This window comes from Juglans regia, chromosome 7 (assembly GCF_001411555.2).
Source record: "Juglans regia cultivar Chandler chromosome 7, Walnut 2.0, whole genome shotgun sequence".
In the NCBI taxonomy this organism is placed as follows: Eukaryota; Viridiplantae; Streptophyta; class Magnoliopsida; order Fagales; family Juglandaceae; genus Juglans; species Juglans regia.
In genome coordinates, this window is record NC_049907.1 from 20,804,404 (window position 1) to 20,948,582 (window position 144,179).

At 35.2% G+C, this 144,179-nt stretch overlaps 12 protein-coding genes and 1 pseudogene across 20 annotated transcripts; 8 read left to right on the top strand and 5 right to left on the bottom strand.

The window, feature by feature from the left end:
• The first annotated feature begins 2,122 nt into the window (after window positions 1-2,122).
• On the top strand, window positions 2,123-6,885 carry LOC109003448. Of its 2 annotated transcripts, none has more exons than XM_018981572.2 (4): window positions 2,123-2,260; window positions 2,610-3,391; window positions 3,977-5,614; window positions 6,599-6,885. In XM_018981572.2, exons 2-4 carry the CDS (start codon window positions 2,662-2,664, stop codon window positions 6,730-6,732), a joined length of 2,502 nt encoding a protein of 833 aa, XP_018837117.1. In that variant the 5' UTR covers window positions 2,123-2,260; window positions 2,610-2,661; the 3' UTR covers window positions 6,733-6,885. The 2 variants fall into 2 exon arrangements, with proteins under 2 accessions (XP_018837117.1, XP_018837119.1); XM_018981574.2 differs by having other exon boundaries at window positions 3,977-5,595.
• A 3,736-nt stretch (window positions 6,886-10,621) lies between these two features.
• On the top strand, window positions 10,622-12,090 carry LOC118348895 (protein FAR1-RELATED SEQUENCE 5-like). The gene is made up of 2 exons (XM_035691459.1): window positions 10,622-11,961; window positions 12,066-12,090. The coding sequence occupies exons 1-2, from the start codon at window positions 10,622-10,624 to the stop codon at window positions 12,088-12,090; spliced, it is 1,365 nt and encodes a 454-aa protein (XP_035547352.1).
• A 112-nt stretch (window positions 12,091-12,202) lies between these two features.
• LOC109003414 (protein FAR-RED IMPAIRED RESPONSE 1-like) lies at window positions 12,203-13,416 on the top strand. Its single transcript, XM_018981525.2, has 3 exons — window positions 12,203-12,889; window positions 12,978-13,091; window positions 13,187-13,416. Exons 1-2 carry the CDS (start codon window positions 12,251-12,253, stop codon window positions 13,053-13,055), a joined length of 717 nt encoding a protein of 238 aa, XP_018837070.2. The 5' UTR covers window positions 12,203-12,250; the 3' UTR covers window positions 13,056-13,091; window positions 13,187-13,416.
• Window positions 13,417-19,731: 6,315 nt separating this feature from the next.
• LOC109003413 lies at window positions 19,732-20,318 on the top strand. Its single transcript, XM_018981523.1, has 2 exons — window positions 19,732-20,011; window positions 20,164-20,318. The coding sequence occupies exons 1-2, from the start codon at window positions 19,732-19,734 to the stop codon at window positions 20,316-20,318; spliced, it is 435 nt and encodes a 144-aa protein (XP_018837068.1).
• A 3,918-nt stretch (window positions 20,319-24,236) lies between these two features.
• LOC109003447 (high mobility group B protein 15-like) lies at window positions 24,237-31,970 on the top strand. Of its 3 annotated transcripts, XM_018981568.2 has the most exons (8): window positions 24,268-24,375; window positions 26,017-26,099; window positions 26,271-26,518; window positions 27,686-27,764; window positions 28,893-29,055; window positions 29,134-29,247; window positions 30,361-30,749; window positions 30,892-31,970. In XM_018981568.2, exons 3-8 carry the CDS (start codon window positions 26,352-26,354, stop codon window positions 31,114-31,116), a joined length of 1,137 nt encoding a protein of 378 aa, XP_018837113.1. In that variant the 5' UTR covers window positions 24,268-24,375; window positions 26,017-26,099; window positions 26,271-26,351; the 3' UTR covers window positions 31,117-31,970. The 3 variants fall into 3 exon arrangements, with proteins under 3 accessions (XP_018837114.1, XP_018837113.1, XP_018837112.1); XM_018981569.2 differs by lacking the exon at window positions 26,017-26,099 and having other exon boundaries at window positions 24,237-24,375; XM_018981567.2 differs by having other exon boundaries at window positions 26,017-26,518.
• A 271-nt stretch (window positions 31,971-32,241) lies between these two features.
• On the bottom strand, window positions 32,242-34,097 carry LOC109003446 (ethylene-responsive transcription factor ERF062-like). The gene has a single exon (XM_018981565.2). The coding sequence runs from the start codon at window positions 33,846-33,848 to the stop codon at window positions 32,526-32,528; it is 1,323 nt and encodes a 440-aa protein (XP_018837110.1). The 5' UTR covers window positions 33,849-34,097; the 3' UTR covers window positions 32,242-32,525.
• A 23,691-nt stretch (window positions 34,098-57,788) lies between these two features.
• Window positions 57,789-57,907, bottom strand: LOC118349130 (annotated as a pseudogene).
• Window positions 57,908-58,813: 906 nt separating this feature from the next.
• Window positions 58,814-59,741, bottom strand: LOC109003445 (small EDRK-rich factor 2-like). The gene is made up of 3 exons (XM_035691645.1): window positions 59,520-59,741; window positions 59,258-59,360; window positions 58,814-59,125 (listed from the first exon to the last, which is right to left on the bottom strand). Exons 1-3 carry the CDS (start codon window positions 59,524-59,526, stop codon window positions 59,026-59,028), a joined length of 210 nt encoding a protein of 69 aa, XP_035547538.1. The 5' UTR covers window positions 59,527-59,741; the 3' UTR covers window positions 58,814-59,025.
• A 12,388-nt stretch (window positions 59,742-72,129) lies between these two features.
• Window positions 72,130-86,255, top strand: LOC109003444 (ubiquitin carboxyl-terminal hydrolase 2-like). Of its 4 annotated transcripts, XR_004801931.1 has the most exons (5): window positions 72,130-72,314; window positions 72,823-75,602; window positions 83,953-84,874; window positions 85,331-85,612; window positions 85,697-86,255. XR_004801931.1 is itself a non-coding variant. In XM_018981563.2 (3 exons), the coding sequence occupies exons 2-3, from the start codon at window positions 72,829-72,831 to the stop codon at window positions 84,191-84,193; spliced, it is 3,015 nt and encodes a 1,004-aa protein (XP_018837108.2). In that variant the 5' UTR covers window positions 72,130-72,314; window positions 72,823-72,828; the 3' UTR covers window positions 84,194-85,253. The 4 variants fall into 4 exon arrangements, 1 of the variants encoding a protein (XP_018837108.2); XR_004801930.1 differs by having other exon boundaries at window positions 85,331-86,255; XR_001998141.2 differs by having other exon boundaries at window positions 83,953-84,739; window positions 85,331-86,255.
• A 9,527-nt stretch (window positions 86,256-95,782) lies between these two features.
• LOC109003425 (PLASMODESMATA CALLOSE-BINDING PROTEIN 3-like) lies at window positions 95,783-99,440 on the top strand. The gene is made up of 3 exons (XM_018981537.2): window positions 95,783-96,286; window positions 96,403-96,436; window positions 98,997-99,440. Exons 1-3 carry the CDS (start codon window positions 95,947-95,949, stop codon window positions 99,217-99,219), a joined length of 597 nt encoding a protein of 198 aa, XP_018837082.1. The 5' UTR covers window positions 95,783-95,946; the 3' UTR covers window positions 99,220-99,440.
• A 1,146-nt stretch (window positions 99,441-100,586) lies between these two features.
• LOC109003411 (purple acid phosphatase 15-like) lies at window positions 100,587-107,820 on the bottom strand. Of its 2 annotated transcripts, XM_035691602.1 has the most exons (9): window positions 107,618-107,820; window positions 107,250-107,528; window positions 106,008-106,199; window positions 104,211-104,544; window positions 103,003-103,220; window positions 102,583-102,773; window positions 101,835-102,119; window positions 101,173-101,289; window positions 100,587-100,851 (listed from the first exon to the last, which is right to left on the bottom strand). In XM_035691602.1, the coding sequence occupies exons 2-9, from the start codon at window positions 107,512-107,514 to the stop codon at window positions 100,840-100,842; spliced, it is 1,614 nt and encodes a 537-aa protein (XP_035547495.1). In that variant the 5' UTR covers window positions 107,515-107,528; window positions 107,618-107,820; the 3' UTR covers window positions 100,587-100,839. The 2 variants fall into 2 exon arrangements, with proteins under 2 accessions (XP_035547495.1, XP_035547494.1); XM_035691601.1 differs by having other exon boundaries at window positions 107,250-107,820.
• Window positions 107,821-121,197: 13,377 nt separating this feature from the next.
• On the top strand, window positions 121,198-128,396 carry LOC109003442 (ER lumen protein-retaining receptor-like). Its single transcript, XM_018981562.2, has 6 exons — window positions 121,198-121,480; window positions 124,111-124,376; window positions 124,558-124,673; window positions 127,716-127,792; window positions 127,901-127,964; window positions 128,051-128,396. Exons 1-6 carry the CDS (start codon window positions 121,387-121,389, stop codon window positions 128,085-128,087), a joined length of 654 nt encoding a protein of 217 aa, XP_018837107.1. The 5' UTR covers window positions 121,198-121,386; the 3' UTR covers window positions 128,088-128,396.
• Window positions 128,397-129,316: 920 nt separating this feature from the next.
• On the bottom strand, window positions 129,317-144,162 carry LOC109003441 (UV radiation resistance-associated protein). Of its 2 annotated transcripts, none has more exons than XM_018981560.2 (6): window positions 143,744-144,162; window positions 135,786-135,992; window positions 134,164-134,344; window positions 131,106-131,254; window positions 130,597-130,824; window positions 129,317-129,728 (listed from the first exon to the last, which is right to left on the bottom strand). In XM_018981560.2, the coding sequence occupies exons 1-6, from the start codon at window positions 143,921-143,923 to the stop codon at window positions 129,612-129,614; spliced, it is 1,062 nt and encodes a 353-aa protein (XP_018837105.2). In that variant the 5' UTR covers window positions 143,924-144,162; the 3' UTR covers window positions 129,317-129,611. The 2 variants fall into 2 exon arrangements, with proteins under 2 accessions (XP_018837105.2, XP_018837106.2); XM_018981561.2 differs by having other exon boundaries at window positions 135,786-136,014; window positions 143,744-143,830.
• Between the last annotated feature and the right edge of the window lie 17 nt (window positions 144,163-144,179).

The window sequence follows — 144,179 nt, forward strand, 5'->3', positions numbered from 1 at the left end:
CCGTTTGAATGTTAATTTCATTATAACTTTTATTATATTATTTTGTAATTCATTAACAATATGTACAAATGGCAAGAAGTTTTTATCTTGTGTTTGAAAATCATCCGTACATTTATAAAATTCTTATAAAAAAATGGATATATCTAGAATCCACATAAAAAAAATCATTTTTTTAATAAAGAAAATCTATACAGAAGCCTTACATCCCACCCATTCACCTAACTAACATGCGATTCGTCATTTTTTGTTCTTCTATCTTAATGCTTAAAAATGTATTTGTTTAAATAGAAATACAAAAATGACAAATCACGGATTGGTTAGGTGTATGTGTGTAGTGTAAGGTTTCATCATAACATTTTTATTTCTAATAATGAGCCACACTATTTTTTCAAAGGGTTGCGTCGGGCTTACACATGACCCTAATACTTCTAGCATTACTTTAGAGACTAATACACTCTCTAATTAAATTATTATATATACAATTTATATATAGTGTTATACAAAATTAAATTTATAAATATGTTAATAAAATTAAAACACCTACAAGTTGGAAAAGTTGAAATAAACAAAAATGAAAAAAAAAAATTTTTGAAAAACAAAAAATTAACATATAATAATTTTAAAAATAAAAAATAAAAAGGGGCCAGCCTTGGTAGATCCCTTTTTTTTTTTTTTTGAAAAAAAATAAAAACTATTTCATTAAATAAAATTTTAAATAATTTTTATAGTTTTCAATGTGTGCAAGGCCCTATAATACCAAATTTAATATTTAATATAATAAATTATTTATATATTAAATTATTTTTTAAGATCTTGCTAAATTGAGGCACAAAAAAGCCTCATTTTAAGTTGTTGTAAATATAAATTCACAAAAATTGTATTTAAAGAAATTTTGAAAATATTTTATATAATAATTTATATTTTATTGTATTATAATTATGAATGACTCACTTTAATTTAATTTCACCTTAGGCTTCAATTTGTATTGAGCCGCCTCTAATTACAATTTGATGGTTTGGGAGACATTGCTGAAATTGAAAGTAACCCTTCAAACAAGATCGCCAGGTGAATTCATTATCCACTGCCTTGGTTGAGTTGGCTACATCGATGATCCGCTCCCATACCATGTAATACAAATTACAATTAGGACATTGCAATTTATCTTTTTCTCCTCTAGTAGTTATATAATATATACGAGAAAGATAAAAGAAACTCAAACTTTTATCTTATTATTTTTTGTGAAATGACAAATAAATAAAAATGAATAACTTATAATATCATACAAGTAAGAGTTTTGCTAGTCCCTAAATATACTAAGAGTTTTACTATACAGAAGCCGATATATTAGCACATCACTTAAAGTTGGATCTATTATAATTTTAAAAAAATCTAAAACACTAATTATTATTATTATTATTATTATTATTATTATTATTTTGTATTGTTAATATGAAAAGTTTCCACTTGAATATTGCGTTGAGTGTGTTAAAAAAATAAATTTTTAAATAGATTTTCTCATATAATACAAATTTTGTAACACAAAAATCGGTGTGTGGCACACCACCATGCTTTATATTTTATTTCGAGAACTGTTATATATATAAAAAAAATTATATAAAATAAATTTATAGACTAATGTGATTATATAGAAGAGAAATTATATTTGCAGTCGTGAATGTACAAGTATCGTGCAGTCGTTTTGAAAAAAATGAATAAATATAGAATCCACATGAAAATAAATTAATTTTTTAATAGTAGATCTCATTCTTTTTCAAAACGACTGCACGGCGCTTACGCACTCTACGACTGTACGTAGCATTACTCTATATAGAATCCATTAAATCTATTTTATAAATAAAATAATTTTAAAATTCAACGTATCATATCAAATCACATCAATTTATAAATATATTTTTATTGACTAAATCATTTTCGATATCTAAAACACAAAATACCCTTCACCGGTAAAATTTAAAAAATACCCATATGTTTAGGGTGAGCGGTAGAAAAATACGCAGATCTCGCGAATCTTGAATGGAACAAGTCCGTGGGTGACTAACGGCGTCGTATCTTCCTCGGGAACATACCAACGTTTTTCTTAAAACAAAACAAACTTCCGAGTTTTGACATCACTATGAAGCAGCTAACATGGTTGGGTGTGGTCTCTCTTTCTTCTTCGCTCAAAATACAGGGTTTCAATCACAAGGAAAATCGGTTTTTGTCACCGAATCGGCTCTCCCCCACTCGATGATTCAAAAAGGTGCTTTCAAAGTTTTGCGTTTCCAAGTGGGGATGCTGTAGATTTCTCATCCGTTTTCTCTCACATCTCTTTTTCTGTCACATCTTAATATTATTATCGTCATTCTTTAAAGTTTCTTGGAATTCTGCGTTTGCATTTTGCAATTGCATTTCCATAATCCAATGCTAATGCTATAAGAAACATGAGGCATAAGAAAGGAAACTCGAAAAACAGAAAAATTGCTATTTTGTATCATGTACCCCAGTTTATTGCAACCAAACGAAGGCTCCATTCATTGTTTTCTACATTTGATTTATGAAAGATGGCAAGTTTGATATGTTCCTTTCTTTTCGTTTTCTTTGATTTTCAGATATTTCTCCAGTTTTGTAGAGGCTAATGCTACTGTTCTGAATGGATTTCTTATGGTGATAAAGTATTCTGGGAAAATGGCGTGCGGGGAGAAACACTCGTGGACATTTAGTGGGCTAGTGGGTGCATTTCTTGATCTCGGCATAGCCTATCTCTTACTGTGTGCATCAACTCTTGCTTATTTGGCCTCGAAGTTTCTGGGTTTGTTCGGATTGTGCCTACCTCGTCCTTGCAAGGGACTATTTTGGAACCCCTGTGGTGGTCTCTGCTTGCAAAGAGCATTAGTGGATTGCCCGCCGGTGAAAATTTCTTTGGTTCAGTCGTCAGTGAAGAGCAAGTTTCCTTTTGATCAGACATGGGCTGACGACCCAAATTCCCAATTTAATACAGAGTCGGTGGATAAAAGAAATCATGACAACAGGCATGTTGAGATGGACGGTGAAGCATCATGTAGCTCGTTATTGCAGAGGGCACAAGATAGCGTAGGGAGAGAATTGGAGGAAAGTAATGAAGCTGGTTTTGAGTTTGGAACGGTGAACTTGGAAGCCATTGAAGGAGGAAGGTTTGATTTTAAACGAAAGGCTGCTGCAGGTCAGAGGAAGAGGCTTGGTCTTCGGAGGCGTCACAGAGGGAGGACCGTTGATAATGGGAACCCTTGGGCAGGTTCATCGTATGATCATTCTTCTTTTGATACAAAAGAGAGTTCTCAGACTCTTTCCGGTGCTTGCAAAATAGGAACACACATTACCGAAGAAGGCAGCTCAGTTCCTATGAATTCTGGAGGTGGTAGTCTTTCTTGAGATTGTTACTTTTGCTATGAATCTCACTTTTCTGTCTATATTTTTTTCTATTGCTCTTAAATTGTTTTATTTCTTAATTGAACCTCTATCATTCTCCTTTTTTTTTATTGTAGTTTTAATCTTCTCTTTAAGTCAAAAGTGAGCATGATAATCACCATTGCTTTCATACAAAAATATGAGATTCTAGATCTATGATTTTGCAATGTGTGTTTGACCATATGAACTGCCTTTAAGATCTCTTCCTGTAACTTTTTAAAACCTTCAATGAACAAAAATTTTATTGATGAAATTGATAGGCATAGCCCAACTACACAGGGCATATACAAGAGTAGCACCTATGCATGAGTGATAGTGATAGAAGGAAAAAATATATACTTTAGTTTACTCAATTGAAGAAAATAAGTAGGTCTCCATTATTCTCCATTATACAATTGAGCCTAGTTAATGAACTATACGTACCACATGAATACTTTGGGCATGATTTTTTATCAGTGCAAATTCACATACTTTTTATTCTACACAATGCATGCTGATGCTGCTTCTGATGTGGATGGTTATTTGATTTTAGATGGCTGGGAAGCGCCCATGCCTGTGGACATTTGCTTGCAGGGAGGAGTTTCACAGGGTCCTGATATGAATGAATCTGTTTATGAAGTTAAATCTGTGGAGGAGGCATCACCTGGTGAAGAGTTCAGGTGCAACACACAAACGGAGCTACGCTTTGACAGTAATGATAAAAATACAATCAGAATCTTGGAACAATCACTTGAAGAAGAGAATGTTGCTCGTGCTGCCCTGTATCTTGAACTTGAGAAAGAGAGATGTGCTGCTGCTTCTGCTGCAGATGAGGCCATGGCTATGATATTGCGTCTACAAGAGGAGAAGGCATTGATTGAAATGGAAGCTAAACAATTCCAGAGGATGATAGAAGAAAAATATGCTTATGATGTTGAGGAAATGAACATTCTTAAGGAGATCTTACTGAGGAGAGAAAGGGAAAAACATTTCTTAGAGAAGGAAGTTGAAGCCTACAGGCAAATGATGTTTGGAAATGATCAATTGGATGCTGATATGGAGGCCACAGAGACACATGGGATTTCTTCTTTGTCGCTTTCAAGTGAAGATCCAATGCTAATGCTGCAGCAGATTGCTAAAGAAAATTTGAAAACCACAAGTAGTTCTAGGGAGTATGAGGTCTCTCTCGATTTGCAGAATCATACCATTGCTTTTGGGACAGAACTGCCATATCCGGCATTAGATGAAGATGCTGACTTCTCAAAACAAGGAGACATCCTCAGACAACCAAGTATTGACAACCGTCCAAGTTTTTTAAGTTGTGAGGCATTTCATGAAAAGGGAACGGCATCCATGGATGAGGATCCACTTACTCAACAAAGAGAATTGCATAAATCAGAGGCACACTCACAACTAACTCAATCAAGTAGTCCTCAGGGATTTGATTTGCATGTGAGAAGCGTTAAACCAGTTGGGGAAGGACAGGAACAAAGTGATAATGTGAGTCTAGCCCAAAGTGTGGCAACAAAGACAATCGAATCGTGTGATGAAGATAAAACCGTTAGTGCATATAATGACAATTGTGTGGAAATGGATGGAACAGATACAAATCAGGAGGTCAAAGTTTCACAAAGCTCAGTTTGTGAGACAGAGCCTCGTGTTTATGATGTCCATGTGATTGATGATGAATCTAGTATGTTTAATGAAGCTAGTGGAAAGAAGAGTCGTCATTTCTCAAGAAATGCTTCCTTAAACCTGCATATGAAACATGGTAGTCCAATCCTGAGCAGCTCAGAGACTGACGTAGAAATCAACAGAATCAGGTCAGATACAACTAGTGGACTGCCGCCAAAGGTTCCCACCCGCAGCAAATCTTTGGTTTCTCGTATGCGGAGAAACTCAATGTCTGCGTTTGATTTTCAGAGACATTCAATGTCTTCTTTTGATAATGAAAGGTTAAAAATTGATAACGAGGTAGAGTGGCTTCAAGGAAGACTAAGGATGGTACAAAAAGGAAGAGGGAAGCTCAACTTCTCTTCGGGGCACAAGGAAAGGGAAAAAATCCAGTTGCAACTTCTGGAGGATATAACGAGTCAACTTCGAGAGATTCGACAGTTAACAGAACCTGGAAAAGCAGTGCGTCAGGCCTCTTTGCCCCCTCCATCCTCTAAGGTATGGTATAATAGAAAAGGTGTGTGTATATATATATATTATATTATAGTATATTATATATAATTGTTTTTTCCTCATATTTCTTATAAAAAAAAGGTATGGTATAACAAAGTGCTAATACTTGAAGTAGCAATAATTGTGTATTGCCGGGATGTCAGATTCTTCTATCAGTGGATTTATTTGCAAATAGTTTTTTGAATTGCTAATATGCAGGGACTAGATGCAACACTTAGCTGTAGCCCATCCACGAGATTGCATCATCATGTCTCGTTAGAGATTCAGCTTAGCCAGCTGGTGTTACTCTGCTCTGAGGGTTTAGGTAGCTGACAGGTGTACTAGGATTATTGACTCCAGCATTAATATGTAACTCTTTTACTAAGATTTCTTCTTATGTGAAATTTTTTAGGGGAAAATACATGTATTCTCCTCAAACTACCACATCATTTGCATTACTCATACTATCAATTTTGGCAATCACCCCTAGAAACTACTAAAAAAATTGCAATGTACCCCATTTTCCCTTTAAATAATCAACATTACCCCCAAAAAGTTCCAAAAAGACAATAAAACCTTTTATATTAAAAGTTGAAAAAACATATTTAAAAAAGTTGCTTGTTGCCATGGGTCTATGTGGGTGGCGAGTCACGGTGTTGCCATGGCTTTTTTTCCTTTTTTAAGGGTGATTGCAAAGTTGGTAGTAGTTTGAAGGTACGCAAATTTTCTATGGTTTCGATGCTATACATAAATGGGTTTACAGCCACAATAACAAAATGGAATATCTTTCTGTGGACTTTGATCTTCTTGAGGATCTGGCTCAGCATTGTCTAAACTTCATAGTCAAATATTTCCTTGAATATTCTCTGAAATAACTTCTTGATATGAGGTTTTAGAATAGTTTAGCTCCTTTTTTCATCAGTTCTCTCCTTTTTTTATTCCCTTGAAAACTTTGAGATCTGCATGAAGCTCTAATGCTTGCTGATACCCAAAGCTCATATGCATTCAGGTTATGTCAAAGAAAAGGTGCTGGCGCAGTACATCTTTAGGAGTACGTTGAAGGGCTTGTATAAGGTTTGTCACACCTACATGAAGGATCTGGTTTTGCTGCTTTGTGGAAACTCTAAAGGGACCTTCAGTTAACTGACACTGCCTTCCCCCCCTGCCCCGGGCCCCATTTACATATGCTTTTCAGGTCTGTAGTAGTGGCATCTTGCCCCCTCTATTAGCTTCCACTTCTAAAACAAATAAATAGTCACACGAATATCAAGCAACTATTTTGTTGACTTCTGTTGAGGTTGTTGCTTTGGTGACTTCTCTTTGTGAGGGAGTATTCCTAACATACTCCCCGTGTACCATAATAATGCCTATGCTCTTTTAGATTATCAAAAAAATAAATTTGTCTTATAACATTATGTGAGCACAAGTGTTTCTGATCAGTTTTTCTATAAGCAGAAGTGTTTTTGAAGCTTTAGAAGGTTTCACTCTAGAAATTAGAGTCCAATGTGATAGAGATGGGATGAAATAACTTAAAACTTCAGTGGAGTTTTCTATAACTACCACCAAAGCAAGTGTGTTTGTGTGTGCTGTGTTATTTGAAACACACACTTCACTTGACATGTAAAATCTGCATCTATCCAAAAAGTGACGTTGGTTTCTCTTTATGGAAAGCCTCACGATCGAGCCGCCAAGAATATAAGTTGTTTGCCTCGATTCTTGTGCTCATATGTTTTGAAAATTTCAATTCTTGGATTGTATAGAAGATGTGCTAAGCTGAGTTCCATTTCATAGCTTCTGGGTGCTGTTATTTTGAATATAGGTGGGCATGAGGAAACCATTTAGAGCGGTGCTACTCCGTCGCCTGAGTAGCACCGCTCAAAGTGACCGCTAGGTCAAATTTGCCTTTTCTTTTCTTTTTTTAATTATTTTATTCATATTTTTTTATCATTTTAAAATATTTTTAAAAAATATAAAAACAAATATCAATACATTAATAGTCAATTTTTTAACTATGAAGTAAAGAAAAAAATTTTAAAAACATGAGGTGTCAAAATAAGAGAACAAATTGAGTGGTCAAAGTAGCATTTTTCAACCATTTAACACCGTCTTCACTGCTAACAACTAGCGTATGTAATGCACCGCCGCCCATTTATAGGTGGCGCGAATGCCGCTGCCTGTCAAGTTAGTGTGACTCCATTTAACCTAAGTTTTAAAGTGAATGATACATATGCATATAGATTATGGTTTAAAGATTACAATATGAGTCGCTTAAATGTGGCATTAGAATCAAATCTATCCCAATGATGTTAAAGGGGTTCTCAAGATTTTCTTAGTCATAAATAATAATTAAAATAATTTTTACAAATTCAAAAACTTCTTCACATAAATCTTCTTAAATATATTATTTCAATGGGTCTTTCTTACATTTCCAAACTCCAATAAAAATAAATAAATAAAAAATCTCTAAAGAATTTTCCCGATTCAAACATATTTATTAATGAATCCCACCCACTATTTTCGCAAAATCTCATAAAATCCATATTTAATAAGTTTTCTTGGAAATTCCAAAATTATCAAGAAAAATCTAGGTACTAAGAGCACTCTTATTGGATTAGCTAAATTAAAGTACATTTTTGATGAATACAAGATGAATTTAGCATTTAGCTATTACATTCACATAAGTTTTTACATTGGAATAGTCATTTTTTTATTATATGACAATAAAATAATATAAGATGAATTTAACTTTGACTATTCACATTAAATCTCCAAATTGGATTATCTATTTATTCATTATATAGTAATGAGCAATTAATAATTTTGAAAATTTTGAAAATTTTTTTAATTATGAATTTATTTTATTTTATCATATTTTACTATTCATAATATTATATATTAATTAATAATTGTATTCTAATTATATTTTTTCAATTGTCATTTAAAATGGAGAGAGAAATAATTGATATTAAAAGGAGAGAGAAATAATATAAAAAGGATTTGATGAATGAATAGTGTGTTCCAAATTTGGAAATTAGTTTAGACTTTACTGTAACTATATTCCAAATATTTGGAATATAGCTAATTCAATGTGAGGGCTTTTATGACCTAATAGCTAAATTCTCATTGGATTTAACTTTTAGCTAATCCAATAAAAATGCTCTAATTAGTACTAACATTCCTAGGTTTTTTTAGTGCTTTGTTGTGATCCATCGCATACTCTTATTTTTTTTTTTTTAATTTTAAATCATTTTACTAAGCATTATGCTTTGTAAAATAAGAACAAAAATTCTACATATATATGATTCACCACATGCTAACTTGAGGTTTTGATAGTGAGTTGAGATAAAATTTAAAAATTGAATAAAATATTGTTAAAATATTATTTTTTTAATATTATTATTATTTTGAGATTTGAAAATTTGAAAATGTTTATTATATTTTGTGCGAAAATTTGAAAAAATTATAATGATTAAATGAGTTGGAATCAATATTTGTCATATGTTGGTAATTTGAATCCTACACAGGGCTGTGTGAGACTTGCACATGTCAAACTTATATATAGCATTATTTATTACCATTAGAGTAATGATCTGTACAAATTTTAGATATACAAGTATCGCACAGACCCTTTTGTAAAAAAGTCTGCTAGCTCCACCATAAAAAAAATACTCTGATCTTCTAATGGAATTCACCCTTTAACAAATGGCATCCACAAAACTAGCTGAGTCGTTCTATATACAGACTGTATTGCAGTCCTAGTGCTGAATTTACAATTTTATCCCCATTTTAATTCGTGAATTGACTAAATTACCCTTTTCTCTAAAACCTAAATCTGAACCAAAAATCAAATTTAGATCCACCTTGCTGCTCCCACGTTTTTCCCTCTTCCTTCTGGGTTTTCTCTGTGCATGCCCGAACCACCATCGAGAAGAAACCCACCATCGACGGACGCCAAGGCCTTCTCCACCATCGACTGCAGACGATTTTGTTGGTATCGTATCTTCTGAATTTTGCTACACTTTATTATTTTCTGCACTTGGCACTTGTCTAAATCGAAGTCCCATGTCTGCACTTGGCACTTGTCTAAATCGAAGCCCCAATTGTGGCATGCTGCACTTAGAGGCTCGCATGCTTGTTTATTTTCTGCACAATACCACATCTGCACATCAGACACACTTGTATGAATAATACAAATCCTCTTTGCTAGACCCAAGCATGCAATTAAGATGCTTTTGCCTAGACTTACTAAAAGGTTTTGAACTTTTGACAGGTTAATGTTCCACATTAATCCTTAGTGTACGTTCAAGTGTTTAGATTCAAGATGCCACTCAACTAAGAATCTGATTTCTGACTCAACTCAGGAGAAATAAATAAGAAAAATTGAAATAAGACAGAACAAGTAATTTCTGACAGACTAGTAAGACAGCTTAAGCATAATTAATTTGTGAGTTCAAATAGAACAAGGTGATTTATTTAGGCTTTTTGTGCAGGCGTAATGAGATGTTGATAAAAAGGGTAGAACACAAAAACTTTGTTGGATTTGTGGAGGTTAAGAGGTTTCTTCTTTTCTTAATAATATATATGGATAAAAACAGATTTTAATGTGTTAGTGAGTTTATGACAAGTTACCTTGAGTTTCAGGAGCATATGAAGTAATATATACTTATGGAAAAAAATAATAAAATGGTGGTGGGGTCCAAACTCCAAAGCCACCTGATCAAGTGTGTCTGATGTGCAGATTTTACCTATTTCATTTGCTTCTACTAGATTTTAGTGGAAGTAAATGAGAGTAGATAAACAAGATTTAACTAGATTATTTTTAGAAACAGTATATCTGATTTTACCTATTTCATTTGCTTCTACTAACATATGGGAGTGTTAATTTGTTGTGCTTTAAATATATATATATATATATATATATTTTACTCTAATGTTGTGCTTCAAAAATATATGAAGAATGTTCTTGATGGAGAAAGGGGAAGAATGCACATCTACTAGGTGACCACTGTTTTTTTCAGAAAGCAGTAATTATATGGATACCCCAAATGTGAGAGATGATGAGGTAGTGAATGATAATCATGTTGTATTGATGGGGAATGATGATGATGATGTGGTTTTAGAGCCAACGCCGGGAAATGACGATGATGGGGTGCCGGGAAATTATGATGATGGGGTTTCAGATCCAACGTCGGGAAATGATGATGATGGGGTTTCAGAACCAACACCAGGAAATGATGCTGATGGGGTTTCAGAACCAACGCCGGAGATGTTTTTTAAAACTGAGAAAGAACTCATTTACTACTACAAGCAATATGGGAGACAGGCTGGATTCGGCATAATGACCCAAAGAAGTAAAAGGGAAGATGATGGGAGTGTTAGATATGTAACACTTGGGTGTGCTCGTGGCGGTAAGGCAAGGAAACGTATTACCAACATGTCTAAACCACGCCCGACAACGAAGACTGATTGTAAGGCGAGAATTAATGCAGTTTTGGCTGATGGTGTCTTACGTATAACTACTGTCTGCAATGCACATAACCATGGGTTAAGTCCACAAAAGGCAAGATTTTTTAGATGTAATCGAGCAATTGATGATTCTGTGAAGAGGCAGTTAGATATTAACGACAAGGCAGGCATAGGTATGGCCAAAAGTTTTAACGCATTGGTTGTCGAGGCTGGTGGTTTTGAGAAACTTCCATTTATTGAAAAAGATGCAAGGAATTATATAGATAAGGCTCGACACCTTAGACTTGGCAAAGGAGGTGCTGATGCACTTCGTGGTTATTTTGAGAGGATGCAGTATAAGAATGATGGGTTTTACTCATCAATGGATTTGGATGATGAGGGTCGATTAAAAAATGTATTTTGGGCCGATGCACGCAGCAGAGCAGCATATGATTATTTTGGGGATATTGTGACATTTGATACAACATACCTAACAAATAGATATGGCATGTCATTTGCTCCGTTTGTTGGTGTTAACCACCATGGACAGTCAATACTGCTGGGAGCAGGTTTGATATCAAGTGAAAATACTGAAACATTTGTTTGGTTATTTGACACTTGGTTGAAATGTATGGATGAGAGGGCGCCAAAAGCTATTATCACTGATCAAGACAGGGTCATGAAAAATGCTATTGCAATAGTCTTTCCAAATACCCGGCATAGATACTGTTTGTGGCACATAATGAGAAAACTACTAGAGAAGTTGGGCTCACATGCTGAATTTAAGTGTGGGTTGAAAAGTGCATTGCAGAGATGTGTTTATGATTCTCAAACTTCTGACGAGTTCGAGAAGTCTTGGGAGGTGTTTATTGACACTTACAATTTGAAGGAAAATGCATGGCTTCAAAGTCTCTATAGTGAGCAAATGTATTGGGTTCCCGTATACCTGAAAAATACATTTTGGGCTGGGATGAGCACAACTCAGAGGAGTGAGAGCATGAATGCCTTTTTTGATGGATATGTACATTCAGGGACTACGTTGAAAGAATTCGTTGATCAATTCGACAATGCACTGAGGAAGAAAGTAGAGAATGAGATGGCAGCGGATTTCCACTCATTCAATTGCACAGTCCCTTGTATATCTCATTTACCTGTGGAGAAAAAATTTCAAGCTGTGTACACGAATTCTAAATTTAAAGAAGTGCAGTCAGAAGTAATGGGGATTATCTACTCTCATTGTGTTGTCATAAAAACAGAAGGGGCAATTACCACGTATCAAGTTAATGACCAAAGGGTAGTTGAAGACGGCATCAAGAAGTCAACTTTGCAGGCATACTTCAATGAAGATGAGTGTGAGGCGAAGTGCATGTGTGGACTATTTGAGATGAGAGGGATTATATGTAGGCACATTCTTTCAATTTTTGCCGCAAGGGATGTCCAAGTGTTGCCGGAAAAGTACATTATGGAGAGGTGGAGGAAGGACATTAAACGTAGATATGGTCTCATTCGAAGCAGTTACGATGACTTGAGTGGTAAACCAGTTGCTACTCGATACTCTGGTTTGATAAAATTATGTTACCAAGTAGCCACAAATGCATGTGAAAACGAAGATAATTATCTGGACATGACACAGAAGTTGAAGGCAATGAATGACATTTACACTAAATCGAAGCCCCATGCCACAGTTGCAAGCACTCATGCTTCCATTGATGCCGAAACTGGAAGTTCGAAGAACGTGTTGAGCCCTCGTGTTGTCAGAGGCAAGGGCAGGCCCCCATCAAAGAGAAGACAACCTACAATAGAGAAGTTACAAACCAAAAATAAAAAAGCTGGTGGCAAGCGACAAAGAGAAAATGTACGGAATATTTAAATAATGTGATTTTGATATAGTTTTAACAAATTTATACATAAGTTATGTCATTTGTTTATGTATTCAAATGTAGCCCCAATCACGGATGGAAGACGTATTAAACCCCACAGAATCGGTAATACTGCACAACACACCAGAAGCTGTTGTTTAGCAGTTGCCTGGTACACAACAAAGCGTTATTTCTCAGGTAAATGGTAAATAACATTCCTTTTTGTCTATATTTTGAACAAACAATGTTGAGTATTGCATAATGTTTTACAAAATATTTCAAACTATTTGCAGGTGAACTTCGCATGCCCTGGCCCTCTCGATGATTAATGAAAGACATCGTAGACTGCTGCCCCCATCAAAGTATTTGAGAATTGAAAACGTTGTAGACTGTTATTTGAGAAAAGATCGTAATCTGTATAACTCTACTTTGTATTCTTGTAAACTTGGTGTATTTTTGTGACATTTGGCCATAGCCCATTTCACTTGGTTGAAATGTTATGGGTATGAGATTTGTTATTATTGTTCGGAATGAGGATTGATCAAAGTGTTGAATGGTTATATTAAAGTGTTAGTTCAAAGTAATAATCTCATTGGTTTTATTCAATGTAGAACAAAATACATGAAATATAGTGCAAGGAAAATACTTCTCATAACCATTCATAATGTTCACAAGGCTGATGAGTTTGAATAATACAATATTGATAAAGGTTGTAAACCTATCTATTACAACCTACTAAACAACATTACACAGTTTGATATACACTTATACTAATTTTACACTGTTCTTGATCCTATCCAACAACAAAATATTAGAATTGCAAGTCCCCAATACAAGCAGGGTCGCATGCTTGTATGGTTAATATCTTTCATTACACCCTGAAGCTCATCCCGATCATTTCGGATGTCATCTTCCGATTTATGCATTTGTACCCTTGCACGTTGAAGCTCTTTCTCCCTCGCTTGGAGTTCTTCCTCCCATTTTTTGAGTTCTTCCTTTCTTTTTTGGAGTCGACGTTCTCTTTCGCACACAACTTTTCCTTCATTTTCTACTTCAATATCTGCCCATAAAAAGTACTCGCAGTATGGCCTTCCCTGCAACAAACATCTAATTAGTGTGATAAATTACAAATAATACAACAATATATGAAATCACAAATTATTCTAATCTTACCTCTCTATTGTAATTTGGACAAGAATAAAAAGGTCGGTTTGGATTTTTTGTTGTTCTCGATAATTTTAAACGTGCCATCTCTCCGCATAGACATTTTGGAGTATGATTCGAAGAAGATGAAGAATGCGATGAAGACATTGCGTATCAAATATATTAGATGCGCAAAAGTCTAGATTCTAAACATCAGATAAAAAATTAGATATATTAAAACATATGATATATAGAAAGAATGAAGAGTGCTTGAATAATGACCCATGGTTGAATGAAAAGAGTGTGAATCTTTATGCACACCAGCACTGAGTGTTTTGACAAACTAAGTGTGGAAGAGTAAAAAAATGTATCCACAAAGGAAAGTTAAATATGAATCAAATTGGGGTTCAAGTTAAATACAACTAACCATTTCTTCCTCTCTATTCCTTACTTCTCTTTCTTTTTGTTTAATGGGTAATGTGTGGTTTGGGTCCCCTGTATTCCGTGCGGGCTTGAACTTTGGAATCTTCTTGGTATTCTGTTTCTGAAGAGCTGGGTGTCTTTGAGAGGGAGAATATGGGAGGCCATTTTCTGAAGAGCTGGTTGAGTGACTTCTTTTGAAGGGCATGGGATTAGATTAAGGCCATTTTCTGGAAGTGGGTATGTACTAATAATGGGGTGAATTTATATTTTTTTATTTGTTTTGGACTGGGTTTCTGAAAGGACTAGCTTTGTTCTATTAAATCTAGTGATTTGAGGCAATTTTGCTGGTAAATTTAGGGTGATTCTGCAATTTTTGTGCTGTTTTTGGCAGGTAAATCAGAGAAGAAACCACATTGTGGTTCTGTTTTAAGGTTCTGATAGATGTGGCTGGCTAGCCTAAATCAATGAATTATGATGATCGTGCAAGAAAAAATAAATGCAGATTGAATATATAGGTAGGTAGGTAGGTAGGTGGCGAGTATGGAAAAACTTTATATTTGAAGTTCATGAATGAAATTAAATTACTTGCATTAAAAAAAAATGATAATTTCATGACATGATTAATGGAAAGAGGCCGTGTGCTTTAAGGCATCTCGATCTAGAGATAAATACACTAATGGGTGATCTTTTTTATGCATTAATTCGAGTCTAAATAATCAACTACCATGTATCATAATACGCAGTAGCTAGCACTCCAAAAAATGGTTGAAAACAAATCATATATATCCCACTAGTTTAATTAATATTTAACTTGGATACGTAATTCCATATATTCATATATATGTTAGAGATCATACTAGTGATCCATACTATAATATTATTAACACTTCATTGATTTAGGCTAGCCAGCAACCCATACTATAATATTATTAACACTTCAACAAGTCTGAAAGTGAAAAACACATACACTTCAAACATAAATTATCATGTGGAACCCGTTCAGAAATTTTAACAAACACGTAGAGTGCATTTCTAGAAGTAGAAATATTTTATACAACCAAGTAAAGATCTTAACACGAATTTACAAACAAGCAATATAGATTCACGCTCAAGCGAATCACAAACCAGAAAATAGCTTAAATCACAGAGAAAAGCGATCACTGTTTTACCGCTGAAATAGAGAGATAGAAATCGCTCACCAAGATGGAGATGCCCGCGGCAGATGGAGATGACCACGGCGACGGCGACGGCGCTCTGCGATGGGCTTGGTGTGCTCGATCAGTCCTAGTGCGATGAAGGGACTCTAACCAGCAGGGGCGAAGGGGCGATGGGTCTGGGGCGACTGCAGCGTTTCATTTCGTCTGGAACAGACGGGGCACGTATTCCTTACTTCTCTGCGATGGGTCTGGGGCGAAGGGGCTCTGGGGCGAAGGGTCTGGGGCGAAGGGGCGATGGGTCTGGGGCGAAGGGGCGAAGGGCGATGGGCGAAGGGGCGAAGGGGCGAAGGGCGATGGGCGAAGGGGCGATGGGCGATGGGCGAAGGGGCGACCCCGTGCGTTTCATTTCGTCGCGCCTCAAAAGCAGTCCTTTGAGGATTAATTGAAACGTAGTGTTTCATTTCCTTTAATGAAACGCTGCGTTTCATTAAAGGACTGTATTGCAGTCCCCCATTCGGGGACTGCAATAAGAATTTCTCCTCAATTATATATAGCAGTACTCTAATCTTTTTTTGAATTAAAGAAAATATTATAAAAATTACATTTTATATCTCTCGAGTCTCAATTCCCATAATTTTTTAAATATTCATCATGAACTTTACAAATTTCAGCGCGAGAACATGAGTTCTAGTTTCTGTAGGGGAATGAAAAAGCATGCATTGTGCTAAAACAAAAAGCATGTTGATGAATGAAAACATGTTGAAAAAGAAGAGTAATGAAATTCATGCAACTCATTTTACAGCAAATAATGTGGTGGGTTTCATTAAAAGGAATACAGTTTGTTTTATTTCAATTTCAGATTTTAAATAATTGTCCTTCATTGATAACAAAATCGTGAATAAAATTATATGTGTGTGTGTGTGTATATATATATATATATATCATTACTCTTATTTTCGTCTATAAATTATTGGACAATTGCAAAAGGTGCTATTATTTAAGGTGCAAGAAATAAAGAGCGAGGCAAATTCCCTAGTTTTGGCTTGGGACTGAAGGGAAGATGGATGAGTTGGAAGACAAATGGAAGCTACTACGACTGTTTGAGGAAGAAACCTCAGTGATCATATACTTGAAAACAGAGCATTTGGGTGAGGTTATGAAGAAAGGGGAATTGAGTTTAGTTGGAAATTTATTTTTGGAGATGGTAATTGGGAGTGAAGTGGTTTATTCTACAATGGCTAAAATATGGAAGCTTAGTAAATCATTCTCATTCCAAGAGATAAACCCAAATTTTTTCGTTATTACTTTTGAGAAGGCAACGGATCGTGATAGAGTTCTTGTTGGGAAGCCAAGGTTATTTGATAATATGTTGTTTGTAATTAAGCAATTTGATGGACTAACTCCACCAAATTTAATGAATTTTGATTCAAAAGTGTTCTGGACCCAACTTTATAATCTTCCTCTAATGTGCATGATGAAGGAAATTGGAGGGCAGATTGGCAAGACAATTGGTAAGGTGCAAGAGATTAATGTGAAGGAAGATGGCATTGGGTGGGAGAGACCTACCTTAAGGTCAAGATTGAAATCAATTTGAGGAAACCTATTGCTGGAGGAAGAACAAGCAGTTTGTTAGGAATTGAGAGATGGGTACCCTTGCAATATGAAAACCTGGCTAGGGTTTGTTTGAGATGTAGATGTCTGGTTCATGGAGAAGAAGGATGCAACAACTCCACTTCAAATGATCAACAATTTGTTTCAAGGAAGAACCAATTTGGGCCATGGTTGAGGGCAAAGAATAGTCATAAAAAGAGGTACTTTAATCGAAAGGAGGAACAAGAGGCTTCGACAGATGATGGTGGGGATTCATATCAAGATATAGCAGGCTATTGTGGGGTGCAAAAGGAACCAACAACGACAATGGGTGGTGGTACAAAGAGTGGAGAGTCCAGTGAGAGAAGAACAACGGGAGCCAAAAAATGTGGGAATTCAAAATTGAATTCAGTAGGTGCTAATATCTCGAAGGATATTCTGCTTTGAATTTCAAAAGGCCTGGAGAGGTGAGGAATATGGAGATTGTGATCAGGGAAGAAATATATGGAAATTATTAGAATTTTGAAACCGAGAAGGCTTTGAGTGGGAGAGAAGTTAGTAATATGAAGAAGTGGGCTAAAGCCCAAACAGATAGAGAGGTATTCCAAGGGCATGGGATGCAACTGAGAGGTAAACCCACTAACCACTCTACAGTTACGTCTAATGAAAGGAATGAGATGCAGTCAGCCAGGAGGTGCTGAAGACTATATTGTGAAAAGAAGTCTGGCTAAGGGATCATGGAAGAGACGTGCTCATTTACAAGGTATTACTTCTGAACTGTCTATTAGTAAAATGAGTAAAAGTAGTGAAAATGTTGATGGAAACGATAGTGAGAAAAGACCTAGGAACATAAGTAGAGGAAATGAGGTGGATCATAACACTAAAAATTTTGAATTAGGCTATATGGCAGCCCCACTAAGCATTATGAATACCTTATGTAAGAATTGTTGAAGAATTGGGAACTCTCATACAGTTCATGACCTTTACCATATGGTGAAGGATAAGAAGCCCAAAATAATTTTTCTTAGTGAGACAAAATTACTTGCAACTAAGATTGATGTTGTGAAGAAGAAGCTAAACTTTGAGGGATGTTTTGTCGTCGATCCAATAGGAAGAAGTGGAGGTTTGGTGTTAATGTGGAATGGGGCAATAGAAATCATTAACTTCTCTTAGTACCATATTCATGCCAAAATCCCTTATGAAGAAAAAAATACTAGCTGATTGTAATAAAACGAAATCGACTTGGGAATTGTTATCAAAGTTAAGGCCACAGCCAGATCAGGCCTAATATGTGATAGGTAATTTCAATGAAATCACCTCCCAATCTAAGTAAAGTGGAGGAAGACAGAGGCCTGAAGGTCAAATGCAAGAATTTAGGAATGCTCTTGAGGTAAACAATCTGGTTGATTTGGGTTGGAAGGGTGAGAAGTATACTTGGAGCAATAGACATGAAAATGAAACTTTAACAAAGGAGATGCTAGATAGGGGGTGGCAAACCTAAAGTGGTTAGAAATATTTGGAAATTGGGAGGTCAAAGTCCTAACTGCTAGATGTTCTGATCATAAGCCACTATTCTTATCATTGCATGATGAAAGTGTGGTAAAGAGGAAAATGAAGGGTATTTTCAAGTATGAAGCAAAATGTGCATCACAAAAGGATAGTGGTGCTATGATAGATGAAACTTGGGATAGAAGTGGGATTGGACAGAACCCTTTCAAAGTCATACAATGCAAATTGCAAGCATGTAGAGGGGGTTTATCTAGGTGGAACTTACAGCAAATTAGATCAAATGAAAGGTATTAGTGTGGTTACAGCACAGCTCAAGCAAGAACAGTTACATGAGGGACCCCACAATGATGCTACGATCAAAGCATTACAAGACAAAGTTGGCATTCTCTGAGTAGGAAAATATTAAGTGGAGACAAAGAGCTAAGAGGAATTGGTATCAACTTGGTGATCAAAACACAAAATATTTTCTTGCTTGTGCTAGTCAAAGGAGAAAAAGAACTGGATTAAACAAGTTAAACATCAAGAATGAAGTATAAAGACTGAATAGGAAGGAATTGAAGCAGCTTTTAATTAGTACTTTTGGAACATATTTTGCACATCAACCCAACTCAAGAGGCTATAGTAGAATGTCTTGCTCCTATGCAACAGAAAGTGACTTGTGAAATTAATAGAGACCTGCAAAAGGAATTCACAATTGAAGAGGTAGAGATAGCACTGAAGTAGATGGCGTCGCTAAAGTCCCCAGGCTTTGATGGGTTTGGGCTTGTTTTTATCAAACGTATTGGCACACAGTGGGAGAAGAGGTATGCCAAGCCATTTTAAGTTTTTTAAATGAGAGAAATTTAGATCAATGTATTAATTTTACATATATTGCATTAGTTCCAAAAGTAAATAACCCATCAATTGTAAGTGATTTTAGATCAATTAGCTTATGTAATGTATTATATAAGCTTGTATTGAAAGTACTAGCTAACAGGTGAAGAAGGTGCTGCCCTCCATTATATCCAACTACCAAAATGCAGGTCCATGGGAGACTCATCATTGATAATGTGATGATTGCTTATGAAACTTTGCACACCATGAAGACAAGAATGAAAGGTAAAGTGGGAAGCATGGCTCTCAAACTAAATATGTCAAAAACATATGACAGAATTGAGTGGAGATTCCTAGAAGAAACTATGAGAAAGCTTGGATTTGGAGATAGATGGATTAAGCTAGTAATAGAGTGTGTTACCTCAATGACTTACTCTTGTCTGATAAATGGGCAGCCTGATGAGACCATAAAGCCAACAAGAGGTATAAGACAAGGGGATTCAATATCTCCATACTTATTATTATTTGTGCTGAAGGCTTGAGAAGTTTAATTAAAGCATCAAATAGTAAGGGTGAGACAAAGGGTGTGGCAGTTATAAAAGGTGGAACTAGAATAAATCATTTGTTGTTTGCAGATGATCGTGTTATATTTGGAAAGGCAACTACCAATGAATGGTTGAAGATACATGAGATCCTGAACAAATATGAGAGGGTCTCGGGGCAGTTATTGAACAAGCAAAAAACAACCACGTTTTTCTGTTCAAATGCTGCTATGAATGTTAGAAAATAGATTTTGCAAGAGGCATGAATTTCAGTTTGTGGGAGTTATGAAAAATACTTAGATTTACCTTCTATGGCAGGTAAATCAAAGTATTACACTTTTAGGTTATTAAAAGAGAAAGTGTGGAAGAGAGTTAGTAGTTGGAAGAATGTCTTCCTATCTCAGGTAAGTAAAGAAGTGATTAGGGGTGGGCTCCGACTCCAATCGGGGTTGGAGGTCAAAATGTGCTCTGACTCCGATCGGAGTTCAGAGCTCGGAGTTGAAGCTCGGAGCTCTAATCGGAGTTGAAGTGGGCTTACCCAATTGCCTTACTCAAATTGGGCCTAGGCCCACGGCCTAATGTCCAAGGCCCAATCTGAAATTTAGATTGGTCAACCCTTGTTTAAAAATATTAAAAAAATAATAATAATATAAAAAAATAATTAAAAAATCTAAAATATTGTAAAAAAAAAAGTTAAAATTAAATACAATGACTAAATCATGTACAATAAAAAAATACGTGATTTAATGTATGCAAAAGATAAAGTTAAATTTATAACTAAAAATTGCAATAAATTTAAATTTACAATACCAAAATATTAATAATGTCATAGATTTCTTTCAAATAGCCACAATCCTCTACATCAGTCTTGATAATTCATGCATTTTAGTCGATGACTTGAGAGTGATTTCTAATTTTCCTGCATGAAGTTTTATTGATCAGATACACTATCTTTTCTTTAGTCATTTAACTATAGACTTCTAAACCATCAGTCAAGTGATATATGACATAAAATATGACACATTATGAACTCACATTCACCTCTAACTCTGATGAGTTTTGCATTATGGTAATCATGATATTGAGTTTCTCACTAATAAAGGGGTCATCCCATGGTGCTTCCATCTCAGTCATCCACAATTAGTCTGGGGTTCATAGCTAGGTCTACAAAATCATATAAATTATAAATTAAATAATGAAAATATTAAAAACTGAACGTCCGCTTGAGCGAACAATCTATGTAATGTTCGCTCGAGCCACACTCGAACGAAGGCTCTCGAGCAAACAATATGTGTGATATTTGCTCGCTTGAGCGAACAATCTATGTGATGTTTGCTCCAGCCACAATTGAGCGAACATCGAGCGGACGTTGTCTAAAGGGCACCATTTAATTTTTTTCAAACAAAATCTCACAAATCTCATGATTAAAACCCTAAAAATAAAAATCCCCAAATTCAAACAATAAATCAACAACAAAAACCAAATAAACAACAAATTCCACAAACAACTTCAACAGTTTTTGAAACCTAAATCATTTAGTTAACAAACAATTAAAACCCTTATAAGAAAATATAAGATGTAAGGCTTACAAGAAAGAACGGTGGATGGAGTTCCCTCTACGGTGGCTCGCGGCGGTGCAAGTGACAGGGAGAGAAGAGAGATAGGGAGGGGGAGAGCCATTGAGTGAGAACTTATGTGCAATTGTGCCAGAACAGGGGAGAACGAGAAGTGAAAACGAAATGAAGGGGGTCCTACATTTTGGATCCCCTTGTGAATAAAACGACGTTGGTCTGCTTTAAACAGAACAATGTCATTTTAGTTAGGACAATTTAAAAAAAAAATGTCGGAGTTCGGAGCTCATGTTCGAAAACTCTGACTCCATTAGAGTCAAAATGCTGTCGAAACTTGGACGAAGTCGGAGTGGTCGGAGCTTTTGCCCACCCTTAGAAGTGATGATTAAGGTTGTGTTGAGTATAGAAGAAGTGGCATTGATTAAAAGTATTCCTTTAAGAAGTTTAAATAAAGAGGACAGGTTGATATGGGGACCAACTAACACAGGGTCTTTTTCAATAAAGAGTGCTCATCACCTACAACATTCTAGAATGAGATTGAGGTTGGGAGAATTTTCTGGTGCATCAAATTAAAGGAGGGTTTGTAATTGATATGGAGATTAAATGTGCAAAATACTGTTAAGTAGTTCCTATGGAAGGCAGCACATGATATACCTCCCACTAGAGAAAATCTTTTCAAGAAGAAGATGATAAACTCGTCTTTATGTCGAGTCTGTGGGAGGGAGTCAGAAACTACAATGCATGCACTTTGGAGTTGGCCTGCATCTAATGATGTTTGGTCTGAGACAAACAGTCCCATTCAAAAATGGTCCAATATGGAGATACATTTTTTAGAGCTTTGGAAGAGATTGAAATTTGAATGAAAGATTAAAGAGTGAGGGGGTTGAATTGGTGGCTTATACTATGAGAAGGATCTATTTACAAGGAATAACCTTTTGTTTGAAAATAGATTTGAACATCCAAGGCAGTTGATCCAGCTAGCAAAACAAAGTTTAAGATTTTAATCTAGTACAAAGCTTTAGAAAGAATGGAGACCAATCGGGAAAGTCAGAGAGACGACAGACCAACTGGAAGAAACCACCTGAGTCGAAATATAAAGTTAACTGAGACATTGTGTTTGAAGCTAGGAATATCTGATGTTGTGTTTGAAGCAAATAATGTAGCTCATTTGTTAGCTAAACTTGTTATTTATTTATCTGTTGAAAGGGTGGTGTGGATTGAGGAGGAACCTATGCAAATAATCCCTTCAGTTTTGAAGGAACAATATTGTATTAATTAATTGTTTATTCAATAAAGGCACCATGATTAAATTTTAAAAAAAAAACCGAAATAAAGAGGGTAAAACAGGCAATATGAAAAAAGATGATGTGAGTGAATTAAGATTATAAATTATATTTAAGTAAAATTAAAATGTATTTAAGTAACTTTAATATTCAGTTATGAAAATTTGATTTTGTGATCTTCGAGCAAACCTTTCAATAGCTTTTCTTTTCACCACGATTCTTTACTACCTTGTAAACGTTTTTTTTTTCTTTTTTTTTTTTTGGTTGAAATAGCTTGTAAACGTTTCTCTACTTTAAATCCAACCTTCCTTAAATATGATACTATTTCTCATTTCCAACATTTTATCGTGACACTGTCTATCAAGAATAATGCTAGATACGAGCCTCAAATAGATAAATCATATACAAGTTTTTTGTAAAACAATGAGTTCTACTAATAAATAATAGTTTTTTTTATATTTTTTTAAGGTATGGTCTATTTTTTTAAAAGGGTTTGTATGAGACTTGTCTATTTGAAACTTGTACAAATTATTTTTTGCCTATCAATCATTAGATCGCTCTATTTTTAGAAAAAATATAAAATTTACAAAGACATGAAAGTAATAATACATAGTATACACGAAAAGGATATTATGTCAATAAGCCTATCACCACAAATAGAAGAACCTATTTATAAAAAATTAATGGGGAAGACAGACCATAGAGAATTGAAAGGTTTTGATGGTGAATAGAAGATGAAGAAAATGCTTATATTAAGGTATATACTTAAAATAAGGATTATAGAGGAAAGAGAGAAACGTTATGGTGTTGGCGTAGGGACTAATTCTGTGGTGTATTTAATTTTGCAATCTGTAATAAATTTACACACAGAAAGAAGCTGCTGTTACGGCGTCCGTATCTCTTCCCCACCCCTTTATTTTTGGTTGGTTCTTATCATCCCTTTTCGTAGATTGTGTGCCGTTTCAAACCTCCTTTTTTGAGAAATTATATTTATATTAGTGAATTATGTAATTATTAGGTAATTATTTTATAAGAAGTAAATTAAATATGAGATTTACGTAAAAAAAATTAATTTCTTAATAATAAATCTCATTTTTTTTAAAAATAATTATAAACGTTTATGAATTTCAGGATTTTATGTTAAATTGTTCATTATTATTATTGAGGCACTCCCTCTTAATTAAGGAAGCAATACATTCCTGAAATACCCTTGGTTTCTTGCCTTCTAGCCCCAACATATCTGGGACAAAGTTGTCTATTGGCAAGTGTGTGTCTCTGCATATTAGGGTTACTTTTTCTAGAATGGCAAATAAGACAAATACCAACAGAGAGAAATACATAGAAAAATAAGTCCTACCCTTTTCTTTATTCTTATAATAATAGAGGCTTTTAGGCTTAAGATTCAATCCTTAATGTTATTTCATTTGGCATACGAAATCATTGCACTGTTGGTAAGTTTTCTTTTTCTACTCTTTCTTTTATATATGTATTTTGGCTTATTCTAAGTACTGTTTTCTCTCATTTTCATCATCTGGGTTTGCTTTGTTATATTCTTATACCTATTATTTATTCTATTTTCTTAAGAATCTCTGATAGACTATAAATAAATAGAAAATAAATAAAGAACAGTGCTGTTTTCCATAGTATCTATGGTGGGTCATATTTATCATTTTTTGATATTATTTGTATGCGGCCACACGAAAGAGGAAGGACAGTGCTGATTTTAAAATTCATGGTGGGGGGCTTTGCAGCAAAGAACGGTTTTTTATTAGTAATGAGAGAGATATTTATTAGTAATGAGAACAAAGATCCGAACAAACGAACACAAACATAAAAGGTAAAGATGAATTGATCGGTCTTATGTTTTCTTGGTCGAAATCCTTTTATGTTATGAATTACTTTGATTTATTAGCCATAGCAGCGAGGGGGTGTGCGGTTGGAAGTTGCTCAGAGATGATTGTTGAAAGAGTTTCATCGTCTTGGCACAGCGTATGAATTCGTAAATTAAACAGATAAGAAGAGGGTTGTCTGAAAAGCTGTGGATGAGATAAGATGGAATCAAAATTATTTTCAAGATTCATGAGAGATGAGACTCACGTAACTGTGTAAAGTGGATGTTGGAAGATAGAGACGATAGATTTGGCATAAGGTGATTACAATGGTGGGACGCGAATAATGATGGCGAGGCTCGTTTTCTGTAGATCCAGCATCAACGTTTCAACCATAAAGACAACTATAAAAAAGTTGGAAAAAATGGCATATTTAGCTGAGAGGAGAAGGGACCCCGGTACCGAGAGGTGCTGTAACTCGAGATGCTCTGGGTTGAGAGTTTTTCCTTGTCAAGGGCTTTGGTTTTTTTTTTTTTGGCTTAGTAAGCTGCATTAATTTTAAAAAAACATATAAAAGTGCCAAGTCTTTAGTTACTTTACTTTAAAGAGGAGGATGCTTCCCACCAGAGAACGTTTGGCCCTCTGGGTATCTTGGCGAGGAGGTATGCAGTCTATTGCCATACACTTGTAGTTTTCTTGATTGATGGGCACTACCCCAAAAACCGCAATTGTATCTTCTATAAGGGCACTATAAATCTTTTCAGCCTGTGACGGTGTCAGATAATGAGGAAAAGGGGAAGATAGAAAAAAGTGCGTTGGACTTTGATCTGAGATATCCATTATTTAATTTTATGTCTACAACTGTTAAGTACCTATTAGATATCATAATATCTTTGGAATGTCAGGCAAGGTCATAGGCTATGTAGGCCTGTGAAGCCTGGATCAAAGGGGAGAAAGACAGAGAAATTGCTTTTTGTTTATGGGTCTTTATTACCATAGCCTAAAAGGGTGTTTTCTTTTTAGACTCTAGTCGAAAAGGCCTGAACTTTGATGAGTTCTTTTTGTTACGTCCTTAGTACTCTGAAGGAATTCATGTCAATGACAGCAACGCTGTACTATTTGGCTTTTATTGGGTTTTGAATCTCATCCTTGGTACTAGGAGTAATTTCATCAGCTGAGTCGTTGTGATTGTGATCGAAGTTGCTGCCTTGCAGCTGCATTTTGCATGGTATTTGAATGGTTCTTTTTCTTTCTTTTTTGAAGTCTCCAACTTCCCTTTTCTTCACAAGATTGTCTTTATCTATTCACACTTGAGCTATTCCCATATTTCCAGCTTCTGCATGAAGGTAAGAGTTTTTGGCAATATCTTTGATCGTTTTTCTTCGATTGAATCTTTTACTCTTCGTATGCCGTTGGTTTTACCTGCAATTGCTGGCCTTTTCTTGATTTTCAAGTATTCCTTTTTTCTTTTTTTCTTTCGTTTCCTGCTCTCGCCTGTGTTAACGTTTGCTCTGCAGTGAAGAAAGTAAATAGTGAAGTGGTTGGCGGTTGAACAGGGAAGGGCGGAGGAAGGTTGAGCTTGTGGGAGGGAGTAGACAATGGCATCGGCTTCTTGTGCCAGGAGTCCATTGCCCATGAAAGAAGCATCCTCTAATTATTCTCCTTACCCTCAACCTCTTGCAAAATATGACGATGTTGCAGCCAGTCCTAAGCTCTTCGCGGATACTTTGGAGAAACTTCATGCTTCCATGGGGACTAAGTTCATGTAATCTTTCTCTCCTTACCTCCCTCAAACTTATGCCATGACTCATTGATCATCATGTAACTAGTTTTTCTAGAAGAAGAAATACAATATGGAGTTACGGTTGTTATTGTTTTTTTAGAAGTGTAGTTAAGGTTATTATGTAGGTTTTTTTTATGGAGTTAAAGTTGTTACTTGAGCATGGAAGTATGCCGGTAGTCTGCTGTCATCATTTCTAGCTCCAGGATTTGTCGTAGTTTGTAGTTATTTATGTTGTTGCTCCATCTTTGTTTTTTTTCTCCTGTTAAGGTTAAATTTCCTTAGGTGGAGGCATCGTTAACTAGAGATCTCCTGTTAAGTTTTTAATGTGTAGTTTCTATTAGCAAGAAGTTCATATCATGAACTTACTCTTGATTAGGTCAAGACAACGGGTAGAATCTTTTAACATGCCATTGATAGGACAATGTGGTGCTGCAAAATAAAATAAAAAAATGTGAAACTCTACTAATTTAGTGATATTAATGTCCATACATTGGATATTGACTACTTTCATATCTTGGACATCATGACATAGAAAGTTGTTCTTTTTGGATACCTTAATGGGACATGGTTGGAGTAGTGGCTGAAGATAAAAGATTTTCCTAGAATTGGCATATCACAAGCTGGCTGCAAAATTTACCTAACTATTATTATTATTATTATTATTATTAAATTTAATTGTTTAGTCTTTCACGCTACTATTGAGTTTTTTTTTTTTTTAATGTTAACAGGACTCTTTGGGCACAACTATCTCAACTCATCTCATTTCATCATTACAACTTTTTTAAATTCCCACGTAAAATATAATAAACAATTCAACTTTTTCAAATCCCAAAACATTAATAATATTAAAAAATAATATTCTAACAATATTTTATTCAACGCATCTCATCTCATCTCATTATTCAAACGATATAATTATTTTGAGACTTATAATATCAACTAATATGTGCACCCCTGGATTAGCCGAGACTTTGGCCTCGTTTGTTTTCACAACAATCTAGGAGTTGTTTGTGCTATTATCACTTGCTCCATATGACTCATGCCAACCATGTGTTTTCTCTTTCTTCTCCTTGGCCTAGCTTATATTTTGTAAAGTTTTCTGGTTATCCATTGATATTATTTTGTTTTCTTTGTGCATTTTAATTGTAGGATTCCCATCATTGGAGGTAAAGAGCTAGATTTGCATCGACTTTTCGTGGAGGTAACTTCTCGTGGGGGTATTGAAAGGGTAAGATAAACAGTCAACAATAATTTAGTTGAGTGAGTTTGTAAATAATTTCATGTGAGTCGTTCGCCAAGTGAACCGGTTGTCTAAAGGTTTGTATTCATCTTGTTTGTGATGCATATTTTGGATTTGGTAATGCACTTGATTTTTGTTTAAAAATTTGGTTATGTTATTGAAAGGTTCTTATGTGGATAACATTATAAATAACTTGCGTTCACAAGTGATTTAGAAGTAGTGGTGGTCTTTTTGGCCTGTACATAATTATAGAGACGGCCAATTGGTGAAATTATTTTTATGTTTATTCTGTATTTAAAAGAGCAAGCCATCGCAATTTCTGTTTCATGTTTTCTAGTGTAACTTATTGCCTATCGCAACTTTTACTTGGTTGAAGGATTTTTTGCATCTATATAAAGGGTTATTATATTAACCCATGTTAGCTTTCCTCACCTATGATATATTATAGTCAACAACTCTTCTACCGCATGTGATATTGGTATTGTATTTCCAACCTTAGTGTCTGTATATTTGACTCTCCGTGGTCTGTATCACCTGATTTTCTGTATGGTATCTTCTTTATTACTTCTTTTAATGTGCTACCATTCTAAGTATTTTAAGCAAAGAAATATTTACATTTGATTCCTCGTTGACTTTAAGCTACATTTAATTTGCTGGGTGAAGTTTTCTCGCATGTTCTTCTCTTCTATGAAAATGATGTACAAAAGAGTGTAATGTTAATGCTAGATTGGGTATAACACTCATGGATACTGCTTTACTGTCATGGAAAGACTTCAGTGTCCTGCAAGGTGCATTTTTTCATTTTTCTTTGTAATCATGAACTTATACTACCATAATTCCTTTTATCTCGAGTAACAGCAATCTAACCTGAGAAGCCTGCCACGATATATAAACAATAGATACATCAGATTATTAGGTGTTCGGTATTATCAGATTCTACCATAATACCTTTTAGTAGTCGTTCAGTATTTTTTATGTGTTCTCCCCAATCGATCTTTTTCTAATGTACACTGTGGATTAGTTTTTTTTTTTATACGTAAAAGAATTAAATGTAAATGTTCACTTTGGATTGGTTAGCATGTAGTTGCTTCTTATCTGGAAAAATGGAATTTGCAGATTATTAGGGAGAGAAGATGGAAAGAAGTGACTGCTGTTTTCAACTTTCCTTCAACGGCTACAAATGCGTCTTTTGTGCTGCGAAAGTACTATGTTTCATTACTTCACCACTATGAGCAAATATATTTCTTTAAGGCTCGGGGATGGGTCCCTATGTCTAATGGTGCGTCCATACAACAATCAGTCTTCATGAAAATACTTATTATTGGATTCAGTTTCATAATACACCAATCTTTTGCAGATTGTTTGATGAGCCCACCCAGAACTCCAGTTCCAGCATCAAGAACAGAATCCTTGCAGGCAACACCAGAAAATCAAGCAGAAAAAAGAATAAATACTGCAGAATTGGCAGGAGGTCTCTATACTTTTCTTCTCATTTTCAATTCCTAAAATTTAGGAGGAAAAAGAGGATAAATAGCTCTATGGATCTGTACTATCAGCAATGAATCTTTGCCTCCAAAACCTGGTGTCTTCTTTTATTTTATGCATGAGATCATTAGAATGCATACTTAACTTGTATAAGAGTGAAGAGGTGCTTATAAAAAATTGTCATGTTATAGAATAAGTGATTGGTTACAAGCTATTAGCCTGCTAAATCTACCGCTGTTTGGGGATAAAAATGTGTTTTTCGTTTGGATTACATCTGCTTTTATTGATGCCCTCCTTGAATATTTTGCATCTAATCAATTTAAGAACTATTTATTGATATTTTATACTGCATAGTTAAAACATTTGATTATGTGTCTCGGATGCTTTGTAAGTAGATAGACAATGGAAATGGTTTTTTTTTCCTGCTTTCCATTTGGCCTGCTATAAGAATGCTTCTTTTTGCTAGGGTTTTTCCTCAATTAAGAACTATTTGTTGATATTTTCTACTGCATAGTTAAAACATTTGATTATGTGTCTCGGATGCTTTGTAAGTAGCTAGGCATCGAAGATGGTTTTGCTTCTTCTTTTTTTCCTACTTTCCCTTTGGCCTGCTATAAGAATGCTTCTTTTTGCTAGGGTTCTTCCCCAATTAAGAACTATTTGGTGATATTTTATACTGCATAGTTAAAACATTTGATTATGTGTCTCAGATGCTTTGTAAGTAGCTAGACATTGGAGATGCTTTTACTTTTTTTTCCTGCTTTTCCTTTGGCCTGCTATAAGAATGTTTCTTTTTGCTAGGGTTTTTCCTCAAGCTGTCACTATTTCATGTATTATATACCAATGAAATGGAATATTGGATGATTTTTCACAACACATAGGCTAATGATGCATGGCCCTTGTGATTTATTTTTTCGGTATGTAGTGTGCATGTCTCATTGGATTTCACTTCGGTTTTTTTCTATTTATAACTAAACTTTTGTGCAAAACTTTTCATCTGTTTCTCCAAAGCGTTTCCTAATTCCAATAATGCTTAATTTGAGAATTTGAGGAAACAGGGGCTAATTAAAAGCCATTTACTCTCGTTTGTGTTTTGCAGCAACAGCAGCTTCAACTGTGGTAGGGGTCATTGATGGGAAATTCGAAAGTGGGTACCTTGTTACTGTCACAATAGGTTCAAAGAAGCTTAAAGGTGTCCTTTATCATGCACCACAGAACACCGTGCAGAAATTGCCACAGAACTATGGTGTCTTTGCTAGCAAAAATGACAGTGCTTCTGCTATACCGGGAACCCATCGACGCCGCCGCAGGAAGAAATCTGAAATAAAAAGGAGGGACCCAGCGCATCCAAAACCTAACAGAAGCGGCTATAATTTCTTCTTTGCAGAGCAGCACGCAAGACTGAAACCACTGCATCCAGGGAAGGACAGAGAGATTAGTAGAATGATTGGTGAACTGTGGAACAAGTTAAAAGAGTCTGAAAAGGCTGTAAGGACTAAGTTCTATCTTCCTACTTTATTACTATCAATTGCACATTCCATGTTTTTTTTTTTAATGAACATTCAATCTTATGTTTCCATTCAACTTTTGTAAATGCATTTCAGTACACATTGAAATTTGTGAATTTCAGGTTTATCAGGAGAAAGCTTTTAAAGATAAAGAAAGATATAGATCAGAAATGGAGGAATACAAGGAGAGATTAAGGACTGGTCAAGTCATCAGTGATGCAGTGCCACTGCAACAGCGGCTTCCTGGACAGGATGTGGTAAATACAGTGGATGAAGATGCGGAGATTGAAGATAATGAGGAAGGGGAGTCTCCTCATACACCTGACAATGCGAGCTCAGATAATTGATTCTGAATATGATAAAGCGGGATATATCTCTAGAAGTAAGAGTAGGTGCTGAAGCTAGTAATGTGCATAAGGAGACCTTGCCTGAGGAGAGAGGATTTTGAACTACAGAAGATGTTGAAGATGATAACTTTGAGAAGGTTGGTGAAGAAATCGTTGGATTCTGAGGCTTAAAAAGAAACAGAGTACCGAGTGAAGAACATTGAAGTAGTTCCACGCAAGTTATTAATGACTTTTGGTATCTAAGTGGGAAAAAACTTAGGCTATACATTTTATCAGAGACTACTGCTACCTAACAAAGATTGAAGTCTTTTTTCTACCCAAAATAGGTTTGTGTTTCTTTATCCAGTCGGCTTTTCCTTAACCGTAGATGAATTCAGAAACACTGTGTTAGTTCCTTCTATCTGTAAATTGTGTCAACTCAGTTACTTTCGGATAGAGAGAGTTTTGAGGCTTTGGCAGACTACACGGTACACAGGCAGTTTTGTAGCAAATGAGAATTTTGATGCAGTTCTTGAGCTAAGTATTTGGTTTGTCTTCTAGTTCTGATACTCGATGCCTTCTAGGAGGCATATACATCATTAGTATATTACAGCACTGTCTGATCGAGGTTGGGGTATGTAAAACGGCAGATGTATGTTACAGACCATTTGTTCGTTTTCTGTTTATGTTATTGAACGGCCTGTCGGGCTGTCCTTTAGAAGTTCTGAACCGTTGATAGGATTAAAGATAGACTTTTCCTTTCAAATGGCGTGTGTGTGTGTGTGTACATAACTTGTTTAAGGAGTAAGTTGTAATTTACTACCTTGTTGAAATTCAACTTCTAAGTTCAATGAAACATGGATGACGTGACATGATGTTATGGCTAAGAATCTTAATCGGACTTAAACTGAATAAGACAACTTCTCAATGGTCTAAAAGCAGTTTCAATTGCCCAAATAGACAGCGTGCCCTTTAAAATTGGCCCACACTTTTGAGAGAGAGAGTACAACTACAACCTCAGTGGAAAGGGCCCATCAAGCATCCTCCTTCCACATTTCTAGTCCATTTATAATATCAAACAGAGCTCGAAGTTGAAGACATTCCTTCCACAGAAGTCAACAGAACAAAATGGCACTAAAATGAAATAAAAACCAACAAATTAACTACCGTTTTTTTTTTTTTTTTTTTACAGAAGAAAAAGGAAAAGAGCTGCATAAAGAACATCTTTTCAAGTAAATATCATGAACCTAAATATGACCAATGGCCATCAATGGGAAAAATATAAAACCCATCAGGCTTCCTAATGAAAGATATATGGTGTTATGTGCGATTCAAAGCAAAAACATAATACCCACAAGAAGAATATTGGAGTTCAATCCACAATCTTGGTACCATTTGCAGCTTGTATATTTAAGATGTACTGCTGATGGTCATGAATCTGAGACTAAAAGAGCATCCCAGATCATATCCATGTCCAAGGACGGTATTCTACTTAATTGAAGGGCTTCCACATCTGATAATGCCTCCTGAGTTTTCTTGTTCTCAATCATCTCTGATCCAGCCTTGCTCTCCCACTCAAACTGTCGCTCTTTTCTTGATGAGTTTTGGCTCAAAGCTTGGAGTTTTGTATCCTCAGAAGGGTTGTTCTTTGGTGGTGTTTGTGGTGACTCAATGGGCTTCTTTTTAGCAGAAATGCCTTGTGATATTACCCTTAGCTTTGCTTCGAGCAGCGCTGCTGTGGCTCCATTCAATGAATTAGTCTTGAGTTGATGCTTTTGATCTGGGAAATTCAATTGTGCATATTCCCCACGTAGAATATAAGCCGCTGTGTCGTATGCAATGGCAGCATCTTCAGCAGTGTCAAAAGTCCCCAACCAAACCCTTGTCCTATTTCTTGGTAACCTTATCTCAGCAACCCATTTCCCCCAGTGCCTTTGTCTCACCCCTCTGTATAGCTTCCCTTGCGATGATGACACGGATGAAAAGTTAGTCTTCTGTAGCTCATGATTCTGCATTCTTCGTCCGGTGTACTTCATGGGTTGGGTCTTGGTGGTGAGCCAGGAGCCATAATTAAGACCTTTGGAGGAGTAGTTTAGCCATTCGTTGCTCCGACGGGATGGAATATGGGCAACTTGGGTCATAGGAAATGATGGGTAGGAAGATGATGAAATGGATTGACATTTTATGTTCTTGCAAGGCGAATTATCAGCTATTCTTGAAGATGAATCTAAAAGGCTAGGTTCCTGCAGAAATAAAGTTAAATTCGGGTATCTAGTTTTGGCTGACAATGAAGATGGAGAAGAGGGTTGAGAAACTTGAGCCTGTGTTAGCTTTGGAAACGCACCCAAAAAATTTACAGGAATGAAGCTTTCTTTCGCACCTGATGCTGAAGCTCCAGGCGGGTGGTCAGGATTCAATCCAGAAACAAATGGACTTTGATGGTGTTCATCATGGATGACATCCTGTTTAGTACTGAATCCAGGGATGTTGTGGCTCCAACTGGCATCAGAAGCCTCCTCTGTGGAAGAAGTAGAATCGGAGCTCGAAAACAGCCTGTCAGGTGATGCTGGTGATGATTTCATGCCACCACTACCGCCATGGTGGTCATGACAAGCAGTAGTACTCTTAGTTAGAGCGCCCCAAACAATTGGATCACCAAAAAAATGTGATCCCATGGTCATTCCTTCATGAACATAAGATGAAAGTTGATCTTTCTGCATTAATATTTCCATCTTAGGAAACTGATGGTCCATGCAAATCAATCGCTCTGAGTACTATTGAAAGAAACGTATAGAGAACAGGAGAGAGATGATGCAAAATGAAGGCACTATGCTTCATACATTTATCCTGACGCACACCTCATAGAGAGGAATCTGCTAATTCTCATTAGAAAATAAAAGGAACTACTTTATGTTGATAAAGTGAAACTATCCTCTGAATCAGATCTGCTTGTACAAAAGAATAAGCTCACCACCTCCCATTTTGCCACAGACGTTCGTGCCCACCATTCTCGATGTTTCTTAGCCATCGGCCAATCAGAACCTGACAACTCATCAGGCCTCCACTGCTTACCCTGTCATCTAGGGTTTTTGGGATGAATGAATATTCATCTTACAGTGACCACAAGAACCAAGAAATTGAACTGGAATATCATGAAATTTAATTATAAAGTAGGCAGCTTGCTTATTAATCATGATCATGTGATTTTCCTAAACATCCACATGTTTTAGTCTCCCTTTTCATCCTTTTGTACTTAATATATATATATATATATATATTGGAACCTTTTAAGAGATTAATTACTTTAGGCCCCATTTGTATTGAGAGTTGGTATGAAATGAGTTAAGATAAAAATTGAAAGTTAAATAAAATATTATTTTTTAATATTATTATTATTTTAAAATTTGAAAAAGTTGAATTGTTTATTATATTTTGTACAAAAATTTGAAAAAATTATAATGATGTTAGGTAGGAACAAAAATTTGCAATAAAACACTTTCCGAATCTAAATGAGACCTTAGTCTTCTCTATGCTCCATTAATTATCTTTGCTAAAGGAAAACAATTGCAGATCAAGATAAACGATGTTAGGTAGGAACAAAAATTTGCAATATTGACCAACTGATCAGGTGGGAAGAAGCCTCATGATTGGTTCTTAATTAATTAATTAATTAGCCGAAAACCACATATTAATTATATAATTAACCAAGCTTGCATGATTTGTTTATATTATCATCAACCTTATCGTTAGCATTGAACAGGCCTTAATTCAAATACTAAAATATTACCATGTTCTTTGGTGTATGAGGAAATCATCATGGCTGTCTTTTTCTAAACTGCAGCATTAATATTTAAACTATACAGATGAAGACAGGTATATATATATATATAATTTATTTGGCGTTTCTGGTGCAATACCATGTGTCTTTTGGCAAGGGTCAGAAGACACTAATTCGATCGTGCATGTCTCATCATCCTAATTCTCTGATTCAGCCTCAAATGATTAGAATTCCCGGCTAAGTGCGTGGTCATGTTCCTTAGTCGGCAGCCATTTCAGAGAGTTATCTACCTTTAATGTGATCAGTTATATATATACAATTAATATCTGTGTTTTTTATACTAATTAATTAGTGCAAATTTAAAACTGTAGGTAAGAGATAGATAGATCAGAGATTCCCGGGAGCTCTTTATTTCGCTTTATGACCAGGCTCCTCTAGTAGTGCGCTAGCTAGATGATCAATTGATTTTTATTTATTTATTTATTTATTTTTACAAGCCATATTGCACATGATGATGATGGTCCTGGCTAAGACACCTGGGTTATACGTGTTGAGTTGATGATCAATGAGAAGAGAAACGAGGCATGCATGGAGGCCAGCCAATTGTACGTTAATCGATCAATGCTAGCTAGCTAGCTGCTTGATGATCTCCTTTGCCTTTTCCTCTTTTGCCTTCTCAAACAAAGTTCTTTATTCCTTCCCGAGTTTTATGGGCCTCGCATAGAAAAGAACAGATTTAAGAGGCATATCCACACGCATCACTGCTACTTTAGTGATGAAAAAGATGGATTAGACATGTGGAAACTGGCTTCACCAATGAGTGAATACCAAATCATCAGGATTCATGGATTCTGATCTCTAATTCTGACTCTCCGGACAATATGCCTTGTTTTAGTTCTCTTCCATCGTATTCCATATATGCTTCCTCAACCTTGAAGATAAGTATATATATATTGCAGCGTAAAAAAAAAAAACAAAACAAAAAAAGTAGGGTTGAGATAAGGGTTTTCCCTGTTGACCCTTTTACACCAACCTAATTAATTTTATAATATTGGTGAATGAGAAATTCTATTTACAGTCTTGAAGTTGGGATTATATGTATAGGCACATGTTTAAATGAGAGAAAACATTATTTTAGGAGGGATAATTTTATAATTTTATAAAATTTTAAAGTTAAAATAGCCTAGATCTGCACATACAATCTCTAAGTGGAGACTGTACCTAGCATTGCTCTTGGTGAATATTAATTCTAAGTATGTGGTCTGAAGTATAGATGAGGGTGCATGCATGGGGGGGAGATATATAAGAGAGACATTTCATGTCTTTGTCAACGGTTTGGATCAAAGAAGCATGTTGGCATCGATCGTAACCTTCACAACTACTACTATCGAAGCCGTTTGGTTGAAGTATCTTAGCTAGGCTTTAGCAGTGCCTGTATTTAAAAAAAAAGAAATACCATTCAGGACGACAAATATACAAAGAGACAGGTTCGGCCAGTCTGGTGCAACTACTCCAGATGTTTTTGACTAAATACCTTCCGTTTTACTTTTATTATTCGAAGGCATCCTTTGTTAGCTAGGGAAGTTCATCCCCCCATGCCATTGCCTTTTATCTTTCTTGATCTCTATTGATCCAGTCATTACAGCCCACAGGTATATATATATATAAATATATATATATATATATATATATATATATATATATAATGATGTTCTCATGACTAGCATATAGACAATTAAGGACATAAAGTAAGATGAGAAAAACTCAGCAAAGAATGGAAAAGATGAAAACAACCGCCGCAAAGTACTGGAATCCTCCTTACACAAATGATTCTCTCTTTTGTTCTTAATTTCCTCTTCTTTTTAGCTCGATGCATGCCTGCCAGATCTAGTCTCACTTGTCTAGCTAGCTAAAATGAGAATCTTTTATTTATTTATTTATTTTTTTAATTGTGATCTATATATACCTAGCTATATATATGTATGTATGTATGTATGTATGTATATGTCCATCAGCCCATATCATCATTATCATCACCATTGACATCGTTTATAAGGCATGTAAGCATGCATTACATGAACATATAGTATGTTAAATTAAGGTCAAATTGTAATCTTATTGGTGCCTATATATATATATATATATATATATATATATTCATGAACAAAAATGCTACTTGTACAGAGGAGGGGTACCCCCCGTGTACCTATGAGTCCACATGGAATTATTAAAACTGTGCGCTTTCGGCGTTTTAATAATGTTATACCCTTTCGTCGTTTGGCCTCCCTGAAACTCGAATACCCATTTCATTTCCTTTTGATTCTGCAATTCTTAAACTCGAACGGCACCACTCGTTTTCACCTCACCTCAGTTTACCTCAGCAAGGAACACGGCCATGGAACCCTACACGGAACACAGGAACCTTCCCAAGCAAGCTACAAAGACGATTCACGCAGGATGGTCATCTTCTTATGCTCAAACACATGACTGGCCCACCGACGTGTAGGAAGACGAAACACAAAGGGAGGTACTCTCTTATTGATCTTATCTTCTTGTTCGCATGCCCACAACCGAATCTCCCATTGGTATTGTTTCTTCAACCCACGATTTCGATGTTCACAAAATCACCGAATCGGTATATACACATCCATCTTGAATAACTGGAAACCCTAACCTTAACCCTAATGGGAGATTTTGAAATTCTTTTAGATTCGAAATAGCACTTGATTTAGATTCGAAATTGCAACTGATTTCAAAATTCTTCTATATTCGAAACCCTAACCCTAATCGATATATACTCTGTTTTTTTTTTTGGTTCTTGATTGTTCATTTGCCATGGTTGTTTCTTCTTCTCCTTCAGTTTGAGTACTAGTAGCAATGATTGATCTCAAAATAAATAAAAAATATTTGGATTACTAAATTATTTTGTGGTTAAATGGAAATATACATTAGAACATGAAATCATTATTATTATTGTTATTATTGTATTAGTGGCTAGGATAGTGGTATGGTGTGTAATTTCTGAAAAGCAGCAGGCCAGTTTCTCCTTTCTGAGCTTATATGATAACTTTATTTCTGAACTCTATAACCAAATGCAGTATCTTGGGATGGAATTTAGCATGAATTTTTCCACCTTTATTGATGTACTTTTCTTAAATTTGTCTTGATAGTTGATAGTCTTTGAAAGAAGATGTTGAAAGTTTAGTTTTGTTCTTGATTGTCCGTTTTCCTTTTGTTTCTTCTTCTCCTTCAGTTTAAGAATATGTCATCATCCACCACGAACTCTTCTTCATCTTTTGGTAAACGAAATATGGGTCAACCATTATGCATCTGTGAAATTGAAGCCCAACTAAGATACTTATCTATTACAAGAAATCCAGGACGATCCTTTTCAGGGTATCCTAACTACAACACAAAGGTAACTACATTCATATTTAATAAAATTTTTAATATTATGTGTATCTAACATGTTTCCAAAATATGTTTAAAATGATTAGGAATTACCATATTATAAGTATTTCAAGTGAGGTAGAGGAGGATCAATACAGAAAGTCCGATCTAGAAGAAACTCACAATGAATTGTTAAGAGCCAAGAAAGAGCTGGAGACGATATTTGACGATATCGAAAAGAGCAAGATTGATCTCCGTAAGAGAGCGGATGAGATCGAGATGAGAGAGATGGCGCTATCCATAGAAATGAGAAGGTTGTGAACAAGGAGTTGGCGCTTATTGTACGCGAATCTGAAATAAGACGTTCATGCACACTACTCCGGATGTATTGGGCTGCCCCATTTCTTGTAGGATGTTACTTGTCTTGCAAATAAGTGACTTAGGATTAGTTGTAGAAGTTAGTTGCAATGTATATCTAAGTTATTTATATGTTGGTTGGTGATGTTAAAACTTAGTCTGATTATATAGTCTAATTGTATTTTATGTTAATGACTTGTGGAAGTAACTGCTTGTATCTGTGTGAGGCATTAATTCAGGAAGTGTCTTATTTGAACCCCATTGTATCTGTGCAAGGCATTAATTTAGGAAGTATCTTATCTGTGTAAGGCATTAATAAGCCTTTTACAAAAAAGAAAAAATAAATGCTACTTTCATCTGGGTAACTCAACTTCTATTATGAATGAAAAAAAACTCGTCACGATAATATGTCAACTCATTCCAGGAAATTGCCAAAAAATTCGAGAACAGGAAATAATATTTTCATGATCAAATCAATTATCTCAATCAGAGGCTGCAACAACCATCCATTAAAATTGATCTTTAATTACCGATCTGTTTGCACATCAAAATCTTCCATTTAATGGCATACCAGTAGGTACTAACATATATACCAAACCAACAAGTATTCATCCACTAGTCTCCAATTCGATGAAGTAAATGAATTTTAACAATATTTCATTCATTATTGAAAAAGTTCTTTCAATAGTACGTAGCTGTCTCAACTAGCTAGCATAATCAATGTCACTAATAAATAAACTAAGCATTCTACAAAAAAGAAAAAAAAAATGCTACTTTCATCTAGGAAATTGCCAAAACATTCAATCTTGGAAATAATATCTTCATAATCATTCCCGTAAGAGAAACTATAATAACATCCAAAATAATGTAGTCATTTGTTCCAACTACACAAAAACCATTGGCAACAATCTTATATCTTTTGTCAATCTATCCAAAAAGTGACATTTACAACTTACGAAAAAATAACTTTAATAAGTGATTACATGTCTCACACTATCGAGTACAACATGATAAACTTACAAAAAATGACTAATGTTTCTGCCAAAAAACATAAAATGACTAATCCATCAGATTGTATCTGCTCTTGATAATCCTTCACGTTCACTCTTTCACCTCTTGAAAACCCATATATTACATTGGGATTAAAACCCATAAGTTTCTTGCATGTGAAGTAAGAACAAAAAATAGAATTCATATAATTGGAGTAACTGATTTGGAGGAAAACAGGCTATATATGCTCAAAAAAAATGCTCCAAAATGGATCGTGGCATCTACATTTGTCTTCATGGTCTAGTTAGGTTCCCTACCAATGCTATGCATCATACTTTAACAACTTTCCAATGAAAAATCAACTACAATTACCTGGAACAAATCTCGTTAAAGACACATATAGGTACTTTCATATTTGTTCCACCCCCATACCAGACCATACCAGACCACAAAATCAGCCATTGAAACCAAACCATACCAGCCCCATACCAGACCACAAAATCAGCCATTGAAACCAAATCATACCAGCCCCATATCCAATTTAAATGACACAAAATTGTTTAAATACCCAACTGGTCGAAACTATATATGCAAATATTATGTAAATTAGTTCTCTGGGCCTTCCAACAACGGTTGAACCAGTTGTGATTCATCCAACCCAATTTACACCGGTTGTGATCCATCCAACCCGAATTGCATCTGTAAGGATTAATATGCAAAAATTAGAGTAATGTCAACATTACTATTAACATCTAAAAAGTGCAAAAATATTACATTTTCTTGACTCCCAACCACTGTTTCTCCAAGCTGGGTTCCACCAATGACATTAGCTGATTTGTCTTGAACAAACTAGTGATAAATAAATAAAAAATCAATACATAAATATAACAAAACTAATATAATTGCACGTAATCAACATTAGAAATATCTATCTCTGATGGGCCAAATAAATTTCTGCACGTGTCCGGCACTAGTGTATCTCCTCCATCTCTCTAATGAACAAGTAGCATTGGCAACAAGCAAGTTTTTGCATTAATATAATAACCCGCCTAAACATGTATATTTAAAGCTGAAATAATGTGCACTTGTTTACGTTTCCGGTTTACTAGTGCTTTCTTTGTCTTTCCTTTAACTTTCCACATATCTTTTTCCATTCTAAATGCTCTCCTTAAAGATGGGGGTCTATCTTTCCCTCTGACAATTAATAAGCTGAGTACTTGTTTCGAATTACCCACTGTGGTTGTGTCATTTTGAGTACAACCAACATTGGAACCAGTGAGGGTCATCGATGGGGGTTCTTGATTCTCACTATATAATTCAATCATTGCATGTAACTTATGTGTGGCATCCTCAGTATGTTTTTTTAAACCCGATGCATGAGTAATCATTTGATAACATATTTTTAATAGACTTAAATATCTGCAAGCATCTGGCTGCTGATCCCCTGCATTATAGTGGCTATTGATTAACGTGTATCTCCTTTTTATGTCCTTCCACCATCGGTTTAAAATGTACTTCTATACCAAGAATTTTATCCCGTTACATTTAAATACAGCGAAAATGTGCGTACACAATATACCCATCATCTGAAATAAACCACATGAACACTTAGCATCTGCATCTGTATCTTCCTCACTAAGGTCCATAGAAAACGTAACCAACTTAGTGAACTCTTCCACACGAACTTCGTCCTCTACCAGATAGGTCTTTACTGCACCATCCCTCTTAAGTAACTCTGGATCCAAATCGATAATGTCGGTAAGTTGCATCTGAACTTCCCTAAATTTAGCATTTGTGTACAACTATTGAAATCTCTTTTCGATAGAAGATCTAGATATGCAAGGAATGGTAACGCTAAATGAGTGGAAATCTGCGTTATTTTCACTCTCAAATTTTTTTTTCAACACACTATCAAACTGATCGACAAATTCTTTCAAGTTTGTCTTAGCATGAAAATTACTATCGAAAAAAGCATTCATGCTCTCGCTACGCTGTGTTGTACTCATCCCAGCCCAAAAACAGTCTTTCAAGAATGTCGACACTCAATACTCACACTCAGTGTATAAATTTTTCAGCCAGGCATTCTCATGCAAGTTGTAAGTGGTGATTAACTGATCCCAAGATTTCTCAAACTCTTCAACAGTTTGCATGTCATACACACATTTCATCAATGCATTCTTCATCCCACTTTTGTATTAAGCATAAGAGGACAGTTTCTCGGGGACTTTTTTTAGTATATGCCACAAACAAAATCGATGTCGACTTTCAGGAAAGACAATAGCAATTGCATTTTTCATCTCTCTGTCCTGATCGGTGATAATAGCTTTCGGATTGATACCATCCATACACTGCAACCACGTCTGGAATAACCACACAAAGGTTTTTGTATCCTCACTGGAAATCAATCCTGCTCCCAACAGAATTGACTGTCCATGATGGTTTACACCAACAAATGGTGCAAAGGGCATCCCATATCTATTCATCAGGTATATAATGTCGAATATGACCACATCACCGAAGTATTGGTAGGCTGCCCTACTACGAGGGTCTACCTAGAAAATATTCATTAACCTCTCGTCATCATCCAAATCCATCAGTGCAAAGAAACTGAGATTTTTGTGCTGCATCCTACAAAAATACTCTTGAAGTGCTCCAGCATCACCTTTCCCAAGCTTTAGATGTCTTGCATTGTCGATATAATTACAACAATCATTTTCTTAAAATGGTAGGTTCTCGAATCCACAAGGGCCAACGACGAGAAATCCGAAACTCTTATTCATTTGGATGCCAGCCATATCGTTTATATCTAGGACTCTTTTTACATAGTCAGTCACTGCTCTATTACATCGAAAGAAGTGAAATTTATTTGGATTAAAGTCATGGTTATGGATATTATGAACTATTGTCAACCGAAACTTTTCATCAACTTTTAAGACATTAATCTTTGTCTTACATTCTGTTTTTCCTGTTGGACGTGGTCTGGTAAGATTCAATGTCTTATTCCGGGCCTTCCCACCACGGGCACAACCAAGGGTGACATATCGGATAATCTCATTATCCCCCTTATCAGTCATTCTTATCATTACCCCAAAACCATTTTTCTTAGCATACTGCTTATAATAAACCTTTAATTCTTCAAAAGAATTAAACTTCATTCCCGACTTTGGCTCTTCAATCATATCACCACCAACTTCATCCTCTAACTGCGGTGTCCCGGCAATTCCATCCTCAGTTTCTTGTGAATTTGGTCTATCTTCTTTACTTTCTTCAACTCTTTCAGAGGTACATAGAATATCAATTTCTCTACATTCAGGTGGTTCCTCTGTATCAACTCTTCCACTCGTAGCGGAGCTTGTAGTTATGAGAGGAGTCGGGTAACCAGCATTCTGCAAAAAGAAAAAAAAAATCAATGACATTAAACTAAAAAAAAAAACGGCCAACTTATATAAACAAAAAAACAAGAACACAATTGCATCACCACTTGAATGTTTCTTGGATATTGGCCGCCATCTAGATATGGTGGAAAAGGCATTGGCCACGCAGGAAGTGATCCGTAGTAACTGGCACTAGTCTAATTTACAAAGTACCAGTTACTTGATGGTATATCCTAACATGTTATTACACAAGTTATTTATGTATTTTGGAAATAAATATCAACTCAACATAGAAATAAAGCAAATTTATAAAAAATATAACATACCACGATTAGGGGATTTGAGCTAGATGGTGTTTGGGGAGATAAGTGTTCTTCCCCTTTTCCCATGCCGAGAGGAGATGAACTGCATAATTTCACAAATTATTTTTTATTCAAGAAAATAAAAAGGAAAAAAAAAAACATAACAATAAAGCAATAAAGAAAACAGGTGTTGGTTTTGTAACTTATATGAGAGGGAAAATCACTATGGAATCAGCCAACCATTGAGAGGCACCCACCACCATCATTGTAACTTTACACATCTGAAAATTGGCACCATGACCTAATTTTTTTTTAGTTATTTAAACTTATCATTTCTCTTCATTTTTTAAAGCTTATTAATGCTTCTCTCTGAGTAGATATATAGTTTATATATTTCACAGTATGTATCACAGTTGCTTATAATTGTGACCTGTAATAGATACATATTGATGCCATTGAACCCTAATCTGAAACTAAAATTTTTATAGTTTTTTCTTTTTTGTAATTTGTTCTAAAAATATGTACAAAGGCGAGCTCTGGCAACACCTACAACCCCTCATAATCTTGTTTTCACATGCAGCATTATTATGATGTATATAACCTGTTGATGTTATGCTAAAATCCAAGTTGACTAAAGGGATTGCAGGTTTGAATTCATGTGATATGCATCAAACTTGTATGGTACTTTCTTTCCACAAAGTATGACCAGAAAGCAAAAAAAGGGGAACAAAAGTTCAAGAAATATTGAATCCTACTTACAAGATTGAATCCTCGAGGAGAATCAAATGTACAGAAAACTACTTACTAAATTTTCCTACATCAGTTCTAGAATAAATACATAGGTTGAATAAATACCTGACGTTGTCGTTTCTTGAGACAAAGCAAGAGGAATACCAGTAGAAGAAAGGCTATCGCGGCTGAACCAACTGCTATTAAGATTATAGCGACTGTGGAGAGCTTCTTGGACTTTTTCTTAACTCGGTTCGTGCTTGGGTTCTCTGACGGTGATGGAAAGAATGGGTTACATGGAGGCAGTGGCTTCCCACGGAGATTAGAGTTTCCGGCGAATGCAGATGCTTCCTTTGTCACACTGGGGGGCCAAAAATATACAAAAATAGAAATAGAAAAAATAAATCACTAAAACAGAACAAAAAATGCTCATACCCACAACAAAAAAGCTTAGATTCCTTCCATGGGGTGCCAAAGATAAGAAAAATAGAAAACAAAAATTCATAAAACAGAGCATACCCTCGACGACACTCACTTGATGCCCGTTGCTCAGATGGCCAAGGAAGACATCACGAAGAAGATGAAGAACGATGAAGACGGGCGTCCTCGCTTTTCTTTTCTGAGAGCGCAAAAACTGGTTTCTAAAATCCAGTTTGGCGCCTAGGTCTGAAATCGAGTCTTCTTCCATCTTTTTTGTTTTAATAATAATATAAAGTTGATGTGGTACTACTCCACATACATGATAACTGGCCAAAGGAACCATGGGAGAACTGCGTCCCAAGTGTCAAAATGTAAACGACGCCATTTCTTTTCCCCTTCGTCTTCCCCTTTCCCCCATTTCAGAATTTCCTTCGTCTTCCACCTTCCCTTCGTCTTCCAGAATTTCCTTCGTCTTTTCTCCCGTTACCTATAGAGTTTTTTGTTTCTTGGTCAGTTTCTTTTTCTCTGGCGCAAAACGATGGACTTCAAAAAGAGGAGAAACAGCTGCCAACATGTTTTTTTATTTTTGAAGGTTTTCAGGGGAGCAAAACATCAAACTTGAAGACCAGGTCGAACCCAATAAGGATAATGAATAGGCAGGGAAAAAAATGAGTTGGAAACCACCTCAATAAACAATCCAAGTAACAAACCGAGACTACATGGAAACAGCAGAAAGACAATATGCCCATCCTGATGTGGATGCAACCATCAATTCTCCAGGGAGAACTCCACGTTACCATAAAAAATAATGACCGTCGGACCAACCACACCAAAGGTGCTATCAAAATAATGTTGCAGAGGATAGGGAGACCAAGCAAGCTCTTTGGAAACTAACATCCTAGTTCCGATATTTCTACGCAAGTTGGTGGGGTTGCTACTTGAAAATTTTGATGATTCTTACGCTTACATCCCATTACTTTTAGTAATTTTCTTTACCGAGTGTTATAAGTCAAACTCCAAAAAATCAACTCCCACTTCTCCTTCCCAGTCCCTATCATCGCCTATAATGCTCAAGTTTATCTTCCACTAGTCGTGAGTCAGTAAACCTTATCCACAACTTGTAAAATGGTCTAAACTCTAAAGATGCATGAGATCTACCAGTTGTTCATGCCAAAACGAGCACAGATGGACGAGACACCCACACGAAGACAACGATGCAGACCCAACAATGCCCAGTTATGGTTTTTTGGTCTGAAATGAGAAATTTGAATTCTTCTCTCCATTTTATTTCATTAGTGTTATGTTTTCTTTTAATATATCGGCTGACGTGTCAGCCACCATGGTTTCACTCAACGGTTTCATATTGTAGAATTAATATATATATATATATATACATATATATATATACATACACATTAATTAGAAGCTGCTAGGGGTCCATAAAATTTTCTTTAATACATGATAGAGTTAAATGGAAGCTAGCAGAAGATATATTATTACTAAATTTGAGAAGAGACTTAATTTTAAGGCATGTGCGTAAATATTTGAAAACTTTTGATTTCATTTCTTATTAATTAATTCCATACGCATTCATGTACGATGCAAGGTTTCGTTTATTTTTAGAGATAAGATTAATTGAATTGAGATCAAAGTTAAAAAATTAAATAAAATATTATTAAAATATATTTTTTAATATTATTTTTATTTTAAAATTAAAAAAAATTAAATTATTTATTTTTTATATAAAAATTTAAAAAAATTATAATGATAAGATAAAAAAATTTTAAAATTTTATTTTTAATCTTCAAAAGCAAACCAGACTCGGTGGGCAGAGGAAAATAAATAAATAAAATGTCAAAAGTAAGTGGCGGGATGAGCTAACTAGAGGCATTTCCAGCACTAGTACAGTACGTACAGTAGAGTAAATATTGGTGGTGGCCATGCATGGTTTTGAGGGATGATGATATGAGAAATTAGGTACCTACCTGGCTAGTGGCTGCTAGCTACCTTCAATCTCCTAACTTTATAATAATTTACAAGGCCGTCCTTGTAATTTTAGCTAGCCAGCCAGCCAACTGTGAGAGATCGAGGGGTTTTCTTTGTGTTTAGGTAGCTAGCTAGGGTATGTAGGGGATAAAGTAGCTAATAGCTAGCTACCAAGTTAGCCTATCTATATAATATATATGAGACAAAAAAAAAAAAAAGCGGTAGGCGGAAGGGATCGAAAGAAAGAAGGTGGCGTATGAGTTGTGCATCCATGTATTCTTAAACTATTTATTTAGTATTAATTATAAGGCGTGGATGGCACGTCAATTTCCAAACCCTACCCTCTCTCTCTCTATCCGAGTACTCTATAAGTAAGAGTACTGTACATGCTTTTCCATTAATTATAAATGTTAATCATACAGCTTTGAGCTGTACTCATGTCGTATTCGTATGTCTAATTATTAGTATTTAGAGTTAGATAATTGAGAATTCTCGTGATACCAGATGATGAGTATGTATTATTTATTTATAGGACTTTACAAGATAAGATCTATACACGTGCAAAACAGAAAGATAAGATATATGTAAGTGCAAAACAAAAAGAGATAAGCTTGATACAAAGTAATTCAAATATACAACAAGTTTATCTATTATCTATATCTTTGGAATCAGATTGGATAGACTTGATCTGTTGAGTTTGAATATCATGGTTAACAGCCCCTTGCAAGCCAATGGTGAGAGATCGAACCATGAGCTTGTCACGTAACAAACTAAATCTGGATGAAGTCAAGCCTTTTGTGAAGATATCTGATGGTTGGGAAGTAGTGGAGATGTATCTTGCAACTATGTCACGATTGATAATCTTCTCTCGTATGAAGTGATAGTCCACCTCTATGTGTTTTGTCCTTGCATGGAAGACAGGGTTGGAGGATAGTGAGAGTGCACCTATGTTGTCTACCCAGAGACATGAAGGTGAATGAAGAGGAAGACCAAGCTCTTTGAAGAGCATTCGAACCCTATAGAGTTCAGTAACAGCAAGTGCCATCGACCTGTATTTAGCCTCCATGCTGGATCTAGCAATCATTGGTTGTTTCTTGGCTGTCCAAGAAATGAGGCATGGACCTACAAAGATGCAGTACCCGGTAGTGGATTTTCGATCATCTGGACTTCCTGCCCAATCCGAGTCACAGAAGCCATGAAGAGCTAAAGAGCCTTTGCTGTAATGGAGACCAAAGTCAAGCGTACCCTTTAGATATCGAAGGACTCTCTTGGCTGCAGTGAGATGGACAGAGGTGGAGCAATGTAGAAACTGGCATAACTAATTGACACTATAAGCAATATCTGGTCAAGTTAAGGTGCAGTATTGCAAAGCTCCAACAAAATGGCGATAGACTGAAGGATCAGGAAGTGGATCACCCGTATGCTTTGATAATTTTCCACCTGAGGTGCATGGTGTTCCTACTGGCTTAGCACCAACCATGTTGGTATCATGAAGGAGGTCCAAGATGTACTTGCCTTGATGCATATGAAGAGATTCTGAGGTTCTGTGAACCTGAATACCCAGAAAGTATGAGAGTGCTCCTAGATCTTTAACTGCAATCTCGCTGCTGAGTTGATGTAGAAGAGCTGAAACTGCAGTAGTAGAGTTGCTAACAACCAAAATATCATCAACATATATTAATATGAAGATGGTAACAGAGGGTCTATGGAGATAAAACAAAGAGGTGTCAACATTAGATCCAGTAAAACCAAGTTCAAGTAGACACTGTGAGAGGCGATGGAACCAAGCTCGAGGAGCTTGTTTCAAGCCATAAAGAGACTTTTGTAGCCTGCATACATGAGTGGGATATTGGCTATCTTCAAACCCCTTGAGTTGTTCCATATATACTTCTTCTTCTAGGTAGCCATGTAAGAAGGCATTAGAAATGTCTAGCTGTTGAATTACCCAGTTATGATGAACTGACAAAGCAAGCACAAGCCTAATTGTAGCATGTTTTATAACAGGACTAAAAGTCTCATGAAAGTCAATTCCATATTCTTGCTCAAAGCCTTTAGCCACTAGTCTGGCTTTGAATCGCTCAATAGTTCCATTTGCCCTTTGTTTTAACTTGAAAACCCATTTGTTGCGAATAATGTGCTATCTTCAAGCCATAAAGAGACTTTTGTAGCCTGCATACATGAGTGGGATATTGGCTATCTTCAAACCCCTTGAGTTGTTCCATATATACTTCTTCTTCTAGGTAGCCATGTAAGAAGGCATTAGAAATGTCTAGCTGTTGAATTACCCAGTTATGATGAACTGACAAAGCAAGCACAAGCCTAATTGTAGCATGTTTTATAACAGGACTAAAAGTCTCATGAAAGTCAATTCCATATTCTTGCTCAAAGCCTTTAGCCACTAGTCTGGCTTTGAATCGCTCAATAGTTCCATTTGCCCTTTGTTTTAACTTGAAAACCCATTTGTTGCGAATAATGTGCTTATCAGGAGGTCTTGGACACAAGATCCAAGTTTTATTTTGAAGAAGTGCACTAAATTCATGTTTCATAGCTGCCTGCCAGTTAGCATCCTTAGATGCCTGTTGGTAAGTGCGTGGTTCATTTGTAAGGAAGGTGGATGAGAGGGCTGAGATAGGGTGTTTTGTGGAGTAATAGAGATGATAGTCAGGGAATTGTTTAGGTTTGAGAGAGTTTGTCTGCTGTCTGGTAATGATTTGTCGAGGTGGGAAAGAAGTGAGGGAATTGGATAATGGTTCAGATGGTTGTAGAGATGGAGAGGAATGGGGAGAGGAGAGGTTGCTGGTTGGGAAAGGTAAGGTTGGGGAGGGAGACTTAGTCTGAGTGGGAGCTGCAGAAACAATATTAGTAGGAGAGGAGAGAGGAGGAGAATCTAAGGAGAGTGAAGAAAAAGACATACCTGGTGTGATGGGAGCAGTAGAGTCCAACGAAGTATCCTCCAAGGCTTGAGTGGTAGTAAGCAAGGGAGTAGAAAATATGAGAGGAGCAGCTGGAATGGTATTATTAAGAGAAGCTGGAGGATGTATATGGGTAGCAGGAAACTTGGTTTCATCAAACACTACATGGCGAGAAATGTATATTCGACTAGTTTGAATATCAAGACATCTATAACCTTTGTGATTTGCAGCATATCCAAGAAAAATACATTGCTTACTTCTAAAGGAAAGTTTATGAGAAGAGTATGGTCGAAGTAGAGGGAAGCAGGCACAGCCAAATGTTTTGAGGAGTGAGTAATCAGGTTGTTTTTTAAAAAGGCAGAAGTAAGGGGAAGTATTATGAAGGACATATGTAGGCATTCGATTAACAAGGTAAGTTGCTGTCAAAAATGCATCAACCCAATGTTCAGAGGATAAATGAGATTGAGTTAGGAGAGTTAGGCCAGTTTCTGTGAGAAGTCTATGTTTCCTTTTTTTGAGATTCCATTTTGCTCAGAGGTATGTGGACATGTGAGGCGATGGAGGATGCCATGATTATCTAAGAATGTTTTAAAGGCATGAGAGAGATATTCTCCTCCATTATCTGTTTGAAGTTGCTTAATTTTATAGGAGAAGAGATTCTCAACAAGGCATTTAAATTTGATGAAACAAAGTGCAACATCTTATTTCTATTTAAGAGGAAACATCAATGAAAACCGAGAAAAGTCATCAATAAATAAAACATAATATTTACAGCCACTGATTGACATTACAGGAGAGGTCCATACATCAGAGTGAATAAGTTCAAGAGGATGGCTAGACTTGTGGAGGGAATCTGGAAAGGGGAGTTTATGGCTTTTTGCCATTTGACAAAATTCACAAACATGATGTAGTTTGTGTGAACCAGAAACAGAAATGAGAGTCATGAGTGAGGTGGCGGATGGTAGACTTTGAAGGATGGCCTAGTCTGGAATGCCAAGTTTGAACAGGTGCTGTAATGCCTAGGAAAGCAGTGAATGTAGAACTGAGAGCTGAATGTGGCTTCTTTTTATTGGATTGAATGTGCTGAAGATAAATGGGATAGAGGCCTACTTCACTCGGGCCTTGAAGGAGGACTTTGTTGGTCTGCATGTCCTTCACAGCAAAAGAAGAGGCAGTAAGTACAAAGTTGCAATTATTATCTTGACATAGACGCTGAATAGACGGTAGATTAGAGGAAGCATTTGGACAATGTAAGATGTTGGATAACATAAAGGATTGATTGTTTGTTTTGATGAGAGAGGAACCAGTATGATTAATAAACAAACCTCCACCATTACCAACAGTTACTTGGGCAGGGCCTTGATATGGTTGATGTTGTAAAGTCAGATTTTCCAGTGTAGCGGTGACATGATTATTAGCACCACTATCAAGGAACCAAGGTTGTTCATCTTCCTGCATTACATGTGTATGTGCAGCCATGGCAGCCAATTGAAAGGGGGGTGTCTCCCTTGGTATGAGTAGTCCATTCGATGGTAACAATCAAGGGCTTGATGACTTGTTTTGCCACAAATTTGGCAAGGAGGTCAATTATTAGAGAAGAATGGACCAGTGTTGGAGGTTTTACCTGTTGACTGGGCAACATAAGATGTAGCAGTGGACTGTCGAGGACCATTGAATGGTTTGCTAGTATGAAACTGTCTGGGTTTTTTGTTATTGTAAGGAGGCTTAGATTTGTGAGAGAAGAAGGCTATTTGGCTGGTTTCTGGTGGGACAAGTTTCTGTTGAGTGTCAAGAAGTTGCTCATAATTGAGAAGTTCTATTTGAAAATCTTCAAAGGTAATGGAAGACTCACGGGTGGCAAAGCTAAGAGAGGTGACAAAGGGGTGATATGTTGAATTAAGACCCCCAACAACATAGGAAATCAGATCTTCCTCATCAACTGGTTTACCTACAGCAGCAAGTTGGTCAGACCAGCTTTTGGCATTGAGGAGATAGTCTATGCATGATTTGTTAACTTGATTCAATGTTTGGAGTCGTCTTTTAAGGTGAGAAATTCTGGATCGAGAATGAGGTGCAAATCTGGTTGCCAAGGTGGTCCAAACTTGGGGAGATGTATTTTGTCCATAAACAGTAGACAAAACCTTCTCTGTAAGAGTGGCATTTATCCATGCCAAAATGAACTGATCCTTCTTCTGCCATAACAAATAATCAGTGTTAATGACAGAAGTTGGTTTGCCTTCATTATCAGCGACAAACTGAGAGGGACATGGCTCAGAGCCATCCACAATACTCATTAGATCATGGCTATGCAGTATAGGTACAAACTGAGTAGTCCAATTGAGATAATTGGCTTCATCTAACCTAACAGAGACTAAGGAAGTGATGTTTGGAATTGTGAAGGTAGCAGCGGAGATGTGTGGGGAGGCCATAAGAATCTAAGTGGTGTAAGCCAATACGGTCTCTGATACCAAGTTAGATAATTGAGAATTTTGGTTCAAAGTGATACCAGATGATGAGTGTGTATTATTTATTTATAGGACTTTACAAGATAAGATATATACACATGCAAAACAGAAAGATAAGATATATGCAAGTGCAAAATAGAAAGAGATAAGCTTGATACAAAGTAATTCAAATATACAACTAAGTTTATCTATTATCTATATCTTTGGAATCATATTGGATAGACTTGATCTGTTGAGTTTGAATATCATGGTTAACATTTAGTACTGTTAACATTTTATGATCTTTCAACAAAATTAATTAATTAAAGATTCATAAATTAAATTAATTATCTCTACACGAAGATACTTTTATATTAATTCATATATTCAATTAGAATTACTCAAATATATGCATTACATCATATATTAATTCTAATTTGAGCAGAAATTCTGTTCTAATGTCTGATTGATGATCACTAAGGGATAATTACAATCTAATCTGAGTCAAATTAAATTTCAGATCGGTGTAGCATTCTTATTTTTCTTTGTTTAGACTCTAGAGTCTAGAGTAGTATATTATTATATAGGAAAACTCTTAACTCAGGTGATATTGTGTATCGAAGTGCACCGAAGTGCTGACATGGATGAATGAAACGAACCGTTTTTTATATTACTTGAATGCGCTAAAGGTTTAAGCGGGATATGAAGTTGAACGAAAAGTCTCTTTCGATTCTTCCCCGCGTACCCTCTCTCTTCTCTGGTAATTTCTCTTCGTGCCTTCTCTCTTCTCTGGCCATTTTCTTCTTCTCTTCTCTGCGCAACTTCTCTAGTTCTCTTCAGGCCATCGATTCTCTTTCTCTCTTCCACCTAAAAGCTTCCATTTTTTGTTTAATCCCCATTTTTTGGTCCGACACGACCAACATCTTGGATTTTTCCGGATGGTCTGTCGTCATGGGCCTCACTTCTTTGGAGATCGCCAACATGATATGTGCCTTCTCCGGATGCTTTGTCGTCGTCGTCGGTCTCAATTCTTTCGACAACAAGAACATGGGGTTCGTCTTTCAGCTTTTTCGCCGTAGTTTTCCCCATCATCTTTGCTGCGAAAAGATCCTTCTTTGCTTTTTCTAAATCTTCTTGACCCTTAAGTTCAACACTTGTTTCTCTCTCTCGACCGTGTCTGTGAATATTGATCAACAGCTCTCTTCATTACAAAGGGGCAGAAGGTCATGTATGTTTTCTTCCTTCCCGACCATCTTCTTCGCTACCTCCTTATTCCTTCTCGTGACAATCACCGTTCCCCCGTTTCCTTTTGGCAAGCCATATGCAAGACGTTCATTCCAATCATAGCTACGATTTATTGCAACACACCAATCTCGATACTATTCATCCTTTTTCCAAACATCAAGTACGATGAGATACTTCTTACCATTCAATTGGAGATGCAGAGCATAGAGTAAAGCATTAAGGCGTTCCTTATTATTGAGGGGGCGCCATTATCCACTCAAATGCTCTGAATGATCTCCTTGTCAACTCCAAGAAACTCCAACAATCTTTTAACGATTGCTTCCTGTGAGTTCTTATTGGAGATAAAATTGAAACTAATCCTAACGACACAGCGGCAGCCAAGGGAACAAGCGTGCCCAGTCAAAACAGAGGATATTGCAACTGATATTTCGAGCCAACAGCTTTGTTATGTTGTGATAGCGTTTTTTATTTTTGAATAGCTTATGTATAGGAGGAAGTTGTGGAGAGTTTGTATATAAATATTATATGCCGTGTACACTTTAGATTATCTTGAATGAAAATCTTTTATCCACCCAATCTCTCTTCCAGTAAAGTTTTACAGTTCTCTGCTTCACTTTTCTTGGACATGCAGACCCAAATCCTAGGAAGGAAGTTGGTTTTGACTTCATTCTTGTTGAGAAGCGCTCGGCAAAGAGTTGATTTTCCGACACCTAGCTTGCCAACAATCCTAATTGCCTTGAATTCATCCTCACTTTGTCACCGTTTAAGCATTTTTTTTCCTATGAAATCATTTCATTTTCAAACCCATGAACCTTTAGGCTAGACAGGGTTGAGATTTATCCTTGGCCGTCATGCTGTGAATGATCAGGAGCCACTTGATTTGGACCCTTCGTCTTTTCTGAGGACTCCGTATTGCTCACTTCAGGGGTCTTCTGATTCTTCTCCGAGCCCATGGAGACCTTTTCGATCAACAAATATTGTTGAGAAATTAACAACAATAATTAGCATATATATATATATAAATACACAGAGTTCGACAAGGCCTCCAAGAAGCTGTCTATCATATATAATACATTAAATCGTATCGATCCTAATACTATATATTGGGGAGACGGAGGAGGGAAGCGGGCTCTTCTTCTTCTTCTTCTTCTTCTTCTTCTTCTTTCGTTTCAGAGTTTCTTTTCATTTTTTACTTTTGACAATTACACAAATGCCCCTACCTGCCATGTCACTTTCGGTTCGCAATGGATACGCAAAAGAGCAATGCTACACAACTTCCTAACTTCTACATACCATATTTAAAAAAAAATTAATATTTTTTTAAAAAAATTTTTGAGTTTATTCTTTTTAAACTAATTCAATTCTTCTATTTAATATTCATATATTAAATTTTTTATAAAAGAAAAAAATAATAGAAATTAAAAATAAATGTGATGTGTAAAAATTAAGTGAATAATAAAAAATTATGTAAATTTTTTCTACGCAAAATTGCCTGTACATAGAAGAATTGTACTATATATAGAGGCAATGAAGGAACTAATAGAATTAAAAACTGAAAAAAAAAATCGTCTGACATATAGAATTAAATATGGATAGCAATCATAGTACACAACTGCAAGCATATATATACTTTGCCCATGTTAAGTTTATATTTTAAACGTTTCTATGCGCCATTTATTTTTACTAAATTGAAATTAAATATTAAAAATTAAATAAAATATTATTAAAATATAATTTTTTAATATAATTTTTATATTAAAATTTTAAAAAGTTAAATTATTTATTTTATTTTATATAAAAATTAAAAAAAAATTATAATAATTTAGATAATATGAGTTGAAAAACGAAACGAGTGCATATCATTCCCCAAGCAACCTACAGACTACCCACATCCACATGATAAAAGAAATTCATGAAAACTTCCAGTTAAGTAGAGACATGTTCATGATTTTTGCTTTATCAATGTAACATATTACTTGATATATATTTATACTACTCTTCATCTTAAATTTTCTTATCTTTAATCCTATAAAATAATATGAAAGCATGACATATTTTAAATGACTTCATAAGTCAACTACTTAAAAAAGAAAGCCATTTAAAATGCGACACTATTATTAATGTGAAATAAAATTCAAAATAAACACTGAATAACATTTTTCTATTTGATAGTACTGTTACAGAGCCTGGAGCTAGCGTCCCTGATCATGTTGCACACACGTTATCCATACTCATGTAAATTAAATGCCAACATAACCTCAAATAAATTTTTTTTTTTTAAAGCATATATAGCAGTTAGTACATGTATACTGAGAAATAGATCCCTCGCTATCAATGTCTAGCTCTTTCGCATTGCAAACATTAACCCACTATATATAACATCGTAGAAAGACTAGGGCATCCCCAAAGGGGGAACATGAATGTAACATTGTAATACATCCTCCATGGAGTGTGGATCTACTACAAAACAGACACAATGCACCTAACACATAAACTTATGCTTTAAAAGAGAGTTTCTTGCTATTTGCAATCAGGTGTGTCAATACACCACTTGCCATAAAGACCTATTACAATCATAAAATAAATAAATAAATCAAAACCACTGCTTTTTCATTCTAGCTGATGTAACTCCATGGTGTGTCTAATAATAAATAAAATATTATTAGACTATATTTTTTTAATATTATTTTTATTTTGAGATTTAAAAAAATTGAATTATTTATTTTATTTTATATAATAATTTAAAAAAATTATAATAATTAGATGAAATAAAATGAAAATTTTCGTAAAAGCGAACGAAGCTCAGAACCTCTTACTTCGACATCCCATGACATCACAACTCTGGCGTACTACCGGTACCACTGCAGATACACCATTGAGCATCTTCCCAGAACTAAAGCTCATGACTGCCCAAACAAAAAGTACGGCAGCTAATACCAATAGCAATGCTTCATCAGTTGCATGTACAAAATTCGCAAGCTTTTGAAGAATTATTTGGTACTAAGACATATCAGGATGCATCACAGATTCACAATCACTGGTCTGAATTAGACCCCAACCCAAGAAAGAGCGAAACCCCAGCACTTCTAGACAATGATTCATTGGTAATATCTCGAGTGGCAGTGATGGAGCTTCAATTTAACAATACATGATAGCAATTTGTCTTAAAACGAAACTACTAGGGGTTGGCTTAAGTGGTAAAGACCTTGGTCTTGGGTGGTATGCACCCTCCAGGTATAGGGTTTGAATTCTCTTAGGTGAAAACAATTTCTAGAGGCCAATTGGACTGGGGAAACTTTCCCTTGAATTATCCAATGTGCACTTATGAGAAACTCCTTGTCAAGAGCCTATACACCCTCGAGATTAGTTGGGACTTTGTTCTCGGACACCCGGTACCAATCAAAAAACAAAATGTCTTAAGAAAACCACATGTATATCAAGTAATCTATCAAAATTGTCAATTACTTCTTAGTTGCAATATATTACTTTTGTAACACCCCCAGTCCTACATTGAAAAAAGAAATAACTTAAATGGAGTGGAGAAGTCATAAAAGTAGTCATGACTCATAACATTAATCCTACATTCGCTACTTGCTAGGTGAACAGCTCTAGTGGACTTATAAGTAATTTTAGGAAAAGGACAATGATAGGGCCACCGAGAAAGGTGACCCTGCATTATTTCAGTAGTACAAATTGCATTTTTTTTTCAAACATTTTTTAAACACTTTTAAACATTTTGAAAAAGAAAAATCACAAAACTTCCTTAACCATTAAGTAAACAAACAAACAAAAAAACACACACACACAAATACGTAGCTTCTCTTGATAGCTTCTCTCGGTGGGAGAAGCATTTTCCTTGGGAAAATTACAAATTGACGGGTTTAAAGTTATGACACAAATATGGCTAACACTTTCCCTGGGTTATTACATTTGACATCAGAGCCAAATTATCAACTATAAATGTAGTCCTGGAGCCATGTCACCTACAATGAATGACCTGACAAGTCAAGATTTTTTTAAGTAGAAGTCAAGAGTTTAAAGAGTGGTGAACGGATCCCATATTGCCTGATATAGAGAGGTTATTGCCCTTTATAATAATTGTAATGGGCTGTAACATTGACTAGTCCTTTGGAGTATAAACACAGATGTGGCTTGGGCTTTCCTTGGATATAGAATAGACCTAAATAAGCCTTGTGAAGTTGAAAGATCTAATCCATAATCTAAGGCATCATGTTCTATAGGCGAGCTTACCAGGCTGTACGTTGTCCATAAAATTGCTGCAAAAGAAAGAGTGGTGTGCCTAAAAAAACGTTGTCATTTGCCGAACTTCCCATGTGACTGCCTTCCTCATGTATGTTACACACAAATGAGAATTGTAAAAGTACTGCTTTCTCTTCCTAGGAGTAATGTGATTGATAAAATTACAGGTATATGTTTTATACATATATGTTCTATCATGTGAAACATATTGCGCATGCTGCTGAGTAAGACACTCTGTTTAACCTAAAGGCTGAGTAAAGACACTCTATTTAACCTAAAGGGTGGTGAAAGCCACTTGTATATTTATTTTTAGAGTTATACTACACAGAAGCCTCACACCTCTACACACAACTTAAAAATATGCAATTTTACTTTTTTATCCTCATATTTCATATTGAATTGAAATATGAAATATAATGGTAAAAAAGTAAAATAATATGTTTTTTAAGTGATGTGCAAGGTGTGAGGCTTATGTCTAGAATTTTTGTTATTTTTATTAGTGCAGCGAGGGGTGAAAAAAGGACTTCCCGAGAGGTCACCTATCATAGTACTACTCTCACCCAAGCACATTTAACTGTGGAGTTCTGATGGGATCCGGTGCATTGGTGTTGGTATGACCGCACCCAAAGCCACGTGTATATATATAGGGGAATTATGACTTAATCAACAGACTTCATAGATTTATGCTCTTCAATTCTTATAATCTGTTTCCCCTAAGTAATAAAAAAGATTAAACTTCACATGGTAAATAAAGAGAGCCACTGAGTACATTTGGTGCAAGGAGACTACGTTTAAGAAAATGTTTTTGCAGTAAAATGTTCATTTGACCAAACCCCTCACACCTTCAATCTGATTGCATGCTAAAACCTTCTTTTCAGCATCCATTAATGATGGTAATGCTCCACAACTCAGCATATGATGAACTCCATATGAGTCAAATTCACAAATCTAGAACTGCATGCACCAACAGTTCCCATGTTGAAAAATAATTGAAAACTTACATGCTAAGGCCTAAGATGAACCGGAGGTCTGGAAGGCTTATATACAACAATCAACTAAAACTGTGTGAAAAGTTTAAAAAAAATGCTTGCAGAAAAGGGTAAAGAGAGAAGAGCCTCGATAATTAGGTCAACTCAACCCCAAGGGGTTGGCCCAAGTGGTGAAGGCCTTGGTCTTGGGGTATCACTCCCTTCAAGGTCTAAAGTTCAACACCTCATGGGTGTAAACAATCCTTTAGAGCCACACCTCCGGCAGCAATTTAACCAATTCCGTATAGAGAAACTTCCTAGGGTGCAGTGCACGGGACCAAGATTTACTCTGCAGGGGTGGGTCCGAAGGGCCCTGCCTTAGAGAGGTTCCCGAAGTCCAAAAAAACAAAAAATTAGGTCAACTCTATCTAATCAAAAGCAAAAAATTAGGTCAACTATCGAATTAACATACCATGCTTTCACGATTCGAAGGCAAATAATACATTCAACAATTTAGAAACTAAACACAACCTAAAGAGAAGAAAATTAAAAGTACGGATAACTAAAGAAATCAACATAAAACTTCAAAATATTTCTAATCCTCTCTCATTACTGGTTAAAATACAAGCCAACAATAAAATTCCTGAACATATCCACAATAATTATGTTTCTCAAACTTCAATAATTCATAGCATGAAACCACAGAAGATCGACCCACATAAACCTAGACAGAACCAACAGCAGATTACACCCCCACGGAAATACTATATTTTTTCTATTTCTTGGTATTGCTTTTACCTCCACCGGAGGCGTCCCCTCCCGACCCCGCCTGTGCCGCTTTCTTCGCGGTCTTCTCTTGCAGCGCCTTTGCGTCCCTGCCCACACAAACCAAAATCAAAACCAAACTTATAAAAATTTTCAGAAGAGTGAAAAAATAAGAAGAAAAACAACTAAGAAGTAAAGCGAAGAGAGAGAGAGAGAGAGAGAGAGAGAGGAAGGAAAAGGACCTCTCACGACGCTGTTCAGGAGTCAAACCATCGTCTTTGCCCTTGGCACCCTTGCCGGTGCGAGACTGAGCCCTCTCGCGATCGCGATCTCTCTGGTTGCCGCGTGAAGATCGGAATTAAGGGAAACCAAAACGAACTGAACGAACGAACATAAAGACCAAAGAAATTGTTACGTCGTAAAGCAAGTATTCTAACCGATTAGATGCACAAAATTAAGGAATTCAGAAGCATAAGAAAACCCTAAAATCCGGAAAAAGGATATGAGTCATGGTCAGATCTGATCTGATCGAGACGAAGCAGAATTGAGAAATCGGGAAGGTAAAGGCCAATGGGAGTGCCGATAGATTGGATTATTCTCTTTTAATATTGTGCACCGCTTATTCTTCTTCTACTCTCTCTCTCTCTCCCCCGATTTTCTCTCTCCCGATTTTTTGGTTTGCTTGTAATTCTAATTTTGAAAATTCTATTTCATGTGCTTTTGTTTTCATCTAAATCATTTATTCTCATATTAATAAATTCTATTTCATGTGATTTTAACTTTCATCTAAATTATTTATTCTTATATTAATATGTTAATAATGGATAAAAATGCAACGTCAGCACCAATTAATATTTGCCACGTATCATCTACAAAAAATAATCATTAAAAATTAAAAAAACAACTTAAGATGGGTTCACCTAAACCACCCACCCATGGCTTGGGGCACCGCTTAAGATGACCAAGGCCATGCCAGGTCTACCAAGTATGATTGAGTAAAAATTTTAAAAATAAATTTGAAAATTTGATTCTAAATTGGGCTTTGTTTTGGTTTTATTTTGATTTTGACAAAACGAAATCAGAGTTAGATTATTTTTTAATTCTTTAGTTAGAGTTGGAGGTGTCGCTCGACCAATTTTAAATCCGATTCGACTCTAATTTTGATATTGTACACATATTATAAAAATATTTATCTATCTATATACTTATCATATATGCTAGTATAGTTATGTAACTATATAACTATAATTTATATAGTTAAGTTCAATAATATACTAGTATGAGCTAATTATTATAAGAATAATACAATTATGCCTTCTCAATTTGTCCGCTCGTATATTTAATTATTTTTTTAATTTTTTTCTTAATGGTTAAAAAAATGACTATTAGTGTTTTTTTATTTTTTTATTTTTTAAAAAAATTTAAACATGTTTAAAAAATGTTTGAAAAAAAAAGAGTAGAATTTGAACTAAGAGGCACAATGAGCAGGCACCTGCAGGCAGCATAGTAGCACCGCTCTTACTATAAAATAATATACTTATATTATAATATAAATAGGCTAATGATAGTTTAATATATGTAAACATCATAGTATTACTACTTTACATAATCAAGTATACAAATAAGCTAGACACTAGTATTTAAATAAGTCTAGTATAATTAAGTTAATAACACATTTACTAATTTACTAAAATATAATAACATGTAATTAGACATTATAGTATAAGTCTTGTACAAAAATAAATTAGACACTAGTATAAAAATAACTAATAAGTCTAGTATAATAAGTTAATAACATATAATAATAATTTACTAAAATATAATAACATGTAATTGACACTAGCAATAAATCTAGTGTAGAAATAAGTTATAAATAAGTTAGATACTAGTATAATATAATAACATATAATACTATAGTATAATAACAAGTAATTAGACACTAAAAATAAAATGTAATACTATAGGATGATAACATTAATTAGACACTATAGTATAAGTCTACTTTAAAAATAAGTTAGGTATTAGTATAGAAATAAATTAGCAGTGAATGATTTAGTTTTAATTTTAATTTTTTTAAAAAAATTAAAATTTAAAAACCCACAAAAATTTCTTTTTTAAAATGCACTAAATATGAAGCTAAAAGAAAGTTCAAATCCGATTCCAATTCAACAAATCGAAGTCATATCGGAGCTTACACAAATCGAAATGTGAGTTAGAATTTGAATTTGAACTCGAGTCAAACTCCGACTAAGGCGGTGTTCACCCCTATTGCCAAGCGTCACTTGGGTGTCAATGTGCCACACGCCCCACTTGGATAGTCTCAAGCAGCATCTAAATGCAATCAAAATGGGTAATGATAAAATTACAATTTTTTTATAATTACTTTACAACTTATTTTGAGTCAATTAATGTAATTATAACACTTCATTAAAAAATAATTTTAATTTTACATAACAACCATTCATTTTAAATAAAGTGATAACATATTTATAGACTAATTATAAGTTTATTATTTTCTGACCAAAATTCTTTATGGTTCGTCCAGACACTAATGCCTAGGTGGACCTAAGTTGTTTTGGTTTTTTATATTTAATTTTTAATTTTTATATGATATGTGGCACTCAATGGTAGGTTTTTGGCATGGTGTTTTAACAGATTATTAACAAAATTGACTGATTTGATCAAAATCGAAAGGACAAAATGCAAACTACAAGGACCATTTCAATATTTAACCTTTTAAATTATGGTTATTTTTAAATTTTATTGGCAAGATACAATCACATGAAAAATACGAAAATACAATCTTTCATTTTCAATTTTATCATCTCTAATTATTTCAGTTAACGTAGTGTATTTTAAAATGATTTTCATTAAGAATACAGCTTTTCATCCCCCTATTTTAAGTCATAATTTATTAGATCTGCCACCTTGGCATCCTCTCTAAGTTCTGAGATTGAAAATTGAATGTTATGATTGAAAGGAATTGGTAGCCACTTGTCTTTCTAATTCCTCACATTGTTTCCATTTTCAATTCTCCAATATAAACCATCCTCCAGCAAGCTTCTACCTACCATGATACTTCTCTACACATATGAAGGTCTAGGGCCTAACCTTGCATTCAAGAAATCACACCGAGGAAAGTTCTTCTCTTTAAAAATTCTTGCAGGTAGTGAATTTGGGTGATTTAGGATTCTCCAACATTGTTTTGAAAGCATTGCTAATTGAAACTTTTAAAGTCCCTAAAGCCTAAACCACCAAATTCTTTAGAAAGACCCATCTGGTCCCAACTCACCCATTGAATCTTAAAATGGTAATCGCCCCACGAAAACCTTTTCATCATTTTATTCAACTTTTGCACTATGGAATGAGGGAGCAGGAATATTCCCATAGTAGAAATGGGATAGCTTGGAGAATAGGTTTTAAGAGAATCTCTTTACCTGCAATTGACAACATTTTAGTCTTCCAATTGGTAATTCAATTCCAAACTCTGTCTAGAAGAGAATGAAAAGCAGTAGCTTTAGCTCTACCAGTGACTGCAAGAAGACCCAAATATTTCTCAAAAGAATGAGAGGACTTCACACCAGCAATCTGTAAGATATTGCTTTGAACCTCTAGTGGGTATTTCTACTAAAAAATATGGAGATTTTATCTTTGTTGAGCATTTGCCCAAAGGCCTTTCCATAAGTCTTCAATAAATAAAGGACACGACTCCATTCAAGAGAATTAGCCCTACATAATAGTAGGCTATCATCAACAAACAATAAGTGATTGATGAATAAATAGTTATTCCCAACATGCACACCTGAGATGCTCCACCTAGCTTCTGCATGATTAAGAAGTGAAGTCAAAGCTTCTGAACATAGAATAAACAGATATGGGAAAAGTGGATCCCCTTGTAGACCTCTAGTTGGAGTAAATGTAGCATGTGGTTCTCCATTGATCAATATAGAATAGGATACTGATTTAATGCAACTCATCATAAGAGAAATCCATCTTTTGTCAAAGCCCAGCCTATACATGACTTCTTTAAGAAAATTCCATTCTACACAATCATAGACTTTACTCATGTCAAGTTTAAGGGCCGCGAAACCTGACTTGCCATGCATTCTAGAATTCATTGAGTGAAGAGTTTCATATGCTGCTAAAAGATTATCAGTAATCAAACGTCCCAGCACAAATGCACTTTGGTTTGGAGAGATGATCTCAGGAAGGATTCTTTTCAGCCTATTAGCAAGGACCTTAGACACAATCTTGTATATCACATTACACAGACTGATGGGTCTATAATCAATAACCTTCTAAGGCTACTTAATCTTTGGGTCATAGTGATGAAGGTGTCATTATATCTTGCAGAGACCCACCATGTTTCAGAACTTTCAGCACAAAATGACAGACATCATCTCCAATGATTGACCAGTTTTCTTGATGAAAATGGGCAAGGAAGCCATCAGGGCTAGGTGAGCTAAGAGGGGTCATTTGAAAGACTACATCTTTGACTTCTATTGCTGTATACTCACAAAGGAGCTTAGAATTCATTTCTATTGTCACACAAGCTTTCAATCCATAAACACAACTAGAGAAATCAGATGTATTAGTAGAAGAGATAGGTCTGAGAAATAACTTGTGAAGGTGTCTCCAATCATGATTGGATCAGTTACTGAGTTGCCTTAACCATCCTAGCTCCACTTAATTGATTGTATTTATGGTTTTTCTTTTATTTGCATACTTATGATAGTACTTAGTGTTCCTGTCCCCTTAATGCAACCAAGTCTGCTTTGCCCTCTGCTTCCATTTAAGTTCTTCATCTTTAAGAAAAGTCTCCACTTCCTTTTGGAGATTTTGTATAGGCCTATAGTTCTCTCCAGTTCCTAAGGTTTGTAAATCAGCAAGAACCTTCATTTTTCTCTTGATAGAACCTTGCTTAATCCTAAAAAATGAGAGCTTCCATTTCTTAAGAGCTTGTTTGCAGTAGAGCAACTTTGCTTTGATTTTTTAGCAGCAAGAGTCTCGATTGGATCCCATTCTCCATGCCTCCTTAATAGTATTAGAGTATCCATCATGGAGTTGCCAAGCAGCTTCCCATCTGAACAGTGGGTTCCTTCTACTACTGTTACTAAAATCATAGATGGAACATTTAGAAATCGCTAAATGGATTGGGTTGTGATTTGATTTGATAGCCGGTAACACTGAATAGACGGAACTACTGAAAAGTTGGTACCATTCATGGTTTGCAATAGCCCTGTCAAGTCTTTCCTAAGTAAACCCTCATTCACTCTGTTATTAGACCAAGTGAATCTTAGACCCCTAGTTTGGACATCACTCAGATCACATAACTCTAGGGCATCTCTGAAGATCTCCATCTGTTTGTAGGATCTCGAGATAGCACCACATTTCTCACTTTGATAAATGATTTCATTAAAATCTCCCACACACAGCCAAGGAAAATCTCTTTCTGGTTTTAAACCTTTAAGCAACTCCCAACTACCAGCCTTTTTAGAGGTATCTAGATGGCCATAAAACCCAGTGAACAACCAAGAATTGCCATGATACACCTCTGAGATCCTTGCACTGATATGCCATCTAGAATAGCTAACAGTCTTAACTGTCAATGTCTCATTCCACATGAGAGCCAAACCACCACTACTACCAATGCTCTGTACTATAAGACAGTAATCAAACTTTAGTTTCAACCTTATGCGCTCCATTTTCTTTTCATTGCACTTGGTTTCCCCAAGGAAAACCACATTGAGAGACTTATCCTTAATCAAAAGACGCAGGACTCTAACTGTCCGAGGGTTCTCAAGCCCTCGGCAGTTCCAACTTAGGAGATTAATTGATCTTAGTGGGGTTGGGAACCATCCTCCGCCACTAAACTTTCAAGATCATTTCTTGAGGAAATAGAAAACTTTCCTTTCTTCTGACCAAGGCCTTCAACCCAATCCATCACTAAGTCATCCCTTAGGGACATTGAATTCATCATTTTCCTTGACAGGGGTCGATTGTTGTCAGTACCATGGTCAGCATCTCCTTTAGCTCTAGGTCTCCTCTTCCATCTACTGGATTTATTAAGAAGATCCTTAAACACTCATTCATGTGATTCAATAGATGGTGATTCCTGAGGCCTTTCACACATATCAACAATGTAGTTAATGGTCTCGACATTAGTAGCATTCAACACATGACAGTTGGAGGGAATATTGATTAAGGGATAAGATTCCCCTTGGGACTGAATAATACCATGAGGATTCTTGCCCAAAATCGCCTCATCAACATCCTGAGATTGTTCCATATTTTTTGCATCGGTTTCCTTAGCAAAAGTTTGACTAGCCAAATGTTCCTTATAAGGAAAAAACATGGAATCTTGATTTGCAGCTTTTCCCAAGGAAGGTTCCGATAAATCAGTCTCTTTATTTGTAATAGAAGAAACCTTGCCAACTTTAAGACTATCATCTACCACGTCATCATATTCTCCATTCAATTCAAAAGAGTTTGAATCCCTATGCACCTTCTTCCCTTTACTTTCCTCCCTAACACCAACACTGGAGAACTTAGAGGTTGATGCTCGAAGCAAAGCACCATATTGATTTTGACTAGCCGAATGTAAGGACATATTAAAAGCAGCTTTCAGACACCCCGAATCACCATGTTTAATAATACCACAACGAAAACAAAAGTTTGGTAACCTTTCATACTTAAAATGTATGCAATATTGAATTCCTTGAAAATTTAGTATAGTACCTCTCATAAGAGGTATATTTATATCAATATCAACTTTGATTCTGAGAAAAGGACCCCAACTAATCTCATCTTCATCCACTTCAACTTCCTTTACTACGCCTATCTTTTTACCAACCTGAACACCAATTCCTCTAGTCATCCCATAGAATGACAGATTATGGAGTTGAACCCATAACATTTCTCTACTAAAAGATAAATCTTTGGGGGATAAAGAGCCATGAACATATTCAAGCAGAGTAGGTTCTAATCAAAAGACCATGGCTTGCCTCTCTGGACTCGCATAAGATCATTCTCATTCTGGAATTCAAATAAAAGTAAATTGGCACCAACCTCTCGAAAGTGCATCCATCCTTTTGGTTTCCAGATACTCAGCATTGTTGATCTGAACGCTTCTTTGTTCACTACCTTATCTGTTATCAACATACCAACCAGGCAAAGTTCTCCACGTTTCATGACCACTTCTTCACCATGGTTGATTGCATTTATCTCGAGTCGTTCATCTTCCATTAGTTTAAGATTGCCCCGCTGTGCTATGATCTCCTCCGACATGTCTACATACAAATGAGACCATGATAACCAGCGACAAAACAAAAATCCTTCTCGACAGATGTTAGAAGACCCACCTTGCCAAAGCAAGAAAAAAATTCCTCAGCGAACACTAGGAGACCTCCCCAAATAAAAAAAGATTTGGTCCATCTGATATACTTCATTCATGCTATTATGTCGTCTAAATTAAAAGAGAAATGCTAAGTGTATTTAATAAAAATTTACAAAATACTTAATTGTTCACATATCAGTTATTGATAGTTAAACATTATGAAATTTGAAATTGAAAAGAAAACTGATAAAATGAGTCTTGTAAGTAAAAATACAATAAATAAAGTTGTAAGTACATGTAACATTACTCAAATTAAAAAGTTTCACACTCCAGCGAGCCAGTGACTAAAGATGACAAAACAAGATTCTCCAGCATTTTCTTTGCTAAAATCTATAACAATGTAACAAAGGTTATTTTCTTGGTACCACATTGACCAAGAAAGTCCAAGACCAAACCATTGGTACATTAATATGACTCAACCTTATAATTTTGTCTTTTATTTTTGTATTACAGTGTTATAAACTTATAACACATTTTAGTATGGCTTTTGTGAGCGAGGGCTTCCAACCTGTTATCTTCTAATTAATATAAAATGTCTATAAAAAATGACAAAATTCAGCAAGCAAGTATAGTGTTGCAAGCATGCAGGAAATTAAACATTGCCCAAATGGCTCATACTAGGTAAATTTATGATAAGAGTTTCTGTTTTTTTTTTTTTTTTCAAACATTAAGAAACAAGTTTTCAATTTTGAGAATTTAGGATATGAGTTTTGTAGTATAAAAAAATAAAAACAAAAATATTAAGAAAAAGAAAAGCAAAATATTTCACCAAAAAAGAAAACAACATCTACCATCATTGCCCTGCAATTCCAAGTCTCTCAGTCCCAAAACTCTCTCCTTTTAGAAAACAAACCTAGTTAGAATAGTTAATTAGAGTCTACATGTTTTGATGTCAAAATCATCTCAATCCATCTTAAACTAATCATTGATGAGATTTATTACTTTTTCAACTTCTCATAAAATGTTAAACCATTCTCAACATAGTTCATACATTCAAGAATATATCTAAACCTATTTATATTCAAACACATCTCAATGGGATTCACAAAATACTACTATTCACAAATCACTTAGATCATATGAGATCACCTCAACATCCAAACGCAACCTAACTCTCCCATCCTCCTACACTATTCCAATTTTCAGCCCCTCCTTACTCTCCTTTTCCTATTTTTCACTATCTTTTTCCTGCATTTTCATTCCAAAGTTCATAATTCTTCAACTTTCAAAGCTCTCATCTCTTTTGCAGGTTTGAGGATAGATTATGGCTTTTCATCCACCAAAATATTAAATGCACATTAAAACTGTCATGTATTTACTTTTTTTTTTTTTAATGTTTGATTGGGGTCACGACCCATCTATATATTTCTTTTTATTAACAAAGAAATTATCTTACCATAACCATAAAACAATTATAATAAGGGGAGGAAGGTGAAGGTCTCCAGAAAAACCACCTCACAAATTTTATCGTATAATTTTTGATAAATTAACAAATATTGATATTTTACAAATTGCTATATTTCGTGAGAATGAAATATGCAATATATTAAAAATACGTTGTATTCATAAATTCCTTATTTAACAAATGAACAAACCAAATTTTAATTAATCAATCTGATTCAGAATGATTTATCAAGTAGTCTTTTCCATTTATAATGGCAGGATAGAAAAGGCAAGCTTTCATGGAAAGTCAACATAGATGATTAGATATAAGCATTTATTGAGATATTTAGGACTTGTTTGGAACACAGCTGTTTTAAAATATTCTCAAATTGTAACACCACATACCCAGATGGAGTTAGAAAGTCACTTAATGTCACTTAAAATCATATTTCATAGTATATATAAAATCTTAAAAGATTCCATAAACATAATTTCGTCTATTTTCATCAACTATATATATATATATATATATATATATATATATATATATTCATTCACAAGGTTATCAATTAAATGATCCGATAGATAAATCAATAACTCCTCAAAGTCTTAATAAACGTGTCAACATCCCAATAAACTAAATCAACAGAATAAATCAAATCTATTAAATAACAATTTCCAGTAATCTTAGTACTTATCCCTGATACTCAACGATCTTGTCCCCACATCTTATTTTGGATCATCAGCTAAAACATTCACATCATCTGAAAATATTGTGGAGATAAGAAGTGAGTTATCAACAACTTAGTAAGCAAAAAATATTACTAGTATGTAAACATGAGCATTTACAAGGTTCAGAATGCAGAACAAAATATTTTTAGTTTAAAAATGCAGAATCAACACATATTATCAAAATATCAGGACGACAGTTCAAAACATTCATATTAGAAAATCATTTGGCATAACATAACTGAACATCATCATCATATCATATCATATCAGAACACAGACCATGTTTAATCCTTGTGGTAGGAATGTACAATCTGTAGATAACCAAGTAAAACATGAATCACTCTGTCACCAAAATTGTGTGCACTCAAACAGAGACCACTACTATAACTCTTGATAGGGCTAGAGGCCATTACTATTACCCGTGGCTGGACCGAAGGCCACTACTATCATCTGTGGCTGAGCCAGAAGCCACTATTATCACACATGACAGAGCCATATATAAGAGCAAAACAAAAATATTGGTACCATCACAATCACACAATCAGAATCATTAGATCAGAACCAGAAACAGAATCAAAAATTCATGTCAAAGGTTTTCAGATGCCCAATCATATCAAAATAGTGTGCTGAACAGATTCATATCATTTTTATATAATCAAAAACATATTCAAAGCATCTTCACTTAATCATGCAAAAAATTTCAGTTTTTTTGCTCAGTTCATAAACAAAATGTCAAAAATAGCTCATGTTTACACAATTCATGACAAAAAATAATTTTCTCTTTTTATACGAATTTCATGAATAATGTAGATAAATTACCGAAATTGTTTTCAAGTTTTCTTTTCATAACAAAACATGCATATTTTTTTATAAAATCAATTTCAGTCCATTTCTTTTTATGTAAAGTTTAACATAGGCATCCCGCTTACTTGACTTTTCAACTTTTCTGGATATCCTCACAATAGCGTCAATCAAAATTGGTCGCCAACTAGACATAATTAATACATACTATAAATTAATACAAAATGCATCTAAAATAAGCGTCACGGCCTTATTTGTTTTCACAATTATTTTCATATCATTTCATTTAATCATTACCATTTTCTCAAATTTTCATACAAAATAAAATAAACAATTCAACTTTTTCAAATTTCAAAACAAAAATAATATTAAAAAAATATATTCTAACAATATTTATTCAACTTTCAACTTTTATTTCAACTCATCTCATCTCATCTGCGAAAACAAACGAGGCCGTACGATTAGATGATATGAGTTGAGATGAAAGTTGAAATTTTGAGAAGTTTTATAAAAACAACTCTACAACAATAATTTCTATAGTTCCAATTCTTCCAACCCTGTTAGTACTAAACCATAAAGTGACTTCTCGAACATTACCTATATAAAACATAATAAAATGGTTCTGTGTAAATAAATATCACCCAGCCTAATAACATACATGTCTAACTTCATAATCATTTAACATAATCCAACTCCAATTAATATCAAGCCGAGTACATAAACAAAGCCCATGTGAGTCTAAGGTAAGCCCAAATCCAAAAAAAAAACAACACAAGTTGCATATGCTTTTAGGCTTTACACGACAAAAAGGCAAGCCAATTTTCAAATGAGAATAACAGAGAGCCACAAGGAGAGCACCGTGCAACAGATTCACCGTGATATGGGAGCCGATAGGTGATATGGGAGAGATGTAGAGTGGAAACCCTAGATTTGATGGGGAGTTTCTCCGTGCATGAGAGGGATATATATATATATATATATATATATGTAGTTGAAACCCTAGAGAAGGAAGGGGAGGGAGAAACGTGCATGAGATGTTGAGTAGCTAGGCTTGGGTTTTTAGAATAAATTCTTGGTCCACTCTTAAATTAAAAATGCACTTGGTCTATAAATTATAAAATGGATTTTAACTCAGTTATTGAGCCCAAAAACATCTGCTAAGCCTTAATGGGCCTTTAAATAGTTTTTTATTTTTTTAAACTCTCAAACCTAATTAAATCCTAAACTAATCTCGATAATTATTGCTTATGAACTTATCCAAAAGAGCCACTTAAACCTAATTTAGGCCCAATACTTTATCCATCCTTCATCTATAATAAATTTTGGGCTAGTGGCCTATTCAAAATTATCCATTAAATCTCAAGTGGCTACCCATACATATTAACCTAAAAAAGATTTTAGTACGCGGGCTTGGCTTGGGCTTGGTGCTAGGCATGGGTGTTAAAAACTATTTCACTATTATTTATTACTATTTCACCATTATTCATTAATTATTTCACTATTATTTACAAACTACTTCCCCACTATTCACAGATTTTTTGAGATATTATTAGTATTTAAATGAGCCCTAATCACTAAGTATTTTTGGTGTATGTTTTGGGAGTAAAATTTTTATGAGATGATTTTTTTAGTGAAACTGGTTTTTTTTTTCCTCTTTAATAAAGTGAAAGCCAATGCCAAAATCGAAATTTTTTTAAGGAAGTTTATTTCCATAAAAATGCATTCTTTTGTGCTTATATTATGTTTGGATGAAACTGAAAAGGCTAGAAAATTGAAAACCTTTCAAGTTCCCAAGTAAGTCTATAAGCCTTGTTGTTTGGTAGGAGTTAATGAAAAGAGAGAGAGAAATGTATGGAGACGTTTGGATTCGAAGATGATTTGAGATGGATTATGAATAGTAATGAAATGAGTTGTGAATAGTAGTGAGATTTATGAATTAAAGTTGCTGAATAGTAATGAATAGTAATGAGATGAGTTTAGATGAACTGCGAATATAAACGTCTCTAAATGTGTATTTCATCCTTGTGTCCATATATAAATGGTTTAAAATATGAGTAAAAAGAAAAGTTTAATAATATACTCACAATTTTTTTTTTATAATCATATTTTAAAACGATGTTATTTATATAAAATGATGTTATTTTTATAAAATAATTTATAAAAATACTACTTATTTAAAATATAATTATATAAATAATTACAAAAAAAAATTATATGTCTATTATTTTCCAAAAAAAAATACATATATTTATGAAACAACTGGTATTCTTTCCTTTGGATCTTAAGGCTTTGGATAGAGGGATCCTAACTCCTAACTGCCCCACTCAACTCCCCTTTAACCTTCCTTTTTCACTTTTATTTCATCTTCATTGAAATAAATAAAAATACAAAAAAGCAGAAAATTATACTATCAGAAGAAAATAGTGTTAAATATAACAAGAAAATTAAAAATATTTAAGACATAAATAATAAAATTATTATTTTAAGACTTTTCCAATTAAATAAAAAATAAATAAATTTTAAAAGATAAAAATTATAGGTCCAAAAATCACACATCCATGAGAACAGTTATAAATACAAAATTTATCAGAGTTTACCTCTCAAATCTCAACGGTAAAACCATAAAGCTCTTCTCTTCTTCGTTATGATGTCGAGTGTTTTATTAATTAATCTTTATAATTTTGTAAATATTAAAATAAGATTATAAATAAAGTAAAATAAATCCAATAATAATTTATTTAAAAAAAAAAAAAAAAAAAAACTCACTTCCTTCGTTATTACTAACCTTCTGGGACTCAAGAGACAGGAGTAGGAGCTGCGCCATTCAAATGCGAACACCTCAGTCTCTGTGTCCCTCGAGGCTCGAACTTCGTTAGATCCCAACCCTCAAACATCAATCTTCGTTTCTCTCCTATGCAAGGTTTTGTCTGAGTCCCGTGCGAGAGGCTCTCTAAGCAATCTTTGGTCTTCTTCCTCCTGATTCTTAGGTACAAAATATCTTTTTATAAAGTTTTATTTTTTATTTTTTTTAAAAAAATGCAAGACTACGTTTGTGCCCAAACTTACGCTTTACTTCACCTTATAGATTGCTCTGGAACTCTTATTTTCACTTTTTAATCCACTGCGTCGTGTAGGTTCTGCTTCGAAATACCTGAATTCTTAAATTGCTTCTTTTACTTTTCTATATCCGTCTTAGCAGATACTGGGATTTGGGTTTTTGTTCATTTTCGTTGGCTCTCATTGATTATGCTTGAATTTTTGTTGTAGTAATAGAAACCCTGTAATTTTTTGTTTCCTGTTCTATCACTCTTAGTATATATTAGTAATATACGCGTCTATTTTCGTCGTTGTTTTGCTATGCCCATTAATGTACATATGAGTGGTTCTTGGGTTTGGATTTTTGTTTGCTGGGGCTTTTGTTGATTGCTTGTGGTGGTTTCTTTGATTATTGATTTATTGATGTAGTGCTTATCGGTGGTCTTGAATTGGTTTTAGGGATAAATGGGGAAGAAAGTCAAGAAGAAGAGCCGAGGTCCTCTGAAGGAGAAGCGGGTTGCGGCCCATTCCCCAAAAAAAGTTCCCCAACAATCTGACCCTAGTCCTGAGACTGCTGGTGATGAAGTTTCAGCAGTAACAGAGAGAAAACCCTGTTTTCATCTTGAAAAGGGCGTTGATTTGAGTAAACTGTCAGCTAGAATTGGGTCTTCAGAACCTATTATGTGTGAAGATTGTAGGGTTGATGGTAAGGGGAATAAGGGAAAAGGTAAACATGGGAAGAAGAAAGGTGGGGCTGCAGTTGATTCTATATCGGACTCAAGACCCATATGGGTTTGTTTGGAATGTGGGCATTATGCCTGTGGAGGGGTTGGACTCCCAACAGGCCCTCAAAGTCACACTGTTCGGCATGTTAGGCAGACTCATCACCCTTTGGTAATTCATTTTGAGAAACCTCAACTCTGTTGGTGCTTTCCTTGCAAAACACTCATTCCGATTGTGAAGATGGAAGACAATGGTGACCATAAAAATGTCTTATCAGATGTTGTGAAGTTGATAAAGGGGCGATCATCAGTAGGGTCCTCAGTGGATGTTGAGGACGCTTGGTTTGGGGGTGGCAGTGTTACAAGTGAAATTAAAGCAGGAAGCAGTGCACTGATTGATTTGGATTTAGGTGGCAATTATGTGATAAGAGGTCTGGTTAATCTTGGGAATACTTGCTTCTTCAATTCAGTCATGCAAAATCTTTTAGCCATGAAAATGTTGAGGGATTATTTTTTCCAGTTGGACACTTCTAGTGGCCCCCTTACGATTGCTTTGAAGAAGCTCTTTATTGAAACCAAGCAGGAAGGAGGATTGAAAAATGTGATTAATCCAAGAAGCTTTTTTGGTTGTGTCTGTTCAAAGGCTCCCCAGTTTAGGGGATACCAGCAGCATGACAGCCATGAATTGCTCCGTTGCTTACTTGATGGTTTATCTACTGAGGAGTTGGGCTCAAAAAAACAACTTAATTCCCCAAAGGGAGATGGCATTTCTTCAAATCTAAGTACTTTTGTGGATGCTGTATTTGGGGGCCAAATATCAAGTACTGTTTGTTGTGTTGAGTGTGGGTACTCTTCAACTGTGTATGAGCCCTTTCTAGATCTTTCCCTGCCAGTTCCAACTAAAAAACCTCCATCCAAAAAGGCACAAGCAGTAACTCGAGCTAAGAAAACTAAGCTGCCACCCAAGAAAGGTGGAAAGACTCGGCCAAAAGTTAACAAAGATGCAGATTTATTACCAGCTCAAAGTGTGTCAAACCTAGCAGCCAGCAATGATATTTCCTGCCAAGAACAGGCGGTTGAGGCCGTTGCAGAAAAGGAGATGGCCTTTTCATGTAATTCTATGCCATTAAGTTCCAGTGACCTAATAGTTGTGGCTGGTGAAAGTGGTTCGGCTTCACAGAATCTCTTAGCTGTTCAAGCTTATGAAAATGAGCAAGTCTTTGAGAATGTTGTAGAGCAAACATCAGCTTTATTGGATGATTTTACGTGGTTGGATTACATTGATCCGGAGACTGTATCAGATGAATGTCATTTGACACAAAGCAATGGTGTTTCAATAACTCAAGATCCTGAAAACAAGGATATATATCTGAATGACGCACCATTACAGGTTAGCTCTGATTCTAGCAGTCAGACTTTTTCAGCCAACGTTGAGCCAAATCTAAAGCCAGATTCTTCAGTGAATTATTGGGAAGATGAGCTCCCATTACAGGTTCAAGATACTGATGTGCTGTTGCTGCCATATAAAGAAGGAAGTCCCACTACTGGGGAGATAATCAAAGGAGGGGATGAAGCATCCTCATCAGTTGCTGGCTATGGACCAGATGAAATGGACTTCGATGGCTTTGGTGACATGTTCAATGAGCCTGAGATTTCTATGGGGCCTGCCCCAAGGCCCTCTTTCGATAACGTGGTTGCAGAAACTGTTGTTGTGGGAAACAACAGCGATTCAGATCCAGATGAAGTTGATAATACAGATTCTCCGGTGACTGTTGAGAGTTGTTTGGCTCATTTTATAAAACCAGAGCTTCTCGCAAATGAAAATGCTTGGCATTGTGAGAATTGTTCGAAAACTCTGCGACATGAGAGGTTGAGAGCAAAGAGGCCGGTGAAAAATGTGTCGACGATTTTGCTGAATGGAGATCAGATTGGCAGCCAAAATGAGCAACTGCTCTGTCCTGCTGAAGTTGGAAACTTGGCAAATGGTTATATGAAAAATGAGGCTTCTCTTGAAGATGCTGGTGAAATCTTGATTTTACATAAAGCAAAAATGGATTGTGCACAAATTGAAAATGGTCAAAGAGGCGAGCTGAATCCAGTTGTTTCTCAATGCGAAGAAGGAACGGGTGTGATAAACGGTGCACTTCCAGAGAAATTGCATTCTTCAGGTTGCTATAAAACTTGTTGTCAAGAAAGTTTTTGCGGTCAAGCAATTGAGTCATGTAATGTTCATGCACGAAATAGTGTGGAATGTACCACTGGTAAAGTGCATCACGATGAGTCCCTGTCTTTGGCTCAAAGCTGTGAATCTGAGGGAAGTGAGGACGAGGATATGAATTCCAAAAGTGTGAAGGTGAAAAGGGATGCCACCAAAAGGGTTCTCATTTACAGGGCCCCGCCTATTCTCACCATTCATCTTAAAAGGTTTAGCCAAGATGCTCGTGGTCGCTTAAGTAAATTAAACGGCCATGTCAGTTTCAGAGAAACAATTGACCTTAGGCCGTATCTGGATCCCAGGTATTCTCCCGTCTTCTAATGGTCATTTTGAATTATCAAAGCACCATTATTACATTCCTTTTATTTTCTCATCATGTTTGCATTTTGTTTATATTTACTCAGACAGCCTCTGTCAAAGCTATATTTTCCTCTATTTATAAAGTCAGTAGCATCTTAATCAGGATCATTTATTGTTGCTGTTGCTGTTACCGTCCTTTCTCTTTTGTGGTGCATATTAGATGTTTTTTTTAACTATATAATGAGTGGGATGGTATGAGCCAATGAAAACACAATACTAATTTTGTTGGCTTGATCCAGTTGGCTGGAGTTAATCATTTGAAAGTCATGGAAATTTGAATGTTTGTCATAGGTAGAAAAGTTATGGTGATATAATTTACTGTAGTGGCATAATGGAATATCATCAAATATAAAAGTGCTGTGCACATACAACCTGGCTGGATAGTGTAGAAGTTTTCTGGTGGAAATGCTTACCCCATCCTTGTCTTGTTTTCCCTATTTATAGTATCCTTGCTTCTGTTTTATGATGATCAGAAGACTTAGTTTTTATATGAATAATATGATTCTTGAGAGTTTGGTTTAACATTATTTTCAATTGCTATACTTTTTGAAAAGAAGAAAAGAAAGTTATAATGTAATTAATGTCAATCAAAATATTGGTGTCAGGATGAGGCTTTGTGTACACTTACCTTTTCTCAGTGTAGGAGCTTCATTGTGTTGAGTCAACTCTTTAAAATGAAAAACTGTTCTTGTCAAACAAAAGGGACCCACCAGTAATCAAAGAGAGAGACACTTCAAAATCTAATTTCTTCCATCTAACTGAAACGCTAAGAATGACATTTTTTGGAGCTTGTAAATATTAATTTTTTTATTAGTAAATAAAATTTTATTGATAATAAGAATAGGGCAAAAGCCCAGGTATATGGGACATATACAAGAGCGTCGTCTGAGCGTGCTAGTTCAGCGATACAAGAATTCATGGAAACCCATTCCATTGAAATCAATTACAACCGACCAATAAAGTAAAGTATTGAACCTAAGCTCTTTCATTGAACGCTCTCGATTTTCGAAGCTTCTGTCATTCATTTCCCTCCAAATGCACCACCATAAGCATGTTGGGACTGTCTTCCATATTGCTGCCTAAAGACCTCTCCAAGAAGCTAAGAGATCGATTACCATTCTCAACATCACCCAACAATGTGTTGTTGGTATTGTTCCTCCTATGCGAATTTTCCACCCGGTGGAAAATTTTGATGCATTTGTCCCCCTTCTTCAACCATAAGGCTCTCAATTTTTGTCTTCAAGATATTTCCTCTAATAATGTAACCCTTTCAAGTTCCACAAACACTTGGACTTTATGAGCTATCTTCTCTTCGGATAGTTCCCTAACCTCCTCCACACCCTCCAATCCTTTGAGTTCTTCAAACAGAGTATATTTTTGGCCTTCTACATTGCCAAACACTTGCTCATTCCATGCCTTCAGGTCTTTCTTCAAAGCTTGCAATTACTTGCCATGACATAGCATGGGTTTCCTTGAAGTTGGTATGATGACCACCACTGTTGGACTCTCTTTATGAATCCTTCTGATTTCAGCCACATATTTTCAAACCTAAAGTACCTTGGGTCTCTAGGAATGCCTCCACAATCAAGGAGGATGGGAAAATGGTCTGAGCAAAGCCTGTAGAGTCTCTTCTGAATAAGATTCGGGTAGCATGCTTCCCATTCAGGTGATACCAAGAATCTATCGAGCCTTGACCAAGAGTGGTGTTCTTAGTTATTCGACCAAGTGTAGGAGCCACCTATAAGAGGAAGTTCTAGTAAATCTTATTCAAAGATGAAGTTTGAGAATTCTATCATTGCCAAGTTGAAACTAGACCAAGTTGCATGGTCTATATTAAGACCATAAACACCTGCAAAGGTGCATTGGAATCCATCCACAATATTCTTGAACGAACAAGCTACCATGTAGTCGCCCACACAATCTTCCATCTTCTCCACCACCCTTTGATCCCACATCACTAAGATACCTCCCGAGCTCCATTGGATGGCAAATGAAACCACCCCACTTGACTACATCCCCTCAAACTTCTAACTGTATTTAAAGTGATGAGTTTTAATTTCGTTTCGTGTAAACATACAATGTCTACTTTCTATTTCCCAAGCTGGTTTCTGATTTTGAAGCATTTTTCCATCTCATTCAGACCCCTTACGTTCCACGAAATGATTTTTGGCTTCATAAAACTGCATCCGTTGCCTTTCCCTTCTATCTTGCACTGCCTGAACACCTCTCTTTAGCTTTGTAATTAAATGTCCAGTTGAGTCTTTTTAGTTCTCTACCTCTTTTCTTTGCTGAACTGAACTCATTTTCTGAGGTGATAAGACCAACCTCCATGGCTATAAGAAGAGCAATGAATTGGTCCTTGAAGCCATCACTGACGATCCCTACACAATGTTTGGATCTCCTTTACCTTATGTAGTACCCATTCTGACGCTTGGATATTGTTGTTTCTACTTGGGTGCACATAATTTAGTGGGAGGACTTCCTCCCAGGTTTCTCCTTCATTGTCTATGAAGCTCATCTGGGGTACCTTTGCCAGGTCAAATCTCGACCCTTGGCTTTGTTCTCCCACATCCCCATCGAGATCGTACACCACCATAGCCCCTAACGTCTCTGGTAAAAGTTCTGCCCCTGCTACAAGCATTTCACAATGCCCTTCCTCTACCCGAGCCCTATTCAAACTCAACCCTCCTTTTATGTGTTTTGATGCTGCCAGAGGTGTTTTGAATGTCTTTCTGTTGTCTTTTCCGTCACTTTCGGCTGCCCAAGTGTCTTTTTCTAAGTCGGAAGCATGTTTTACGGCCATATCATAAGTCGCCAGCGTTTTCGCCGTCATAACCTCCATCGGGATGCCAGTCACCTGATCACCGTGTTCCAGCAATGGTTTCTGTGCAGTCCCCTCCACAAGAGTCATTGGCATTGAGGAGTGTTTCGTGATTCTGGACGATGACCCAGTTTCGAAATGGGCAAACCCGTGTTTGACCTGCCGACTCCAGATTGGTTTGCCTGTGAGTTGATGAGCCTTGTCGTTCCCTTTCTCGGCCCGCGAAAGAAGCAGCCCACTTGGTTTTCTTTTGACACCCAAGCCGAACTCTTAAGTCCAAGAGGCCAGATTGCTTTTAAAGAATCCAGTTTGATTTTGGCTCAGGTCCATTCCAAAGCCCATTTCATCTTCCACTCTCCTTATAAGTTGAGTCACTGCATCTCTCGCTTCCAACAATTGCTTTTTCAGAGATTTGAGGTCCCTGGTCACTCAACCTGCACAGCCAGCAGTTGCCCATTTCATGTTTGCCTTTTTCTGAACCACAGATGATTCAAAGTATGTCCTCTTTTGCTTTTGCTGCGTGCCCTTACCAACGGATACAACACCACCCTCCATATTTCCATTTCTGCCCCTGTTTCGATGTTACGCTCCTGTCGAACCTACCAACACCGCCTTGTACAATCTTCCAGCCACCATGATCCCCCCTGCTATTGGTGGTTTTCCTTTACCACCTTCACTTATCTGTAGTGCTCTTCCATCTTTTCCTACACTCCTCTGTTTGGCAAACCAGAAATGCTTTTTTTCGATACATTGTCAGGGGATCTTTCGCATAGCTCCCTAAGCTCCTAGGCCATCTTTCTCCACCCCTTCCTTCTACTTCTGCAGGGATGATAAGGATGCCTCTTCTCCCACCACCGCTGTACTCTATAATTGCCAAATATCTGCCATATTCATTAGAGCTGCGTAGTGCTATGAAGGATCTACTGCCATCACGAGAAGTTCTGATAAACTCTTTTTCTTCTGACCAGGAGCACTCCTCTAGTGTCTTCACTACCCGTTTTACACTAAATGTTCCCAATACTAGCTCCTTCACCACCTTTCTGCCTCTCTCTACAATGCGCACCCATCGACCACCTTCCACCGAGAGTTCAAAAAATTTTTATTATAGGAGGATCAGTTTGGTTGTCCCATCATTAAAAGATTACACCCCTTAATAACACTAAGAAAATTACTAACACCAGCACGAATCAGTGAACAACAAAAATGGAATTGAGAAAGGGAAATGGAAAAGTGAAACTAGCTGTTGATGTTCTCTGACCCTAAAATTTTCTAAACATTAGCCCTGTGAAATTTGATAATTGAAAAGTTATCTGCATTGCACAAAGTGTGTTGTATCTTTTGTAACATTCCCCATTAATTTTGGAATCAAATTATGGAAATTTTTTTTTTTAATTTTTTTTTCTTTTTTGTTTTTTGTGTTGAAGCCTGTTAAGTAGGCTGAAACTTTTTTTTTTAAAGGCTAAACTTAATATAAAAGAAGCCGTAGCCCAGGTACACAGGAAAAGAGAATTATCAAAAGGCAAGCCAGCAGTTTGTTTAGTTGAGTCACTCATAAGAAGACCTTTGAGAATATCATGGTGGGAGTTAACAGAGATGCAACTATGTGAGAAATGTGAGGCGCATGATAAACTACTGCACATGATAAACTACTGATCATGATATTCGAAGTAGTCCTTTTACACTACACCAGCCATTTAGTTCTAAAAATAAATTTGGGATTAGTCAGGACTAAGTTCTTGGACACCTGGTGCCAATAAAAAAAAAACAATTCCAAGCATAAATTAGTCTCTAACAAAGTGATGGTTTTATGTGGTGAGAAAATAAAGGTGAACAGACATTAGAATTGGATCCTTCAAGTGAGTTAGAAGCCACTTTTCCATAATTTTGATATGTGTGCTAGTTCTTTTTCTTATGTAAATGTAGAAGAGTCCTGCTCCTCTAGTGTTGTAACACCCAGTCCCACATTGGGAAAAGGAATGACTCACATAGAGTGGGCAAGTTATTAAGGTAATCATTCATGTATTAAATCCTCTGGGTTTATAATTAATTTTAAAAAGTTTCAAATTGACTGTTCGTTTTTAAAATTATAGCATAAATGTTAACGCTTTACCTAAGTCATTAAATAGGGTATCAGAGCACTTTGTAAGGCCAATCATGTGATAATGGAGCACTGTATGACATGGTCCTCACAACATCGTCAGAAATTTAAGAAAAAACTTTGTAACATCCCAGTTACATATAGGGAAAAGGAATAACTCACATAGAGTGGGTAAGCTATAAAAGCAGTCATAGGTGTTAAGTCCCACATTGTCTAGGTGGTGAAACCGTATTTTATAAGTAATTCTTGGGAAATTTCATATTGACTAGTCATTTTGGGATTATAATTAGCATTGTCTCTGGATTGATGCAAGTGTACAGATTGTATGCAAGAGGTCCTACTATTACACCCACTCTATAGTTTAACAGATGAAGTCCAACAAAAGATAGAAGGTTGCCCTAAGCTGTCATTGAATACATGAATCCTGGCATGGTAGTAGAAAGCTGCACTCCATTAGAAGTCCAGTTATTATGTCCACTAAAGAATCCCCATTGTGCATGAGTTGTGTAACAGACATTAAAAAGTTTGTAGTAACAGGGCAATGGCTCTTATAACCAATGTCATCCTCTCCCTTTTGAAAGGATTGAATGTGAGGTCACATGTCCAATCTTATATGGGTGCAGGAGTTGTGTATTTACCGTGAGTAAAACCCTAGTACAGATGATCAATTGACTCTCTTATGAGATTTCGCATGTCACATTAAAATTTTCAAACTCCCCCTCTCTTATCATCCTCTTTTCTGCATCATGCCATGTTAATATGCAACTAGCTTTTCACCTACTTTGAGTATATCGGTAGAAGTTGCTCTCCTTTTGTCTTTTATTGTACATGTCTGTGTCTGTCTGTCTATGGCATAATAATGATTTACAAGTAGCTGGACCTGGATCTTTGTTGGGTAAGTTGTTTATCATTATCATGTGTAAACTCTTGATTCACATAATGTGTAGTGAACATCTTTACCGTTCTTATGTGTATTTTCTGTACTTTTCTGTACTTTTCCCATCTTTCTTTTTGGATTTCTATACACTTGTTTTTCATTCCTCATTTATGGTCAAGACTAAGCATTGGATTTTGGTTACAAAGTTCTTTTGTTTTTTGCACAAAGACCCATCAGGTGCAGCCTAGCAGTCAAAGAGTGAGCTTAGGATGAGCTGTAGACTCGGACATCCTGCATTCAATTTCACTTTAGCAGTTCCCCTAAATCACCATATACATGGTTTTGATGGGCAAGGGTTTTGTACTCTAGGTTTACTCCCAAGGGGCGGGTCTGGAGGACCCTACCTTGGTGAGGTTGTACGTCATTAAAAAAAGGCACAAAATGTTATGTGAAGTTTTCTGCTGGGAGTCCTCTTTCTGATTTAGTTTTTGTTAAGTAGTGGAACAACAAACGTCAAAGAATCTGTACATATTCGTGTATAGGATGAATATGATAGGGATGTCAATTCGTGTTCGCAGATTGGGTCGGGTCGTGAGTATTAGACTATATGGGTCAACCCAAACCCAATCTGTTTAATAAAATGGGTCAGATCCTAAAACCCTAATACGACCTATATAAATAACAGGTGACATGACACGACCCTCTTAACCCATTTAATAACTAACTTTTATTGGGTTAATCTTGACACGACGCATTTAATCCGTTTCATATAAATGGGTTAAGTTAACCCATATATTTAATTTTTAATCCAATTAATATAATTTTATGAGGGCTGCTAGAGACATAAATGAATCTCACAAAGAGATCCACACACTGAGGTGGCACATTGGTAGTGTGTCACGTCTTTTTGTTTTCTCTCTCTCTTTCTCCTCCCCTCCCTGTGCCTCTCCCCTCCTCCCCCTTTCCCCTATGCCTCTCCCTCTTCCTCCTTTCCCTCTCCCTTTCCCATTAGGCAGTGTTGTCTCCCCCCCCCCCCTGTGGGGTGGTTCCCTACCACCCCAACCAACGGACGGCGGCTGCCGACCACGCAAGCTTTGCACTGCAAGCTCACGGCACTGCTATGGGCTCTGTGTCCCCTCTGGTGGTCACTACTTGGACCGTCGGAAACTTCTACTGGCTTAGGGGTGGTTCCCAACCACCCTGGCCAACTGACGATGGCCATCGACCACGCACAGTGCATAGCGAGCTCAATGTCCCCCAGCAGTGTCGCTTGGACGGCTAGCGTCTTCTGCCCACCCTAAGGTGGTCCTCGACCACCATGGCGGGCATGGGGGGAGAGAGAGAGGGAGACATGGCACACTTGCAGTGTGCCACATCAGTGTGTGGGATCCCTTTTGTCTATAGTGTTTTTCTAATTTTATATATAATAAAAGAATAACTATATGAATCATTTACAATTACAACTTGACTTTGTTCTCGAACACCTAGTGGCATGGTGCCAATAGAAAAAAAAATTACAACTGGATTCATGATAACATATTTTATTATCAATATTCAAATCAATAATATATAAGAAAATGAATATTTTCATAAAATAAAATTACATATTAACAAAAAAGTTTAATGGTTTGAGATATGAAGTAGTCAAATACTAATATCAATGTTACATATTCTCGACAACAAAAAAATACATATAAGACTAAACATTTATAAAATTTGAAAATAAAATTTATTCGTCCTATATTGGTGGATTGTGGGTTTCTCTGGTTGACCTACAATTGACCCGTTTATTAATCATATTTTATTAGGTTAACGTGTTTTGATCCAAATCCATTTATATCAAACCTGGACCAGCTTATTTTGTGTTGGGTTCACAGTTCGTGTCATATATTGTCATCCTTAACAAATCACGATGTCATGGGCTTTCGTATTAGTTCTTTGTTTTTTATTCATGTGAAGGCATGATTCTAGAATATGTCAATTTTAGGTCAAATAAGCACTCTGCTGTATATTCAGTTGCTATGGTCACCCGATTGCCTCTCATTAATGAAACATCAGGCAACATATTCGAAAAATTATAATCGTAGTTTGTTGAAACATGTTGGTGAATGAGCCTTGCCAGTTAGCTAGGTGGTCGCTTATCATATTTGCAATATAAAATGCTTTTCCTGCGCATGGGTAATGTAACAGCATATGAAGCTGATTATCAGTCCACGAGAAGTGTTTTTTCTATGATTTTATTTGTTTCAACTTATGAGATAGAAATACAGTGACTTTTTGATAAAAGTTTTAAGATTAATTTTTTCTTGTGTGATACAATCTAGGCTTAATTGCTCCTCTATCGTTTTTAAGGATTTTAATAACATCCCAAACGCACTAGTCATCATGACCACAAGTTTTTTGGTGCGAGAATAAGTTTTTGACACGTTTATGTCTTGTGATGACTGATTCTTATGTATGAAGAACTCCAATATTTTCTTTCTTGAGCATGTACAGGTGTATAGACAAAGAGAAACACCATTACCGCCTAATTGGAGTAGTGGAGCATTCTGGGACCATGAGAGGAGGCCATTATGTTGCATTTGTGAGAGGGGGCCAGAAGAGCAGCAGAGGAAATGATCAGAAAGAAAATGATGGTTCTGTGTGGTATCATGCCAGTGATGCCTATGTGCGGCAGGCTTCCCTGGATGAAGTTCTTGGTTGCGAGGCCTACATATTATTCTATGAAAAGATTTGAGATAGATCTACTTTTGATACATATACGTTTCCCAGAGATACAGTTTGGGGATAGCTTGAGCACCCCAAATTAGGGGGGAGAGAGAGAGAGAGAGAGAGAGGGCAAGTGAGTGTACAACAGCAATTACCCTTATCTCAATACCCAATTTTTTGACATGTCATGAGTTGTAAGATTTATACCTTCATATTATTTCATCAGAAGTTTTGGATCCCACTACCCGGAATCCCCCCCTGCCCACGCCCCATTTTTTAAGGGTAGGTACATCGCCTAGGATCTTAGCTGCATGAATTACCAATGGTTTTCAGTAGGATGCTCAACTGTACTTGTCCAGATTCTTCAATTATTGATGCTGGGAATTCCTTCAGCCAAAGCTCATAAGATGTGCACAGCCTTCCCCTCAATTGTCTGTGAGATGATCATCTGCTCAGGATGGAAGTTCAAGAACAAGATTATTCTAAAATGGCGTCTGCATCAGCCCTTGCATTGTAAAGATGATGGTGCAGCCGTTCATTGCGACTAATTAAACACCGGTGCATCAATCTACAGGTTCTGAAATTTGATGTATTTCTTAATTCATCTACAAAGCCTTGGTCAAGTTATCTTTTGGTTATGATAATCTTTTGCTATAAGAGTGTTGAGGTAGGCCGCCTAGTTCCAGGAAGAAGTCACTTTCACCAATTGGTAGGGATTGCTATGTTCTATCTCATCTAATCTTGATTTAATCTCTTTGATATTCCTGAACTTTGTTTCTTCAAGAGTAAGGTTTAAACTTCTGCAACCATTGAAGATACCAAGTGATGTGTGCATGCATGTGTATAGTTTTTTTAAAACGATAAATGAACTGCTCACCTCCTCGCCTGCTTTCGTTATTTCTAGTAAGATTGCTCCGCAAAGTAGGGGTTGTTGGGAGTTACAAAGCAATATCAATTTGGGAGAGATGTCCTCCCAACTAGTCAATACTCTAGTAAAGATTATCGAGATTCGAGGATGGTTTTCTTTAAAAACACTTAGTTACATTTGGATGTTGAGATGAGTTAAGTTGAGTTGTGAATAGTAATATTTTATGGATCCCATTGAGATTAGTTTAACTTTTTTAGGTTGAGATGAGTTTAACTTCTGAATAAATCTTCTCATCAGTCACTGGATCAAATCCTACACTCCACACCCTACATGTGAACCTCTGCCCTAAACGGCCTCACCTCCCCCATCTCAGCCCTGTGATGGTGAGTCCAAATTGTGGTGATGATCTCGGGATAGTGTTGTGAAGTCGAGATAACATGATGAATAAGAGAAATAGAGAAATGACAAAAGGAAGAGGAAGGATCTCGGCGTGGGTTTCTCAGAATGGCACGAGATGGCGGAAGGTGGCTGATCGGTATTCTCTGTGATGGTCCGAGTACTTTCCTATGGCGATTGATGGTGTGTGGTGTTAGTTTTTCATTTCTTCTACTTCTAAAATCCATGTTGTTACTGTTTCGACTTCTTGATTTTGTTGTTGCGTAGTGGTGGCGGGAATTGGAGAAACTAAGAGGTGTTTCACGATGCTACTGAGGTGATTCCCTATGGTGGTGCACGGTGGAGGGTTGAGACCGGTGCAAGAAAACTTGCTCTGTTTTGACTTCCTAAAATAGAGGCTCTCGGGTTGCATGTGGCGACGGTGGGTAGTGGCTCTCTCTCTCTCTCTCTCTCTCTCTCTCTCTCTCTCTCTGTGTGCACGCGCACGTGCGCATGTGTGTTAGCCCTTTCCCTTGGTAGGCCTAGATAGTGGGGTGAGATCGGCGAAGGGGAGAACGCAAGGAGGGGAGATGCAGGAGGGAGGGGCAAAAATTTCAAATGTAAAATGTAAGAGGTAAACGTGTGTTTAGAAGAAAAAGACATGTCAAAAAGTGTGCGGTGTGCTGTAAACAATAGGCGGATGTATAACAAATATCTAAACTTCTTATATTGAAATGTATGGAGTAAGTTGAGATGTGTTTAATTTTTTTTATGTGAAGTTGAAAAAATAGTAGGTCTCATCTGGTGTAAGACGAGTTGAGTTGAATTCATCTTCCAAACATAGCCAAAAAAGTCAACCATGTTATTATATATATACATATACATATTTATTTAATTTTCTTGGTTTTCATTGTTTTATACAGAAGTTATTTTTACATTTCTTATAGTGTTTTTATTTCTTTATATCTAATATATGTTTTATGTTTTTATTTTAGCATGTATTTTGATGACTTTGACTTCCACGTCAACCCAATACAGCATTCCCATCGGCATAAGGCTTTTTAGCCAAAATTTGGAGAAAATGTGTTAAAATTAAGGGTGGCAAATCATGTTTTTGTGTCGCATCATGTCAAGTTATAAACATTCGATTATATAGGTCAACTTGAACCTAATCCATTAAACTAAACATGCCAAACTTTTAAATTCTAATTTAACCCATTTAGATAATGGATTGTGTCGTGTCACCCATTTTGATATGTTTAATAATTAATTAAAAATATGTTAACATGACATGACTCATTTAAACTTGTTTTTTTCATGTAAATGGATTGAACTAAAATGTATAATTCATTTGACCTGATTAATATAATTTCACATAAAAGTTAAAATCTATATTTATTAATAACTGCAATATTTTAAAAAATATATATCAATATTTTTCAAATTTTAACATATAGTAAAATCAATATTATAAACTATACATAACAAATATAGGCATAGGTCTAAAATTACAATCTCAACAATAAAAACAATAAAAATATAGGCATACTAAGAAATATCAATAGTAAAACCTAACAATAATAAAATTTTAATTTTGAAATAAATTCTAAATGGGTCAAAACGGGTTAATTTCATGTTAAACAGGTTGATCCATTTATAAGCCGTATCTTAACGGATCAACTCATTTTTACCCGAATTCGTTAACATCAAATCCAAGCCCGTTAATTTCGTGTCGTGCTCATATTGAGTTTACAAGTCATGTCACATATTGCTACTCCTAGTTAAAATATTCCTCCATCTGGCTGTGTTTTTTGAGAAATAAATTTAGGAAAATAATAATTCTACGCATCATCTCTACATCACACGCATACTTTTCTTTTTTATTTTTTCATTTTTTTTTCTTTAGTAAGTGTGTGATGTAAAGATGATGAATAGAAGAACTCACAAATTTAACCTTGCTACAATAGCTCCTCAAATTTAAGGATCTAACATCTCATTCCCCATAAAATTTCCTATAATTTAGCTCAAAAGTATATTTCCTAAAATTTTTTTCTAAATTTTACTCATCTTTCAAAATCTCCTACATCTCATTCCCTATCATTTCTCTATTATATTAAAATAATATTTTTCTATTATTTCTTTATTACTTTTTTCTCACTTCCATTTACAAACTTAACTACTCAATATTTTTTCTTATATTTTGAACTATTACTCTAGTGAATATTTTAAACAAAAATTTAAATTTTTTTTTGTGGATATGATAATATTTTTAAAATTAATTTTTTATATTTTCGTAATTAATTAAATTATTTTTAAAATTATTATTTAAAACTATAACAAATATGAGTATGAGAGAAAATGTAAATGATTAGAAGAAGAATTTATTTTATGTATTAGAATAAAATATTGATAAAAAATAGTTTTGGGGATGAATACTGATTCCTTATATTTGGGGAATCACTGTTTATGCCCTAAACCTTTTCCCTAAAATGGGGGATTAAGATGTATGGAGTATTTTGATCAATACTCTAAAATAAATTTCATATTATAATGAAAGTGGTGCTTTGGGGCATGGGATGTGGATGCTCTTAGCATTCTCATCCAGTTCCTTAAATTTTTCTCTAAATTTTAGCAAAAGATACACTTCTATAATTTTATCATAAACTTTACTCATCTTCAAAAAATCTTCTACATATCATTTCTAATCACTTCTCTATTTTATTAAAATAATATTATTATATTCTTTCTTTATTACTTTTTTCTCTCACTTCTATTTTCATTTTTAACCACTAAGTCTTTTGTCTCATTCTCTTCTTATCAAATATCACATTCTAATAATTTTATAAATATTTATATGATTTTTTCCCTAATACAGTATTATTTTTCAATCCAACATCGGTATTAAAAATAATAATTTTTTTAATATGTACATTTTCCAACGTGATGGTAGTTTTCAATATGATTAATTCCGCATATACTTGGGTAATAATAACTTTTGCAATTGTCTAACGATAACATTTTTTCATTTTCATATAACGATAATATTTTTTTCAGTTTCTCTAACAGTAATATATATATATATATATATATATGCGTATATTCATGATAAATGTTTTTATCCATTTTCCAACTGTAATATTTTGAAAACCTGCCTCCAATGGTAACATACTTTGTCATTTTTTCAACGGTAACTTGTTCGTCTTTTTTCTAACGGTAACATTTTTTATCCTATATGTAATAGTAACTTTTTCCTCTATAAATATGCTTGAGACTAGCATTCACATTCTCAGAAACCCAAGTCTCATCTCCAACTCCCTTCATCAAATGACTCGTTCCTTTTCTCACAAATTGTTCGCATACTTGTCATCTGAAGTTGAGTTGGATGATATTCTTAATGCCGAGGCCGATGGAGAGTCATCAAGGCATCATGGCAATCATCAACGTCGTAAGTTTATTCGGCGTGATCATATTCAAAGACACGAACGCCTTTTCCACCATTATTTCACAAAAAATTTAATATATCCCTCGAAGCTATTTCAAATGAGATTTTGGATGAGTCGTCCCCTATATCTCCGTATTCTAAATGAGTTAGAGGCTTACGAGCCCTAATTCGTCCATAGAAGAAATAATGTCGGAAGACTTGGTTTATCTTCTATGCAAAAAATAACTGCAGCACTTAAAATACTAGCGTATGGAATTATTAGAGATTTTATGGATGAATACATACGTATTGGAGAAAATACCGCAATGGAGAGCCTAAAAAGATTCTACAAGACAATCAACTATTTTTTCGAATGAATATTTGTGGTCTCTAAATGCCAATGATATTGCTCGATTGCTTGCGATTGGTGAACAACAAGAATTCCCAGGAATGCTGTGAAGCATTGATTGCATGCATTGGAAGTGAAACAATTGTCTCGTTGCCTGGAAATGTATGTACTTCGGCCACATCTGTGAACCAACTATTATTTTAGAAGTAGTTTCTTCTATGATCTTTGGATATGACATGCATTTTTTAGTATACTCGATTCACATAACAATATAATGTGTTAGAGAGATCTTTTATTTTTACGGAACCTGCCCATGGACATGCTCGTCCAGTTAATTACACAATCAATAGCAACGACTACACTATAGGGTACTACCTTGCTAATGGTATTTATTCCAAGTGATCAATGTTTGTGAAGACGATTCCATCACCCTAATGGAATAAGAAGAAAAACTTTGCCGCAGCACAAGAATCCGCAAGAAAAAATGTCAAGCGTGCATTCGGGGTACTTCAACAACGATTTGTAATCGTTCGTGGACCTTCCCGATTTTTCGAAGTCAAAGAGCTAACAAATATAATGAAAGCATGTGTTATTATACATAACATGATCATTGAGGACGAGCGTGATGATAGTCAGGGTCCGAACATGGAGTATGATCAAGTTGATGATGATATTCCAGAACTGTCGCGCAATCCAACAAGTTTACCAACTTCATTAAGTGCCATTATGAAATTAGAGATAGCTCGACACATCATAAGCTACAAGCAGATTTAATTGAACTTTAATGGCAGATTTATTCCCAACAATAGAAGAGAAGGTTATGTTAGATTCTCTATCTTCTCATTAGTAGCAACCATATATTCCTGTTTCCACAATTTCCATTCTAAAAAACATGTTTTCTTCAAGAGCATGTTGATTGTTACTGTAATATTTTCATTATTTGTCATAGTTTAAATATTTGTAATGTCGAACTGTAATCAAGCAACATCTATCTATGTTAGACTCAAATTCAATGACCATATTTTTCTATCTTCTCAATAAATACTTGCTAACGTACAAATTAAGAAATACCTTGTCTTACATGCCAAAGTTTGAAGTATTAACCCTCAACATCAGTCTCAACACTCAAGCAAGTTATACTAATGTGTCGAGCAAGTTATACAAATGTCCGAATACTTAATAAAAAATAAGTTACACAAAGAATCGAAATCAATTTTATGATGCATTTCGTCTTGTCAATATCTCCATTTGAAGTTGCTGGAAATATATTCGTTGAACTCCAGCCAATTTACTCACATCGAGCAACATTACTTGCTCCTCTCTCCCAAAGGGCGATTTTCAGTTTCTCCGCCTCCAACCTCAGTCTCTCGTCCTCTTGTCTACTTTTATTTCCCTTACTTTCTCGATCAAATGTCATTTTCTCGGCCTTAAGTCGAAAAAATTCTTTCTCTTGAGCACGTGACTTCTCCAAGAGAGTATACTTACGCTTGCTTAGCTCCACAAGCTCATCTGATGGCATACCTTGGGCCTTACGTTTTCCTTTTTCAGCTTTTCTTTCCATTGGCCTATCCAATTCAATGACATCATTATTCACCAGAATCTCGGCCTCTGTACCATCAACTGAATCCATAGGTGAATCAAGTACAACTGCTGAGATACACGAATATGTCGAGGGCATCGTCGGCCTTCGCTTCATCCCGTCCTTTGTGCAATGCTAAATTCGTTTCGGCTTGTCATTCAACAGCTGCTAACAATGCTTGAACTGAAAGTATGTTTTCTCAAACAATTAGTACATAATATTCGTTTTGTCAAACTTCTAATTCAAACATAAAATCAATAATTAACCACCTATTAAAGATAAAGGAAACATAACGCATAAATAAATAATATAAAAATGGATGTTTATACATTATCTTGATCAGTCACGTCACTTTGATTCAACCCTTCAACTTGGACGAGTTTATTACAAAATTTGTTTGTCGCCTTTTGAATGGTAGACCACCTATGTATTAAGGAGCCAACACTTCGCTTATTTGTACTTTCTTTATACTCATTGAAGTATTGACTAACTTTTTTCTAAAGTTGGGCGTGTTTTTGGTTCATTTCCTGGATGGCATCAACGCTACTATTCAGCCATGCGAAGACAAGTAACTTGTCTTATTCGAATGTGAAATTTGCACCCTTGATTGATTTTCTTTGAGAGAAAGGATCTACTTGGAGTAGGGGTGGAGAGTCATCCAAAGTCAGGGGATCTTTCATTTTGATCACCATAAATGTGGTCAATTTTAGGCTCTTGAGTTAGGAGGCTGGTGAAGAATATATTTTCATGGTCTTGTGAATCCATCTCTAAACAATTTTCAACACAGAAGAATTGATACACATGTTAGACAATTAAGAACAATATTTGCAAGTGATTTTGGTAGCCGGCTCAGGAATCCTATGATAACATATGACCACACTTGGCACCCTCCCTCGCAGGGCTACAACAACCAGTTGTCACTATTTATTGGTCATTCGGGTTACCATACCATGGAGGCTGGTGCCAAAGTGCCAACTGGTGCTAAATGTCCCAACGAGAATTTCTTATCATCACAGCCGAGGGGTTAGTGAACTCAAACATAAAGAAAACATTATCTTTTGTGAGAATAAATAATTTGGAATTTTTAAAAATTAATTGTCAAGATAAATAGTTATAAACATGAAGAAAACAAATAACTTTTGTTTGAAAAAAAGTTGAAGAGAAATGAGTTAAAATAATAATAAATAAATAATAAATTATTATTATTTTAAAAGAATAAAAAAATAATAGATAGTGAGATATAAGAGGTTTTAGAAAAAGTCAATAGGTAAAATAGAGAATAGGTATGTTTTTATTAAAACTTGGTAAAGAAAAAAGATATAAGATCTTTGTGGTTTTCAAAAGAAAAATTTTACTTGGTCTCATGAATCTGTTCACTCAAAGTTATTGATTGGATATTTTATTTTTATTTTTTACTTAATTATTAAGAAATTAGCTATTAATAAAATTGTGTATTTTTCTTAAATTCTTAAAAATGTTTAAAACATCTTTAAAAGAGAAAAAAAAAAAAAATTTGAAATGCACTAAGATACATGCTGGGCAACCCCTTAGCATATTCGTTTTAAAAAAAAGTGGTGCTACTCAGCCATTCCCTCAGTCCCCTCAAGTGTACCCCCTAGTCCATTACCATTGGTACATGGTTTTTTTTGTTTAAATGTTAAAAAAAACACACATACACACAATGTACTAGTAGTAATTTATTTAAATATTTAAAAAACAAAATACACCATCAGAAGCTTTGAAGATGATAACTAGTATTTTCCTTTCAAAAATAATTTTTTAGGCGATTTGAACAAGTAATTATTAATTTTTTTATAAAAATTTATAAAAGCCATTGATTGCACATTGACAAGACTGGATATGTGCATCTCAAAGGAGATAATTGATATTAGCAAAGAGAAATGATATTTACGATTATAAAATATGTAAGTGCCACATATTTTTTTTTATAAGAAGTGAGTAAATATGAGAATCATATAAAAAAAATTAATTTTTTAATGGTAGATTCTACTCTTTTTTCAGAAAAAGTATGTGACGCTTATACAATCTATAACTCTATCTAGCTAAATTACTATTAAGCCAATTAAAACAAGAGCAATGCTACGTATAGTCTCCAAATGGAAACTACATTACAAGCATAGTTAATTTTATTTATATTTTTTCAAAATTACAATAATATCTTTATCAAAATAGTACTTTTTTTCATTTAATGAAAGTCTTGTACATGCAGTCTCCATTTGGAGACTGCAAATAGAATTTCTCTTAGAACAATAGTAGTAGAATCAACTTAGCTATATTTTGGTCAAAATTTAGCTAAATTGCATAAAAATCCACTACAAGTCTACAATAGACTCAATTAATCTACAGTGTTTTTAGCTTAAAGTTTGTTCACTGGCCAGTCCAAGTTGCTGGCTAAATATTATTTTGACCATAAAAAATTTCTCTTCCCCTGCTATTCCTCGCGCGCAAGAAGTAAAATATTGTAGAAAAAATATATCCATTGTGAAGATATGACTGTTGAAAAAATATGATTGTTGAAAAAATATATCAGTTGAAAGAATATGACCGTTGTAAAAAAATCGTTAGAAAATTATATCCATTAGGAATAACATGAATGTTAGAAATTTAATGTGTATTTTTTTAATAACGAATAAATATTCATATTACAATTATAATTAAAATAAATGAAAATATCAAAATCAATATTTAATAGAATGGTGATATATTTGGTATTGTTGACAAGTGGCTAACTAAATTTATAAAAATGAATTCTCTAGTCAAATTTCGACTAGACTACTATTAATGCTCTTAGATAAAGAAATAATGTTACATATAACCGTAGAGCGCAAACGCCAGGTAGAGATATCACCAATAAGGCCAAATGGCCTCTTTTATTTTTATTTTTTTATAAATTTTTTTGTGCAACTTTGGCCAAAATTTATTTTTATATTCTTAAATATCTTTTTTCTTAAATTATAATATTATTAAAAAATACTTCTTTAATTATTAAAAAAAATCCATCGGTGGTTTTTGCAGGTGGATAAAGTATCATCCATTTTACAAACTCATGAGAATTGTAAAAAGAAGCAACGATATAATTACAATCAAATTATAATTATTTTATAATAAAATAATATTTTTTAAAATTCGTTAAAATAAAATAAAGAAATCAGAAAATTTATATGAATTAATATTCTATTAATAAATTGTGCAGAAGTTGGAGCATTCACAATAGCTCATGTAAAATATATTTTTCTGTAAAATATCAAAAAAAGTTGATCAAAAATCATTTCAATGGTTTTTGTATTTTGATCTTTATTTTACACTTTGTTACAATAATTTTCTAAATGTAGAGAATATTGTTCGCAACTCTAAAATATTTTTAATTATTTTCTATCTCATTTGGACGTTTTTTCCAGTCGAATACTCAGGAAAAAGAACAAGGACTTCTCCATTGTAGGTGAACTTGGCAACAAAACAAAAAAATAAAAATAAAAAAATTGTAGATTTCTCAAACTTTTATAGGTTGTTCTGTCGGGTAACTTTGAAAAATTATAGAAAATATCTCAAAATTAAAAATCTTTTTTTCATCATACTTTCAATCACCATATTTATATAATATTATATATGAAAAGATATTGCAAATATCAAAAGATATGAACATATTGTAAATTCATTGGTAATTAGAAGAAATATTTGAAATGAATAAAAAATATTAAAAAAAGTATAATTAAATGATATAGAGAAAAAATAGATAAACTGATATATGACATATTATAAAAGAGTTCCTCTTTGGAACGGTCCGACTAGTTTTTGGCGTTTAACAGCCCTCAATCAAAGGGCAACGCGTCAGCAAATCTACACTAAAGAATATAAAACCAAAGCACCCGATAATTCCATATTTCATTGTCTTTGTTCATCCTCCATCGCCCATTCACCAAATCAACTAAAAGAAGTTGGATTTTCATGCAAAGCAAACTCAAATCACAGACCCAAACATGCATCAAATAATCATAAAACCAATTTAAATCACCATTTGTTTTGAACAAAAAATCAGAGCATCAAAACAACGATGCAACCTCACTAGAGCCATTCAAAAACAACAAGAACCTCACCACTTCTCTCTCTCTCCCTCTCACCTCGAATCATTTCTGTTTGGATTTTTTTTTTAACATGACGCTACTTCCCATTGCTCGGCACCACCGGTGGCAACCCGCAGTTCACCACTTCACACAGAACCCTCCAACCTCAACGCACAGTCAGATGACCTCACTGCCGGCCACCACTACGGCTGCAACAATAACGTTTACGGGATCCACTCCGATCTCCCACCGCCTGACAAGGTGCACGAGGAAGGGTCCAAGCTACGCGAGGAAGTGCCATTGATGGGCTTAGCTCCACATGCATCACCTACCTCGATTTTTTAGTCGACGTAAGTGGTGCAAAAGGGGGCAGGGAGGGTTCGAGGAGCATATTTCACCTGGAATGAGGGGTTCCAAGAGAGGGTGGGGGGGAGGTCTCGACGTCGGTGCGAGGTGAAGGAGGGAGGGCCCGACGTCGATGCGAGGTGGTTGCGAGAGGGAAGAGGGCGGAGAAGCATTTCGCCTTGAGAGGGGAAAAAGATCTCTAATAGGATCAATTTTATTAGTTTGTAATGCGATTACAATGTTTATAAAATGAGATTCATATATGGCATTTTTTCATTGAATAATTGTTATTAGAAGAATAATAGATGGATCGGTTTAAAGTTTTTTTCATTGTAAAAATGATAACGTAAAATAGAAAAAGTAAATTTTGATTATGCATTTTGAAAGATATGATAAAAGAATCATTGAGAATGCTTATAGTAAATTATCATTTCTGAATTAAAAATTAAAAAAGAAAATATTAATAATATAAAAGTATATTTTTTAAAATTGATGATGGTAATTTGTACAACGGCATTTCTCTCGATGCTTGCTCGTCCCGCCATACTATAAATACAGGAAAAAGAACTCAGGACCAAAAAAAGCGAAAAAAGGAAAATAAAGGGAAAAAGGAAGTCTCTCCTTCTCCCTCTCTCTGATCTCTCTCTCTCTTCTCTCTCTGATATTCCTCCCTTTTCTTCTGGACATCTCTTCCCTCCTTTACCAAGCCATTATTCTAACTCCAGCTCACTAGCTCGTCACCTTAGAACTTTGTTTTCTTCCATGGCGGCACCACCACATAAGGCAGTGTCGTCTCTGCTGCTGATCATCGCCATCTTCGCTGGAATAATCGAAAACAGATACATATTCATGGCCGTGGAAGGAGCGTACTGGTGCGTTGCACGAAGCGACGCGAGCACCCAGGCCTTGCAAACGGCGTTGGACTATGCGTGCGGAACCGGCGCCGACTGCAGCCCTATACTGTCTAATGGGCTCTGCTATCTCCCCAACACCATCCAGGCGCACGCCTCCTATGCCTTCAACAGTTACTTCCAGCGGAAGGCCATGGAACCCGGAAGCTGTGACTTCTCCGGCACCTCCACCATTGCCCAGACCGATCCCAGTACGTATTCTCTTCTTTTTAGGAGCGGTGTTGTTTTCCTTTTAAATATTAGGTTTACCGGATGCTTAATGCTCTCTCTCTCTCTCTCTCTCTCTCTCTCATGCTTTTGGGTGTAGGTTATGGATCTTGTGTGTATCCATCTTCCGCAAGGTATGTGCCATTTTTTTTTTTTTCTGAGCATTTTTTTTCTTGTTGATTGGTTCTTTGCATGAGTATATGAAGTAGCCAAGGGACAACGTTTTCTTTCTTCTCTTTTGCCTTTAGAGGTTTCATAGAGAAGTGGGAATTTCTTCGTCTTCACGTAAAATAGTTTCTGTTTTTTAGTTAATTTTTTAATAAGATTTTGTTAGAAGTTTGATATTATTTTATCAAATATTAATAAAAATTTGAGAAAATTATCATAAATTTATATATTTTTGTAATAATTAATTTGATAAGCACTGCCCCAAAAAAAATAAATAATTTAACTTTATTCTAACCTTAGTTTGGTCATGGCTGAACCTGTCGGATGGCTCAGATAACAACGTACGGCCATCATATCTCTGTCTCTGTCTTTCATAAGATCCGTTGAATATAACTTTTTTAAATATTAAAAAAATAATAATTTTTTATTTATTTTTTATTTTTTATTTTAAATCGTGTCAACTTACCATCTAAACTATACCTAAATCTGGTTATGCAACGGATGGGCCATGGCTATTGGCTTCGTTCATAATTTATCTGTGATTATACTTCTCCTTAATTAAACTTAATTTACACCGTTGGATGGGCCTATACTCACTCACCCACCACGTTGGATATGAACTTGATGCATGGAAAATGTTATGTCGTTTTCATTCTATGCATGGTTTAAAGTACTGTATTCGACGTGACACGACCTTAGGTGCATCAGACTCAGATTCACGAGTTTTCATGCAAAACGATGTTCCAAGGAACAGGCAGCAACCCTAATGTTTTTTTTTTTTGTTTTTTTTGAATTGACTTTACTTAAAAATGATATATTAGTTTATTTTAAATAAAATCTAAAATGTGATTTATTTTTTAAAATCTCAAAACATTTTTCATAAAGCTTTTTGCTACATCATAAGCTCGACATGCTTCAAATTGTTGTGAAATAAAATAAAATAAAATAAAATTTTCCCGATAAAACCACGTGTGAGCTTTTATAAAATCATTGAGATGAAATCATCTTATGGAGTAATTAATGAAAAGAGAAGACCCTAAGACATTAGCTAGCATGAGCATGAATAATAATGAGATATTAAAAAAAAAAATTAAAAATTTCTCATTATTAATATGAAGATAATACTGTAATAAATAATAAATATTTATACGAGTTTATACAAGACGATTCAAATTTTATACAAATTGTACTATTCTTTATTCTATCACTATTTTGTATTTATGAATACCTCATTAAATTAACAAATCGGGTTAAATTTGAGTTTGATTAGGTCTCGTTTGGTTATATAGATAAGATAAAATGAGAAATTTATAAATAGTAGTGAGAAGTAGTGAGATAATTTGTAAATAGTAGTGAAATAATTTGAATTAAGATTTTATGTGATTTTGAAAAAAAAAAAGTTGAATAAAAAATTATAAAATTAAAAAAAGATTAAAATATAATTTTTTAATATTTCTTTTGTTTTGTGATTTAAAAACATTGATTTTTTTTTTTTTTTTGTTTCAAAATTTAGAAAAGTGAAATAATTATATAATGTTTAGATAAAAAAAATTTAAAAATAAAAAAATAAAAAATATTTATATTTGAATGATATTTAAATATTAAGAAGAGATGAATGGGCCAAGTCAAAATCGCATTTACAATATAGATGCAAAAGTATTTTATTTTATATTTTTAATTTTGAATAGAAATTTAGGAAAGTTGTTGCGAGTGCCTGTTAGTCTGTAGCGGCTTTTAGGCTGGTAAATAGTCTAGACGTCCTTTGAAATTATCACTCTGCTGAGTCTGCCCCTTTGATATATAAGAAATTGGGGTCTTTTATGAGTAAGTGCTTGTTTGAATATATATATATATATATATATATAGTGCTCGTTTGAAAATAAAAATCATTTTATCTCATTTTATTATTATAATTTTTTTAAATTTTTACATAAAATGTAATAAACAATTCAACTTTTTCAAATTCTAAAATAATAATAATATTAAAAAATAATATTATATTCAACTCATCTAAAATCATCTTATCTATCTCACTATTCAAACGAGTCTTAAATGTTGCCCAATTACTTGTGTAATTGATCTAATGTAAAAGAAATAGTTTCTTCGTAGAAATTTTAAGTATGCAGTTGGGTTAGTGCTTTCATTTGCTTTCTCACCGTTTTCACTGTGTTCTCAATACATAATAGCGTTGCAGATTATTACTGATCATTGTCGTTCATGTTGATCTTGGTAAGAATAGGTAGAGAAGGAAAGAATCATGATGAGAACTTGAAACGGATAATTTGTATAATTTTGTAACGTTGGGACAAGGCTTTTGACGATTTTATGTGGTCACTCCAAATAATCTACTTTTACTATGACTGCTAGTATTTAATATCTTATGTAGTCCTAGAACTAGTAGCCAATGTTTAATCTTTTACTTCGTTTGGTCATAAATATTTGCATAAGATGGGGGTCTCTTCTCTTTTTTTGGATAACTTTCGCAGCATCTTGAGGACTAATTGCTTGAATTATGCGACATTTCAGTGCGGCCGGAGGAGGGACTTCGCCAACAACACAAAATCCGTATAACCCAAATGCGCGGACACCACCAACCATGTCGGGCAATGGCGGCACTCCCGGAGTGACTTCAGGACTGACCCCGCCGTTCCCGGACAGTTCTAAAGCATTTTCACAGTCCATGATCCCCACGATCTTAGTGCCTCTCTCCTTTCTAGTTGTTCTCACACTCAACTTCCAACCAATTTAGGTCTGTTTAGCAAGAGTAGATTTGCCATAGGGTGGAGAAGAGGCTTATTCAGTTTTGTTAGAAGTTTGGCCTTCTTTGTTAGCCACCCCATTTAGCTTTATAAAATACCATTTGATCTTTTGAACTGTTTTCTCTACTCATTGAAAGGTTCTAGCCAGAGGCCTCCATCACTGTTCAATCTTGTAGGCCTCATTATTCAATTCCATAGTTTGATTTTGGTAGTCTCATTTTGAATATTGGGATTGCAGTATGACTTTGAGCAGTTAGTCTGCTAAGCATTTTCCTTCTACTGCTTAGTTCAAGTGCCTTTCCCTAAATCATTGTTTGTATGTTTCAGCTTCTAATCATTCACTCTTGTGGATGAATTCAGCATTATAATGATTTCTTAAAAAATCTGATGGGTCATATCATTGACATCAAGCTTTGGTTTTGTGGATGGTGGTTCTTTTACCTGCAGCATAAATCAGGACAACTTGGTTTTTGGTTTGTGTTAGTGTTGGTCACTTCATTAACAAGGTCTGTCTTCTCAACAACAATGGTGGCAATCAATCCAATTGTTAGTGTAGGTCTGGACCCTTTTCATTGACTCCTTTAATATGAAAAGATTTTCATCTTCTGATTCTTCAGAAGTTAATGATTTGCCAGTGTTTTCACAAGACCACTGTCTAATGCCAGTTGAAAGATTCAAGGTAATTCGTCTTTAGAGTCATCTACTTGCTACTTAAGTGTGTCAACATGTCACTTATAAAAGTGGGATCTATTATGAATTAAATAAAATAAAAAATCAATATTTTTTCATGTCCGATATGGAAAGCTTCAACATCAATAGTGTATGTCCAAATGAGTAATGATACTCATCATCCCAATTCTTATCATCATCTCATCATCCTACGATATGGCGTTAAATGATTTGAGACTATTTATTATATTTTATTTGTAAACCTATCATCTAATACTACATAATGAGATGATGAGAACATGATGAGAAAATGAATGATGAATAAATTTTTTCATGTCGGATATGGAAAGCTTCAACATCAATAGTGTGTTGGTGCGACAAAAAAGTAGACAAGCATATTACTGGAAAATGGAAGAATAAAATAGAAGTGCTTTCAAAATGCTAGACGGTATCTAATTAATCAAAAACCGTGTAGGAAAGAACCCTTGGCAAATGCTGTTGAGCTTCACAGCAAACGATTGCTTGAGCACTATTTACAGTTCCATGCACAGGACAGGGTTTATTCTGTAGGGGTGGGTCTGAAGAACCCTGTCTTGGAGAGGTTCCCCAACATTAAAAAAAAAAAAAAACTATTTACAGTTCCACCATTCAAATTCCAAATAACTTATAAACCGTTTAGAGATGTAGATGTAAAGAAACCAGAGCAGCTTTCTATGAATATTGGTTCGCATGTTTCACTGAATTACATTCTCTTTAAAGATTACAAAAAATATCTTATCATACTTCTATGTTGCCTTTCATCCATAGATTGTGTTGAGAATGCATAATGATGGCTAACCAATTGCACCTTCAATACATTTTTTCAAAAATAAAAAATAACGCTCCCCTCTGCTCCACAGTCCAAGGTTATCTCTATGCTTTCCTACTTCTTTATGATTTCATCACTTAGGAACCTGGAAGAGAAGAAGGGAAAAGGAACAAAATAAATGCATTCAGTTCAAAATATTTTCACTTTCAAAACACGTTTACTTAATAAAAGTACATAAGGGAAGCAAATGCCTCTGTTTTCTATTAAATAATGGGCTAAAAACTTATCATAAAAGCCTGTGAGGTCATGTGTTCTGTGTCTCAGCAGAGTTCTAGTGGTTCTTTTTTTTTGGTTAGAACTTATTGACATTCAAGGTATATGATTTCATAGAATTATTACTGAGGTAAAGATAACGTTATTTCCAGTTAATGTGTTCCATATGCCTGTTCACCAAGTTCTCACGTACCTTGGGTTCAACCAGGCACCTATCAGGCTGCCTTACAATGTATATCTGGTCTCCAGCGTTGTTGTACATATCCTGATTACGGTGCCAAGTCCACAAAGCATGAGTCTCATTTTTCACCTGCAACACACATAAAAAAACTATTGGGTCTGTATTATTCAAGAAGGGTTGACATAACTAATTCCCACCATAATATAGGCACGAGCATTTCACCATCAAAATCTTTATGCAGTTACAGATTCTAACTGAAGGATTTCTTTCAAGACCATTGATTTCGGGCAACTCAGAAACAACCTTGTAATGGTTTGCATTTGTCTCCCATGTCAATACTAGATTATAACTAGTTCTGGAGGTGTAATACTTTTTGGTGTCGGCACTATAATAATTGGATTACCTTGCAAAATGTGTTGTTGAAATAAATATGTATCTAGTAGCTTTCACTATGATGAAAACAGCTTTTACATGTGTAGTAAAATTCACGGGTGGATATTAATTTTTTACGTAATCTTTCTTCACTTTGTTCACATCTCAGATCCATTGCTGGTGTAGAAGCAATGCTTTTAGAGAATCATCCATGCCAAAATCTAAGAGGAGACTACGTGTGGATCTAAATGTGTGCTTGTGTGCTTGTGTGTGTGTGTGTGAGAGAGAGAGAGAGAGAGTACCTCTAGAATCCCATGGCCAAAGCTACTTTCTCTGTACGCACTATAATCAGGCTGCTGGTCCCAACAGAACTTACCAGCTGCAGGGCCTGATGTGAAATTGAACGCACAGAATCCACCCATATATTCATCCGGTGTCGTAGATGGTTCTGGGCAGTTGCTAGCTTCATCAGCATGTACAATTGCCATCTTCTCCCGATTACCCCCATCACCAACAGTAATATAAACGGCACCACATGGATCTAGATTGTAGTTATACACTCGATTTGTCCTCTCATAGGCATGAACCTGATGATGATATCCAAAGAAACAACATTTACGCATACACACGACAAGCATACAAATAATTGAACAGATTCTCTGCAAACAGGTTGACAATTTAATCAGCATGCATAGGAAACCCGAAACACACCATACATCATCATTCGGAAATCTGCATGCCTTCAGGCTTTGCCTTTACATTATTATTATGTTTACATTGAGTTCACCAGATCCAACAAAATTTTATCTTGAATACCTAAATATCAAAACTGCATTGATATTCGGACACTACTGATTTAAGCATTCATCTCGGATTTGGACCAGCATTTTTTACATATTTGAAGGAGAGAGAAGGTTATATGGGTAAACTTTAAAGTATTTGTAAACAGAATAGCCTTATACATTTTTATAATTTTATGCTGACAAGATATCTATAGTTGGCACCGTAATAGGGCATCTGAATAAAGATTTTGCTGGAAAGTATACTTACATGTCCATTGAAGACAATGTCAACACCATACTCATACAGCAAGTCTTCCATCTCTACCCTCATGCACTCTGCTTCTCTGTAATGCGCCTTGTAGGTGCTGTACCAAGGTGGGTGCCATGCAGCTACCAACCATGGAGTCACTTCTCTGTCAACAAAAGCTAGGTCCCTTTCCAACCACTCGTATTGATCCGCTGGAATGGAAAAACTGGTTGAAGTCACCACGTAATTTATAGACATGGAATCTCTCTCTCTCTAACATAAGAATTGGCAGCAAAAACCTCTAATGTTACATAAAATTGTCCCCGTACACATACTGAAAGGAATAGCAACGGAAAGGTCTTATACTTTGTTTTGAATCTACATGGCAATTTGTATCACAAAGGAATATGAGAAGTGAAAAAGATTGAAACATGAGTTCACCTGATTTATCATAGGATACATAGGCACCAAGCATGATAAAATGTATGCCACCTGCATTAAAAGAATAGTACAATGTGGATGACGATCCACTCTCTTCAGATGGGAATGCAAATCTTGAACTGTAAGAAACAAAAGTCTGATTTTCAGCCTGTTGTTCTATTTCATGGTTCCCTTCTACCACCATTATGGGAACTTTAGATGTGATAGGCTGCATGTACCTGACAAAAATTATCCCATAATAATTCCACGAGCTAAATGGTAATGAAGAAATCAACAAACGCATGCCACAAAATTCAAACAATAACAAAAACTGCCATTTTAAAAACACTACTTTTAAAAAAAATATTTTTGGTGGTTCACTTTCTTCAAGAACCAATCAAACTTTACCAGGAAAAGAATACAGAGGAAAGTTGTTGATGCAAGTTGGCATGTCACATGACAAGCAATCAGAGGTCATCATGCATTAATTAGCTATCTCAAACAAAAATACAGAGCATCCCTCCATAGCCCCAGCTCAAGCATTGGTGATTCTGTAAGTCCTTAAGGTCTCTATTTTGCTTCTACAATGATTTCATATGTAACAACCAAGGAAGGCCTAGACCTCATTTGGACTAGTACTCTACAAGGACTAATAAAGTTTACAAGTGGAGCTTCGGATTCATTGTAAATGTCAATAGCTTCTTCGTCCTAGACAATGTGAGATTCCATTCACCAATCTTCCATTTACCACCCGCCTATAGATATGGGGTGTTACAATCTCTCCCTCTCATATGTTTGACATCCTCATCAAGCCATTCCATCATGGCACTGCTCAAATTTCACGCTTGTGGCTGGGAATGAATACCATTTGTAACAACCTAAGGGAAGCTCAAGCCATATGTAGGTCTGTACTGTATAAGGATTACTTAAGGTTACAATTAGAGTTTCCTTAGAATCATTGTAATTGACAATAACTCCTCCCTCCCAAATAATGTGAAATCTCATTCACTGAGTACTCATTCACATCCCTCCCATGACATGGGTGTTTACATCAAAAGTGCATTTATGATTCTAGCAGTTTTATCAACTGCCAGATTAATACGACTAAACTTTTGAAAACCAGCCTAGTTCCTACATAAAAATTTCTACAAGTGCTTGCTATTTGATAGCCTAAAAGGTAGAGAAAAGATTATTTGATAACTTTGAGCAAAGAAAATTTAGAATTTCACCTTCCCCAGTAATCCCAACGTGGCTGATAAGTTTCATGAATGGGAGTTTGCGAAAAGGAACAAGAGTAGCAATCAGTCCCAGTTCCATTTGTGAGATACATGTTAGCATAACTAACATCCCCCACCAGTAGAACAAGATCAGGGTGGTTACTCATCAGGTGGCTGACCGTGGATGTGGTATTGTATGTAAGACCAAGGTCCCCCACCACTGCTATTCTGCTGGGGTAACTCTTGGGTCCAGAAACTGGCATAGTCCTGAAATAGTATACTTCACTCATTGCTGGTATAGAAGGATCTCCGCACTGATACTGATATAATGTGTTGGGTTTCAACCCTGCAGAAAGACATAAAAGAGTCATGACATTAATAAAGAAATTCACAATTTTGCAAGTCCAATCAAACACAAATTCACAAAGACGCATATAGTGTGTTGGGTTTCAACCCTGCAAAAAGACATAAAAGAGTCATGACACTAAAAAAGAAATTCACAAATTTGCAAGTCCTAGCAAACACAAATTCACAAAGATGCATAGACACACAAACAAAAGGGTGGGCAACAAACAGGGGGCTGCTTAGAAGTAAATTGACTTTCAGTTTCAGGTAAGAAGTACATAAAATGGTTCGTCAGAGACTGGAATACGTGTCATGACAGGTTTGTAAACATTTAACATTTAACCTAGATACAAAAGAAGCATTGAGGTGAAAATGCAGTTTTAAGCCTACAAATTTTAACATTTGTTTGTTAAGCCAAAAGGACATGGTACATGAACCCAATCATGCAACATACATTAAACAAGATCAATTTTACATCTCTAGTGAATATCCAATACCTAATATGGAGAGCTAGAAGAAAAAATCAATTCTAAACAGATTAAATATTTTGCATTATTTAACCAGTCAATCAATCATTCCTTGGTGGAATCCATTAGAAAAGAAATTTGAGCACTGAAAGTGGTTCTATATACATACCCTTTATGTCAATTATAATCATATTGATTCTATATATAGCAACAAACGTTGAAACTCATTATTAGTTATAGTGATGCTATTAGGCTGTAAGTGACCAACAACTGAGGATGTTTATGAAGATTTTAACTTTACCAGAACTTTGTCGCTCTGGTGATTTTAATAACATGTCCCCCAGCAGATTTTATTGAAGTAACACCATGAAATAAGATTCAATTAAAAGAAATCAGTGGTCCAGATAATTTCTTTGAGAGATGTTTCCATGTGCATGGATATTTGAAGTGGGCATCCGCTAAAAAATTTTCAGAGCACTAATTCTTTTGGCATAAGCCTACTAGGCTAAGTTTATAGAAGTCTAAGGAGTACTAGTAATCAAGTAGTGCCAAGTTCTACTCGAGAGCTCTTTGTAGCTAACAAAATAGTTTTACTAGGTCAAATGACTTGGTTGGACAGTTAATTGCACTCAATTCTATCCATTTCAATCATAATCAATAGCTTGTGATGTCACAATGGTTTGGGAGTACTTTGACACCATCTAGACATTCACCTTGATTGATTGGAAACTTAAAGCTAATGAAATGTTATAGAACTGTCCCGTAAGAAAATCTTGCAAATGAATCATTAGACTTACCTTCAATCTAACCATTACCCTGTCTGCAACTGATGGTATGCAAAATGACAAAATCATGCAGTGTTCTATAATATACAAAACTATTCCAAGGAAGCATCCAATGTGAATAGAAGACAAACACCTCGTGAGCAAATTGGTAGAGTTTTAAGATAAATATAAAAATCTACAGAAGTGTGGACTAATTGCACCATTAGGTATACCTGTGAGGCGAACATGGTGTATAATTCCAGAAGTGTAGTTCTGAAGACCTTCAAAAGGATAAAGTTGATTGTAAATAAGAGAATAGCCCGTTGCTTCATCAGTTATTGGCAGTCCATATATTCCATACTGAACAACACTTGCTATAGTTTCAGGATCTAGCGGTGTTATGTTGTCCCCAATTTGGAATTCACCTGTGAAATGGAGTCCAAATGTGTTTTATGATAGGCTAGCAACGTAAAGCAAAGAGAAGATCCTCTAATTTTGAAAGTTCTAAAAATATGAAAATGCGATGATGTTGGTGGACCCAGTGGGATCCCCACGGCCCACACATCTTAAAAGAACCAAAACAGGTCTGCTTGCAGCTTTACAATATGGCCATTTCCATACATTCATAGTTTCAGTTGAAACAAACATAAACTTTATGTCAATAGGAACAATTAGAAGACCTTAATTTTCATATTCATGAACATAACGAAGAACGCTGTACTTACGAGATTGCATGCTTATATGTTCTACGTGATAGCTGAAACTTTTTTGCGAACTATATATTGTTTCTGAGATTGAACCATAAACATAGGATTAGGGTGGAAGCAGGGTGAGGTTGATTTATTCTCCCAACAAGATACACCAGCTCACTTTGACATTGGCTAGTTTGGATAGTAAGATGAGATGAGACGAGGGGAGATGGTTTTAGATAAGTTGAATAAAATATTATTAGAATATAATTTTTTAAAAGTAATGTTATATTCCATACTTCTATCTTATTTTCATCCTACTATGTAAGATGTGGCGCATGTATTATCAATCATCTAATAAAAGATCATCTAATAATGATAAATGTGTCACATCTTCAATAGTAAGATGAGAGTGAGATGATAATGTGATGTATAGAATTTTTTATTTTTTAATATTATTATTGTTTTATGATTTGAAAAAGTTGAATTATTTATTATATTTTGTATAAAAGTTTAAAATAATTATAGAGATAAATTGAGAATATATGTATCCAAACGGGGGCGTCTGCTTTCCAACTTCAGGTCAATGTTTCTGCTTTAAAATTGTAAAAGGGAGCTTTATTGCTTTGGCCTTTGGGAAACACAAATCCCATTTATCATATTCCACAAAGTCAGAGCCAAAATTAACTTCATGTTTCATTTTTTGGACCATTATCTAATGTTACTCAGCTCGGTTATAAAGAAGAAAGAATTCCAATAAGAAAGAATCCCATTTATCAAAGATACCTGTGATCCAAGAGACCCATACAGAGTCATAGGTTGCAGAAAGTGATACTGAGATTTGCTCAGGCGCAAACCCTTCAATAATTCTTTGCACTCGGGGATCTGTAGCTGGCAAGTCCACAGCATTCCCACGGAAGCTTTTGTCAAGAGGGACAGTGACAGGCACGAAGGGTCCATCAAGTGTTGTCGGGACACCACCATTAACGAATATGAAGCTTAGTGAAAGCAGCAAAAGAAGTGCAATTGCGGAGCTTGAGACCAAACCCATAGTGCAGGTTCTAACTGCATGCATAAACAACAACTCAGGAATGATGTTTAAGGCTGGTATTGGAAATCAGTCAATGAACAAGAAAAGGAGGGTGGCAAAGTACACAGAGAGACAGAGAGAACTCAGTTCTGGCCCAAAAGGAATAAGCAAGAGAAAAGAGAATGGAGAGGACAATTGATTTTCAAGGATTAACAATGTTAAGCCGAGCTATATACACACACACACAGAGAGAGAGAGAGAGAGAGTCTTGCTTGCCGGGATTTATTTTGGGATCTGACTGTAATCACCGGTTAGCCTATAATTGTCAACCGGTTTGTTAGTGAAGCAGGAAATAAGACAAGGCCGTTCATTTTCATGCTTGTCTCCATTTTCTTTTTTTTGAACATGTCTCCATTTTCTTAAAATGGTAATCTTTTTATTATCTCTTTTATTATTATCTTTTCAGATATAATATTTAATTATTAAAAATTATTTATTATATTTCAGTTGTAAATCAATTATTTAATAAAAAAATTGATGATACATAAAATTTTGCAATAAACTTCATTTTACTAACAAAAATAGACAATTATGGACTCATGAGTTCACAGAGTTTTTAATGTTTAATATCGGTTTTATTTTTAATGAAAAAATATTAACATTCCAAAATAATGTCGTTTTATTAAAAAATTATTATTATTTTTATTTAAATTTATGTAAAAATAATACTAGATATAAGTCTTAAATATACAAATTTCACATAAATCCTTTATAAAAAAGTGAAATCTAGTAAAAAATAATATTTTTTTTTTAACTTTTCATAATGGGGTCTACTTTTTATATGTGAAATGCAAAACTTATCTATTTAAAACTTTTACAAATTATTTATCTACATGTAATATATAGTGGCCTGGGTGGATAGGTGAAACTCAAGCAGGCCCAAGCCCAACCCGTCACCCGCCCCTAGCATTTCCCATGGGTGGAAGCAACTCGTCCGCCCACTATATGTCGGGGAATGCCCCCGCCCATCCCATGCGAGCCGGATGGAACAGCAACCCTAAGGCCTTATTTGGATTCAAAAATCATCTCAAACTCATATCATCTAATCTAATTATTATAACTTTCTCAATTTTTTAAATAAAATATAATAAATAATTTAATTATTTTAAATTTTTTTAAAAAATTTATATTAAAAATTATATTCTAATAATATTTTATTCAATTTTTAACTATCATCTCATCTCATCCCATCCCATCTCTACTCATTCAAATTCAACTCCCCATCTAGCCTTCCCTTACAAAGGAAGAAGTTAAAACGGCTGTGGGCCTACTTTTCTGCTTGCCTCGTATATTCCCGAGACTCATTCGCCTTTTTTACCCTTTCAAAGAGCATGTCCTGAAGGCCAAGGGTCGGGGCGTTGCAGGTCCTGCCTTCTTCTGTTGTGCCTTCTTGTTGTTTGTGAATTCTTGAGCGTGTCAATGAATAAGAGTGACCTTCACGCGCATTAAATAAATAGCATTCTCAATAGAAAAATATTATTTATAATTATAAAATATGTAAATACACATAATTTTTAAAAAATAATAAATAAATATGATATTTATATAAAAAAAAATTAATTTTTAATAATATATTTCATTTTTTTTTAAAATAATATACAATACTTACACACTTCATGACAGTAACATTCATCTTCTTAATATTAGTTATTACTGTTCTTTTACACTCAAACCTGAAACTGTGAGTTGCAAATTTATGGATTGAAATATTTTCTTCCCTTTTTTTAATTATTCGAGATGTAATTATATAAACCTCTTTTTTTTTTTTTTTTCCTCGGCAAAATTATATAAACCTCCTTGTTCATGAGTTTAAGTACTCTCCAAATTAGTCAAGATTTTTGCCTTCTCGATGCCCATAAAAAATAAAAAACATAAGAAAAAGCCTACTATGCCGCCTCCATCTTACCACTCAAGTGTAACGTTTGGAAAAAAAAAAAAAATTATTATTTTTATTTAACAATTAAGGAATTGATTTTAAATTTATTGATATATATATTTTTATTTTTTAAATATATTAAAATAATATAAAAAAATTAAAAAAATAAGTACGGTCAAACCAAACGGGATACTTTAAGCGACAGAGTAGCCCGACTCACAACGTAAACAGTTTTTTTGTTTTTGTTTTTGTTTTTATTATTACGTGTTTTGAGATAGTGAAAGTTTGAAAAACCAACTCGAGATGTGGCTTTCACTTTCCGTCTTCCCCATTTTTATCCACATTCGGTGATGCTTCATCCACCGCTTCTGTCCTATATTGACTTTTTTTCGCAAACCGGGATTTCTTTTAGATGTGTTATCTCATATATATATATATATTATATATATATAAATATATATATACAGTATATTACATAATAATATTATAAAATAAAGATATTTAATAAAATTATATTACTTTTATAAGATATTTTATAAAAATATTCTTTATTTAAAATATTATTATGCAATATGTTACATAAAATGTTGTGTGTAAATCATTTTCTTGACTATTTTAGTAAAATAATTTATAGATAGTAATAAAATAATTTATGAATAATTTGTAAATAATAATGAATTAATTTGAAAATATTTAAAAAAGTATTGTTCTAGGCTCTTCCAACTACAAAGAGATTACACAAAGTAATCTCACAAACTAACGTGATTTTATATAATTCGTTATATTTATTTTACAATAAAAATAATTTTATAAACGGACAAACCACGTCAAAATCATATGAGTGTGTGAGATCACCATTCTAAAATATTTTTAATTATTTTATCTCTCATTTGAACCCAGAAAGCTACAGTAATCCTCTGGAAAGCTTATGCAAAGCCTTCAGAGCCCGCTAGTGCATACAAGTCACTGCTTCGCCTCTTCAAAGGAATGGCCATTTCCAAAATATAGATGAGAGATAGATCATGAGCATCCTGAGGCTCACTTGTAGCTGAGATTGCGTTGTACTGGCTATCTTAGAAAAAGCGAGCTCAGGAATTACATGAGCTTTGTACCGACTATCTCATGTCAAGAAAGATTGAGGAATCACTTGCTCAACAAATCGTGCAAATGGGATTTTCACACGAGTTGGCAACAATGGCCCTAATGAAGGAAAAGTCTAGCAGTCAGTTAATTAGTTGTTTGAGGGTGGTGAAGAAGCAGAAAAGCACTGGATCAAAACTTTGTAATAGTGGTTTGGCATTTAAATTTGGATTAATATGAAATATGATATAATTATATAACATTGTATATGAAGAGATATTGTAAATTCTTTAGTAGTTAGAAAAAATATTTGAAATGAATAAAAAATATTTAAAATGAATATTTAAATGATATAAAGAAAAAATAGATAAGCTGATATATGACCTATTGTAAAAATCAGTGTGTAAAATAAAAAAAAATAAAAAAAAAATTGAATTTTAGTTAGAGTTTTACTATGTACAAATAAGTTTGCATATCAATCTACGTATTAATGTTATTTTCTTCATATTCTAAATTTAAATTAGTACTTTTTTCAATAAAATCTACTTTCTGACTAATCATATTGAATGGATGCACGTATTAGTGCGTAGAATCGTTTACAATTAAATTTTTCCTTTTAGTAATATATTTTAAAAGATGGGATAAAAGATTCGTTGAAAATCTTCTAATTGCAGTTGAACGTTGAATTGAATTGAATTGAAATAATAAAATATTATTATTTGTAATCATTGTGCACTGTATCTCTCTCTCACGAGAAGGGACAAATTGAAGTTTTACTTGAGAAAGAAAAGAAGAAAAAGGGGCGTACGAGTTCATGAAGAATGATAGAATAGAGAAGTAGGTCTCGTGAGTAGAACCACCTTAATTATGTGATACTGATTCCTCGTGACTCCATGAGTTTCTGCTTCTTGATGTGCTGTGCATGTGAACCAACAGTTATTCTCTTTTTAAAAAATTATTAAAACATATTTCTTATCCCCACAACAGTTTAAAATAACCCAATTATGTTCTTAACTACCCAAAATTAACTATAATTTAATATTTTTAATTTACTTTGTCCCTGTTATGTTTTTCTATAGGTGTTTAGAAGTTCACTCTCTTCCCATTTGCCAAATATCCAGTTCTCTATAGTCAAATCAACTGCTAATAATTTAATCTCGAGATAAGGTCGAAAATCAAGTTAAGAGATAAAGTCAAGAAAATATAAGACAAGTTGACTCAAACTCCTACAAAGATATAGGTTTATACTCCTAAAAGGAAATAGTTTTATAAGACAAATTTGACTCAATCACTCCAAGAAAATATACTTCTATATAAGGAGAAAATCCCCACAAATCTTATAGACTCTCCTTAGGCTCTCCAGAGAAGCTTCCTACGCCAAAACTCTACCACACATAGCGATTCCAAAAGATATTCCCTAAATTTCTCCATTGTATTGTGAGATATGTTAAGCCATGAGAGATCGTAAAATCACCAATTATAGTGGATTTCGCCCCCCAAACAACCAGTAGACGTAGACATTATGCCAAACAACGTAAATCCATGTGTCTTTATTTACTCATTTTTACTTGCTTATTTATTATTTATTTTTTGGATGAACTTTAAGAGCACCGTATCAATGCCCGAATCACTATCGTGGGCCATGGATAATTAATTCCTCTCTTCCGGTCTGTTATGCGAAATTAAGGCATTAATAGTTGGCGTCGCTATGGGATCGATTTCTTATTTTTTGCGCCGGAAAGGAAAGTAGTATGATTCCTCAACTCACGAGATCGTCTCCAGCGAGCCAAATAAGATTCCTCTCGAATTAACTTTTTGCTTGTTATTTTTTATTCCATTATTACTTTTGTTGCAAAAAGAAAGAAAAGAATATGAGTGTGTGCAGGATATAGATGTCCACTGTGCTTGCAAGCCGCACATGATGTTACCTAAAAAAAACTAAAAAAAAAAAAAATGGGGCACTACGTGCGTGCACTATGCACATGGCACATGCACCGCGTACGTGAACCACCCACCTTGCATGACATGCACGGTGGGTGTGATGCGTGCAGCTCATCGTGCACCCATGAAACTCACAGCGGCAAGATGGTTGCCCGTTGTCCCTTTCAGACAGTAGGGTCCCCGTCCAACCACTCCACTGGACGGCCTGTCTTAGCTAATGGAGGCCCCTCCTGTTGGTTCATGGCCGCCTAAAGCCTGGAAACGAGCTGGATAGACATGCCAACCAACCTTGCACCAACAATCACCAAATGAACGGTCGACGCTTTTTGTCTCTGGCAAAGATGGTCCTTGACCAAGGAAGCAGACCTTGCCGGCTACCCTGCCACCTGCCCCTCGTCAACAGGCTTGGATCTGCACCTCTTGCGATGACCATGAGCTATTGAAGCAACCAATAGCCACCACCCGCCTCACCGACATTTTCTACTGCTGGTGAAGGTGGTCCTCGATCATAGAAGTTCTCTCGCTAGAATCCTCGCCGCCAGACGTCCCAATAGTGAATGGGATGAGTCATGTCAAGACATTCGTGTGCTGGTAGACCACCAGCAACCGCCACCTATGTAGCCGTCGTGTTCTGTCGCTAATGAGGAATTCAACGCGCCTCTGACGAAAAGCACCGGTGAGCATGTATTGTGTCTATGCCCCGTCTTGGGCACACCACAGGAGCTAGAAGCTGAAGGATAAACCACCTGCTGGCTATATTCTCGCAAGCGACTACACGGCAGCGCAGTCACCCATGGGCTTGCCATGAGAAGCTGCAGAGACCGACGACGATCATTCCTACCATAGGCAGGCTTCCACAGAGGCGAGGAACAATGCCAAATGGCGTGGCATTCCCACAGTCCCCACCACCCCCGTGGCGAGCAACGGCCTCACCTAAGGGAACGTGGCCCTTGGCAGTCAACGACACCCCCACTGAGCTCGCCACCCTTCTAGAGGACAAGAAGCACGCAACATCTCTAGTGGGCAACACCCCCACCGCAGTTTCTGTTGCCAACGCCTCGACACTCAACCACCGTAGAGCTCCTCGCCACCTCCACTACTTCTGATAGCACCCTTCCACTACTGCAAGTCCCATCTGGCTTTGAAGCTCGCCCAGCCACCAAACAATAGACAAACACTACAGTCTATAGATCCTGTCGCTAGTAGGCTTCCGCGAAGAAGAAAAACAGTGTGCAAGTTCACTGCCCACGCACACCGCTCCTCACCACCCTTGAGGCAGCGCGAAATGGCTCAAGTTTACAAATCTCAAACTCGTAATTTGCATTACACTTACCTATTTGATTTTTGGTGAAAACCTCTCAGGACTGGTGAACTCTGCCTCACACCACAGCAGCACAATCGAACTCAGCCTCCCGCCACAAACACCATGTGCAAGCAAAAAGACTCACGATGCCTTAAAGGGCGCGGAGGTCAGAAGACCCAATGACCCTTCAAACACCATATGCAAGCAAAAGACTCGCGGTGCCTTAAAGGGAACGCCGATCAGACAAACCATTGACCCTCCAAACACCATATGAGAGCAAAAGACTCACGGTGCCTTAAAGAGCATGGAGGTTAGACAACATCGCGACCCTCTAAACACCATATGCGAGCAAAAGACTTGCGATACCTCAAAGGGCGCAAAGGTCAGACAACCTCGCGACCCTCTAAACACTATATGCAAGCAAAAGACTCACGATACCTCCAAGGGCGCGAAGGTCAGATGACCCTGCTACCCTACAAATATCATATGCGAGAAACAAGGCTCACGGTACCTCAAAGGGCGCAGAGGTCAGACGACCCCGCGACCCCAAAACACCATATGCGAGCAAAAAGACTTGCGATGAAACGGAATGGGCGCAGAGGTCATACGACCTTGTGACCTTGGCCATCAAAACGGGCGCACAAGTCAACAAACTCGGTGACCCTCGCACAACATCTTCTCCAGCAAATGCCGAGTGTTTACACTCGTGCCACAAAAGCTACCGGCAGATTACCTATAGGAACGGACCACTGAGCTCCACAACCGCCTCACGCGGATTTTCTTCAGGAATGACTTGACAGGCTCGGCAACTGCCTAATGTAGACTAAGGGAGTCGATGGGTTTCCTGGCCACTTAAGCGTGGGTTATTGCAAACAAACTATAACATTAACCCCAAAATGGGAACATCGAACGACGATTTACACCAAGGGGCAGAAAATCCACTACTACCAACAACAGCAAAAATGATCACAGAAATACACACAAAAAACCAAACATGAAAATATTCACTTTTCATTGACAATAAACAACCTCTTAGGCAAATATACACACAAGTAAACAAACTCAAAATCGAGTTCCGCACTCGCACCTAATGCAGTCGAGTATATCTCCCGCCAAACCCGAACCCCACGCTCACACCTAATGCGGTCGAGTACATCTCCCACCTAAGCTAAGCTTCGTGCTCGCACTTAATGTGGTCGAGTACATCTCTCGCCTATCTCTCCAAACTGAGCTCTTCACCACTTAGCACAAAACAAATAGAAAACTAGAGACCAATTTTTAAAATTAATCTGCAGATTATTAACGTGAAGATTCTCAAGACCTTCTTGCCTAGCAAATTGCCCTTAAGAATTGTAAGCATCTGTAAGGGTCAAATCAGCAACTTATAATTTAGCCTCGAGATAAGACCGAAAATCAAACTAAGAGATAAGACAAGTTGACTCAGACTTCTAAAAAAAAGAGATTCACACTCCTAAAAGGAAATGGCTTCACAAGGTAAGTTGGGTTCAATCACTCCAAAAAAATATATCTCTATATAAGAAGGAGATCCCCACAAATCTGATAGACTCTCCTTAGGCTCTCCAAATAAGCTCTCTAAGCCAAAATTTCATCACACATAGTGACTTCAAAGGATTTTCTCTAAATTCCTTAATCGTAATATGAGATATGTAAGGCCATGAGAAAATATAAAATCACTCATTATAGTAGATTTTATCTCCAAACAACTCTAAATATAAATATTATGTCGAATTATGTAAATTTTTATTTTTTTTTATTTATTATTATTTATTTTATAGATGGACGTACAAAAATAAATGCTCAAATCACCATTGTTGAGTCGAGAATAATTCATTACTCCCTACAGAAATTAAGGCATTAACACTGGCACTTTTCAAAAGCACGTCAATGTACATCTTCTTATCGTGAGACCTTCGATGTTCCGAGCATTTCGGTCAATGAATTAATTCAACAATTGACTTCATGACGGCTGTAATTGTACGAGTGTTTTTTGACGTCCTCATTCCCTCCTCGGGTATTTTTTTTTTCTTTAATAATAATAAATAAATAAAGAACTTGGGTCATTGATTTCAAATTTAGATGGTAGACAACCTTTTCGTTTCGAGATGTCTTTCACTTTTTTCTATTTTCAAACACGTCTTTGATTGGCCCCACGACCGGAAAAACGCACAACTAGCTAAGAGCATAGCATTAGTATTGGATTATGTAAATATAAATATAAAATTTATATAATATGACATAAATTTATATTTAATTATTTCACTTAAAATTTATTTTCATATTGTATTATCCATCTATTAATTAAAATAATAATAAAATATTATAAATTTAATAATATTTTTTTTTCAATTTTTTTGTTCTATTAATTTTTTTTTCTAAATTAAGAGCTACATAAAAATATTAATATTATACAATATGAGACTTAGAGGATACAACCATTCACGATACAAACATTAATTGAAAAATTAATACAATCATTCAATACACAACAATTAATGCTCTTAATGCTATAGGGAAAAAATTAGGTTTAACAATTATTGCTATTAATGCAATAGGGAAAAAAAAACGGAAGGACAATGAAACACAATTGTTGCTGGAGAGGAAGAACATGTGGGAAGAAATGAAAATAAAAAAAAATAAAAAAAAAAGAGTTCAGTAGAAGCCAAGTCCGAGGGAAGAGAGAGAGCTTGCATGAAAGAAAATATTTTTTATTCCCTTTGGTCATTCTATAGTGACTGTCAAATATAACTCAAATAACTAATTTATTGCAGCAAAAAGTCATACATTTTTCCATTTGTATAATCTAATGCAACATATTCCGAGACTCTATTAGCCAAACCCTCTATTGAATTATGCATAATCTAATGAGAGTGCTCTCCTCTAAGTGGCTAAATATTCTCAAACATAAAAAGCCAAAAACAAGAAACAAGATAAATAGAACTCTTATAACAACAAATAAATCATATAAAAAATAAATTTATAAACTGACATGACTTTCTATGATACTTTATATATATTTTATAATAAAAATAATTTTATAATTTAACGTATCATATCAAATCACGTCAATTTATGAGTTTATTTAATTTCTTTATAGTTCTTTTATAATTAAAATATTCCTCCAAGATAAATATGTTGTTTTTGTTAGGCATCACGGGTCACGTATGGCACCATGCTGTCCAAAGCTCGACATATTATTCCCTCGAGTCTCGTGTGAATGTAACGGTCAATTGTCTTTGATGATGCAATTTTTTTGGCAGTTTATTATGAAGTTGTTAAAAAAGCTACTTCAAAACCATAAACTATTGCTGAATTTCTTGCTTTCGTTTTCTTCTGTATCCTTCTCTAGCATTGCGTGAATAACCTAATCTTACTTTTTTCTTTTTTTAAGTACTATCCCCTCCAACTCAATGCATGGTTTGGATTTTTCTTAATAGTCTATTAATCATTAGATTAAGAGCATGTTTGGACAGGTAAAGTATTATCAGAATTATCAAAAATTCTCATAATTTCATTCTCTCGAACATCATTCAAATATAAAATATATTTCAATTTCAATTTTTCAACTTGTTCATCTAACCACTACTTAATCATTATCTAAACACAAAAATTAATACAACTTTTACAAATTTCAAAATAAGAATAATATTAAAAATTATATTCAAACAAATTTTTTAACTTTATAATATTTTATTTAACTTTTTCTATCCAATTTTTCAAAACCCAAGAAAACATATTCACTTAAATCATTTCACTACTATTTACAAAATTATGAGATATAGAAGGCTCATTTGGGAAGTGAGATAGTTTGTGAATAGTAGTGAGATAGTTTGAATTGAATATTTTTTAAATTTTGGGAAATGAGAGAGAGAAAATTGAATAAAAATTATTATAAAGTTAAAATATTTTATAATATGGTTTTATAATATTATTTTTATTTGAAAATTTGAAAAAGTTAAATTATTTTTTATTTTTTTATTTTTTATTTGACAGTTTGAAAATGTAATGATTAGTTTGAAAATATTTATATTTGAATTATGTTTGAAAATGAGATAAAATTTTTGAGATGAGATATATTTACAAACAAGTTGTATCTAAACATGCCCTAACTTAAAATAAAATAAAATAAAAACCCCTCAAATTTAGAGTGGTACTTTTGTGGGTGAAACGATATCAAATTAACTTCAAAGAGATTCTTCCAACTTAGGGCTGAGCACCCTACCTCCAACTCTAATTCCAATTTTATCAGAGGTCGGATTCTTTGACTCCGATTCGCATAGCCTCCGATCTAACTCTAACTCCGACTTATTGGAACAGAGTCGGATTTTGACTTTTTTTTTAACCCATTTAAAATTTTAGTTTGATAATTTTGGACTCTCACTAATCGAATTTGGACTTCCAGATTTCTTTTTTTTTTAAATATTTTTTCAATTTCAATTTTATTAAAACATAACCAAAATTGAAAAAATAAATCATTGTACAAATTATTGTTATTATACATGTTATTATATGTTAATGTTTATACATTAGTATTACATGTTATTATATATTACTAGTGCATGTTATTATACTTTAGTTATTATACTTTAGTGTTTATACATTAATTATTATTATACATTAGTGTTACACGATAGTAATAGTTAATAGTACGATGTTTATATATACTAAACTATTATTAGTGAATTTAGTATATTTATATTATAGTATAAACATATTATTTTATAATAATTTGTTCATACTAGTATATTATTAAATTTAATTAACTATATAAGTTAAAGTTATATAAAATATATATGATTAATATATAAAAAATACATATATTTTTATAAAATATGTATAATATCGGAGTCGGTGTTGGACAATCAGAGTCAGAGTCGGACAATCAGAGTCAGAGTCGGACAATCGGAGTCAAAGTCGATACATCGCCACCTCCAACTCCAACTCTAACTCCAACTCCAACTTCAACTTATCGAAGTTAGAGTAGAGACGTAGCGGAGGCAGAGTCGGATTTTTGAATTTTTGCTCAGCCATATTCCAACTAGAGCTTTGAAAAATCATACTAGCATCAAGAGATCCGAGAATAAGCTGTTGACTTATAGGCCACTTAAAACTACACCACATCAACTAATATAATTGAAAAGATAAATGATATTTGCAGTTATAGAATGCGCAAACGCTATACACTTCATTTGAAAAATATGAGTAAATATGAGATTCGTATAAAAAATAATAATTTTTTAATGATAGATCCTTATCCTTTTCAAAAGAAGTACACAATGTTCGTACAACTTATAACTATATCTAACACTAAATTAAAAAAATGAAAATTTAGATAGAGAATAGCATTACTCTTGTAAGCATTGAATGCATGGTAGAATTAAGCCCATCTCTTGTTAGAATAAGATAGAGAAGAATTTATTCTTCACTATGATGTGGTTAAGGCTTGATGAGATGAAATCTTTATTAGGCTTAGGATTGCCTAGGTCGTGCCTAGGAGGGTGGTCGACTTAGGTTGCGTTTAGATGTTGAGATGAGTTGAGTTTTTTATGAATAGTAGTGAGTTGAGATTGTTGAATGAGTTTGGTGGGGTCCACTTAAGATGAGTTTCAAATGTGTTTGGATGTCAAGATGAGTTTAGATATATTTATAAGAAGTTGTAAGAAAAAGTCCCACCATTAATTTTATACTGTTCACCTGACAGTAAAAACTTTTCTTTTCTCATCTGGCGCCGAACACAGCATTGAGGGAGATAGAGTCAATGGGCTACTAGTCAATGGGTCCCACAAATTAAAGAGAAAGCGAGAGAAATAGAGAGAGAGTATTAGTGGATCCCACAATTAAAGAGAGAGAAATAGAGAGAGGGCGTGCAAATAAAGAGGAAGAGAGAGAAATAGAGAGAGAGTTAGTGGGTCCCACAATTAAAGAGAGAGAGAGAGTGTGTCAGTGGGTCCCATTAAGGAAAGAGAAATAAGAGAGAGTTCGGTCAACGAAGTCTTAAGAGGAAGTAGTTTAAAATGAAGATACATTGTGTTTGGACGTCGGAAGCACTCTAAAAATGAACTCATCTCAGATGAGTTCATCATCCAAACGAAGTCTTATTGTCATGTTGGAGAGGAATTTTGGGCAATCGTCAAATCATGATTGTTTGGAAGATGGTGCCTCCATACTTAATGTGGTGTGCTAGGGTGGCAAATCGTGTTAACTGGTCGTGTTCGTGTCGTATCAAGTCGTGTATATTATATGAATGAGTAAACTCAAATACAACCTGTTAATCTTAATAGGTCAGATTTCCAAACTCTAACACAACCCATTAAAATAACAGGTTGATACAATACCACCCGTTTTGATCTGTTATGAATTAATTAAAAATATATCGACACAACACGACCCTTATCAAACTGTTTTAACCCATTTCTGTAAATGAATTGAATTGACCAAAATAATTTATTTGACCTGATTGACATAATTTCACATAAAATTTAAAATCACAATATCTCCCAAAAATATAAAACTAACTATATAAATTCAAAATTACAATCTAAATAATAAAAATACAAAAATTACAATCCAAAGAAAGTGTGTGAGGCGGTCATGACTCGTGAGAACTAATCAACTGAGAATCAAGAGAGAGTGAGGGTTCGAGAGAGAATTAGGAAATACGAAATGAGATTATGGTATTTTTGTTTTAGGTTAAAAATGATATAATTGTAATTTTGAGTAAAAAATTTAACAAGTCTAAATGAGTTAATCAGGTTAACCCGTTAATGAATCTTGTTTTAACGGGTCAGCCCATTTGACCCGAACCTATTAACATCAAATCTAAACTTACTAATTTCGTATTTGTTCGTATTGGTTTAACGAATCGTGTCAAATATTGTCACTCTTAGTGTACTTTTGGAACGAAAGAAACGATCGTTGTTTTGATTATAGAGAACGTTGGATGGGAGGGATTCAGGGACTTTCTTTTATACATTGTTACTCTGGGTTTTGGCTATTGTATTGATTATTGAATGTTATGCTGATTTTCACAGTACTTAGCTTATAGTTAGGTTCATCTCTCATATACTTTTTGTGTATCTAGACTATGCCTAATTATGTAGATTAATAAAATCTTCTTACTTGTAAAAAAAAAAATAATAATAATAAGGAGCAAGCCCAAATAGCCAAGATACACAGAGACACGTGAATGAATGCACAAGACCACGAAAGCACAAAATGTCTATTAGTTGAAGCCCAACTCCATGGGAAAATTCCTGCTTTCTAGTTTGTTGACAGATATACAAAATCCTAAAAACAATTTTGAAAAGTCATATATTAATTTGTAGCACAGAAGTCAGATGCATTTATATGATTTTCCTTCTGCTTTATTCTGATTCAGTTCAACTCTCAAATACAAATACTGCGTAGAAATTAAAAAAAAAAAAAAAAAAAAAAAACTCTAAAATAGTCTCGATAACATAAAAAGAAAAAGAGTAAAAGATAAAAACCTGAACAATAAACTGGAGTGAAGAATCTCTCTAACCTCTATCGGCTGGTGTCGGAGATCTGCAGAAATTCCGCACAGATTTTCCCGAGAAAGCATTTTTCGGTTAATCCAAACACACACACACTCAGAATGATGAATCTATTCAGATTAGCGGGGGATATGACCCATTTGGTCAGCGTCGTCGTTTTGCTCCTCAAGATCCACACCATCAAATCCTGCGCTGGTTCTCTCTCTCTCTCTCTCTCTCTCTCTCTCTCTCTCTCTCTCTCTCTCCATATATACTTATATATCTAATTTCTGTTTGAAGTATAGTTGATTTTATTTTTCACCTATGTATGTAACAGATATATATATATATATATATATATATATATGTATATGTATATAAATAATCATGAGTTACATTTTCTAAGCTATGTTCGTTGTAGCTTGTTTGCTAGCTGAGTAAAAAGGAAGGAAACATAAAGAAAACTAGTATTGAATGTAAAGTAATTTTATCTTGTATTTAGTTCGGTGAGAGAGGAGTTGGTTCACTTCAGCTGAGCCAAATGGTTGGATTGAGCTCAGTTAAGCTGGGGTTTCTGGTTTCCTGGCTTTCGAATGGCGGAATATCCTTACTTGTAAAAACAAAATGGCGGAATACTTAATTAATATTTTTGGATTGTTATGTTTTGTCCCATTTTATCAGCAACCAAACAGTAATTTTAAGGGTAGGGTAGGAGACTGGAGGAAATTGTAGTTATGGCATCACCGCACATCATTTTCATCGGTGGAATTCTGTATGTTTAGAATTATTTTGATCACAAGCTATTGGGTCTTGGATGATTCTTTTTTCTTTCTTTCGTCTTTTTTTTTTTTTTTGGGGTGGGGTTTCTTTGGTAAAGACGAGTCGGTTTGATGGGTTTGCTAAATTTCGTATTACTTTGTTTTCCAGTACATGAGGATTAGAAGGTTTCATTTGATGTAAATAGTGTACTGTATAGATGAAAGTATACTTAATTCATACATTCTGATCCTTAAATATCATGTTCTATTTTGAGTATGCTATGAGTGAACTGTAGGTTTTCATTTTTTTCTTTTAATGGAACTATGAATAGAAGTATGCTTATTAAAACAGTGGAGCATGATATTTAACGTGTGGCATTCATTATTGATTTTTTGGGCATTTGGCAATATATTTTGGGTGATTTTCATATGTTATATTTGTATAAAAATGGTTTATATGGGGAAAATTATACTTTTTTTTTAATTAAATAGATAGGCAAAACTCATAAAAATAGAAGTAACAATTGCAAATGTATATGTTTGTATGTGCACTCAACATGCGTAAAAAAGTTTATGAGAAGATCCAGAGAGAGACGATTTTGTGGTCTACGTCTGTCTTAGAAATTGAAAAGAACAGGAGAGAAAAGTGGTGCTTTAAGGACAATATAAGAACTTCTATAAATATTTGCATGACCAAAGACACTCAATAACTTTCTTACTAGTTTTGAAAACAGTTGGATTTGAGAAAAGACTCTCCTAAATAAAAATTAAAAACAAGGTTAAGTTAACACCATGAGGGAATCCAATGGTTGAAAATTTTTACTTGAAAATTAGTTTTAGTTAATTAGATGAAAAAAAAGAGGTAATTCTACATTAGAAGTGTAAAAGAAATATAACTGATAATACCATGACCTGAAAGAGAAAAGAGTTACTTATGCAAAACCATACATAATGATATGGAAATGCCATGAAATTATCTGAAATTAACACACTTGGTGGAAGATTTTTGAACAAGATGATTGGAAAGATAAGAAAATGACTATGTTTTTTTTTTTTTTTTTCAATTAAGTAGAAGTTATACTTTATATGGAATGCACTGGTGCCTTACTTTATTAAAAGTTCTGCCAGCTTTAGCAGTGTAAGTGCAGCCGAATGATCATGTACCGAATTAATTGGCTTTGCCAACACTAGTGGCAGCACAAATTTGAAGACAAGATGATGGAATATCTCTCGAAATAATTTGGTTATATGTTCTAAGATCAAGGATAATATTAAGGACTAATGTAGTTCAAGGCAGATTATAAAAATAGGAGGTGGGTCAAAATGGCATAAGTGGAGAAGGGGTGGGAGGAGTGAAATTAAGCATCCACCCAGGTTGTGATGTACAAAGGTCTTATTTATTTTTGTTACCAATCCAAACTGAGTGAGGAGATTGGATGCATCTACATTTATGTTCAATGGTTTCTTGAAAAAGAAAAATTTCCTGAATATAACCTCATGTAAGATTTTTGTAATACTTCGCTTTAAATTCAGTTTTATGTAAAATAGATGGATCAGTGAAGTTCTATGACTTGCCCTCCTTATCTTGGTCTGTCAAGCTTATAGAAGTGAAGCTTTTGTTACACGACCTATGCGCTGAGATCTCTATGACAGAAAGATGTGTGTGCTGGATAGGAAATCATAACATAGGACTTCTCTCCCAGTTTTTCTGGATTTTCGATCCTCCACTATGTGTTTGCTGAATTGCCTAGTTCATGCATGCATTGTATTCTACGAATTTTCTTTCCTCGTTTGTTTCTTGTTAATTTTTTTCATTGGTTTTTACTCCTTACATCAGAGCAATAATTTTAATATTAATTACTTGCCAATATATATGCTCATGAGAATCTGTATTTGTGAAGTTTTCTGTCTGTAGGTAATTAGTTAAATCTTACGGCTTCTCGCCTTTCACCTTGGTTCCAATCTTATATGCAATTGTATGCTGTGGTTTATATGTTTTCTTTGGGGCGATGTCTATTACGCAATGTTATTCTTCTGCTTATAAAGGTGGTTGCAGTCTATGGATTTTGACCCGCTACACTTTTGCAGGCATTTCCTTGAAGACTCAAGAACTCTATGCTCTTGTTTTTGCTGCTCGCTATTTGGATTTATTTACACGTTTCAACTCGCTTTATAATACCATAATGAAGTTAATATTCTTGGGGAGCTCTTTCTCAATTGTTTGGTACATAAGGCACCACAAAATAGTTCGCAGAACCTATGATAAGGACCAAGACACTTTTCGACATGTTCTTCTTGTGTTGCCTTGCCTGCTTTTGGCACTACTCATAAATAACAAATTCACTTTTACAGAGGTATCAAAATTCCTTTACTTATGCGATGAATCTCAAATTTGATGCTTGTGTCAATGTCACCAGCAGCAACATGACACTGATACTTGTATTAAAAAAATTTTATTGAGGAAATGATGGGCTCTATATAGTACTTTTTCCAAATTTTTCATACGTATGTGTTTTAATGCATGCCCTTGCGCAGGTAATGTGGACCTTTTCAATATATTTGGAAGCTGTTGCCATAGTGCCTCAGCTGGTATTGTTGCAAAGGACAAGAAATATTGACAACCTGACTGGACAATATGTTTTCCTCCTTGGGTAATATACTTTTTCCAATCTGTGTTTTATTGTTCCAGGGCACAAAATGTTATTGAATACTTGACTGGAAAATATGTTTTCCATCTGGGTAGCTTATCGTTTCCAAGTATCTTTCTACTAATTTATGCAATTACCAAGATACTAATTATATGCTGTTACTTGGAATCTTAAGTCTCGTGTCATTGTCACGGTTAAGTTGTTGATCTGTTTCACTCTTTGCCCTTTGCATTGTTACAAGTAAATCTTATATATGTAAAATATGGAAGCTTGTTTTGAGGTTCGGTCTATTGTGCTTGCATCGGTCTCGCATACTCTTTTTTTTCTTTTTGATAAGTAGGAGTAAATTTATTGATACGAATGAAATAGGCATAGCCCGTGTACACAGGAAGTATACAAAAGAACACCTAAATACATTCTAAGATCAAGAGACTAAAGACAAGAAGTCATGCACATTGTTTCCATTAAGTACAATGGCTGAAAACCAAAGCATTAAAGTGTGTACGAAAAAATTCTGCAACTCCGCCATTGTACGCTCCCTATCTTCAAAACACAGCTCATTTCTTTCCGACCAAATACACCACATAAACTGCTGCCACTTGAGGACAGCCTTGAATCTCCTTCCAACAGGCCAATAAATCCAGCACCCTCAAAGGCATGACCCATGCGATGTCGACTCTTTTAAAGATCTCATCCCACAGCACCCTTGTCACCTCACAATGCAATAATAAGTGGTCCACTGATTCTCCATTCTTTTTACACAAATAGCACCAATCCATCACAATGCAGCCCCTCTTTCTCAAGTTGTCCATGGTCAATATCTTCCCAAGATTCATCTTTAACTAGGAACTTACCCAGCTCACTAAAAAATCATCCCCTGTACATTTACATGTGTAGTTTTTTAATAAACATGCCTGTATATGTAATTTTATATTGGCTCAGGTCAGTGTTCTTAAATAGGTCAGAATGATAATGAACACCAAAACAAACCCTTGGGGGTTATATGCATTTAGGAACTGTACTGACCCTTTCGTACTTGCAAAAACTGATTGGATCATGCTGGAAAGATTTTGTTTAATGAAAACTGCGAAATCAACTTTATAGAGTAGCTGAAAGATCTTAGGAGACATCCTCAAGTTTAGACTATTTATTTATTTATGAGGGTAGGGAGATTGAGTGGTTTTACTGGTGAAAATTTTAGTTTAAAAGTACCTTAGGGAAGTCTTCTTAAAAAGGGTTGTTTACTGAGCCATATAACTAATCAAAATTAAAAGTTGATTCAGTTTTGAACTGGTTTTCATTTTGAAAAATGCGACTTTGTCCACTCAACTTGCCCCCTCATTTTGACACCTCATGTATTTTATTTTATTTTCTTAATTTTTTTCTTTAGGTAATAGTTAAGGAAGTGACTATTAGTGTATTGATATTTTTTTTATATATTTTTTAAAAAATGTTTTAAAATGATAAAAAAATATGAATAAAAAAATTGAAAAAAAATGAAAATGCCAATTTGGCCTAGTGGACACTTGGAGCGGTGCTACTCAGGCGGCAGAGTAGCACTCTTTCATTTTATACAGTTTTTCATCATCCACAATTCCGTTTCAATTTTTTTTTAAAAGGAAAACATATTTATTGTAATTAACAAAATTAAGTACTTATCCAAAAAAAATGCCAAAATTAAGTATTAACAACTTTTTTTTTTTTATAGGTAGTATTAACAATTGATGAAACAGTTCTATATATTATAAAAACTTGACAAATACAAAATGCTTTAAAATCATTTTGGTATTCTTAGCTAGCCCAGTCTTTGGTTTGCTCAAACACCCCAAATTGATTCTCAGAGGACGGCATGATGAGGAACAATACATAAGGTAGTAGGCCTTGTTTTCAGTGCCTGGGGTTGTCAGTCTGTCAGGATGGGGTCCCAAATTTTATAGATTTTTTACAGAAACCAACCTTGAGAAACTTTGTTCTTTACTCTAGCATAGATCGTAGTATTGTTTCCAGATCATCAGTTCATGAAAACTTGTTTTCATTCTCTCTTTCTTAGATCTTCTCCTTCTCGAGTTCCTTTTTTAGGACTTCAATTGAAGTGATTACAAACATGCTCTTACAACATGAAAACAGCCATATGCTGATCAAATAAAAAAATGAAAACAGCCATTTATGAGGCCATTGAACTTGGATATGAACTACTTAATGATTAGTGTGGAAAAAGTGAGCAGATATACAAGTAATGTAAATAGATTGAGGCCACGACTACTTTAAGGAAGGGTTAAGGGAGGGAAAGAGAGATAAAGAAGAGGTGGCTGGAAAACAGAGCAAAATACCTTATAATTTCCTTTGTCTCCAAGATATGATGACCTTTTTAACAACCCTAATTTGAGCCCTTCCTATATTTGCTTCACCATACAAGCCATTACACCTGTCCTAAGCCTATTCATTGTAGAGCTCAAAATATCAATAGCTAAATACAATTACATTATAAAAGTATAATTACTTTTTTGAAAAAAAAAACTCCTACAAAAATATGATTACCATCCACATAAAAATTTGCAAGGGAAGTTTACTTTATAAAATATTCCCTTAACATAGAAAAAGAATCCTGGAATATTTTATCTAGAGAAATTCCAGGATTCTTTTCAATCCTTACACTGGAGATAGAAGCTTTTTTTTCTGTAGGTAAAATAAAATCTTATTGAGTCAAGTAATTAGGCCTGGAGTTAGAAGCTAATCCTTGCAGTAAGAGTTGTAGTCACGATTGCAATTTATTATACCATTAGGTTGTTACTGCTTCACCACCTCACAACTTGCATAGATTTAGTAGCTACTTGTCTTTTAAAGCATGCAATTTATCTCCACATGACCATGTTCCTGGCCTGGGAAGATGACTGAAACTTTCAATGGTGTATTGAGTAGCTCAAGCCTTTTTGAATTTCCATTTTTGTCACATGATAGTTCTGTAGATTCTTAGTTTGAACTGCTCTATCATTTGCTGGCTGAAACTGAGATAATTATTGATTGAGTTTGCTTACCTTACTGCAGTGCCTATCGAGCGCTGTATATATTAAACTGGATCTATCGCTACTTTACCGAGAAGCATTATTATGTCCAATGGATAAGTATGACTCATTTGTTGCACCCGATTCTTAACATCTCTATGAAGATTCTCTGTTCTTTTCCTTTCTTTTTCTTGTCTGATGCTGAGAAACGGTTCTCTGCTCTTGCAGCTTGGATATCAGGGCTTATCCAGACACTGCTCTATGCTGATTTTTTCTACTATTACTTTCAGAGGTAAATGCTTTAATATTCCTAAAACTTTTCAGACATAATGCTATTAAAAGCAGAAAATGGTGATGCCTTGTTAATATGTCTTGCAGCTGGAAGAACAATGAAAGGCTCCACTTACCAGCTTGAATTGCGATCCCATGTTTAGTGTCTTGCAGTTGTAGCTGGAAGAACTACTTACCAAACTTGATTGTCTTTGACCATGGTTGTTACGCCTAGGTTGTCATCATTAGAGCATACGTGAAACATGTAATAGTCTACTTAACCACCAAACTAAAAAAAAAAAACAGAACAATTGTAAGAGAGTCTGATTATTGTTGTTTGCCACTACCTCTCTCTTTTGTAGTCTTGTATTTTTTTACATGTGCTTTTGTAGTTTTGACTTTACATAAAACTGAGTTGAGTTACATGACATGAGATAAAAAGCACACTGATCACTTACTTACACAGCTCACCAAAATTTCAGTTAGTTGCGTGAATGTTGTATATATGTTTAAACTGAAAAGGGAAGAGCTGAAGACGTGTGCGAATATCCTCCAGTTCCAATTTTTCTAATATCCCCAGGAGAACTCAAGCAGCCAATCCGGATGATCCTCAAAGACAGAAGCCATCTCTAGGTAAGTAAACCTTGTTCTGGTCCCGACGGCCCTCACGACACATGAGAAGAACAACCAATACAGGAATTCTTGGGGACGGGTTCGTTTCGGGGTTGCAGCTTGTAATCCAGTGTGGGTTAGAATATGGTTTTTGATATAGGGGAAGTTGCACGATAATCCCAATTAAATTTTGCTACTCAACATTCTCACATCAAATTCCACCCTTTATTTTATTTTATTTTTTTTAGGGTTTCATTCTTCTTAGACTAATTGAATTTTTTTATCCATCATTTATTCGGGAAACTTTTATGTTACAGTATAAATCCAAACACCTAAAACGCATTCTTCTAGCTTTTGAGATAAAAAGTTATTAATCAAACATTTTGTATTTAAGATTTATTAATATACACAACACTATCATATTCAAATAGAGTATCATCATGGTACTGCCTTTTTGGCTTTTTTTGCTTTTTTTTTTTTTTTTGCTGATGATAAAGATATTTTTTAATACACTTCCGTAAAAGAGATACATTTGAAAACCTTCTAAAAACAAGGCCTATAAACTTCTGTAAAAGAGAGATTTTCCTGTTATGGTGACCTTGTTTTTCACTTATACTTATTTCAGCAACGTTTTTCATTTTGTTTTTTTCCAACGTGCAAGCTTAAAAATAATAAACCTAAGAATTATAAAAAATAATAATAATAAACCTAAGATACCTTTAATAAAAAAGACAAAAGCCAGAAAGAAAATAAAAAATCATATACCACGAGAACAATAGTATTAAGTAGTCAGTCCCTTATCTAAAACATATAATAACAAAACGTATGCATAGTAACATTAGCGACGAAGAATCAAATCTCCTTTCTTACATGAGTTATGCTCCAACAAAGAATTTCCTTTTTGAGCAAAATTTGCTTCAATCAATTGTAATGACAGAGAAAACTATATCGATTCATTGAAGGTGCTCCATAAAAAAAATTGCACCCAAGCTTCAAAAAAAAAAAAAAATTAATCCATTTACAGAGAAGCTAACTTACGGTCGATCATTTTGCATAATCATGTAGTTCTAAAATCTGCAGACTGGATAGTTCTTAGAAGCTCCTTCAAGTTAGGTAATATCTGGCGCGGTCCTAAACTCTTTACACCAACAGAATTCAAAAGCTGCTCCAAATCCTACATCCAGAGGGCAAACAGGTGAACGTCATCCTACTTGGAGTAACCAAAACAAAATCTCCGAATTTCAGTTCTCCAAAAATAAATTTGAAAAAAGAAAAAATGCTATGACTTATGAAATGTTAAAAAAAGTAATAAATATACCTAGCACTGGCGGAATATTGATATTAATTGCTGCCTCATGCAACTTAATTATTAAGTGAATCATGCGCTGGAATGATGCAAAATGGATCATGCAACTTAAATATTGCATCCTACTTGGATGCAAAAAGGATCGAACAATGCCCTCAAGAGAGTGAACTCCAAACCATATTCTCAAGAAAGTGAATATAGGGATTTTAAGAGGATTTCAGTCTTTGCAACAGCAGAGTGTAAATGATTAACGGATGAGAATACTGAATAATATCATATCTATGAACCTTCCAAATTAATGCAATATTTACACGATATCATTGTTACTTGACACCAAAAAAATTAAGTAGAAACATAAAAATATGAAATAAACAACATTTCAAAAGTGAGCTTTTCAACCCTTTACTTCCCTTTAGAGATGTATCCAACAATGACTGTGGAAAAACCATAGTAGGATCAGAGAAAATGCATTGTAACTATACTCAAACCTTAATGAATTGTTACTCATAATATAAAAAAAATAAAAAATGGCCAAAGTAGGATAGCTTAAAAACCTAGCTCTAACGGGGCCAGGAGGAGAAGCAACTAGAGTAAGCAAGCAATATTGCAATGCCTAAATAATTGAAAGAATTCAAAGACTCCTTACGTTGCCATACTAATAGTCCAAACAATATAATTTATTTAATGTTTCATGAGAATTGTAGAGCCCAAAGATGCCACATGAAATAAAGCACACCTTATTCAGCAAAAATACAGCATAAGCGGCTCTTGTAGTGTCTTGACCTTCTAAAAAGAGAGGGAACTCCACATCCTTCTTAGTTGTAGAAATCTCTGTATTTGAAGACAAATCTGAAGAAGTGGGCTCTAATGAAGGTGCATGGTCAATAATATATGAATGAGAACCACCCAAGCGCAAACGGTAACGCAAATGAACGTTTAAGTAGGAAGCTATAAGAGAAACAGCCTGCAAGAAAATCAGGCTGATAAAGTACAATCCAATATCTTGCTTTGGCAACCAGGCTTTGAACAAGTTGACAAAAAGCCTGCTACTTAAAATGCACCAGCATATAATAATAACACAATGAAACAATGTTGATAGCATTTAGGATTAATAAAAAATAACTGTATTATACCAAGTCCAAACCAAATGAATGCAGTGACTCATCAAATAAAGGAGTAGATAGTATATGATCCATGATAGTTGATAATACTAATTTTTAAGTCAAGCAAAGAGAAAGAACGCACATGTGCGACATATCCCAGGGCAGTTGCAGACCTCTGAACCTCCCTCTTATCCGTGAAAAAGCTCATCTTCTTAAAAGGAAGCATACTCAGGTGGAGACCTAAAATTGTCAAGGATCCTTGATGAGCAGGTTTTGATCCAGGAGAACCCCCTGACAGTAGAAAGAAAGTTTTTTTTTTTTTTTTATCAGCAAGTAAGAACTTTATTAAAAAAATAGGCATAGCCAAGTACACAGAACATATACAAGAACAACACCTATGCATGAGTGTCTAAAGAAACAAGGAAATCATGAACATTCATGCCATTAAAATGTATTACAATCGACCAAGGGAATAAGGTATTAATTACAAACGTTCTAAGCTCGTCCTTTGTCTGTTCACAATCCTCAAAACTGACCATTCCTCTTGATCCATATGCACCACCATAAACAAATCGGGATCATATTCCACAAAACTGCTATTTGAGAGTTACCTTGGATGCCTCTCCAACTAGCAAGTAAATCAACCACTCTTCGTAGCATCACCCAATGGAGCCCCACTCAGCATAGATATCATTCCATAAGCTCATGGCTACATCACAATGCAATAATAGGTGGTCCATAGACTACCCACTTTCCTTGCACATATAGCAATCCAACAAAATGATTTAGCATTTCCTTAGATTATCTAAGGTAAGGATCTTCTCTAGTGAAGTTGTCCATACAAAGAAAGAAGCTTTTTTGGGGCCTTAGGCTACATTTGGGTAGTGAGGTGATCTCAGATGAACTGTGAATAGTAGTGAAAAAATAATGAAAAAATATTGAATAATAGTGGATAGTAATAAAAAATAGTGAAATGTAATGATAAAATATTAAATACTACCCAAACACAGCCTTAGTCTTCCATATGTTCTTCCATGGGAATGGATTTGTACTTTGTGTCACAAGGGACTTGTAGAACAAATGAACAATGAATCTCCTCTTCTTGGATGGACACCAAAAGATCTGGTCAGCTCCCCCATTCACTCTACAAGTATATACAAGATGAAAAAAATGTGTAAATGTGTCAATTTCCCAATCTTGTGCAGCTCTATGAAAGATGACCTTCCATTGAGGGGAACCACTAGATAGATCCATAAGGTCTGCAATTGAAGCCTCCTGTCTTCATGCAATACTGTAAATCACTGGGTAAGCTTCCTTTAGGGTTCACTTATCAAAAAAAAAAAGCTTCCTTTAGGGTTCGATCACCACACCATAAATCATGCCAGAATTTAATTCTTGAACCATTGCCAACTGCAAAGCGTATGCATCGAGAGAAGATTGTCCATCCTCTTTCTTATGTGTTTCCAAAGCCTCACCCCATGTGATCCGCTCACCTCATTCGACCTCCATCCTCCTCAATATCCACCATATTTTAGATTTATTATGACCCTCCACAAAGCTCCCCTCTTTTTGGTATATCCACACCGGGTTACCCAATAAGGCCTTATTGAAAACCAACAAGTTCCGAATTCCCAACCCTCCTTCACGTGCCGGAGTACAAACCGTAGCCCAAGCCCTCAACAAGGAGTTTCCCGCAAGTGCATCGGATGTCCGAGAACAAAGTCCCGACTAATCCCGGGGGTGCACAAGCCCTCAACAAGTAGTTTCCCGCAAGTGCACCTTGGGTATTTAAGGGGAAGTTCCCCCCAGTCCAATGGCCCCTAAAAATTATTTGCACCAAAGAGGATTCGAACCTTAGCCCTACTCATAAATGAAGTCAGAAAAATCCGCCATTGCAAAACTAGAGCTAGGACCTCCTAATCGTTCACTTGGGAAGTGGGTGACATTAAAATCAATCCCAATGCACCGAGGCAGGCTCCATAGGCTACAAAGACCAGCCAATTCATCACACAAGACTCTTCTCGCAATATTTGAATTAAGGCCATAAACACCGGCAAAGGCCCATTGATAACTATCTTCTACATTCTTGAAATATATGGCCACCGTAAAATCCTCCACATATAATCCATCTTGTCCGCGACCCTTTTATCCCACATTACCAAGATACCTCCCAATGCCCCTTTAGAAGCCAAATACAACTACACCACTTGACAACAATTCCACAAACTCCGTATGATGCTAAGGGAGATGGCCTCCAACAAAGATAAATTAATGACGAAACTATAACATGGTACAAAACCTCTCCAAGAGAGACAGCAAAACATTATGAAAAGTGGCAAGCAATCCAAATTATTTCCACAAGTAAATGTGATACCCCATATTGAGGAGTATAGGTGGTGAATGGGGTTCTACATTGCTTAGGAGGAAGAAGTTCTTGCCTTTTATAGTAATTTCAATGGGCTTTAATTGTACTATTACATAGTCTTTTTGGAGTATGACTCATATGTGGCTTGAGCCTTCCTTGTGTCGTTACGAATGGCATCAAACCAATCCCAACAAAAAATGTGGGACATTAGCTATGCCACCTATAATGGAATGGCCGGATGAGAACATAGGGAATTTAGAGAGATTGTGGTACCCCTATTGGGGAGTATAGGTGGTGAAGGGGATCCCATATGTCTTGTGAGGTAGAAGTTCTTACTCTTTATAAAGATTCCAATGGCTTTACTTATCAAAAAAAAAATCCAATGGGTTATACTACCCAATTGTATCATTGACTAGTCCTTTTGGAGTATAGCCTAGATGTAGCTTGGGCCTTCCATGGATTGTTACAATAAGACCAATATCAATTGAATTTGAAATGAAGGGAAGCTGGCTTATCTTGAAGAGAGAGATTGTCTACTTTACTAGTTTAAACCCTTTTGGGGAACTCCAAAATAATGTTGGTAAAAACACACTTAAATGCAAAGAGCAAAGTGCCAAGGGCAAAACACTTCCTTTACCAAAAGAAAAGTGCTTTATGAAAGTGCATATCGTGCTTTTCGGCACTTTTTTTTATAGTGAGCTTAAAATGCAAAAAGTGCGCCTTTATATTTTTTTTGGAGAATATATAAAATATTAGTTTTAACTATTATTATTTGACTGGACCAGTAATAGAATATACCTGCTCCAAAAAACAAAAAAAACTCACTGGCATATACCTGATTGACTACTGCTTGGAAACAACTCAAGTTCCTGCTCCTGTGCAGGTCCAACCGAAATCTTTACAGGATAGAGCAATGAAACTTGAGAGATCATATATTGTTGCCTTGTTCTTAGCCTCTTCTGCAAATTCCGAAGACTACCATAACCTTTTTCTCCAGAAAATAACCTATTTGATTCCTGTAAATAAAAAATGATCAGCTTTTCTATCACACCAATGCAAATATAAGATAACATCAGCCATTCACCCAGGAAAAGAAATAAGAAACTGATATCATTAAAAAAAATTTATCTGCGAAAATTGTGATTTTAGTACTAGATAAAAGCATTCAATAATTATAAACATAAATGAACAAAATATACAACAAAAAAGGAAATTAATCTAAGACCATCGGCGCCCTTTTCTTAAGACCAATGGAGTCCTATACTGAATAAAATCAAAGAAGTTGATCAACTTGTTCATGGAAAGAAAAATAATATACAAACTAACAGAAGAAGCAAATGTGTAATGCTCACTTAGTGCAACACAAAAGAGATCCAATCTAGATAAATGGAGCACAAACAAATAGAAACTTTGGCAATGAGGAACAAAAGGTATCTATTGCATAATCCACATGTATTTGTAACAAAGAAAGTCTCTCATACTGCAATCCATAAAGCTTCAGGCTTCAAGTAACCAATATTAATAAGACCCAAAACAGTATTAATCCACATGCACTTGTAACAAAGAAAGTCTCTCATACTACAACCCATAAAGCTTCAGTCTCACATGCAAGAAGCGTTGAAGATCATAAACGGTCAATGGACAAGCTCAAAAGTTTCTTTCTCAACACTTTATTCCATTGGGCAATTGTAATAGACTTTAATGGTTTGAATATCCATGACTTCCTTGTAACAGCTGTTAATCATGCCTAGGTGTCACTCTTGTATATGTGTCCCATGTACATAGGCTGCCTATATTTTTCATCAATAAAATTATTGTTTACTGATCAATGAAAAAGATAAAAAACAGTAGTAAGCCTCAGTATTTTATTTTTAAAGAACCAGGCAATGCATATGTACAGAACCAGGCATCCTTTAAGAAAAGTTCCGAGTAAACATACATGAGTAAGAAAGAACGAGCATGAAGGGGAATAAAAAGAGAGAAAATGCATCATTAGAAAGTGAGAAACTATGGCACTCCTCTATGGGACTATAGATAATGAAATTGTTATTGAGAAATCAACAAGCCGATATCCAATATTCACAAGGCAGCTGCAAAGGCTTAATTCACTAGCCGTGGTTTCCAAATTATGACATCAGGAGTCAAGCTGCTCCATAACAGGAATCAATGGCGTTTCAAGAGGTCACTTTACATGTTGGCAAACAAGTTTGAACTCAGGAAATATGTTTTTACCTTGGTTTCCCACATAATTATATTTCACCAAAATCTTAGCAGATCTAGTCAACTATATATACACATTGTTTGCCATAAGTATTTAATTCAAGCTCGCTTTCAAGTCAGTCAAACAGTAAACACAACAAACTGCAGTGGATATTAGAATAAAAATTACTAAATTTTCCAAGATGAATCAAAATCCAAAAAATACTTGGAATCTTAACAGGTACGAATTAAAATTACCTGCAATCGCTTCCTTGCTACAGAAAGAGCTGTCCCAGCAACCAATAAAGATCTAACTTCAACACTAAGTTTGTCCTCTTGCTTTTTAGCATCCTCCTTTGCAAGCTTAGAACTCATTGACATGCTTTCCATCACCTGTTTTTTAGCTTCCAGTTTCTCACGCATCTCATCAAGCACATTCAATCGACTCAATGACTCAGCATCAACCTGCCCACAATGTTGTGGCCCGCTAATCCGCGGGTAAATTCATTAAGGATCAAGAAAATAAAAAAGTTCACAGCTTTAGACCTTTCTCCAACATCGTGCCCCAAAACTCTTTGGGGCTACAAAGACTTAGTTCACATGACATGCCAGAAAAGAAAATATTGATAACTCAATAATGTGAATAACTCAATTAATTCATTTTTCCCATTTTTTCAAAACGTAAACAATGGAAACAAACAAACTTGAGGCAAAAGCAAGCAATTCCGAAATTCTGACAAAGGTAAGTTGCTCAAACTAACGGATGGAAGAGTCAAATAGAACAAACCACAAGCCTTAATGCTTTGTTCGACTGCCAAGAAATGAGGAAAACGAAAAGAAAAGGGAAAACAAATTAAAATTCTAAATCCAGTACATATTATAATAGAGGAAAGGAAAGCAAGCAAACTCTTTGATATGTATGAATCTCATTCAACTAATTTTTTATAAGCAATATAAATTTCTTATAAAGTACTAAAGGTGCAGCCCACGTACACAAGATATGTACAAGATAGCCGATTATCTATTTTCAGAAAAAAAATACTAGAAAACTACAGAGATTAAGCCTATTAAATTCTATATAAGCTCTCCAAAGGAAGAGAGTAGTAAAAAAAAAAAAAAGTCTTTAGCTCCTCCATCATCTGTCTCCACAGTCCTCCAAATTTCCATCTTTTTTCCCTCCAAATACACCCTATGAGGCAAGTAGGCACAATTTTCCACACGACTACAGTTCGTGTGCAGCCACCTAACCCTCTTGAAAAGTAAAAAAGGTCTCCTACCCTTCTAAACTCAAGTTAATCCAATCCGAGTTAAAGAAACACACCACAAAGCACTTCTCGTTTTGCAATGGAGTAAAAGGTGATCCAAGGACTCCCTACTCCCCTTACACATGCAACCCCAATCAATAATAACAATGTCTCTTTTTCCTTAGATTATCCATGGTGAGATGACCTTCCCTATTGAGGTTAACCAAGCAAAAATATAGCTATGTGGGGGGGTATTATTAATTCAAGAATGGGTAACAACTGCCAAATACAAAAGGCATTATGCCCTATCACGTAGGCGCATTAGAAATTAAGAAATCATGAAAGTTCATGCCATTAAAGTCCACAACAATTGCCCAAGTACAAAGAGTCCTAAAAAAAAAAATTTTAAGCTCCGCCATAGATCTCTCTGTCTTCAAATGTCCGATTATTGCGTTCCTACCACAAGGACCACATGATACAAATCGGAATTATTTTCCAAACCGCTTTGATCTGTTGCACACCTTGAATGGAGCTCCAACACGCCAGCATTTCCACCACAGATTCTGGCATCACCCATGCTAGATCCATTCTTTTAAACACCTCATGCCAGAGAGACCTAGCAACCTCACAATGTAAAAGTAGATGATTCACCGACTCACCCCCACTTTTACACATGCAGCACCAGTCTGTAATGGTTATCCTCATCTTTCTCAGATTATCTGTAGTGAGAATCTTACCTAAGGAAGTTGTCCACACAAAGAAAGAGACTTTGGGTGGAACCTTGTTCTTCCAAAGCCTTTTCCAAGGAAACTGCGTCTCAGATTCTTGTGTGAGAACCTTATAAAAGGAACGAACTATGAATACCCCTCTCCCTGCAGGAGTCCACCACAAACCATCTTCATGTTGGATATTCGGACGACAAGAATACAATAGACTATACAAATCTACAAAACTCTCCACCTCCCAGTCTTGTGCCGCCCGGATGAAATTGATATTCCAATATGTACTCCCACCCAAGATTCCCATAACCTCCACCACTGTGGCATCTTTGTCACTTGCGATCAAGAAAAGTATAGGAAACAAATCTTGAAGAGCATTGTTGCCACACTAAGCATCCTTCCAAAATCTGATCCTGGACCTTGTACCCAATTGAAACCGAGTATGACGATGGAAGGCCTCCCACCCTCTTTTTATATGTTTCCATAGCCCCACTCCATAGGTACCTCTAACTTCTCTAGTACACCAACCCTCTCCTAACCCACCATATTTGTTCTCGATCACTGCTTTCCATAAGGCTTCCAGTTCCTTAATATATCGCCACAACCATTTTTCAAGTAATGTCCGATGCTCCTCCAAGGAAATGGATTGTTATTATGGGGAGTAAATACAGAAATGGCAGACGTTGAACACCCCTATGGCTTGGTTGAAAAGAGTTTACCCTCTGTTTTTGGCAAAATAAAAAATAACAAAAAATTACACTAATTTTTCTTTTTATCGAGATCCTTTAGAGCTTTTTGTTTGAAATCCACAATGATTTTTTAAGAGAGAGATATTGTAACAACTCAAGGAAGGCTCAAGCCACATATGAGACCATACTCCAACGAGACTAATCGTTGTTACAATTGGAGCCCCTTGAAATCATCATAAGAGCTTGAGCTTCTTATTCTCAAGCAATGTGAGATCACATTCACCACCTTTTTATACAGAATACGATATTACATTCTCCCCCCTTAAATCCCCAACATTATTGTCAAGCCATTCCATCATACAAATAGTACGACTAGTCTCATAAATCATCTCTTTATTCATTGTGAGGTGGCAAAGTCTTTGTGGAATGAGATTTTTGGTCGGACAAGTATTGTTTGGGTGATGCCGAAGGAAGTGGTTGATCTTCTTGCATGTTGGAATGGTTTGTCAGGAGAATTTGCATGGCTGCCATATGGAAGATGATTCCTTTGTGCTTGATGTGGTGTCTTTGGTTAGAAAGGAATGAGAGATGTTTTGAAGACAGAACGCTCTTTGAGAGACCTTTGGGATTTTTTCTTTTGTACATTGGGTTCGTGGGCCAAGGCTCTTGTATTGAATGATGTTAATTTTCAGGATTTGTTTTAGGCTCTTTTTGTTTCTAGTGTGATGTAAGTATTTCCTTTGTATACATCCTATGTACTTGGGTTTTGCTTATTCATGGTAATAAAATTTTCTTATTAACTATCAAAAAAATAGTTTTGGTTAAGTTTTGCTTTGATACTATTAGGAACAACCCAAGGAAGGCACAATCCACATGTGGGCCCATATTCCAAAAGATTAATATACCTAGAATCAATGCACAGTTTTTTCTTAAATTAAAATAAAAATTATTAAATAATACATTTACAATAAAAGCAAATCAAGAAAGAATTGATAAAACAAATCAAAGTATAATTAACTTTATTTTGACTATAAAAAAGTCACTTTGTATTAAAAAAAATTCACATTTTTTTGGGATTTATCTTGTCACAAGCATATGTATTCTACAAATTATCACAAATCCTAGTCAGTAACTTATATAAGTTTAGATCTGTCCTTAACTATTACAGAACATATTTTTTTTTCTTAAGAATGAATAAAATACTATTTTGTTGGAATGCAAGGAACATTTCATTCCAATTAAGACAACATAAGAACCTTCAAAATTCTTTAAGTATTGAATGGAAAAACTGGCTAAAAGTGTCATTACCAATATGATTTATCTCATATTAGATGGTCTAGATTGACATCACAAAATCAGTGAAACAGAGTCAAATCAATATCAAATTCGTACAACTAAAAATAAAGATTTAAACAAATGTGATTCATATGAAAAGAAAAACCAATTCATTGATTATGAAAAACAAAATTATTTTGAAATAGATTCATTACTAAATAAAAAATAACATTTAAAAAAAAAATATCAATATGATCCTTTACAAATATTTATGGATTGCCATTACAATTATATAAGGAAAAAAAAATTCTTATACTTAAAATAGCAATATGCCTAAACGTAAACTATCTGATATGATAGAAGGTATCCTTATAAATAATTATCAAATAGAAGATAATAGTATAGATATAGAAAATATTCCGGATAGAAATTTATTGGAAAATTCTCAATTTTTGTCTTAAAAAAGAAGATTGATATCAAGGCTTGCATTATTTATTTTTATTTTTTTATGTCAGGGAACCTCTCCAAGGCAGGGCCCTTCGACCCACCCCTGCAGAGTAAACCTCAGTCCTGTGCACTGCACCCTCGGAAGTTTCTCTACACGGAACTGGTTAAATTGCTGGTTTTTCACCCAGAGGTGTGGCCCCAAATGATTGTTGCACCCATGAAGTGTTAAACCTTGGACCTTGAAAGGAGTGATACCCCAAGACCAAGGTCTTCACAACTTGGGCCAACCCATTGGGGTTTTGCGTTAATATTGATACCATAACTAACAGGAATAAAAAATACTAAGATTAGTGTTAATAATTATCAAATAATCAATAAACTTGATTAAAAAAAAAGGTCTTTTTATCTAACGATTCATTAGGATCAAGAAATGTTTTTTTATACATAAAAATTTATCAATATCAATAGGCGTAGCCAATTACACTAGATGTATACAAGATAAAGCACCTAGCTCAGAAGCATAAATATGTATATATAAGGAAATCAGGAAGATTAAGCCCATGTTAGGAAAATTATCCAAACAAAGCCCAAGCGAGAGAAACTAGAAACCTATCCAAATCTAGACCAAGCTTGATTGGATGACCATATGAATGATCCTACAATCTCTTGCTTGGGGCAACGCGCGCCTCCCCCAATCCTCCAATCTAGGTTCGGCCCATAAACTCCAGCAAAAGCCCACACAAAATCATCTACCACCTTTAAAAAAAATCAAGTATATATTCCCCAATGCATTCCTTAACTCTCTCGATGTAGGGTCCATCAAAGTTGCACAGAAAGGGTCACTAGAGGTGAAGGAACTTGAAGTACTACCAAGACTTGCTACCAACCCAAAACCTCCAACGGTGACCATGACCTCACTATTGGATATAACCAATGGAGTTATTGAGGAGGTACGGGATTTGAATGCAGGAGATGGTGGGGGGGAAAATATGAGTTTGTCGTTGATGCCTTGCGAGCATGAATGTTTAGGGTCTGGTGTACAATTGGGAGCTATGTCTGGGGAAGATGTTGTCCCCTTGTTATCTTTCCTCTGATAAACAATATAGTTGGATCATCATCGGATTGGGTTTTGCAAAAGATTAACGAGATACAACAGTGTGTGGGGATTACATGTGGAGGATTTGACGACCAATTCATAGCACTACTCACTACAATTCAGGCAGGTCACTCGCTTGAAACAAAATCAAGATTTAAGAAGAATAGGGAGTTAAAGCGTCTTACTTGGGCAATCAACTACGACGCAAATGGAAGTAGTACAAGTCGAGAGAGGACTAGAGGGAGGGCATTAATTAAGCCTTCCTCCATCCTTGTAGGATCATTTGGGTGGAGTATTAGTTGTGTGGGAAACAAGAGGTTGGGGTAGCTACAATGTCTTGCTTTGCTTTGGGGAGGCGCGTTTTGTCTCAATAGGGCTTGTTGTATATTGGATAGGTTTCTAATTTCTCCCTCTTGGGAGATGTTCATTAGGGGCTCTCTATCATGGGTTAGGTGGTCTCTCTTATATACACCTGTACTCGGTTACGCCTATTGATATTAATATTTTTTTACTTAAAAAAAAAAAAAAAACTCTCTGCAACCCTTGTACGGTACATAACTAATACTCCACCCAAAGCTCCCTTAGAAGCTAAATAGGACCATCCTACGTATTGGCAAATCACAAACTCCAAATGATCCAACGAGAAATATATTGCATTTTCGTTTCCTGCAAAACACACAACATCAACTTTCCACATGCGAAGCGTTTGCCCAAACATTCCAAGTTAAAATCTGGCCTTCATAATTTAACTAGTTTTGCCCTCCCTCTAGTCCTCCCTTTAGCATCGTAGTTGATTGCCCAAGCAACTGAGCAAGCCGCTTTAACTCCCTACTCTTCTTAGATATTAATTTTGTTCCAAGTAAGCATCAATTGCAATGAGTAGTGCTGTGAATTGATCCTCAAATCCTCCACATATAATTCCCACACACTGTTGTATCTCATTAACCTTTTGCAAAACCCAATCCAATGATGAACCAGCTATACTGTTGATCGGTGGAAAAGGTCCTCAACAAAAAAAATAAAAATAAAAAATAAAAATAAAAATAAAATAAAATAAAGCTTGTTGATTGGATGGGAATGAAAGACGAGATACTAAGTCACCCCATATCAAATCAAGCACTTTGGTTCTTCCCAGAACTTGGGATATTTTATAATACATATAAGATTAAACCATAGGCCATACCAATCAAAAAAGCTGGTATGGGAAGAAAAAAACTGGCCAATGTTACAATTTGAAGCTCATTGTAATCATTATAAAGGGCAAAAATTTCTTCGGCCCAAGCAATGTGAAATCCCATTCACCAACTTCCTACACTTAATCCAATCTGGGTATTGCAATCTCCCCCCTTAAATGTTCGACATTCTTGTTGGGCCATTCCATCATAAGTAACACAACTCAAGTCTCATATTTCTGGTTTGGTTTGACTGACTGTAAAGACCCAAAGAAGGCAACTCAACTACACCTAGGCCAATACTCCAAAAGTACTAGTCAATGTTACAATTAGAGCCCCTTGATATCATTATAAATGACTTCTCCCTCCCAAACAATGTGGGATCTCATTCACCATTTTTATACACACAATCGGGGTATTACGTAGATGTAGCATGTGACCTACAACTGTTGTTCGAGTAGGTCAGTCTTCTAGGTGGCATTGAATGTTATATGGCCACACGTTGGGCCCATCTCTCACCAAAATCTACCCTAAGGTTCAGACGGAGAGCTCTAGACAATGCTGGTTTTTATTTTTATGAATCAGGGACCAAATTAAGGCTGCATCAGTTCAGAAAACTGAATGAATCAATGTAACCATTTTAGATCTATAACATCCTAGGTGGGGCGCAGGATACAGTCTTTAAAATTCTTCTTCACATATTAATAAATGTGGATGAATGTCCATAGAGTGTATGCATGTGTGCTTACTTATCACAAAAAAATGTGTATGTGCATGTGCGTATCACATCAGCGAACCAAACAATTTCAGAAGACCATAAATAACGTATTTAACTTGTTATCACTATACTTGCATTCTTGCATACGATTACAATCCTGGAAAACAACCAAGATTCTCTTTTAATGGATCTATGGAAAGATCATACAAACTTGGTTTGAATATCTTGTTCAATCTACGTATTACTTCAACAAGTAGTTTTTTCTAACAAAAGATGCTTCATCTTACACGTGGAGGGCAGGAAAGACGCAAAAACTTAAGAAAATATTAGAGCTCATTTAAAAATTATGTATCACTAAGTAGAAAAATCTATCTCCACTCAGCCAGCCCTCATATAACGCTAATCCCAGTGCAAGTTAGATTTAAGATTTTATATAATCCTAAAAAATAATATAAATTTAGATACTCCATTTACCTTTTCCCTTCCTCTGCTGCATTTTCCCGTCATACAAAACAGACCATAATAAAAAATACCAAATTATAGTCAGTGGAACCCTACTATGATGACAAATTCAAGGTTTTATTCAAACAAAGGTTCACGTATTTGTGTGAAATTGAAATTTTCAGCGCCTGAAGTTCATAGAAAAAGAAAAAATATCATTTATTTCTCTTCCTGCACTTACACGGAAAATCCCAAAGTTCCCGAGACCCTAACTACATTAAAAATCATATAATTTATCTTTCTCTTTTTATTCTTGTAAATTTTCTCAACAATTAAACAGGGCATACTAGTTCAATTAAGCCAAGAAATGAATCAAGAACCACCACTAGTCTTTTCTCACCCATCGAAACCCTACCTGAATAAGTGCCTCGAGCTTTTGTTGAAGACTTTGTTTCTTTTCCTTAGCTTCTTTCAGCGCAGCAGAAAGACTCCACAACCTCGCAAGCTCTTCCTCGAAGTCTTCCCACTCGATCACCTTCGGATTCTTTGGATCGCTGTTGTTTGGCTGGGAAGGGAGAGCACGGTCTCGTTCCATCGAAAATTGGAGCAGAAAACGTGATGTTAGAGCTGAAGAAGATGTCAGGGAGGGTCGACCTCATCGTCCTCAAGTGACCGGTTAGGGTTTAGAAATCATCGAACAACTTCTTGGCTTTAATTTCCTCGGGAATTTCTCGGGCAATTTTGTTTGGGAATTGTTTTGGAGGAAGAGAGGAAGAGGAAGAAAGAAAACCGACTGTTTGGTGGGTAAAAGCTAAATATGACAAGTGGAAGGTGTTCTTCTAGAGGGTATT

Bases quoted from the DNA above. Each gene is read 5' to 3' on its own strand.
- LOC109003411 (XM_035691601.1), bottom strand. From the start codon at position 107,538: ATGCATGCAGTTAGAACCTGCACTATGGGTTTGGTCTCAAGCTCCGCA. The intron at 106,200-107,249 runs GTATCTTTGATA...TCCATTTCACAG, and splicing joins ATGGGTCTCTTGGATCACAG to GTGAATTCCAAATTGGGGAC. The intron at 103,221-104,210 runs GTGAAATTCTAA...AATTTTTGTCAG, and splicing joins CGTTGGGATTACTGGGGAAG to GTACATGCAGCCTATCACAT.
- LOC109003413 (XM_018981523.1), top strand. From the start codon at position 19,732: ATGCAGGTCCATGGGAGACTCATCATTGATAATGTGATGATTGCTTAT. The intron at 20,012-20,163 runs GTATAAGACAAG...TGTTGTTTGCAG, and splicing joins GACCATAAAGCCAACAAGAG to ATGATCGTGTTATATTTGGA.
- LOC109003441 (XM_018981560.2), bottom strand. From the start codon at position 143,923: ATGGAACGAGACCGTGCTCTCCCTTCCCAGCCAAACAACAGCGATCCA. The intron at 131,255-134,163 runs GTATATGCCAGT...TTCTACTGTCAG, and splicing joins TCCAAGCAGTAGTCAATCAG to GGGGTTCTCCTGGATCAAAA. The intron at 130,825-131,105 runs GTGCGTTCTTTC...ATTTTCTTGCAG, and splicing joins CCCTGGGATATGTCGCACAT to GCTGTTTCTCTTATAGCTTC.
- LOC109003446 (XM_018981565.2), bottom strand. From the start codon at position 33,848: ATGGACCATCAGTTTCCTAAGATGGAAATATTAATGCAGAAAGATCAA.
- LOC109003448 (XM_018981572.2), top strand. From the start codon at position 2,662: ATGGTGATAAAGTATTCTGGGAAAATGGCGTGCGGGGAGAAACACTCG. The intron at 3,392-3,976 runs GTGGTAGTCTTT...ATTTGATTTTAG, and splicing joins AGTTCCTATGAATTCTGGAG to ATGGCTGGGAAGCGCCCATG. The intron at 5,615-6,598 runs GTGTGTGTATAT...ATATGCATTCAG, and splicing joins GGTATGGTATAATAGAAAAG to GTTATGTCAAAGAAAAGGTG.
- LOC109003444 (XM_018981563.2), top strand. From the start codon at position 72,829: ATGGGGAAGAAAGTCAAGAAGAAGAGCCGAGGTCCTCTGAAGGAGAAG. The intron at 75,603-83,952 runs GTATTCTCCCGT...GAGCATGTACAG, and splicing joins AGGCCGTATCTGGATCCCAG to GTGTATAGACAAAGAGAAAC.
- LOC109003447 (XM_018981569.2), top strand. From the start codon at position 26,352: ATGGCATCGGCTTCTTGTGCCAGGAGTCCATTGCCCATGAAAGAAGCA. The intron at 27,765-28,892 runs GTAAGATAAACA...TGGAATTTGCAG, and splicing joins CTCGTGGGGGTATTGAAAGG to ATTATTAGGGAGAGAAGATG. The intron at 30,750-30,891 runs GTAAGGACTAAG...TGTGAATTTCAG, and splicing joins TAAAAGAGTCTGAAAAGGCT to GTTTATCAGGAGAAAGCTTT.
- LOC109003445 (XM_035691645.1), bottom strand. The intron at 59,126-59,257 runs GTCCTTTTCCTT...TTGTGTGGGCAG, and splicing joins CCTGAACAGCGTCGTGAGAG to GGACGCAAAGGCGCTGCAAG.
- LOC109003414 (XM_018981525.2), top strand. From the start codon at position 12,251: ATGGGGATTATCTACTCTCATTGTGTTGTCATAAAAACAGAAGGGGCA. The intron at 12,890-12,977 runs GTACGGAATATT...ATTCAAATGTAG, and splicing joins GCAAGCGACAAAGAGAAAAT to CCCCAATCACGGATGGAAGA.
- LOC109003425 (XM_018981537.2), top strand. From the start codon at position 95,947: ATGGCGGCACCACCACATAAGGCAGTGTCGTCTCTGCTGCTGATCATC. The intron at 96,287-96,402 runs GTACGTATTCTC...TTTTGGGTGTAG, and splicing joins CATTGCCCAGACCGATCCCA to GTTATGGATCTTGTGTGTAT. The intron at 96,437-98,996 runs GTATGTGCCATT...GCGACATTTCAG, and splicing joins GTGTATCCATCTTCCGCAAG to TGCGGCCGGAGGAGGGACTT.
- LOC109003442 (XM_018981562.2), top strand. From the start codon at position 121,387: ATGATGAATCTATTCAGATTAGCGGGGGATATGACCCATTTGGTCAGC. The intron at 124,377-124,557 runs GTATCAAAATTC...GCCCTTGCGCAG, and splicing joins ACAAATTCACTTTTACAGAG to GTAATGTGGACCTTTTCAAT. The intron at 124,674-127,715 runs GTAATATACTTT...ACCTTACTGCAG, and splicing joins CAATATGTTTTCCTCCTTGG to TGCCTATCGAGCGCTGTATA.
- LOC118348895 (XM_035691459.1), top strand. From the start codon at position 10,622: ATGGATACCCCAAATGTGAGAGATGATGAGGTAGTGAATGATAATCAT. The intron at 11,962-12,065 runs GTATTGGGTTCC...ATGTACATTCAG, and splicing joins AGTCTCTATAGTGAGCAAAT to GGACTACGTTGAAAGAATTC.